This window comes from Myotis myotis, unplaced genomic scaffold, assembly GCF_014108235.1.
Source record: "Myotis myotis isolate mMyoMyo1 unplaced genomic scaffold, mMyoMyo1.p scaffold_m19_p_2, whole genome shotgun sequence".
Lineage (NCBI taxonomy): Eukaryota > Metazoa > Chordata > Mammalia > Chiroptera > Vespertilionidae > Myotis > Myotis myotis.
In genome coordinates this window covers 88,065,095-88,209,273 of record NW_023416324.1, presented here as the reverse complement: position 1 = coordinate 88,209,273, position 144,179 = coordinate 88,065,095, and the positions used below count along the sequence as shown (strand labels likewise).

At 41.3% G+C, this 144,179-nt stretch overlaps 2 protein-coding genes across 3 annotated transcripts; one reads left to right on the top strand and one right to left on the bottom strand.

Annotated features, from left to right (window-relative positions):
• The first annotated feature begins 24,447 nt into the window (after window positions 1–24,447).
• LOC118677474 (ras-related protein Rab-7L1-like) lies at window positions 24,448–25,529 on the top strand. The gene has a single exon (XM_036352606.1). It carries the CDS (start codon window positions 24,566–24,568, stop codon window positions 25,175–25,177), a length of 612 nt encoding a protein of 203 aa, XP_036208499.1. The 5' UTR covers window positions 24,448–24,565; the 3' UTR covers window positions 25,178–25,529.
• Window positions 25,530–79,088: 53,559 nt separating this feature from the next.
• BLOC1S5 (biogenesis of lysosomal organelles complex 1 subunit 5) lies at window positions 79,089–137,283 on the bottom strand. Of its 2 annotated transcripts, XM_036350229.1 has the most exons (6): window positions 137,127–137,283; window positions 124,256–124,338; window positions 109,121–109,159; window positions 107,361–107,490; window positions 93,974–94,032; window positions 79,089–79,524 (listed from the first exon to the last, which is right to left on the bottom strand). In XM_036350229.1, exons 1-6 carry the CDS (start codon window positions 137,239–137,241, stop codon window positions 79,345–79,347), a joined length of 606 nt encoding a protein of 201 aa, XP_036206122.1. In that variant the 5' UTR covers window positions 137,242–137,283; the 3' UTR covers window positions 79,089–79,344. The 2 variants fall into 2 exon arrangements, with proteins under 2 accessions (XP_036206122.1, XP_036206123.1); XM_036350230.1 differs by lacking the exon at window positions 109,121–109,159.
• Window positions 137,284–144,179: the final 6,896 nt, after the last annotated feature.

The window sequence follows — 144,179 nt, the reverse complement described above, 5'->3', positions numbered from 1 at the left end:
AATGAGCATATCCAAATTTCCTTTTTCTGAGTCAAAATTTCTGGCATGTAAGGCAATGAAATTAATTTTAAAGTTGTTTATAAACAGAGAATTTTATGGAAAACTTTGAGAGACATTTTTTAAAAATACACAAATACATTTTCATCTACTTCTCTTTTTACATTTTTAGTAAAATTATATCTTCATAGAAATAAAATCTCCTTTTAAAGTAATTTTAGTCTAAATTTAATTTCTTCTAGAGATGTCATTATTTTCTGTTTTTCCTGTTTTTAATTCTATGTATGCAAAAAAGATCAAAATTTAAGACACTTTAAAACTGCATTAAGGCCTTCGGTCATCATGCTTACAGATAATGGGATAAATGTGAAAGCGTGTACCTTTTGACCAACGTTAAAAATTAGGTCTTGAATATCGAGTATTTAGTCAGTTGTGCCTTCTTGTTCAGTGTTTTACTAAACATGGAAGAATCCACAGCCTCACACATGTGGGTCAGACATAATATAAAATAAACCAAATGCATTTAATGATGGGCAAACCCCAGTGATGTAACTAACTTTTGTGCTCCATTAAAAATCTCTTTGCATTTTTCATAAACAGAGTGGTGTTACTGCTGTTGTTCCAGCCAAATCCCAACACACCCAGTGGCATCCTCCCTCTCCTATCTGACGGACTAAGATCCCCGGGTGTTCCTAGGTGTGTGGTGTTGCTACGCACAGTCAGGCAGAGTGTCGGCATGGCAACTGCTTACATCTGTGTCCCTGGGCTTGCCGAGTCTGGAATTTCTGAGTTATAGGACTGTCTCTGCCAAGGACTTGCTGGCAAAGTGTCTGCAAAACAGACACAATAATGAGGACCTCATATGGATTTTAAGAAACGCCCTGCACCCTGGAAACATATTTTGGAAGAAGTGAAGGAAGAAATCCACTCTCTTCCGAGAAAAAAAGTTTCCATAGCAGATCTAAACTTTTTGTCCCTTGCATAAGACAATAAAGGCTGATTTTTAAGTGGAAAAAAAAAAAAAAAGGCTCGCAGCAGGAGAGCTCTAAAACCAAGTCCAAATGGTCCCAGCTTTGAGGCTCTGGAGTGTCCCCCCTCGTTACACCTCTGTCATCCTGTCCGGTCGGGCCAATAGCATGACTGAGGTTGGCTGGTGGGAGATGCAGACTCAGAGTGTCCGTTATGAAAGAGCTGACTTGTGCACCCCAACCCCTCAAACTCATGTTGAAGCCCTCACCTTAGTACCTCAGAATGTGACTAAGTTACTGAGAACTTTAAAGAGGTGATGAAGTTAAAGTGAGGTCATTTGTGGGCCCCCCTCTACCAGGGCTGGTGTCCTTCTAGGAGATTAGGGCACAGACACACACCGAGGGAAGACCATGTGAGGACACAGGGAAGACACAGGCATCTGCGAGCCCAGGAGAGAGGCCTCAGAAGAAACTAACCTGCCAACTCGTTGGTCTGGAACGTGCAGCCTCAGAACTGTGGGATGTAAATGTCTGCTGTGAAAGCCCTCCTGCCTGTGGAATTTTGTTACAGTAGCTCTAGCCACGCCCACACCATCCAAGTCTACCCTTCACTTGGTGAGCCTGAGCCTCAGAGTATCCTTCCAGTGTGGAGGGACACGTGCGTCCCGGCGATGGAGCCTGCTGACTAGAGGGCTCAGCCTGTCCTTACACAGCTCATTGAAGGAGGCACCATGCTGCCGTCATGGCGAACTTCCTTCTGTTTTCCTCTCCACACTTTTTGGCACAGCCAAGGATGACAAGGCTGATAATCAAGAGACTAAGTAAAGTTACCAAGAGAGCCCCAGCCACAGTGCCAGGTGTGAGCAGAGACCCCTCCGCCTCCGCACTGCTCGCAACTCATGGCATCTGTGACTGTCAGGAGGGCGCTTCTTACAGCGAGTACAGCTGAAGTCATTGCTGGTAACCTCAAGGTGGGCATTTACTCCGAGTTAGACTGTTTTTGCCATTTGTGGGTTCACATTTCAACCCACATCCAGTCATTCCTCATCCTCTCCTACCCATCAGCATAGCATCTTACCAGCTGAAGTTTACTTCCAACCCCAAGAACCCTTTGGCTTTGCAGTGCTGCCTGACAACATCCACTGACTGTACATTTGTTCAGTTTGTTGATGCTTCTCAGATTTGGGGTCACTAGATGAAAGGCACTCGACCCTCCAGATTTGATAGCTGTACAGTAATGTCTCCAGAATATGAAATTATCACCGGGTCCGCCTTTTGATGATCATTTGGTGACAGAGGTGACTCTGCACCTAGAGGTCTGGGGTGAATTCGTATGACAGATGGCCGGCTTCTCACTGGGCTCTGAGGAGCATGCCTCCACACTCGAGCAAGGCCCAGGCCTGACCTCCGTCGCCGGTCCCAGGCCCAGCGCCCAGGCCTCATCTCTCCAGGCCTTCTGAGCTCCTGAATCTTGCTTGTGACTCACTCGCAGCAGCCATACCTCTGACATTACATTGGTGATATTACTGTACTTTAAAAATGCACATTAATTAATGTGTGCCTTGAGGGTTTACAAAGCTCACAGGAAAGTATGTGTTGTTTTCACAGCTGTGCTCACACGCTCAGATGATGCCATTTCAAGGGAGATAGCGTGATGTAATGTTGGTGACAGCACAATTGTCATCCTGCTAAAGAGAAAAGTATTGCGATTTCAATGGAAAAGAAAAGTGAGGCTTTCCTCTGTAAGCTCAGATCCCATTTACTGCAATAATCGCAACTTTTGAGCAGGGCTGGGAGTGGAAATTACTACAAGCTGCTGAATACAGATGACATCACCTTGCCACCCACAAATCTTATGAGTTTGACAGCCAGTGGATGGCATACACTAAGAGGAATACAAAGCCAAGTAGGTGGACAAGTTTTGTGTGTCTGAGAGGAAATAATACCGTAAAGATTATTCTCTTCTCCATTTTCTCCCTGGGTTTGGCAACTGCCACTACAATGAAATTATGACCATGCCAACAAGCCAGTCACTGTCCCCAGAGCCGTGATCAGCAGCCCCCTCTGCATGGAGTTACGTGCCTTTTAGAGCCCTTTTCCATGGGAGCTTGCACAGCCTGGGCTCTGGAGGCTGAGGTTTAAATGACTGCATACGCTATTGTGCTCTTCGTCCTCATGCACTTTTCCCTTCTACGATGCTCATCACTAGGGCTTTTCGGTCAGGCCGCCAGAGCTCAGACATGCCACATAGATGCTGACGTTGTCACAGGTCAAAAGGAGAGTGTTTCCTCCGCGCCGAGTTCGCAGCGGCTCTGCGTCGGATGGAATGCTGGGCACCTTTCTATGGCAGGGTCTCTCCCACAGAAGGGCGCACACCTTCATTCCATGATCCGAGCTGCTCTGCCTGCAGCTCTAGGCCCACTGTCATTCTGGATGTGCTATTATATCCACGTTATGGAACTGCATGCTGGCAATTATGAAAGTGGAATTCAAAGAAGAGGGGGCAATGTCAAAGGAACAAATGGCACCAGAACCATAAGGTGCCTTTGACACAAATGAGGCTTTGGAGGAAAAAATCCTGACGTCTCTCATTTACTCACTCTCCGGGCTTGGTCTAGCACTTTTAGGATTTAGTGGAAAAGCTGTTTTTAATTACGTTTTAGTCATGTTTTAATAATCAGTTTCTTTCTCCACTACCCACTACTCTTTCTGGGGCTTTAAAATCAACGTATTTCAGTATTAACCACCAAAGAAGCGGGGGCTTTAACATTACCCTTTCCAGGACCATTATAATTCCTGAACCCCACATCTGGATGAGGCATCCCCTCTGCAACAGCGCCACCTCTGGTTAGGAAGACTCTTGACAATGCTAATCATTCTAAATGGCTGGGTTGCCATCTCCCAGTGTTCACACTTTCAGTGTGTCTCCTAACCCTGGGGACGTTTTGGGAATGCCAATTCCATTGGTCCTCTTGGGTCTCACAGAAAGGATGTTAACAACACAAAGTATTACTTAGAAAGAAAAAGGAATGAAAATATCAGGACTTTAGACAGTCCTCTCTCTCACCCTCCCCCAAATGTCCAGACTCTGCCTCCCACAGAGGTCCTGGTGCTCATCTGTCTCTGCTCTCTGATTATAGTCCTGCTACAGCATGGATTGCAATGTAATTATGCTAAACTTCAGTGGAAGTGCGTTCCTCACTATAATGCCAATTTTTAAGGGCAGCAATCACTTCTTTTAATCTTGATAGTCCCCTCAAAGTACCAATTCAGTAAACATACGTTGTATTGAATTAGGCCCTCAAAAAAGTTACCAGTCTGAGGCACTGGGGTTTATACTGACTAAATCTCTATAAAGAGCCACAAGAGTATTTGTTTTATTCATGAATTTAATATGCATATTCAGGCACACCATTCCAGTTTCATCAGAATTTTTCAGATTTCCAAAAGTTAAAATGGTTCTTGTATTATGTGGCATGTTATCAGTGTGTACATTTACAAAAATGTATAAGTAAAAGATTACATAAGGACTAACCTAACATTATTTCAGGTTATGTTTTGCCATCAAATAAGTTTGCTGAAAACTTCTGTAAAAAATTCTTTGTTTTCAATGCTTTTTAAATTTCTAAATAATGAAGGATCATGGGCCTATGGTCAAAGAGAAAAACAAATTAGTTACTTCTACATTAAATTCCTATAACTGGTAAATTATTCCTTTTTAAAAATACCATAGTCTATTTCTATACTCTTTGAGTTTTTAAAATATTGCAAGCAATCTATTAACACATGCTCATTACTTTATTCTATTCCAACAAGAGAGATAAAGCAACAGTCCTCCCAAGCGAATCCACTTCTCATCTTGGTTTTCTTGTCACGGGACTCCCTGGCCACAAGTACACACTGGAGCTCAGCATAGCACCTGCCTTTACAAGGTAACTCTATTCTTAATTTTTTGAGGAGCCTCCATACTGTTTTCCATAGTGGCACTAGCAGTGAGGGTTCCTTTTTCTCACAACCTCTCCAACACTTATAATTACTTGTCTTGGTCATAGCCATTCCAACAGGTGTGAGGTAGTGTCTCATTGTAGTTTTGATTTGATTTTCCTTAATAGCTAGGGATGTCGAGCACCTTTTCCGGTATCTGTGGGCCATTTGTATGTTTTCTTGGGAGAAGTGTCTGTTCAGGTCCTCTTTCTTCTATTTTAAATGGAGAAAAGGGCCTTTGCTTGGTGGGAAGGCTGCTTCTAGTTTACTTCTCCTTTTCCCTGTGAGAAGCAGCACTGAGGAGCAGGCAGCACACACCACCCCACCTCCTGTGCCTGGAGATGTCACCTGGGAGAATGAGCGCTTTCACACAAGTGCTGCCAGCAAGAGATACACTCCAGGGAGAGCCAGTGGAGGCCTTCGAGGAGGTGAGCGACAGCCTGTGCTTCCCGCAGCACAGCCAGGACTGCGAGGAGCGCGTGGTGCTGTTCCTGGCATGGCGGCCGGCCACGCCTTCCGGCCCGCCCTTGTGCCACCCCTGCCTCCACTTATAAGTTCTAATCTTTCAACTACCCAAGTGTCTCTGGGAAGTCCTAGTTTGTTTGTTTTTTAAAATATATTTTTATTAATTTCAGAGAGGAAGGGAGAGGGAGAGAGAGATAGAAACATCAATGATGAAAGAGAATTATTGATCGGCTGCTCACACCTGTCCCACACTGGGGATCGAGCCCACAACCTGGCATGTGCCTTGACCTGGAATTGAACCATGACCTCCTGATTCATAGGTCGATGCTCAACTGCTGAGCCACTCCAGCCGGGCAAAGTCCTAGTTTTAATATAGCCAAGTAAGTACAGACATCTTTTACAGAGTGACTTTGAAAGAAAAATCCTTCAGAGAAGGGAGAACTGTCATGAGTAAGCATTTTGCAACGCCACTGGGTATGTTCAAAGGCATATAATTTCACATAATCCAAGCCACACAATGGAGAACTGGTGGGGGAAATGAAGGAGCTGAAGGAAAAGCAAGACATGTGCACATGTGTGTATGTACACACACACACATACATACATGCTCACCACATATACACACATCACATACACACACGCACGCACACAAACACACACATCACAAACAAACACAGGGCCAAAATAAGTAATAAAGAATTTAGAAGCCGAAACCGGTTTGGCTCAGTGGATAGAGCGTCGGCCTGCGGACTGAAAGGTCCCAGGTTCGATTCCAGTCGGGGGCATGTACCTGGGTTGCGGGCACATCCCCAGTAGGAGATGTGCTGGAGGCAGCTGATCGATGTTTCTCTCTCATCGATGTTTCTAACTCTCTATCTCTCTCCCTTCCTCTCTGTAAAAAATCAATAAAATATATTAAAAAAAAAAAGAATTTAGAAATCCTATATGAATCATGTTCTGCTATTATAAAAACTGTGAGTAAGATGGCTTATAAAATGGAAGCCTCCATCAGTAACTAAAGCAACTATAAGTGCCATTTTATTGCTTAATTGCCCTTGAAAAGCTCACAATGAAGAATTTTTCACAGTTTTCACTATCATTTCGAACAGAAAACAATTATTTTTAAGGACTTGGCATATAATAAATATTTGGGACATGAGTAATAAATGTTCTTGTTGAGTATATAAAAATCAGTTCTTAAAAAATGTGCCCAATTTTAAGAATTTTATGTATGTATATACATATATGTATACAGGGGTTGGCAAAGTAGGTTAATGATAAATAATATAATAGTTAATAAATAACAATACAAAAATAAACTCTGTTTTGCATATTTACAACTGTAAATTTACTTTTGCCCACCCCTGTGTATATGCTATAAACAAAGTAAGTTTAAGGCCACTGAATCCAGTGAAAGATAATGCTAAATACTAAATACAATAGCTTAATCTACATTACATTTTGATAGGTTTCACATCAGCCATATCTCATTTTATGGAATGCAGCCCTTTTTTTGAAAGTTAGTGAGAGAATAAGTTTCTGCTTATTTTATCATCATTAACTTCCCTTATAAGATTGAGGATATAGTCCAACATATGATATGAAAACTAAAAAATCATACTTAAGGATTAGGCAAATTTCAAAAAGTAATACTTTAGACTGAAAACCTGTTTGAAAAGCAGCATCAATATTTATAACTCAGTGTATAATATTGAGACTTAAAATATTATACCAGGAATTATATTCCCTTGGGCCCAGGTAGCTCTACCAAAACAAACAAACAAAAATCCTACTTTAAATTACATTCGTAACTTTATTTCTACTGCAAAGCAAAAAAAAAAAAAATCATTTTTTAGATCACAAACTTGTCAAATGACACTAACTGAATGTAACATTCATGTATAAGAAGTTCTTTTAGCCTTAAAAATGCTGTTCCCTATAAAACTATTCCAGGCTGATTCTAAGTGCTTCTTTGAAATGTGTAGGTAGAGTATGTACTCAGGAAGCCCATTATAAATGACTTGCAGGAAATGTAATGTGGAACAAAATAGAACTCTCAACTAGCACCCACAGCAGACCAAAGTAAATATGCAACTCCTTCCCCACCTTCTAAACTAACACAGGAAATATGGTGGGATATCTCAAACTAGTGATAAGCCCACTGCTGTGCAGCTGATATATAACTAATTTTTTATAGTTTGATTTGGCAAAGAAGGAACTGCTGTTACCAGTCATTTACCAGTTAATTTCTTTTTTTGTAGAATCCATACATGAGTTTGTTTGTTGGGTCAGGGGAAGAGACTCAAACAACTAGGGTTTTGTTTTTTAACTTATATGCTTGGTATTTATGTGAGAAAACATATTTTTTTTTAAGTTTCCAATTACATTACATCATTTTCTCTACGGGACAAAATGAAGTCACAAATATAGTACCAAATGACACCACAGAGAATGTCTCACAATCAAATCCAAACCAATGAGGGAACTGGGAAGCAGGTGAGTTGGGGAAAGGTTTGAGGTCAAATTTGCCTGGCCACTGTTATTCTTTTTGTCTCCGGTGGAATTTTCATAGTTCTCCAATAGTTAGCCCAAAACTGGCAATTTCTTTGGACTTTTAAAAGACGAATAACTCTCCTTTTGTGTGAAGGGTGTATTAGAGTTGACCTCCTAAGGTCCCCACTATTTGATATGCACATACCTATGATCTTTGTACTTCTCAATTGTTGTAGGACATTGACAAGAACATATAGGGGATCTAAGCAATCTCTATGGTGCCAATGTTGAGAGCATGTAGAACCTTCCAGGGACTTTCCTAGGGCTGATGGTGGATGCTGTATGTTTCAAGATGTGCATAGCCTGAAAGGGTGTAAATCCTCAGATCTGATAGACAAGGTCAAATAGGACCACATTGCTGGGCTAGATTTACCCCTCCTTCTAATCTTTCTTGATAATTCTTCAGCTACTTGTCTTAGGACTTGGATGTTATGGTAATAGGAAGAGGCTATAAAAAAATTTGCAGTGTAGGTTTTAACCTATAAAAACCTTCTTTAGACTTTTAAACTTACACAAACTTACTTACATTCATTTATTTGAGCTGAAAGGAAGGCAATTGCATCACCTCCCCGTGTTATAAATAGGTGCCATGAGCCCAATAAATGTCCCAAGGTTTTTGCCAGTCAGGTGAGTTCCTGGCAACTGACAGGCTGCAGCTGCTGAAGGAACCGCCCAAGAGTGGCATAGTTCACTGTGTGCCTTAGATGAATAACTGTTTACGTTATGGGAAAATATCAGCTTACCATTAAGTCCATTATGCTCTGGAAATATAGATACTGATTTCAAAAGATATATTCTTTTGGCAATATCTATAAAAAGACTTAATTTTGCTCAAGCACTTGTTTTCAGAATGATTTCTAAGAATTTATACTAAGGAAATAAACTTGGAGGTTACAAAATGTTTTCTTGCTTGTGGGTTTTGTTTCATCTTGTTTGCTATTATAAACAATACATGCTCATCACTTGCATTTATTATAAAAGCAAAAACGTTCAAAAATTTTTTTAAATTTCATTAAATGCATCTGTGGTTAAAACACCATGCAGCCACCACTTAAAATGATGCCTTACTGGAATATTTAGTGAAAAGAAAAGTATCACGCAATATATTAAACTAAAAGCTGCCGCAGAGCATATGCAGAACCTGGGCCTCTTTATTAAATGAGATACTGCATGGGTAGGCTTAGCAGTATGCTAAGATTTTAATTATTGTTATAGACGGAATACATGTTTATTATTGTCTACATAACAAAAGGTTAAATGACATACTCTGAAACATATGTCTGAGTAGTATCTAGTTATATCTGTGTGATTAGATTATGGATAATTTATTTTCTATTTTCTTCTTTTTGGTTTGCATATTCTAAATTTTCTACAGTGAATATGTAAGATTGAAAAACTAATAAAATTACAGCTCCCAGAACTATATTCTTAAATAGGATACTCAACTTAGATTCTTTTTTAAACGTGCCTGGACCTAACTTGTATCAAGTCATGTGCTGCTTAACGATGAGGCTACTTTTTGAGAAATGTGACATGAGGCAGTTTCTCCGTGCAAACATCACAGAGTGCGCTTCCACGGACCTAGACGGCATAGCCTGCTGCACACCTGGGCTCTGTGATAGAGCCGATGGCTCTTAGGCCGCACACCTGTACAGCATGTTACTCTACTAAATACTGCAGGCAACTGTAACACAACGGTAAGTATTTGTGTATCAAAACATATCTAAACATAGAAAAGGTACTGGGAAAAGCCGTATAAAAGATCATAGTTCACCTATATGGGGCACTTATGAATGGAGCTGACAGGACTGGAAGTTGCTCTGTGTGGGGGAGGGAGGGAGGGAGGGAGGGAGGGAGGGAGGGAGGGAGGGAGGGAGGGAGGGAGGGAGGGAGGAAGGGAGGGAGGGAGGGAGAGAGTGAGGGAGTGAGGGAGGGAGTGAATGGGAAGGCCCAGGACATCACTGTGCACTACTGCAGACTTCATAAACACTGTGCACTTAGGCTACACTAAATTCATGAAAACAACATGAGATTAATCAAGCATAAGAGTTAATGATGCATGAGATGCGTGAGGCTGCTGTCCTAACACTGCACACTGTTTACAACAAACATTTCTTTTTATAAGTAGAAAGACTACCCTCCAAAATAATGATGAAAGCATAGTATAGTAAACACATAAATTAGTAACATACAGTTTGTCACCATTATCAAGTGTTACGTAACTGTATCTATGCTTTCATATGACTTGCACCGCAAACACATGAGTGACGCTGCACTATGACGGTGTCAGGGCGGCTACATCACTAGGCGACAGGAATTTTCCAGTTCCTTTATAATCTTATAGAACCACCATTGTATATGTGGCCCATCATTGGTTGAAAAGATGCTGCATGGTTGTATATTATTATATGTACATATTATCAAAAATAAAATTTTAAAAATATTTTATAACCTCAAGAGAAATAGGTTTGATATTTTTAAGAAGAAAAAAAATGAAAAGCTTACTTTTAGAACTGTGTCAGAATTTTTTGAATTCCATGTGACCTCATAGTACTGTTTTCCTCCCAAGAAGTTCATATATTCCAAATAACCAGAACTGGGTATTAATTACATTGTAAGTTTTCTGATGGCAGGAATTATTTCTTACTGGCTTTTGTATTCTTAGGATCTGATTCCAAGCACATACTCTATATTGGTTAAATAAACAAGCTAAAAAATGTGTAAATGTTTCATGCAATCTGTTTAATTTTCTGTTTATGTAGTTTTTAAAATACCTTCCTCTACATTAAGAAACATTTCTCTTTAGAAATAAACTTGGGGAGAACCAAGATGGCGGCATAGGTTAACGCCGGAGTTTGCTGCTTTGAACAACTACTTCAAAAGTGAAACCAAAAAACGGAAGGGACATCACCCAGAACCACAGGAACGCTGCCTGAGTGGAAGTCCTACAACTAGGAGGAAAGAGAAACGCATGCGGACACTCAGAGGAGGCGCAGTGCTGAAGTCAAATTCTGAGGTGCGGAGTGCGCGGAGCGGGCTGGCGGCGGAGGGCGCGATTGGCGTTTTCAATCGGGAGGGAGTCGCAGACTCTGAGCTCCAGATACAGGCGAGTCTTTAGGGACCCTGACTCAAACGGGAGAAGCGGGACTGTCTGGCTTCGGTCAGAGCGAGTGCAGCTTTCTCTCTGAGCTTTGCAGCGGGTGCTGGGACTCAGAGAGGCAGAGCCCCTGGGGACAGGACTGAGAGCCGCCATAACTGCTCTCTCCGGCCCACCCTGTTGATCCTGTGCGACCCGCCCCGCCCAAGCCCTGCACACAGGCATTTGCCGGATAGCCTCAGGCAAACGCCAGATTAGCACCTCCCTAGAGGACAGAAGTTCTCTCACTGCTGACACAGCTGATTCTCATAGCCACTTGGCCTGGAGGTCAAACCCTCCCTGGAATTAGCTACAACAATCAAGATTTAACTATAAGACTGTGAACAAAGACCACTAGGGGGTGCACCAAGGAAGCATAACAAAATGCGGAGACAAAGAAACAGGACAAAATTGTCAATGGAAGATATAGAGTTCAGAACCACACTTTTAAGGTCTCTAAAGAACTGTTTAGAAGCCGTCGATAAACTTAATGAGATCTACAAGAAAACTAATAAGACCCTCGATCTTATATTGGGGAACCAACTAGAAATTAAGCATACACGGACTGAAATAACGAATATTATACAGACTCCCGACAGCAGACCAGAGGAGCGCAAGAAACAAGTCAATGATTTGAAATGCGAGGAAGCAAAAAACACCCAACCGGAAAAGCAAAATGAAAAAAGAATCCAAAAATGCGAGGATAGTGTAAGGAGCCTCTGGGACAGCTTCAAGCGTACCAACATCAGAATTATAGGGGTGCCAGAAGATGAGAGAGAGCAAGATATTGAAAACCTATTTGAAGAAATAATGACAGAAAACTTCCCCCACCTGGTGAAAGAAATGGACTTACAGGTCCAAGAAGCGCGGAGAACCCCAAACAAAAGGAATCCAAAGAGGACCACACCAAGACACATCATAATTAAAATGCCAAGAGCAAAAGATAAAGAGAGAATCTTAAAAACAGCAAGAGAAAGAAACTCAGTTACCTACAAGGGAATACCCATACGACTGTCAGCTGATTTCTCAACAGAAACTTTGCAGGCCAGAAGGGAGTGGCAAGAAATATTCAAAGTGATGAATACCAAGAACCTACAACCAAGATTACTTTATCCAGCAAAGCTATCATTCAGAATTGAAGGTCAGGTAAAGAGCTTCACAGATAAGGAAAAGCTAAAGGAGTTCATCACCACCAAACCAGGATTATATGAAATGCTGAAAGGTATCCTTTAAGAAGGGGAAGAGGAAGAAAAAGGTAAAGATACAAATTATGAACAACAAATATGCATCTATCAACAAGTGAATCTAAGAATCAAGTGAATAAATAATCTGATGAACAGAATGAACTGTTGATTATAATAGAATCAGGGACATAGAAAGGGAATGGACTGACTATTCCTGGGGGGGAAAGGGGTGTGGGAGATTCGGGAAGAGACTGGACAAAAATCGTGCACCTATGGATGAGGACAGTGGGTGGGGAGTGAGGGCGGAGGGTGGGGCGGGAACTGGGAGGAGGGGAGTTATGGGGGGAAAAAAAAGAGGAACAAATGTAATAATCTGAACAATAAAGATTTAATTAAAATAAAAAAAAAAAAAAAAAAAAAAAAAGAAATAAACTTGGAACTTGGACGACCCAAGAGGATAGCATTTAGAAAGTGACTTCTACAAGCAATTCCCCATTATCTCCTATGGAACAAGGAACATAATTGTGAACAGAATTTAAATGGTTTGATTGAGGTGAATGGTCAAGGGTAATGCTTGTGGCCTTGTGTTTGATTCTCTTTCCCTGAACCAAGAAACTACCTGAGAGGAATCAGATGGCATCCTTAGATTCTGTTAGCATCATGCTGCAACCAACCAAGCAAGTTTGCCAGGGCCTCCAAGCCTGTGTGTGCCAAGTCGATGAAACATCCTGCAACTCATCCACAATGGAAGGGCAGGGCTACCGTTTGCTCTCCTTTGTAAACAGTAACGCTTTGGGAGGCCAATGTTCCACCAATGAAAGTTTCCTTACAACCAGCCGGGGCCACCTCTGCCCTGTGGCTCTGGCTTCCAGCTCCTGCCACGTGTACAGGTATTCCTGGCTCCAGGAGTGTTTACCTGAGTGGCACCCACCCAGGTCAATTCCGGGAAGGTCCAGAAACTCGTCTCAGAGCAGGAAGTTATTAACCGCAGAATTTCCCAGGCTAATTTTACAGACTGACCATAAAAAGGAAACTGCTGATGTTAACAGGTGCCCAGGCTGTTTTCTCATTGAAAACCCAAGTGTCTAGTAAGTAATCCTGACTACAAAGGAAAGAGGAAAAGGGGCATTTTAATATGAATTCGGATGATTGAAAAGGTTAGCCATTGCTTTTCGGAGTTAATCACTCAATGACATATTTCCTTTCCTGAGTAAACACTGCCTTTTGACATCTGGTGCTGGGTCTCTTACATTTATGGATATGGCTCAGTTCCTGGGCAGATGAGAGTGAGTTACACAGAGTGAGTCATCGGGCCACACCTCGGTATCCTCACCACTAGGATACTAATAAAGGACTCACAATAATGTCAGACATTTCATCTCTACAAAGAGTTCCATAAGAGGAAAAATGGTTCTAAAACATAAAAATGACAGGGAAAGGTGAAGAGTTTTCTTATAGTAAACAAGAATTCTGGGGGAATAATTTAGCACTAAGTATATTAAGTGATAGAATGAAGAATAAATTCACATCCCAAAGAGCCTAATTTACAATCATAGCTTATTATAGTTTAATTTCTTTTCATATCTTATGGTCTCTACTTTAGGGACTCAAATTCTTCAGAATTTTCTGTGATATTCTTGTAGTGTTAAGGGAAGGAAAATAATCTTTAGAATTATGTAACACACAGAGTTGAATTCTAACATAAACAGATGATATGAGGCCCAGATAAAAAGAGATTAAGAATATATATTGGGGAGGGGATTAATGGGGGGAAAGGGAGGGCATATGTAATACTTTCAATAATAAAGAATTATTTTTAAAAAATAATGTATATTGGGCATAATTAATGTAGACTATAACTAGTTTTATAACACAATTATAAAAACTGTCCTTAAAGAGAAAGCTTATTAATTTTATTTTGACAGCCAGAAGACAGATTTGAGAAATTTTAGGGGAGAAAAGCAAAGTTTTAATCCCCTTTAAGAACAGCAGTAGGGCCCTAGCTGGTTTGGTTCAGTGGATAGAGCGTCATCCTGCAGACCAAAGAGTCCCAGGTTCAATTCTGGTCAAGGGCACATATCTTGGTTGCAGGCTCCTCCCAGGCCCAGGCCCTGGTCAGGGCGCGGGCAGGAGGCAACCAACTGATGTGTTTCTTTCACATTGATGTTTCTCTCTGTCTTTCCCTCTCTCTTATACTCTTTCTAAAAATCAATGGAAAAATATCCTCAGGTGAGGATGAAAATAATAATAATAATAATAATAATAATAATAATAAAATAGAACTGCAGTAGGTCTCTTTTTGTTTCCTGTAAACTGGGGATTTAGCTTTTAATTTATTCAACAATAAATACCTAATGTTGTCTAAGCAGTGGGATGTGGCAGAGAAGAAGACAGACAGGGCTTTGGGTTCACAGTCTAGTGAGGGAGAGAGCAAATGTACAATAAAGAAAGTACAAGGTCTTTTCCGATAGTGCTGAATGTCATAGATAAAGCAAACCAGGGTGATGTGATGAAGACGGTGAGGGTGGGGTGAGGAAGGCACAGCCTCTATGAGGAGGAGAATGAGCTGAAGGAACCAGACTGGTATATTCAAGGAAGGGAGAAAAGGACAGAGTGGCCGTGTAGTGAGAGAACTGAGAGCAATAGGGTGTGAGGTAAGAGGGGCAAGAGAGGCAAACATCATGCAGAACCCAATAGACCTGCACAGGGATTGACATTTGAACTGTAAAAAGAAGCCTTTAGAAAGATATTAAGGATGTTGGGAAATAATCTGATTAGAGGTGTTGTTGTTTTTTTAATCCTCACCTAAGGATATATTTCCATTGATTTTTTAAAGAGAGTGGAAGAGAGAGGGCAAGACAGAGAGAAATATCAATGTGAGAGAAACACATCAATAGGTTGCCTCCTGCACAAGCCCCGACCAGGAATCAGGCCTGGGAGGAGCCTGCAACCAAGGTACATGCCCTTGACCAGAATCGAACCCAGGACACTGTGGTCCACAGGCCGATGCTCTATCCACTGAGCCAAACCAGCTAGGGCTGATTTTAAAAGAGGTGACATGGGTGGGAGTGCTGAAGAAAAATCTCTGAAAATCATCTCCCTCCATAAAAGCAGTGAGAACACCCCAAATTTGTCCAAATCCATTTTTCCAAACTCTGGAAATTAACTAAATGCTTGCAGTGATCTAAGAAGCCTATTTTAAAGCTTGAATTTTGGTTACAATAGCAAATTTTGAGTTATTTTAGCATGCCATATACCCAACCCTCTCTACTAGCCTCCTCAATAGCCTTGCAAACCAACAACCCCACAAACACAGTGAAAATGCGAAGCCTGCAGCCACTGAAGGAAGCAGATGGGGTTGGGGCTCCTCCAAAGGCCCATTCCTAGAGAATAGTCATTATTGGATATACCTGGAAGTTCCTTGGAAAACCTCACTCACAGAGTGCCTTCATTTGATCTGACTCAGAGCTCACCAAATGTAAACAGCTTCCTTCCCTTTCCCCACCCACAAGCCAGAGCAATTGCTGAAAAAAATCAGTGGCTATTGTTTAATATCACAGCTGCCTTGAAGTGGCAGTAACTGGTGGGGCAAACAACAGCTTGACATAAACACCTAAGGAAAAGCTGGAGAATGAGATGTCCAAAGGGAATTACAAAAATCTCCAACTAATTCCCGGGACTCTAGAAGACTGTGTGCATGCTCAAGAAAGAACTGAGCCCTTGCTTCTGAATAACTTGGGAGCTCTATGCAAGCAAGAAGTGGAGGCGAAGGCAGAGTTGTCAACTGCTTGGCTGCATGTTGATGGCATGCCCACATGCACACAGAAACTCTCAGCAAAGAATGAGAGGCTTAATAGTTTCAGGTGTGTAAGAAAATGTGTGTCCAATCATTATGTACTTGTCCAATAAACCAACCAAAAGGAGATTTCAATGACCACACACAACAAAGAATATAGAATTTACAGATTTAGTTCAAAAAAGTCACTAAATAAGAAAAACTGAATTGTGGTAGCAATCATCTCAGGTAGAAACTATAGTTTAACTTTAACCCTGCTGTTTGGCTTCTGTACTTATTTGCTTTGTTTAACAATAGAAAAGTTATTTTGATTTTCTGAATTTTATAAATCACCCCATTCGATTGAATACCCTATTGATTGTACTGTGACTATCCCATTGGTTGTGGTCATATTGGTCTTAGAAAGCACATTTTCCTTTACCTGGGAAGTACAGCACAATTATCCCAAGGTCAGAGGGCTCCAGTTAATGTGTCCCTGTTGACTCAGTGTTCTGGAGACCCAAAAACTGTAATTTAGATAACATGAACTGCTTCTGCTTCTGTAGTGCAGGAGGCAACCAATCAACATGTCTCTCTCACATTGAAGTTTCTCTCTCTCTCCTCTCTCCCCTTTCCCTTCCACTGTTTCTGAAGATCAATGGAAAAAATATCCTTGAGTGAGGATTAACAAAAACAAACAAACAAACAAAAATGAAATCATTGCTGAAAGAAATTTAAAAAGATGAATGCATGGAAAAACATCTATGTTCATGGACTGGAAAATGTAATAGTGGTAAAGTGGAAATACTCCTCAAATTATGTACAGACTGAATGCACTCCTATTAAAATTGCAGCTGGCTTTACTGCAAAAATAGGCAAAGTGGTCCTAAAGTTCATATGGAATTTTGAGGGACCCAAACAGCCAGGCAATCTTGAAAAAGAAGAAGAAAGTTGAAAGACTAATATTTCCTGATTATTATACTTATAAAATTATTACAAAGTTGCAGAAATCAACACTGTGTGGTACTGGCATAAGATTGTACATATGGATCAATTGAACAAAATAGAGATCCCAGAATAGCCCCTTATATTTAAGGTCAATTAGTTTTTGACAAAGATTCCAAGACAATCCTACATAATAAAAGAGAGACATGTAAATTGACCATCCCTTCGTTATGCTCACCAGCCAATCGGGGTGAATAAGCAAATTAACCCGACAAAGATGGGCGGAGAGCAAAAGCAGGAGAGCCAGCATCTTGGGGGGATGTGGCTCCCTCGGTTGTTCAGACACTCCCTTGGGGGGGACATGGCTCCCTCGGTCACTGGGCGGAAAGCAGAGCAGGAGAGCCGGAGGCTTGGGAGGCCGTGGCTCCCTAGGTTGCTCCCAGTGTGGGGAGCACCAGGAATTCTAGGAATAGTAGTTCTGATGGCAGCCCCAGGACAGGAAGCGGAAGCCCAGAGCGCGGGGAGCACCAGGAATGCTGGAAATCATAGTTCTGGTGGCAGACGGATCTCCTAGATGACACTAGAGCAGAGTGAGCCTGGAGCAAGTTACTGTTGTGGTGGGGGATGGAGGGAAAGCAAAGGTGAGAGACATAAGTAAAATCAGAGTGTCTAGGAAAAATTAAAGGGAAGATATCCTAAAACTTCCAGGAAATCTCCACCAATGAAGCAAAGAAAAAAAAAATGCCTCTATTATTCTGTGAGTAACAAACCAAACTGGGTTGGGGGTCTCAGACAATTCATTCATATGATTGCAAAGACAGACAGAAACTCCCGGATTGGAGAGGGCTCCCCTGAGGGCTCACAGACTGGCAAAGGTGCAGGTCCAGCTAAGGGACCCCCGACCCCATGCACAAATCTTCGTGCACTGGGCCCCTAGTTCAATATAAAAAGAATAGTTTTTTTCAACAAATGGCACCAGGACAGCTGGATTTCCACATGCAAAAAATTGAGGTTGGACCCTTACCTCACACTACAGAGAAATACTAACTCAAAATAGACCAAAGACCTCAATGTATGAACTACAATTAAAACTCTTAGAGGAAACCATAGGCTTCAATCTTCATGACCTCTAATTAGGCAATGGTTCTTAGGTAGGACACCAAGAACACAAGCAACAAAAAAAAAAAATAGGTAAATAGGATTTCATCAAAATAAAAAACTTCAAATGACAATATCTGTTGGGGAGCACACAAGACTTGGTTGGAAAGTTTGTAAGGAGGGCATTCTGATAAAAGGGAAGTGTGTGGAAGGCTGCCTGCCCTATTTATCGGAATTCCAACTTAGGGGAGTGTCGAAGGCGGTGCCCCTAGTTATTCCTTGACCTTTCCAAACAAGCTTGCACATGCAGACCCCCGGGTATTTATTGGAATCCTTATGCTTAATCCCTGGACACTCTTGTGTAGAGGACAATGTATACACATGTGTCCTCCCAAGATTACTCTCCCTCCTGATTGTATCTAAAGATAAAAATTCCAATAAAAGGCTAATGAGGCAGGTAATTGAGGCTGCCTGGCTGCTGTCAGTCAGGCCATCCCTTAGCCCTCTCCCCCACAGTCAAACTGTGTCGGAGTAATCTGTTCATCTGTCAGCCATGGCAAATATCAAGAAGGTGAAAATCTGACACACAGAATGGGAGAAAATATTTTCAAATCACATGTTTAATAAGAGACTAGTATCTAGAATATAGAAAGAACTCTTATAACTCAATTAAAGGACAATCCAATTTAAAAGTGGGCAGTGTATGTGACTAGACATTTCTCCAGAGAAAATATACAAATGGCCAATAAACAATTGTGAAAATGCTGCACATCACTGGTCATCAGGGAAATGAAATCAAAACCACAAAGAGATACAACTTCTCACCCACAGATTCTCCATAAACAGAAGTCAGATAAAAGTGCTGATGATTATGTGAAGAAATCAGAAATCTCCTAAACTGTGTGTGCAAATGTAAAATGGTACAGCTACTTTGGAAAACAAATGGTTAAACATAGATTTAGAATATAGCTCTGAAATCCCACTCATTGGTGTCTATCCAAGAGAAATGAAAACATCCTATCTAATAAAAGAGTAATATGCAAATTGATCATCACTCCAACACACAAGATGGCCACCCCATGTGGCCACAAGATGGCCGGCAGGGGAGAGAAGTTGTGGGCGATCAGGCCAGCAGAGGAGGGCAGTTGGGGGGGACCAGACCTGAAAGGGAGGGTAGTTGGGGCAATCAGGCCTGCAGGGAAGGGCAGTTGGGGGCGACCAGACCCTATAGGGGAGGACAGTTGGGGGGACCCAGGCCTGCAGGGAGGACAGTTAAGGGCAATTGGGCTGGCAGGGGAGCAGTTAGGCATTGATCAGGCTGGCAGGGGAGTGGTTAGGGGCAATTAGGCAGGCAGGCAGGTGAGTGGTTGGGAGCCAGCAGTCCCAGATTGTGGGAGGGAAGTCCGACTGCCTGTTTAGGATTGGGCCTAAACAGGCAGTCGGACATCCCTTGAGGGGTCCCAGATTGGAGAGGGTGCAGGCTGGGCTGAGGGACACACACACACCCGTGCACGAATTTCGTGCACTGGGCCTCTAGTATATCTATAAAAACTTGTATCAGCATTATTCATAGTAGTGAAAAAGGGGAAAACCACCCCAAATGTCTATCAACTGAAGAATGGATAAACAAAATGTGGTAATATTCATACAATGGAATGTTATTTGGCCAAAAAAGGAATGAAGTACTGTTACATGCTACAATATGAATGAACCTCAAAAACATTATGCTAAAGAAGTCAATAACAAAAGACTTCATGTTACATGATATAATGTATATAAAATTCCAAAATAAGCAAATCCATAGATGCAGAAAGTAGATTAGTGGTTGCTTAGGGATGGGGGATTGAATGGATAGGGGTGATAGCTAAGGGGTGTGGGGTTTCTTATTGATATGATGAAAATGCTCTAAAATTGATTGTGGTGGTGGTTGCACGTATCTGTGAATATACAAAAACCACTGAATTGTACACTTTAGAGGGGTGAGTCATATGATATGTGAATTATATGTCAATAAAACTGTTATTTAAAAAAATGGTCTGGCTGATCTTGCCACAAATTATAAGCCTTGTGGAGCTAGACTGAAAAAAATAAGCCATGCTCCTTATAGTGTTGGCAGCTCTGCCATATTTGGAAGATAGACCAAAATGTCATCCCTATCCTACTGACTGAAACTTGGAATAGAAAAATAGACTCTAAAAACTGGCCAAAAGCTCTTTGGTTCTTCTACTTCAGACAACCAGAATGAAGTCTCCCATTCTGAACCCATGGCTGTCTTCCTACAATCCTTTAGAAAGAATAACAACTGAAAGAAAAAGCCCAGGGCTAGAATTGGTGGTGGTGGTGAGGTGACATAGTGTAGCAAAATTTTTGAATTATAAGAATAAAAAAAACTCACATGGATTCCAGATATAAAATATATATTTCCCAGAATATATTTAAAAATTTGATGGGTTTCGCCCTGGCTGGTTTGGCTCAGTGGATATGATAACTGGAATGGTGAGCCGAGGTGTATTCCCCAGGGTCGTGTCTCGAAATGCCAAAGAATGAGCTGCGCGGAGCACAAGATTTAAGCAAAAGTGTGGAAAATTTATTACAAGCAGATTCAGACTCCCCACAAGGGGCGGGGGACCCAATAGTGGGCTGCCCGTCAAAGCCTTGTAGTCCAGGGGTATATATTTGCTACAAGCCTGCTCTATGTCTACCTGGGTCATCACCTGATTGATTCCCTCAATTGTTTTTGCCCAGTAATGGACCTAAACTTTCCCTGTCTCTATGTGTTCTTTCTCTGTTCCTATCCTGAACTTTTCTGTTTCTGTGCATTCTTACATCTTGTTTACTGCAGGCCCTTCCTTGGTTTCCCATGCCTCCCGCTTTGTATCCAAAAACATTTTATTATTTCTGCTTGGTTGGTTCCTGTAGTTAGGCTGCTCAAACTGCCATGTCTGGCCCTGCCCATGTCCCTCCTGCCTTTGTTCTCCGCTGGAGCCCTGCCCTACCTGCCTGCATTTCAAGTTAACCCTCTCAGAGCGTAGGCCTGCGGACTGAAGGGTCCCCATTCAAGGGCACATGCCCGGTTGGGGCTCGATCCCCAGTGGAGTGCCGGAGGCAGCCAATCAATGATCCTCTCTCATCATTGATGTTTCTATCTCTCTCTCCCTCTCCCTTCCTCTCTGAAGCCAATAAAAAATATATATTAAAAATATTTTTGATTGTGGGTTTTTGTCTTTTTTAATTTTAGCTCTCTAAGTCTCCCACGTGAAAGCAACAGATGAATATACTCAGCGATTAATGAATAAGACTCAGAGGCAGATCCAGGCTTTGTGGAATCTAAAGTTAAAACAATTGGGCCCAGCCTGTGTGCCTCAGTGGTTGAGAATCAACCTATGAACGAGGAGATCATGGTTTGATTCCTGGTCAAGGCACATGCCCAGGTTGTAGGCTCCATCCCCAGTATGGACCTGCAGGAATCAGCCGATCAATGATTCTCTCTCATAATTGATGTTTCTATCTCTCTCTCCTTCTCCCATCCTCTTTGAAATCAATAAATATATTTAATAAATGTATTTATTTAATAAATGACATAAAATTATATTTAATAAATGACATATATTTAATAAATATATTTAATAAATGACAAAATTAAAACAATTGGGGGAACTTCTTTAAAATATGTAGCGTTACGAATTCAACTTTAAGGGATGGAGTATTGGGAGGGCACTACAAGTGAGAAGACTTGAAGCTTAAATTTATGAGTGTCATGGTAAAGCTACCTCTGATTTAAACATGCATCATACTCACTCCCTCTTGAAAATAATTACTTGGAAGTATAGTCTAGTTGACTAAGAGATAAAACAATAAAAAAAAGATGAAAACTAGAGACCAAAAGCATTAGCTGTAAGCACCAAGGCAGTTAAAGACAGAGTTGTGGAAAACACTGTCACAAAAAAATGGTTGCTAAACTCAAGGCAAATGTGAAAATTAACATGAATATACCTATAAAAACTATAAAATAACAGTAATCTCTATTTCAAACTCCTGATTATATTAAAGAAGGTTGGATTTGAGGTGAAAGTACATATAGCAATAATGAAGAAGCAAAAATAATTTATATTTCAATCCTAAACAGAGTTGTAGGCAGGAGGGTAGGTCAAAAAGCATCTTTAAAATCTCAAACTTTAAAAAAATAAAAGGTTTAAAAAAATATCACAAACTTTAGAGGCAGAAAATAGAGACTAGAGAATAACTTTTTAAACATTAAAGGCAAGCCCTAATAAAGTAAGAAGATTATATACCTGCCAAATTACTGGTATAGTTAAGATCAAAGAAAGGTTGGGGATAAAAAGTAAAAGCCAGCTACATACCACTTATAAGAGATACAACTAAAACAGATCCATACATTACTGGTAAAAATAAAAAGTATGGAGCAGCCACTGGGGAGGGTTTGGCAGTTCCTCAAAAAGCTAAACCTAGAAATTTATATGATCCAGCAATTCAACTTCTAGGTAGACACCCCAAAAATTGAAAGCAGGGACTCAAATAGATACTTGTGCACTAGTGTTCATAGCAGCATAATTCACAATAAGCCAAAAGGTGGAAAGAACCCAAGTGTACATTGAATGGATAAACAAAATATAAATATAATAAAATATTATCCTATTCCTATATAATAAAAGGCTAATATGCAAATAGACGGAACGGCAGAACAACTGAACAAGCGAACAACTGATTACTATGATGTGCGCTGACCACCAGGGGGTGTGCGCGGAACATGGTGGGCGTTGGTTGTAGCCGGATGGTGGAGCAGATAAGCAGGGGCGCCAGACCAAGGCGGGGCACCCATCACGGTCATCAGGGTGAGCCTCTGGTAGTTACTGAAAATTCTTTGCTCCCATGTGCCCCAATCCCGCCTGGCACTCACCCCTGCTGCCAGCACTGGAGCTTCTACTTGCACCTGCTGCCAGAATCCGGTGCCAACCCTGATCGCTCAGCACTGTCAGCAGGTGCAAGTGGCAGCTGCTGGCCCCAATCGCCCCTCAGGAGCAGGGGGAGGTGGAGAAGCCCTGAGGGGCAATCGGGGCCAGCAGCCGCCACTTGCACCAGCTGCCGGCGACAGCCCCACTTGCACCCGCTGCTGGCACAGGAGCTGCCACTCACATTCGCTGCTGGTGCCCAGCACCAGTCCCGATTGCTCAGTGCCATCAGTGGGAGCGAGCAGCAGCTGCCCACTCTGATCACCTCTGAGGGCTTCTCCACCTCCCCCTGCTCCTGAGGAGTGATCGGGGCAGTAGCCACCGCTCGCACCCGCTGCTGGCTCTGGCCCCAATCGCTCTGCGCTGTCAGTGGGTGTGAGCGGGGCTAGCACTGTCAGCGCAAGGGAGCGGCAGTGGCAGGAGTGGGGCTGCCAGCAGACAGTGGACAGGGGGCTGCGGTGGGAGGGGCCGGGTGGGGGGCAGAGGATGGGCTGAGACCCGCCCCTGTGCCCACCACAGCCTCACAGCTCACAGTTTCTTTCAAGGTGTATGAATTCGTGCACTGGGCCCCTAGTGCCTCTATAAAAAGAAATAAAAATTTGATATATGCTACATCATGGATGACCCCTAAAAACATCATGCTAAGTGAAATAAGCACAAAAAGACAAGTACTGTATGATTTCACTTGTATGAGATACCTAGAAGAGGCAAATTCATAGCTACAGAAAGTAGAACAAAGGTTCCCAGGGGCTGAATGGAGAGAAGAGTGGTGAGTTAGTGTTTAATAGGGACAGTTCCTGTTTGGGAAGATGAAGAGTTCTGGAACAGGTGGTGGTGATTGGTGGCTGCACAAAATGTGAATGTACTTAAACCAATGATTTATACTCTTCAAAAAGGTTAAAATAGTACATTTTATATTTTGAATATCTTACCACATTAGAAAAATAAAAGAAAACAATAGGGAATGATATTGCAGGTGTACTAAAACCAAAAGAAAACAGGGATAATGATATTAATTTGATCTCAGGTAAAACTCAAAATGCATCAACCAACAAACAATGCCATTGATAAAATGTATAATACACAAAGAAGATGTATTAAATGTGCACTTTCCCATTACACAAATTATTTTATTTAATTCTCCAACAAATACTACAGAAAAGTGAGCCTTCCCACCCTAGGTTACAAAAGAGGGAACTAAAGCTCAGAGAATTCAAGCAACTTGCATGTAACATAGGTAGAAAACAGTGGAATGAACTTCTTATACATGAATAACAGTATCAAAATGTACATAGAAAAATTTGTTTAGGAGGAACCGCGCCTGCTGAGTCTGGGGAGCAGGGGGGGTGAGCCGCTCCTTCCGCAGAGTTTGCCCCAACAGGCGGTGGGCGGAATGCCGAACCTCAGTTCGAAGGGGGCCGGGAGCCACAGAGGTTAAAACCAGCGGTTCCCCGGCTTTCCGGCTCCCTGAAACGTCCACCGCGCTCGCCATGGGCAGCCGCGATCACCTGTTCAAAGTGCTGGTGGTGGGGGACGCCGCGGTGGGCAAGACGTCGCTGGTGCAGAGGTACTCCCAGGACAGCTTCAGCAAACACTACAAGTCCACGGTGGGAGTGGATTTCGCTCTGAAGGTTCTCCAGTGGTCTGACTCCGAGATGGTGAGGCTGCAGCTGTGGGACATTGCAGGGCAGGAGCGCTTCACATCTATGACACGACTGTACTATCGAGATGCCTCTGCCTGTGTTATTATGTTTGATGTTACCAATGCCACTACCTTCAGCAACAGCCAGAGATGGAAACAGGACCTGGACAGCAAGCTCACACTGCCCAATGGAGAGCCTGTGCCCTGCCTGCTCTTGGCCAATAAGTGTGATCTGTCCCCTTGGGCAGTGAGCCGAGACCAGGTTGACCGTTTCAGTAAGGAGAACGGTTTCACAGGTTGGACAGAAACATCCGTCAAGGAGAACAAAAATGTTAATGAGGCCATGAGAGTCCTCGTTGAAAAGATGATGAGCAATTCCAAAGAAGATATGTCTTTGTCCACCCAAGGGGACTACATCAACCTACAAGGCAAGCCTTCCTATACTTGGGGCTGCTGCTAGTCGTGTTACGCCTGATTTCCCTCCGGGCTCTAATTCCTCCCCTTTGGTGGCCCACCCAGCAGTTTTATTAAGTACATTTGAACTGTCTCCTGCTGACTGTCCAGTAAGGAGGGCCATCATCACTAAGAAAAGACACCTGGGACCCATGTGCATTTCTGCATCTCCTGAAATTTAGTTCCCACTTGCTGCTGACTCATGTGGTCCAGTTAGTGCCTTCCCACTCTTCCCCTTTATATTGAATTTATTGGGGTGACACTGGTTATCAAAATTATATAGGTATCATGTGTACAATTCTACAATACGTCATCTGTACAGTTAGTGCCTTTTGTATAAGAAAAATCATATCACTCAATTTGTGATCTGGGATTTTGTGGGTAGGATTAGAAATCAGTGTCTGGACATATGAAAACATGCTCAAAGGACTAGTCATCCAAGAGATGCAAATCAAAGCCATCCCACACCTGTCAGAATGGCTGTCATCAACAAATCAATAAACAACAAGTGCTGGAGAGGATGTGGAGAAAAAGGAACCCTCCTCCTGCTGGTGGGAATGCAGACTGATGCAGCCACTGTGGAAAACAGGATGGCGTTTCCTCAAAAAACTAAAAGTGGAACTGCCATTTGACCCAGTACCACTTCTAGGAATATACCCCAAGAAAATAGAAACACCAATCAGAAAGGATATATGCACCCCTATGTTCACAGCAGCACAATTTACAATAGCTAAGATTTGGAAACAGCCTAAATGCCCATCAGCAGAAGAATGGATTAGAAAACTGTGGTACATCTACACAATGGAATACTATGCTGATGTAAAAAAGAAGGAACTCTTACCATTTGCAACAGCATAGATAGAACTGGAGAGCATTATGCTAAGTGAAATAAGCCAGTCAGTGAAAGATAAATACCACATGATCTCATTTATGGAATATAAAGAGCATTAGAAACTGTTGAACAAAAATAGAGGCAAAGAAGCATCGAACAGACTGTCAAACTACAGGGGGAAGGTAGGGGAGGGTTGGCAGGGGCGGTAAGAGATCAACCGAAGGACTTGTATGCATGCATATAAGCACAACCAATAGATGCAAGACATTGAGGGGCGGGGGGTGAGGGCAAGTACTAGGGGGTAGGGGAGGCCAGGGGGAGGTCAATGGGGGGGGGGGGCCGAGGAGACATATGTACTACTATTTGTTATACCTTAAACAATAAATTTAAAAAAAATAAAAAGCAATTCAAGAGGAAAAAAAAAATTTGTTTAAAAAAATACACAGAAGCCCTGGCCAGTGTGGCTCAGTTGCTTGAGCATCGTCCCATACACCAAAAGGTTGCTGATTGCCCAGGATGCTGGCCCAATGCCTGCTGGGGGGGGGTGTGCAGGAGGCAGTTGTTCGATATTCCATTCTCGCATCAATTTTCTCTTTTTTTCCCCTCCTCTTTCTCCCTTACTCTTTCTCTCTAAAAATCAATAGAAATATATTTTTTTAAATACACAGAAAATTTTACAAAACCTATTATTGTAAAACATTTTAACGTACTTATATTAGCCTTGACAGCTCAATTTATAAAATGAAAACAGATCAAGTCCATAAGAAATATATAAAATATAAAAATGAATCATAGGTAAAAGTATGCATATTTTATCATGATATGATAAAATTACAAAGTAAAAAACTTTTGGTTAAAAAAGAACTATTGCTCTAGCTGAGTGATGGCGAACCTTTTGAGCTCAGCGTGTCAGCATTTTGAAAAACCCTTACTTAACTCTGGTGCTGTGTCACATATAGAAATTTTTTGATATTTGCAACCATAGTAAAACAAAGACTTATATTTTTGATATTTATTTTATATATTTAAATGCCATTTAACAAAGAAAAATCAACCAAAAAAATGAGTTCGCGTGTCACCTCTGACACGCATGTCATAGGTTCGCCATCACTGCCCTAGTCAGTTTGGCTCAGTGGATAGAACTTCGGCCTGTGGACTGAAAGGCGCCCATTTCAATTCCTGTCAAGGGCACATGCCTGGGTTGTGGGCTCAATCCCCAGCAGGGAGTGTGCAGGAGGCAGCCGATCAACTATTTTCTCTTATCATTGATGTTTTTATCTCTTTCCCTTCCTCTCTGAAATCAATAAAAATATACTTTTTAAAAATTAAAATAAAATAAAAAGAACTATTTAGAAACTCTTCAAAAGAACATTCTTCAAAATAACAAGTAGAAAAGCAGAATATAACACTGTAAATAATTATTTAGAAAAAAATGTAAGTAAATATTATGATGTGCCAAATTTCAGCTGCAGCTTTCAAAATGGCACAGATCTGCTGTTCTACTTCAGCTTTGCCCTTGGGCAAAGGGAAGTCCAGTTGGCTGAATTATACTTCATTTCCAGTCTTCCTTACCTTACCTTGAGAATGATCAATGACCACGTGACTCTAATTTCTAAACATCAATTTATGCTAAGACATGCCAGTCCAATTTATTGTTAATACTAGAGGCCTGGTGTAGGGAGTGGCTCTAGAGTTAAGCCTCAGATGACCTGTGGCAGAGCCACAAACAAGTCCCAGCTAAGTGGGCAGAGCCCTCTTAGCATAATTAAGCTTGACCTTATGGCCGCCCCCTAGATCCTTCCTGGGTAGCTAATGGGCTGTGGGAGATGCAGCAAGTGCTGCCAAAAGAAGTGAAACTCACAAGAACATTGTAACTATGTTGACCACTACCTTGTTTTTCTCTGACTATAAAATAAAGCCTCAGCTTGCTGGCTGGATCCTTCTCTGTGTCCTCATCCAGGCACAGGAGATCTACCAAGCCCCAGCTATATTCTCTTTGTCTGTCTTTTCTTTAATCACTGACTTCCTTCCAGACAAAACCACGGTGGCGGGGGCCAAGGCAGAGGTGGTTAGGGGCAATCAGGCTGGCAAGGGAGCAAGCAGTTAGGGGTGAGATCAGGCCAGTGTGGGGGAGCAAGCAGTTAGGGGGCAAACAGGACGGCAGGGGAAGGCAGTTGGGGCGATCAGGCTAGCAGGGGAGGCAAAGGCAGTTAGGGAAGATCAGGCAGGCAGGCAGAGGCAGGTAGGGGCAATCAGGCAGGCAGGCAGGCAAGCGGTTAGGAGCCAGCGGTCCTGGATTGTGAGAGGGATGTTCCAGATTGGAGAGGGTGCAGGCCGGGCTGAGGTACACCCCTCCCCCACCTCGTGCATGAATTTCGTGCAATGGGCCTCTAGTAGCTAATAATACTACATCATATACTTGGGTGTTGCTAACATCTTAAATGTAATATCAGAAAAAAGAAAGTGGTTACTAGGTGACAGGATGGAGGTGGTAGCTAATACTACAGTGATAATCATTTCATAATTTATAAATATATCAAATAAACACTTTGCAAACTTCAAACTTATGTGCCCATTATATCTCAATAAAACTGGGGAGAAAAGACCCTTTGAACTGTTGATTTAAGTTTAGTCCCTTTTCAGAAAATGCCTATCAGATAATCTAATTGGCAGAGTCAATCCTATTCATAAAAAAACAAAATAAAATAAATGTCAAATGAGACTTCTTTTACTTTAAAAGGTATGATTGTTTTTCAATTCAAATAAAAACATGTTAATGCAAAAATAAAATGAAACAAAACACACTGTTGAGAAAATAAAAAAGGCAAACCACAAACCAGGAGAAAATATTTATAGCAAATAAATCTGACAAAGGACATATCTAGAATATAAAGAACTCTTACTATTCACTAATGAGTCAAACAACACACACACACACACACACACACACACACAAGACTAAAAGGAGAGATACTTCCTCCCCCCAAAATGACCAAAAATAACATGAAAAGATACTCAACATTGTTAGTCATCTGGAAAATGCAACTTAAAACCACAAAGAGAAACATTATCCACCCCCTACAAGGACTAAAAATAAAACATCTACCAATACCAAGTGTTGACAAAGATGTGGAGCAACTGAAACTCTCATATACTACTGGCGGGATTATGAAATGATACAACCACTTTGGAAAACAGTTTGGCAGTTAAGCAGACATTTCACACTTGAGCTAGGTTTTCACAAAAAGGAAATTAAATTATATGCCCACAAAAAAACTTGTCTATGAATATTTTTACAACTTTATTCATATTAGCCAAAAAGTAGAAACAACTCAAATGTCTATCAGTGAGTGAATGGATAAACAGTGTGGCACATTCATACAATAAAATGCTACTCAACAATAAAAAGGAATGAACAGGACAACATAAATGGTTCTCAAATCAGTGGGCTGAGTGAAAGAAGCAGTTATAAAAGACACCATTTATGTGTATATGATTCTATTTATGTGATGTTCTAGGGATAGAAGACAGATCTAATGAGAAAATTAGATTATTGGTCGCCTTTGGGTGGGGGAAAGAGGAGACCAGTTGTAAAAAGAGGCACAAGGCAACTCTATGATTTAATGGAAATGTTCTATACCTTGATTGGTATGGGGTTAACATGGATTTATATTTTTGTCATAGTCATCAAATGATTACATGTACACATTTTATTGTATGTAAATTATACCTCAATAAACTTTATTATTTTAAAAAACACAAAAAGCAGGCATGCTGTTACAGTTCATCTAGTAGAAAACACATTTATACAATTTTGATGTGTTTGTGATAATTACACTGCAAACCTTGTTAAAAGAATAAGCATGACAATGGACATAAGACACTGGAGGGTAGGGGAGGCCAGGGGATTGTCAAGGATGGGGAAAAAAAGGAGACATATGTAATACTCGTTGTAATACTTTAAGCAATAAAACAATTTAAAAAAAAAAGAATAAGCATGAAAAAATAAATGTGTGGCCCAATGCAGCCAAATCCTTAGATCTTTACCCAGGGAATTGACTTAAAAAAACACTTGGGAGTGTTTGACAGGGTGGGAAACCTCTGGCCTGAGGGCTGAATAAGGCCCCAAAATCATTTGGTCTGGCCCTGCCAAGGCATTAGGAGTGAGTTAATTCAATGTTTGACCAAATATAGCAGGATAATTTTGAAGTTGATAATTTTGTATGGTCCTCAAATGATGTTATAAATACCCAAATGGCCCTCGGCAGATATTTCCCCATCCCTGGCTTAAAACTATTCCGATGAACACTCAAAATGGGCACAGTTGGAAACCAGGTAGGTTTTGATTAATTTTATTATTAGTAATTCAACAAGCATTTATATTAGACACCATGTCAAAGAGCACAGAGGTGGTTGCAGGATATCACAGTGGTTGTGAAGGTGGATTTGAATCCTGGCTCTCCCATAGCAGCTGCGGAGCCTTGGGCAAGCTAGGTGTTGGGTCTAGGACTTAGCTTCATCTATCTGGTACATTTGTGAGGGTTGAATTACATGAGGATATCCATGTAAAGCTTTCAGAGCAGTGAATATAAAACAAATCAAAGAGCACTGAATATAAACATAGAATACCATTATTGTATCATAGGGCATTTATGCAAGTTCTGTCTGGAAGGACAACTACGCTATAGACTGCTTTTCCTGGGTATGAAAACACAGAGAATAACACATATGAATTATTGCCCAGTCGGTGTGGCTCAGTGGTTGAGCATTGATCCAGGAACCAGGTCACAGTTGGACGTCTGGTCAGAGCACATGGCCAGGTTTGGGGCTCAATCCCCAGTAGGAGGTTGATCAATGATTTTCATCGATGTTTCTCTCTCTCTCTCTCTATCAAATCAATAAAAACATATAAAAGTACATATGAATTACCAATTACACCAAGAATATGTATTCCAGTTTGCACATACATGTCATCAATGCTTTTAGGAATGCAAGTGGTGGTTTTTATAAAAGGAGGAGAGCCATAACATCTAATGGATACCCCAGAGTTTCATCAGAGGAAAAGGGGCCAGAAGAGTTCATGGTGGAAGGGAAGGGCGAGATTAAAGCAAGAAGCGAGAGGGCACTGAAAGAAGAGGTTTAGAGCATAACAGCACAAGAGAGACAGAGAGAAATTGGGAAGAATTCAGAAGGGGAAAAGGAGGCTGGTGAGGGGACTGAAAAAACTTCGTATGAAAACTACTATTAGATCAATGCGTTTAACCTAGCGATAAGCAGAATGGTGTTCTCAAGCCAAAGAAAAAATGGGCCTATTCTGTATGCCCTCTAACAGACACAACTATTCCCCCAGGGCACAGGGAGAAATTTCAGCTCCATAAAAGAAAGAAGCGTCTGCTAGAGCTGTTCAATACCGGAACAGAGCTTCGGGAGCTAATGAATCCCAGAGGCCTCTGGGTTTTCGGAGGCTTAAGGCCCTGTGGATAGAGAGGCCTTGGGAATTGCTGGCTTGTTTGTTTCCACTCCCTGCACTGATGCTAGTTATCCTCTTGAATGCAGTATTGCTCTCTCTGGGCCACTTTTAATTTAATTATCCACCAGCTGGCTATTCCTGATCGTTAAAGAAGTCTTTGCAAAATCGGCTGTAGTATAGCTCAGTGTTCTGTTGGCTTTCTCTTCCCCTGTGGTTCACACTGGGTGGAGCCATCGGTGTAGCAGCAGTTAGCAGGTGAAACATCTGTAAAGAACCCCAGCTTATCCCTAGGAAACACCAGTGAGAACACTTTTAATTTGTTTTTTTCCACTTTTATTTCTCAGAGAACAGAATGAGACAGGGAGGCAGGGAGGGATATTCTGACCAGGCCATACAAGGTGACGGCCCAGTGTGGTGGGGAGCACAGTGAGCGTGAGCTAGATGGAGGAAAAGGCATAGGAAGCCAAGATGAGTTTCCAGACCTTTCAGACACAAGTGTGTACACAAAGTATTTTATAATCTATTACATTCATTTGGATTAAACATATCATTGTTCCAATGAATCCAAGTAGATGACTAGAAATTGATATAGCTGTATTTCAAATGAGTTACAATTAAGAACTATAACAAAAGCTATCTTTAAGCTGGATATAAAACAGAGCTACTTATAAAATAGCTGAGAAAGTTACCTTTAGTGTTGAAAGTTCCCACAGTTGGTTTCAGTCCAAAAGTGATTTTTTCCTCCTTGCATGACTTCATAATAAGGCATTCAGTCATCCAGGGGTTGCCTGCCTCTGAAAAGGCAACATATGCCTGCTGAGTGCTCCCTACCCACAAACATTCTGCACATTTCACTGTCACTGCCGTGCCTGTTGGCATTAGTCCCTAGAGGTGCGCTCCCCACCAAGACTCCTGAATGCAGGACTCCTCAAGGGGGGCCCTCAGGCTGACTGTGACCTTGTATGCTGTGAAAACAGACTCGCTCACGACCCTAAATACACAGAAGGAAGGTTTATTTATGGAGCCAGTGGAGGGAGGAGAGGGAGAAGGCGAGCCACGGAATCTAAAAGAGCAGAAGAAGAGAGGTTCATTCCTGAGCTCCACTGCAGCAAGAAACCAATGTGGGCCCCTCGAGGCCTTTTGGGGGACACTATGGGAAGCAAGGCGGGAGGACACAGTGACTTGACCATGCGGTTTTCTCGCACTGAACTTTCAGAAAAGGATGTGAGGGTTTTCTCCGGAAAGAGGGTTTCCCTGGTGTGAACTAAGAGCAAACTCAAGCTGAACAAACTTTGGTTCCATTTCTCTCATTTCAGAGTTAAGATCAAATGGTCCTTTGTGGTCCTATTTGTCTCTAAATCCCATGTTCTCAAGGCCTACATACCCCTGGCTTCCATGCAGGGTGACCCTAGAATTCTCCCTTCTCCCTCCCCTGTAGATGGGAATAAAGGTGAAACCCCTGGCTGCCTCTGGGAAGCAGGAGAGGGACAAAACCTCAGTCATTCAGGGTTTGGCGGAAATGCTGCTTCCTCAGAAAGGGCTTCTCTGAACACCCAGCCTGTCACCTTAGCTTATTTTAATATTATTTTCACAGCGCGTACACAATCTGAAGTGATCTTGTATATGTTTACTTGCCTGTTGTTCCTGCCACTAGACTGGGATTCCAGAGGCAGGGCCTGTGCTTTCGTAACCACTGCTCTATCCTGGCGCTGCCACAATGCCTGGCCTAGAGGAGGCGCTCAAGGGGCTATTGAATGAATGACTACGTGAAGGGTCAAATGAGTGAATGGATGCACTAAAGAAGTGGGTCAGGGAATTTTGATTTGTGGGGTCTATAGAATAGGATAGCAAGGAAAAGAAGAGAAAAGGAAAAAGAATATTAGCTTGTTTGCAGCCTGTAATCACCTATTGTCTGCCAGCTCTCCCCGCCATGCCCAGGATACCCAGTCCTAGCTTAGGTTGAAATCCCAAGACCGGCATTGCAAGGTATCAGGTGAAGTGCCTTCAAGGACACAGGGAACAGGCTCTCTGGAAATATTGATGATCTTTGTTCCAGAAAGGCTGAGGATGACCAAATCATATTTGTGATTCAACTATAAATCAGCCCAAAAATTCTCAACCAGCGGGAACATATGAGAATCTCTGGGAGGACGAACAAAGTTAAGAAGTGTGTAGAGCAGTGGTTCTCAACCTTCCTAATGCCGTGACCCTTTAATACAGTTCCTCATGTTGTGGTGACCCCAACCATAAAATTATTTTCGTTGCTACTTCGTAACTGTAATTTTGCTACTGTTATGAATCATAATGTAAATATCTGATATGCAGGATGTATTTTCATTGTTACAAATTGAACATAATTAAAGCATAGTGATTAATCACAAAACAATATGTAATTATATATGTGTTTTCCGTTGGTCTTAGGCGACCCCTGTGAAAGGGTCGTTCGACCCCCAAAGGGGTCGCGACCCACAGGTTGAGAACCACTGGTATAGAGTTTAATATCTGGATTTTAACCACCTTGTTTGCTTTTGGGTTTTTTTCAACACGTTATCAAAAGGCCTAGGTTGAAAAAGGCTGGAAAGTGATCTAAATAATGTGGTCAGACAAGATTTACAGGAAATTTTGGTAACAGGAGAAAGTCAAGGATGGATCTGAGAGGTGGAGCTTTAAAGTCCAGGAGGACAGTGGTTTCTATGGATCATTATGGAAAATTTAGGGCAAGCTAATTTGGGTGAGTGAAGCCGAGCATAATTTTGACTTTTCTGAACTGCAGATGGCAGCAAGACATCCTGCAGAGGCTCAGCAGTCTGTGAGCAAGCCAGCAGAAAGGTAAGCATCAGACACAAATAAAAACCTCACATAAAATCTGCATTATGGCCCCTGGCATGATGGACACTGTATCTGGTCTTGGTTCCCTGTTTCTGGCGCAGAGCTTCAAAAACCTTTGGAATTTCCAGAGTGACAGGTGTCTTTGTTATGCTAATAAGATGACTCAGGGTAGACCCTTATGCTCCAGGATGGGGGATGGTCAGCAAAAAGGCCAGCCTTGTGATTAGAGGGTTGGAATTTTGGACCAGCCCAAGCTCCAGGGAGGGCACTGAAGACTGAGTTCAGTCCCGGGGCCAATGATTTAATCAACCCTAAGTAGCAATGAAATCTCAGTAAACACTCTGGACACTGAGGCCCAGTGGAGCTTCCTGGTTGGTGAACACATGATGTGCCAGGAGGCACCCCCTGCTTCCACAAAGTAAGGCATGGAAGCACTGTCTCCACACCCTTCAGACCTGGCCCTGTACATCTCTCCTATTTGGCTGCTCATGATTTGTATCCATTATAATAAAATTGCAATCATAAGTATGGTGCTTTCCTGAGTTCTATGAGTTACTCTTACAAGTTATCAAACTTGAGAGGGGCATGGGAACCTTAAACTTATAACCATTCAGGCAGAAATGGGGGTGCCCTGAGACTTTCAGCTGGTGTCTGAAACACCAGCAGTCTGTGAGACTGAGCCCTGACACCTGTGGAGTGTGACCCCAACTCCAGGTGGCTGGTGTCAGAACTGAGTTGCAGGACACCCGCTTGGGGTGGAAATGTAGCATTTACACATTGCCTGCAGTATGGACACATGATTACACACATTTTATATTTTATTTCTCACCATTCTGAGTAAATAAGGAATTCTAAATATCATAATCTACAATAATAAAAGCATAATATGCTAATTAGACTGGACAGCCAAACAACCTTCCGGATGTCATTCCAGATGTCCTTCTGGACAGAGTTGTGGCAGCAGGGCTGAGGCAGAGGCGGTTAGGGGCGATCAGGCAGGCAGGAAGAGTGGTTAGGGGTGATCAGGCAGGCAGGCAGGTGAGCAGTTAGGAGCCAGCGGTCCCAGATTGCTGTGGGAACAGGCCTAAACTGGCAGTCAGACATCCCCTAAGAGGTCCCAGATTGGAGAGGGTGCAGGCCAGGCTGAGGGACCCCCCCTTCACAAATTTCATGCACTGGGCCTCTAATGGGTAATAATTTTGCTTACATTTTACCCAAGAAATATAGAGTGGGATGACCACCATCCTATGGGCTACTGCTTTAAGGACAATCATTTAATCAAAGAGAAAAACACTGGATCTTTAAACTTTAATATGGAAAATTACAGATTGAGGAAATGTGGGAAAATTTACCTCTGCTATTTCCTGACCTCTTCATTTCTATAATTCTAAGATGCCACTGATTTGGGGGGAAGATGGGGAAGGAAATTAATACGACCACATTAAATATAGATATGTTTTGTAACATACTATCCAGTTCAGAAAATGTAACATGTAAAAAATAATATGCATCTTAGAATTGAAAAAATATGGTGATATTGTAGTAATTAAGATTGTCTTTGCTTCTCTTTAAATTTCAGATGATTTTGCCGAAACCGGTTTGGTTCTGTGGATAGAGCATCGGCCTGCGGACTGAAAGGTCCCAGGTTCGATTCCGGTCAAGGGCATGTACCTGGGTTGCGGGCACATCCCCAGTGGGAGATGTGCAGGAGGCAGCTGATCGATGTTTCTCCCTCATCGATGTTTCTAACTCTCTGTCTCTCTCCCTTCCTCTCTGTAAAAAATCAATAAAATATATTTTAAAAAAAAATTTTTCAGATGATTTTTTCTAAATGTGTTCAATAAAATCACTTTTTCTTTAATCAGCTATCTGTTCTAGAATATTACATCTCAAAACATAACTGTTTGTAATAAAATGTCTAGATTGGGGGTAAAGTGGTTGAGATAAGACAGGGGCCTATATTATTCCACAGTAAGCATTCTGAAAAATTAAAAAAGACTAATTTTCCCACATTAACTGAATTTTGGAAAATAATTCTTCACTAATCATACATTAATACAGTGTACATAGACAGAAATCAGCTTTGTCTCACATGTATACACATAAACTGCAGGCTTCCCATGGAGCGAGCAGGTATTGTCTCCACCAGGTCTGCCCTGCTCTGTGGAGGAGGCTCAGGAGACAGCCCTCAGGCTCCCGGACACTGTGGGCTGCCCACCTGCCTTCCAGATGGCCGACCCATGGGAGGCAGAGCCACACAATTCAGAATTCTGTGTTTAGGGCTCTGTGCCTGAAGATCCCCCCATAACAAGTAAGTCATTTTATGCCTCTCTGACCTTGAAATTTCTTTGAGTTCTCGATATTAAATTAGTGAACTGCGCAGTGCAAGGAACTGGCAACAATTGAGATCAGATGGCTCATCACAAGAGACTAATGACAGAAGGCTGTGGCCTCCACCCAAGCCTGAGCAATCCAGAGCTAAGCCTCGCCTTCACTTGCCAAAACCTCACTGAAAATATGTGTATGATGGGCAGTAAACCTGGCTTCTATTGAGGTAAGACATTCTGCTGAGACCTCTCTCTTCAGAGAATTGGAATGATCAACATATAAAAACAAGCCCATCCACATAATAAGAAAAAGGAGGGATTTTTTTTTTTTTTTTAGGTGACTTAGCACAATAATATGATAGATGCCTGCTAAATACTTCTGGAGATGATACTGAGTAGTTTATAACTGTCAGAGTGGGAGTATGTATAAGGTGAGGGGGGAATGTACTGTATTGACACACAATTAACTTACTTAGCTTTGACATGGGAGCATTCATGACAGAATCTTAAATCACTATGTAAATATCTATTATGTATCAAAATTCCAATACTCAGCAAGCCTTGACATCTGCTCTGAGTCACTGTTGAAGAACAAATTCTGTGACTTTGAAAAATTATGAAACAGAACTCAGCTTCCTTGTCCTCCATGGCCCTCAAGTTGACGGTGTTTGTTAACACCAACATGCTGTACAGGACTTGTGTGAGGCTTTATAGTTTAAGTAATTTATAGTGTAGTATTGACTGAACTTACTGCAAAAACACTCATTCCTTTGTTGTTGTTTCAGCCATTATTCTAAAGTATTCTATGAGACAATGAAGGACATTTGCATCACAAATTTACAGCGGAAACTGTCTCATGTATCGAATGGCTGGAGTTGAAGAAGCCCACAAAGCCGTGTGCGTCATCCATGCATCTACAGGCATGTTTGGCGAGGAGAGCAGTTAATACTTGTTTCAGATGCTGTTCAGATGGCTCAGAATAAGCAGGTCAAATCTCAGATATATTCAACCGCCTCTCGGTTAGAGAGCCATCCTTTGAGAACGAAGGATGTGTCAACAGTTGAGAACATGATTTATAAGACTATGAAACCCACACCTCAGCACACAGTCGTGTGGTTTTTAACAAGAGCAACTGAAAACGAACAGATCCTTTCTTCAAGAAGAGTTGCTTGCATTAATAAAAATAAATAAATAAAAACCACACCTATCCCTCGCAGAGTAGTTCAGTTGGTAGAGTGTAGGCCCGGAATGCCAAGGTTGTATGTTAGATCCCCAGTCAGGGCACATACAAGAATCAACTAATGAATGCATAAATAAGTGGAACAACAAATTTCTCTCTCTCTCTCTCTTTCTCCTTCCCCCACCTTACTCTAAAATACATAAAAATTTAAAAATAAATCAAAAAGATTAAAATCACACCTATGAAGATTCTTCAAATAATTAAATAGAACTACCATATCACCCAGCAATCCCACTTCTAGGTATTTATCCAAAGACATTGAAAACACTAATTCAAAAAGAGATATGCATACCCGTATTCATTGCAATATTATTTACAATACCCAATACATGGAAGCAACCTAAGTATCCATCAATAGACAAGAGGATAAAGAAGATGTGGTACATATTAAAAAAATGGAATCTTCCCATTTGCTACAACATGATGGACCAAGAGGGCATTAACATACACCTGATGTCAACTACAATTTAAAACATTCTTTAAAAAATTACAGCTATGGGTCCAGGCCAGGTGGTTCAGTTGGTTGGAGCATCGTCCTGTACAACAAAAGGTTGTGGGTTCAATTTCCAGTCAGGGTACATGCCTAGGTTGTAGGTTCAATCCCTGGGAGGCAACTGATCGATGTTTCTCTCTCTCTCTCTCTCTCTCTCTCTCTCTCTCTCTCTCTCTCTCTTTCCACCTCACCCCTTCCTCTCTCTCTAAAATTTAATAAAAACATGGCCTTGGGTGAGGATTAAAAAGAAAACCATAGCTATAGGAATTCTTGCCTGTGGCACAAACCATTAAGTATTCTTTACACGACCCAGGACAAACTCAGTCCTCTCACTTAAGAACATTTGCTTGTGTTGACAGCAAGGACTGGGCAACCAGGAAACCATGTGCTAATTGGCTGCTTCATCCCATTTTCCTTTTCAGCGCCTGCCAGGTGTAGCCCTGACTTCCAGAGTGCGCGTCTGGCTCTCCGTCGCATCCTGCCCGTTATCTCTGTCTGGCAAACACCCACTCTGCTTCCAGAACCTCAGATCTTTCGGGGCAGTGATGATAAGTTATGCTCAGCCCTCTCTGCCAAGAGTTTTTGGCCGACAGACTGAGGAAGACCATTGTTGTCGCTGGCTGTTATCTCCCCCTCGGACTCCACTTGGCAGATGTGCAAGTCCATCTCTCTGGTGTGCAAACAGGGCGCTGGACTCTAGATGAGTCAACGCGTTAATAAACAGGAGTCACGGAGGAAATAGCAACCAGTCTTGAAAACAAAAAAAAAAAGAAACAATTTGCGGTTTGTTGGATGCCGAGATGTTTGTCCTCCGTAGCGCGCCCCTGCTTTATCTCACTGCACAGCCTTCCTATCAAAGAAGGGGGAAGTTAATAGTTTATCAAGTGGTAATCAGCTGCAATGTTTACGTATTACTTACATAGCATGGAAAGTATTTTTTGGTGCTGGGGGTACTGTTTTCTTTAATTGCAAATTTATATCTTTGTCATTCATCTCCCCCTTTGTCAGACTCCATATTGTAGGAAGTCTCCAGTCTACCAAGACATTTGTCTCCTGAACTTATCTCCGGGCCATCAGGGAACCCCTCCTGGCTGGGGCCTGGAAGTGCCTGCCGTGAGACACAAATGGTGAGCTTTCCCCTTAGTCAGAGGAGCAGCATGGAAACCTTGTGCTGGGAGGTTGTGTATCTGAGGCAGAAGCACGGGGAGAGTGAGAGCATGTTGTACCTAACACAAGTGTATCCCTGCAAACAGCAGAATGCTGCAAACTAAATGCTGGCCACAGGAACCTAGTGACCCTCACATCTGCATGGGTCACACCTGGCCAGACACCAGGCTTGGGTGATTGCACGGGAACCGGAGGGCCCACATGAGAGCTCAGCCATGAATACTGCTGTATCACATGGGGATTCTTGAGGAAATGGGGGGTGGAAGCCTGCTCTCATCCGGAATCTCCTCCCTCTCAGAGTGGTGCTATGTATACCAGACACTCCCAGGTCACATGGGATTGGGATCACAGGAGGGATGGGACTGCTTAGGTAACTCAGGGGCAACTTGCAATAATCCTGTGTTGACAGAGTTATACGAGAGTGGCCATATTTCCGAGCTTCCTCCAGAAGACCTGGGTTTCCCTGGCACATGTGCTAATAACACCTTTTTTCATGTTCCAAGTGTCTTCACTTGGATGATGAATGGTCCCCTGGGCAGTCCACACCCTAACGGGCTGAAGATAAGCTCTCTTGATCCACAGCTGCTCTACTGGGGCCACTTACCACCTGGGTTTTATTTAATGTGGTTTCAACAAGCATTTGTTCAGCACTCATGGGGTGTTAGCCACTGCGGTAGGCAAAGGGGACGACGACATGCACATGAGACGACGCATCAACAGAGACAGGCCTGTGTCCCGTGCACAGCAGAGGCCACAGCAGGGGACCTAGGGGTTCTCTGAAATGTCAGTTCAGTGGAGTTGCTTGTCCACTGGAGAACTGGTAGGGTATGTGCCGGCTTGCACGTGGGTGAGCAGTGGTGGTGTGAGCAGAGAGGAAACCATGGAGATGTGTGTTTGTGCTGCGCGCTGGGAAGCATGAGCATCTGGACAGCAGGCGCGGACAGCCCTAAAGACAGGCACAAGGTTTAATATCAACATATACTCTATTGGTGCTTGGCTACTACCAGATATATAAAAGAAGTGCACTCTAAAGAATATCTAAGATCCAAGCATGGAGCTGAAGATTAACAAGTAAAATTTCTCCCTCGATTCTATTTTCACTCATGCCTGGGGCCGCTTTGTCATCAGCTTCAGCGCTAATGCAACACTATTGAGTAAGGATTGTTTTTTTTCTTATCTTTTTAGTGGCTGAGTGAACATATCTGTACTTTTAAACTTCCCTCATGTTCATGCACTTTCTACCTAGAACCCAAACCATCTTCCTCGTTTGTCAAAGGCCAGTTATACTTTAAGACCTAATTTGCATATTGACTCTTTAAGAGAAATCAATCCTAATCTTATGAGGCAAAACTGGTCCTAATCTTATTCTGTATATTGATCCTTGATGGCACTTAGCAGATTACTGTGTTACAGCAATTTGTCTATAAGTCATTGTCAACAGTTAGACTCCAAATTCCTGGAAGCCAGGCACTATCTCCAATTCACCTTTCTATTTCTAGTCTTTAGCCTAGAGTTCAGTACATGATAAAGTCCTCATTTAAATACACATAATCTTTATCTTTCAAAAAAAGTGTACAACCCAATGAATCATCCAGGGAGAATATTCCTATACTAGAGGCCCAGTGCACGGAATTCGTGCATGGGTAGGGTCCCTAGGCCTGACCAGCAATCAGGGCCAATCTGTGGGGTGACCGGTGGGGCAATTGGGGGGGCCCCCCACTGGCACCCACCTTGGCTGGCCTGGGACCTGTGGGCTGGGGGCAGCTCCTGAAGTGAGCATCTGCCCCCTGGTGGTCAGTGTGTGTCATAGCGACCAGTCGTTCCACCGTTCAGTCTATTTGCATATTAGGGTTTTATTATATAAGATAAATATCAGGGGTCAAGAATAGAAAATAACTAACACCCTAGAAATCCCACCTTGAGTCTTCTCCCAATCACTTCAAAAATAACCACTATTTTGACTTCTATCACCACCAGATATTAGTTTTACTGTTTTGAACATTATATAAATAGAATCATATAGAATATATAATTATTTTTATCTAGCTTGTTTTGCTCAACATTATATTTGTGAGGTTCATCATATTATTGTATGTAGCTGAGTTAGTTCACTGGGGAGAGGGGCCTGTAAAATATTCCAGTATATGGACATACCACAATTTATCCATTCTGGCTGCTGATGGATATGGTTCTTTCCAATTTGGGGCTCTTATAAATAGTCTTGTATATGTCTCATGGTACACATGGGCACACATTTCTGCTGGGAGTAGGCTCGCTAGGTCTTTGAAAAATCATGTTCAGCTTTTGTAGATAATGCCCAACTTTTCCCAAAATGTGCCAGTTTATATTCCCACTCACACTATATAAATTTCCATTGCTTCACATCTGACCAACACTTGGTATTGTCAATCTTTAAAATTGCAGCCATTCTGGTGTGTGTATCATAGCATTGCATTGTGGTTTAATCTGCATTTCCTCATGACTAATGTGATTGAGCACCTTTTCATATATTTACTGGACAAGTGAATATTCTCTTTTATGAGCTGACTAGTCAAATTGGTTGCCCAAGTTTTCTGTTGGGCTTTATGGCTTTTCTTAATAATTTGTTTAGCTATAAATCTTTTGTTATAGATCAGCAGTTCTCAACCTGTGGGTCGCGACCCCTTTGGGGATTGCCTAAGATCATCGGAAAACACATATATAATTACATATTGTTTTTGTGATTAATCACTATGCTTTAATTATGTTCAATTTGTAACAATGAAATTGGGGGCCACCACAACATGAGGAACTGTATTAAAGGGTCACAGCATTAGGAAGGTTGAGAACCACTGTTATAGATGTTATAAGCACATTCTCCCATTCTGTGGCTTACCTTTCCACTTTCTTAATTTCCAAATTTTTTTCTAGTTAATCCTCATCCAAGGATATTTTCCCATTGACTTTTAGAGAGAAAGAGTGGGAGAAACATCGATGTGAGAGACACATCAATTGGTTGTCTCCCACACGTACCCTGACCAGGGCCAGGGATCGAGCCTGCAAGGGAGATACATGCCCTTGACCAGAATCGAACCTGGGACCTTTCAGTCTGCAGGCTGACACTCTACCCACTGAGCCAAACTAGCTAGGGCAGTGGTCGACAAACTGCGGCTCGAGAGCCACATGCGGCCCTTTGGCCCCTTGAGTGTGGCCACGAAGTTTCAATCGCACTGTACGTGCGTGCCCGCACATGGTATTTTGTGGAAGAGCCACACTCAAGGAGCCGCAGTTTGCCGACCACTGGGCTAGGGCAACAATTCCAAATCTTAAAGAAGATCAAGATGTTAATTTTGTCATTTGTGGTCAAAGCTTAGTGTCCTGTGTGAGAAATCTTTCTCTGTGCAAAGATATGCTCTGAAGTTATTTTCTAGAGCAGTGGTTCTCAACCTTCCTAATGCCGCGACCCTTTAATACAGTTCCTCATGTTGTGGTGACCCCCAATTTCATTGTTACAAATTGAACATAATTAAAGCATAGTGATTCATCACAAAAACAATATGTAATTATATGTGTTTTCCGATGGTCTTAGGCGACCCCTGGGAAAGGGTCGTTCGACCCCCAAAGGGGTCGCGACCCACAGGTTGAGAACCGCTGTTCTAGAGGCTTTGTCATTTTACCTTTCACATTTGAATCTGCGTCCACCTAGAATTGATTTTTTTCATTGTATGGCGGTAGAGGCCAACTTCTATTTTTCCATACTGATATTCAACTCACCCAGAACCACTGTCCTTTTCCCACTGCTCTGTGATCAATTGTCTATATAACCCTGTTTAGTAATCAATTGTATAAATAAACATGGGTCTATTTCTGGAATCTTTATCCTGTTACAGTAATGACATTCAAATGTTAATCTAACCTTGAATTGCTGGGGTAACCCAACTTAGTTGTGATGTATTATTCTCTTACTATATTGCTACATGCGATTTGTTAATATTTTATTTAGATTTTGTATCTGTGCTCATGAAGACCTCGCTTACAATTTTCTTTCTAGTAACATCCTTGTCAGAATTTGGTGTCAAATTTATGCTGATCCCTAAAACACATTGTGATGTGCTCCTTCTTGTATTTATCTTGGGAGAGTTTGTGAAAGATTAATCACTGTGGTAGGCAGCCTCTAAGAGGCCCCCAAGGTTCTGTCAAGGGTATTTATGCCCTGGTGTAATTCCCTCCCCGTTAGTGTGGGCCAAATGTAGGGACTCACCCCTTTCTTTTTTGCCTTCTTGGGAATTGACTCAATATTTTAAAATACTTTTTTCCCATTAATCTGGAAGTTTCTAATTCTTTCACTATTCTTTTAGCAGCAGGGATTACAACATGTAGTGCTGATTTTCAAAAGCTAATATCATTAATACCTTTGCTTTAAATTCAAGAGACCTTGGAATAATTTCATTTATACCCTTCTTGGTTGTTGAGATGTTCAAAAGTCTTTCTATGTGTTTTTAACTCCCCAAAATAATAGCATTAATATCACTTTATAAAGAACATTTATTCATTTACACATTTACTTACTCCATTTCTTTGCTCTTCATTTCTTCCTCCATCTCTATGGAATTGGAATCATTTTCTTTTGCTTGAAAAACACTCGTTGTGAAAAAAAGAAAAAAGAGAGAACATTTTCCAGCCAGTGTGGCTCGGTGGTTGAGCATTTCTGGTCAAGGCACATGCCCAGTAAGGCCACATGCCCGGGTTGTGGGCTTGAAACCTAGAAGGGATCAAGAGGGTCAGTAAAAATTTGGTGTTTCCTTTATTTGGGGTCTGTTTGTGATGAATTCTCTAAGTTGTTCATTTGAAAATGTCTTATTTCCTTTTGTTGGGCATGGAATTCCAGAGTTGGAGATTTTATTCTTCTTTAAAAAAAAAGCAAAACAAAACAGGACAAATGCTCCAACCAACTGAGCCACACTGACACGGGGTAATTCTTCTGTCTTTTAGTTATTAGTCTTATTGTTGATCCTTTGAGGATAATCAGCTCCTCCTTTCGGGTGCTATAAAGATTTTTCTCTTTCTCTTCATTTTTCAGTAAAATTGTACTATAATTTTTCTTTATATTTATCTAACCTGAGGTTTATTATTTTGCAATCTATGGCTTTATGTCTTTTATCAATTTAAAAATATATATATATATATATTTGTATTGATTTCAGAGAGGAAGGAAGAGGGAAAGACAGAAAAAATGATGAGAATCATTCATCAGCTGCCTCCTGTACACCCACCCCCTACTGGGGATTGAGCCTGAACCTGGGCATGTACGACTTCCTGGTTCACAGGTCGATGCTCAACCACTGAGCACACTGGCTGGGCATGTCTTTTATTAGTTTTAAAAAATGCTCAGCCATTATCTCTTCATATATTTCCTCTGTCTTCTTTTCTTTTTCCTTTCCTTCCAGGATTTCAGACTCACATGTTATATTTTTTATGATACTCCCTGCTCTCCTCTGTATTTTCTAAACCTTTATTTTTCCATGCTTTATTCTGGATATTATTTTAAGATTTTTCTTTCACTTCACTAGTTCTTGCTTCAGCTGTATCTAATGTGCTATAAACCCTATCTTATTTCTTTAAATACTATACTAATCAATTATTTTAAAGTCTGTGTAAGATAATGCTATTATCTAGATCCCCAGAGAGTCCATTCTGTTATTGTTTCTCTTAGGAATTAATCACATTATCTTAACTCCCTGGGCATGATTATATTAGATTGAGTTATAGACATTGTATATGAAAATCTGCAGAGAGTTAAGGCCTAGGATGATGCTATATTCCTCCAAAGTGGAATATATGTTTGCTCTGTACAGACATCTAGGGACACTAGCAATCTCAGTGACCTTCATCCAAGCGGAGACTGAGTCAATTCACGGATGAATTACAATGTATGTGAAGGATGGTCTATTTCTGTCCACTCTTACTACTGTGGTAGCCTTTCAGATCCACGTTGTTGAGGTACGCCAGCCTGCGTACCTCACCCCAAGCTCAGTTTCTGGTGCCCTATGCCTATGAGCTTGTCAAACACTCTGCTCAGCTTTCAGTCTCTCAGCTACCACTTTCTAATGAAAAGTGCCCAAATGCTTCCTTCTCTGTAATTCTTTATTTTCCCAGCTCTTGGCACTATAATTATTCACTAACCTGTTAGCGCCTCATGTATTCAACCAATTAAAAAAATTGTTCTCTGAGGAGGGTTGATCTGAATTGACTAAGTCTGCCATTAACAGAAGCAAATGTGCCCATAAAAGTTTAATTACCATCACAAATTAAATACACATACATTCATGGTAATATGCTGAGAGTATAGCAGTGGAGAGCATACATTTCATATAAATTAAGTACACAATTATTTCTAATTCATTACAGAATATATTTGCAGTATTAATTGATAGAGAGCATATCATTATTGTGGGCTCTGACAGGAAGTAGGAAGCAAATGGTGCACCTAATCCCACAGATTTTAGAATGTGGAGGGATCACTTGGGTCATCTCTTCATTTTACAGAGGTAGTAGTGACCCTAGGCAGGGTGAGTAACTTACCCAACATCATGTAGCCAGCTAGTGGCACAAGTACATTTTAAATCAGTTATCATACTTCCTAGAGCTCTGAGTTTTCTTCCTTAACACACTGATTTTGTTGATTGAGAAAGCTTATACATGAGATAGGATTTCAAGTATGTTTTGTTCCTAAGAAGAAAATAAAGCTGTCCCTGGCTGGTGTGGCTCAGTTGGATGAGTGTCGTCCAATGCACCAAAATGTCGCTGGTTCAATTCCCAGTCAGGGGACAGGCCTGGGTTTGGGGCTGGATCCCCAGTAGGTGTGTGCAGGAAGCAGCCGATTGATGTTTCTCTTTTACACTGATGTTTCTCTCTCTCTCTCCCCCCTTTCCCTGCTCTCTAAAATCAATTAAAATATTTTTTTAATTCATTTAAAAAATAAAATAAGAAAGAAGGAAATGAGGCTGGAGCACTTGAGATGATAGGATATCAGGTACAACTTGAAAGCAAAGGCTTGAAGGCAGAGATGGGCGGACCAGGGGAGAAACTGATGACCTCTCTGGATGAGAACGAGGAAGAAAGCAGACAGGGACGAGGGAAAGTTGAGGTTATCCTGTGAAAGCAGAAAAGTCAGGCTCTTGTTCTATCTGCAAAAGGAATGACCCTGTGATTTAGTTGACAAAGTAACTTCACACACCTGACCACAGTAATGGAAAAATCGGGCAGGAGTAATGGGAGGGAGGCAGCCATGTCTGTCGGTGCAGTGGTAAAAAGCAGGTCAAGATGAAAGGGAATGCCAGGAAGAGGTGAAGGCCATTGTAAAAAAATAAAGTCAAGTAGAAGTAAAAATTCTGTGGGAAGTGGAAATTTTTTTTCTGGACTCATAGGTTTTATAAATGTAGGATACCTTTATTCTTTAGAGTTCTTTGTCTAGTTGTAGCTGAGTTTGCAGTCTTTATATTAGTTGTTCCATAAGTCCAAAACATTATTAGTTGTATTGTGTGTTCTATAACACACCTGCTAATAAAGACACATACTCAGTGCTTTAATAGACTTCTTTGCTATGTTGTTAGCATCGCTTCTGAGCCATATTAATTTGTCCATTCACATACTAAGTCACTCATTTCAGAAGTACTTATCAACATTTATGCTAGGAACTAAGAAAACAGATAAAAGATATGGTCCCTGCTGCCAAGAAGTTGCTTGGCATACTGATGGAATTTCCCAGTACCCCATGTTGATCTTGGCTATGCAAGCATTAGATTTTCAGATTTTTACTCAAGGTTATTCCATTTAGCAAAAGAGGCTTCACGATTGTTTTTGTTGAGGTTGCCATTCAGGTATTAGGTATGAGTGCAGGCCTCATGTCAGGATCTGAGTGAAAACTATAGCCTTTGCATGGTGACAAGACTTACTATTTTTCCTAAATCTATTTGGAAACAGCAAAGTGATATCTTATTGCTTTTAAATCTTTAAATTCATTGATTTTTAAGAGAGAGAGACAGACAGATAGAAACATCGATTTGTTGTTCCACTCATTCATGCACTAATTGGTTGATTCTTGTATGTGTCCTGACTGGGGATTGAACCCACAATCTTGGCATATCTGGATGGTGCTCTAACCAACTGAGCTACCCGGCTAGGGCCTTGCTTTCAAATCTCAATGAGAAAACATAAAGCTAGTGCTCTGCCTAGGAAGGGAGAAAATGGCTACATCACTTCTGTATATTTGCTGGGATGCTAATGTCAAAATGGGCTGAGGACAAAGGAAATGCTGAAGCTCGGATGGCATTGTTGTTTATAGTGAATTAAAATCAAATCCTATTGTACATTCAGTTCCTCAGTCGCACCGTCTGCATTCTAAGTGCTCCGTGGTCACATGTGGCTACCCTATCGGGCAGCACAGATACAGAACTTTTCCATCACCACAGAAAGTTCTACTGGACAACACTGGAGATGGAATGGGTCCCCTAACAGTGTTGGAAGTTGAGATTGCACACGGTGCCAGTGGGTTTCTATAGCAACAAAAGGAATAATATTCATGTGCCACATAGTGGCATTTCAATCAACAAAGGACCACATATGAGACAGTGATCCCTAAGATTATAATGGAGCTAAAAAATTCCTATTGCCTAGTGATGCCATAGTCCTCATGACATGGTAGTACAATGCATCACATAAATACCATTGTGTTATAATTGCCTACAGTATTCAATATAGTAACATGCTCTACAGGTCTCCTGTCTAGGAGCTGTAGGGAATAAAATTTGTCTATGTGGTATGAGGATTATTTGAGTCTGGTTAATTTTAAGAAACAGAAGACACAGGAGAAGCTCTGAAAATCAAGATTACCCTTGTAAAAGACACTTATGCTTGTCAGGGAATCTCCTTTGTAAGGGAGTCTCTCTCACTCTACCAGGAAGAAGCGGATGACCTTATCTCTAGGAACTCATCAAAGCAAAAGACAGGATTTAAACCTGCGTAACAAATGTACCTTTGTTATAGTGTGCCTTTTCTTTTCTGGCAGCCTCTCACAATTGATTGTCCCCACCCCCATATCATCTGTTTTTCAGCTGAAGATGGTATTTAAGATGGTGGCTTCTGTCATTTTAACAAGTTACTCAGTTTTCCTGGTATACAGGAGGCCAATATGTTATTTGGTCTGTTTCTCTGGTGTTAATCTGTCATTTATTACAAGGATGTTTCAGCCAACAACCCAGAGGGGCAGAGGAAAACTTACCTGTCTTCTCCTACAGGGCAATAGGCTATACCATGTAGCCTCGGTGTGCAGTAGGTTGTTCCATCTCAGTGTGTGTAAACGCACTCCATGATGTTCACACAACGAAGAAATCACCTAATGATGAATTTCTCAGAACGTATCCTGGTTGTTAGGTGGCACATAACCTTGTAAGAAATGTAATGAGGAATGTTTTTCAAAAGTTCAGCTGGAACTTTCTAGCATGTAATTCAGCCAAATAACAATGATAGAAACAAACTTTCTCCTTCCTTAGAGAGTTTGGAGGACCCACTGTTTTGAATCCTGTCTGTGGGAAACGCTAGCTGCACGTCCCTGTGTCTGGCACTAGAATGGCCTGGGTCACTGTGCTTTCTGCATGCCGTCCAGCTGCTGGCTGATAGAAAAGGCTCTACAAAGCAAAACACTGAAAAAGGGAAGCACATTTGTCCTGCACCTTTAACAAACCCAGCTGCCTGCTACTGGATTCCATAATGTGGGAGAAATCCCTTTAATGGAGGGTGCTCTCATTCCTGTGGTTGGACACTAAGGTTGCCTTGATCTGATCCCACAGGAAGGGCAGAATGGAGTCATTTCTCAGTGGATTTTGTTTAGTGTGATTTACCTTGCTCATAGTGACATAGTATACTATTCTATACTCATTTACTTGCTTGAATCCAGTTCAATTTGATACATTCTACTCTTGATCTTTAAACATAAGAAGAGCATGAGTGAGGTATTTCTCATGTGGGTAAACATGACCAATAATAATGTTAAGCCTGGCCCTGGTTTGGCTCAGCGGATAGAGCGTCAGCCTGCGGACTCAAGGGTCCCAGGTTCGATTCCGGTCAAGGGCATGTACCTTGGTTGCGGGCACATCCCCAGTGCGGGGCGTGCAGGAGGCAGCTGATCGATGTTTCTCTCTCATCGATGTTTCTAACTCTCTATCCCTCTCCCCTCCTCTCTGTAAAAAATCAATAAAATATATTTTAAAAAATAAATAATGTTAAGCCTGTAAATGGGGCTCAATGAGATGGGTAAGCACTGGCTTATGTCTTCAGTCTACCCCCTAGTGGAGGGATTCATTACTAGTTGGAGCCAAAGAAGGAGAGAGAAAAAAGTATGAATTGTTTCCTGAATATCTAGTCAGTCCCTCCCTCAATCATCTAGGGTTTGTTGCTTATACAAGATCACAGGCTCCACGGGGGAAGAACTGAAACCCATTATTTCCCTTTGAACCTGTTCTTTCCTGGTAATGGCGGGAGTGGTGCCTCAGCAGGAGGGCCGACCTGCCAAAATGCTTAAGTTGGAACTGAAGGGGCCATCACTCTGGGTGCAAAAAAAGATGTAAGAGCTTTGCTGCCCAGGCAGCCCTGGAATTCTTCCCTGGGCCATGAATAATACCTAGTGATTCAGAGGAAGTACTGTCCATGCTTCAAAGCGGGCCTGGCTCATTGTGTAATGTTATTCTGAGGCACTGGAAGAAGCCAAAAAAGAAAGGAGTTGGGCAGAAACTCCTTCCTTTGCAATGATCAGCTTACATCCTGTACATCAGATTTGATTATCCTTATCTTTTCTTGCATAACTACAAATGTTATGACTGGGCATAAGTGACCAGACTTCCAAAAAAGAAAAAAATTCCAGCCACAATATTTGACCCTAGGACTGCCTGTGGCGGTAAATTCCTTAGACTGGCCACATACTGTGTGAAAAACTATTTCCTTTGATTTATTCACTTACCAGTTCTTAACTCCATCAGGTGCCCCTTGTTCTCACATTAGGGAACAGGCAAAAAGGAAAGTCTGTTCATTTTGTATCATCCCCTTTCAGTTAGGCAGTTTAATCTAAATGCCATCTAACCTCTTTTTCTCATATTGCATAGTAATTTTTATAATAAATTCTTTTTTTTTAAACTAGCTTTTAAAGAAATCAAACACGTAGTACAAGGACCTGATTAAAATTATTTAGGCATCATAATAAATAGAAAAAGTAAGTATCTCTCCTACTGCATACCCTTGTCTCCCCAGTCCCTACCTCCGAGCCAGCCATTACTACCAGCTGCGGGTGTGTGCTCCAGAAATACCCACGCCCACGTTTGTGTGCACTGCCTCCTTTACAAATGAATTTCCACATAATGATCTGTCTTGGAGATCATTCCATTTGGTCATAAATAGTGCCACTCCATCCTTTCTCATGGCTTCATAGTATCCCATCTTGACTATACCATAATTTATTTAATCAGTTCCATATTGATAGATATTTATGTGTTTCTAGTAGTTTGCCCATATATGAAAAGCTCCAACAAAGATATCTGTATACATGTCTCAACATACAAGTATGTGCATTTTAAATGTTGATAGATATTTCCAGTTGCCCTCTGAAAAAGTTACATCAATTTATACTCTCACCACCAATTGTATGAGTCCTCATTCCCCATCCCTTGCCAAGATAACATATTCTAAACATATTTTACAATCGTCCATCAAATGCTAGTTTTAGCTGAAAAGCCTGACAAGGTGTAGGACCCTCCAAACAAACATTGGGTTCTGACACTGGCCCTTCCACATAGTCTCCTGTAAAACAAATCTCCCCTGGATAAGCCCCAATGCCTAACAGAGCAAAACAAGATGAAAAAAAACAAACAAAATGGGTTACATGAACAAACAACTAGAACTGTGGCAGGCAGAGCAAGGTCAGCGGGCCGGGAATAGAAGATCACCAGGGTGAAAAGCCCCAGATGCTCAGCAATGGACAATTGTAGGGCCGGACCTCATCCCCAGGGTGACCTTTTCTCCCCTAGCTTACCACTGATCTCTTGGTTTGGATCCCCTGACCCTTCCTCCCTAGAGATAACATCTAGGTCTCAGTTGCATTTCAGCTCCAGGCCCAGCAAACCAGAGAATCGACACCACAGCTGACCACAGGACCAGCTGCACTGAATAATGACCCCCTGCCCTGGTGCCAACAATCAATCAGTGGAGACCTAGACCCTGAAAGGACACCCCTAGAAAGCGGATGAATATTCTATTGAGATCCTCCCCCGGGACCTCCCCTAAGATTTCCACCCTAACCACCCTTAGGAGGGAGGAGGATCCAGCGCACTCTCCCCCAGGAAGCACGCTGGGCCTTTCCCCTCCTTCCCTCCTTCCTGCCAGGCACATCACCTTGACCTTTCTCATTTCTAAGCTCCAACGGCCCTTTCTTTGCCTCTGTAACTTGTTTTCTAAGCCCATTTCTTTTACAAATCACTTCTACCTCTGTGACTTTCTAAAGAGTTTGAGTCTTGGCTCTGAATTCTCTCCTAGTCAGAACTCAGGTACTGAGGTTGTGGTCTGAGCCCACCAGTCGAACACACCTGGGGATGTTCTTGCTGCTGCCAACAGAACCACCTGAGGTCTTTAGGTGCCGTCCAGTTTGTGAATTACTCAACTTGTAGCAATCATTGTTTGTGTATGTGCTTTCTGGGGGTTTGAGATAGTGAGAGGAATCCATAGTTATCAGATTCTCAAAATGGCTGTGACTTCTGCCAAGATCTAAAAATCAGTGACCTGGATAATAAAAAATAGAGATAAAACCAAAATTGTGTAAAAATCCAAGGGCCTGGTTTTACTGCTTTAAAGAGATAAACTAAATAACACTGTAAACTTAAACTTTAATACATAAAATAATGAAATCACACTAGAGTTGTGATTTGTCAAAGTTCTATTACATCAACTAAGGGTGCTAACAAAAAAAAATAACTGTTCTGTCGTCATTTCATAAGAATATGTTAACACCAAAGAGTAAGAAAACTATAACCTTAGAGTAAAAGGCAGTCCTTTAAGTTGAATAAATTTAACTCTATTAAAACTCACTGAACGGGCCCTCATTTCTCATTTCCCCATCTAGCCTGACAATCTGAATAACACAGACTGGAAAACTGTGTTATCATGTCTGGGCTGGCACTAGGAAACACTGCCATCAGGGACCTGCTCTCAAATTCACAAAAGCCAGAGCTCCTTACCACCGTCTTGGTTTTGATATGTGCAGCTGAAAAATCTCAAGGAAAGAGCACCAGACTTTGAGTCCTTGATTTGTCATTTGTTAACTTTGGTTGTTACTTACCACCTCTTTCAACTTTTAAAGTCAGATGAGAACACCTTTCCTGCCTACTTCACAGAACTGACAGGTTCAAATGAAATAAATATGTGAGCAAGTTTATTTTTTATAAACTACTAGAGGCCCGGTGCATGAAATTTGTGCACTGGGGGGTGTTCCTCAGCCCAGCCTGCACCCTCTCCAATCTGGGACTGCTGGCTCCTAACCGCTCACCTGCCTGTCTGCCTGCCTGATCGCCCCTAATTGCTCCTGCCTGCCAGCCTGATCGATGCCTAACAGCTCCCCTGCCGGCCTGGTCGCCCCTAACTGCCCTCCTCTGCAGGTGTGGTCCCCCGCAACTGTCCTCCCTTGCGGGCCTGGTTGCCCCTAACTGCTCTCCCCTGCAGGTGTGGTCCCCCCACAACTGTCCTCCCCTGTGGGCCTGGTTGCCCCTAACTGCCCTCCCCTGAATGCCTGGTTGCCCCCAACTGCCCTCCCTTGCTGGCCATCTTGTGGTGGCCATCTTTGACCACATGGGGGTGGCCATCTTGTGTGAGGGCATGATGGTCAATTTGTATATTACCACTTTATTATATAGGATAATGTATGATACAACTTTAAGTACTAATATTTACTGAGTATTTTTTAAAAATATTTTTAATTTTTATTTTACAGAGCAGAAGGGAAAGGGAGCGAGAGATAGAAATACCAATGATGAGAGAGAATCATTGATCAGTTGCCTCCTAAACCCCCCCACACTGGGGACCGGGCCTGTAACCCGGGCTTATGCCCTGACCAGGAATTGAACTGTGACCTCCTGGTTCATAGGACAATACTTAATTACTGAGCCACACCAGCCAGGCCTGAGCATTTTAAATGTACCAATACTGTATGATACAAATATTATCCAGTCTAGCCCTTGTGGCAACCAAATGAGAAAGCTGAGAGTTAGAGAAGTTAAAGTAAAATGCTAAGTTTATTTAGCTAGTGAGGAGTAAGGTCAGTACTCAACCCCTAACACCTAACAGAGCAAAACAAACAAGATGAAAAAAACAATATGAGTTACATGAACAAACCAACTGGAACCACTAGAGGTTTGTGGGTACTACCAAATTTGGTTCCAATTCCATATTCTTAATTATGATATACTCTTTCCTAACTTGATATAACTATTACTATTGTTATCACAATTCCTTTATTCCAGTGACTGGTTGAATATAACAATAATCTGTATATATAACCAGCAGTCTACATTGCAAAGAAGGTGGGGTATTACTGTATTAGAAAATGGGATATACAATCAGAAATGTCAAGTCTTTTGAGTAGTCAATTTCCTGTCTTTAGTAAATTACAGGTAGGCATTTAAAAAGTATGTGAGGCTTCTACCACCACCACCACCACCCCACCCCACACCATTAAAATAAAATAAAATAAAATAAAATAATAAAATAAAATAAAATAAAAAGTATGTGAGGCTTGCTTAAGCCAAAATATTACGCTGTAAGAGACTCTCTGGTTCACTATATTTTCTCACTCATTTTATTTTGTGATTTATCTAGAATAAAACATTATTAAGTTCTTCTTTTCATGAAGACATAATCATTTTTAGTTAAAGTTTACTGTAAAAAGAGAAAATCTCACGGACACGGACAACAGTGTGGTGATAGCCGAGGGGAGAGGGTGGCAGGAGGTGGAGAAGGTTTGGGGGTATAAACGGTGATGGAGACTTGTCTCAGGTTGGTGAACACACAATACAGTGTACAGATGATGTGTTGTAGAATTGTGCACCTGAAACCTGTATAATTTTGCTAACCAGTGTCACCTGAATTGTAGTTTAAGGCCTACAGTGGAGAAACCAGGGCACTGGGGCATCAGTCATGGGCAGGGTCTGAGAGCAGCTAAGGCAGCTCTGACCACCCAGGAGGTGGAGCCGCCAGTACCAGCCTCCCCTCAGCGTGTCCTTTCTTTGACTCTTCATTATTCCCCCCAGTGCAGGACATTACCTCACTCTTCACTGGCAGCTTCCCAAGCTGGCTTCCCACACCCCACCCTTACCCCATACATGCTTAGGGCAGCACTTTCATCTTCCCTCCCCCCCCCCCCCCCCCCCCCCCGCCCCTCCACAAACCAGCTGGCTCTCCGGGTCCCTATGGCATCTAGTCTCAAGTCCTCTGCCTGGCTGCTAAGGCCCCGAATAATTGACTTCCCTCTGATTTTATCCAATCACTTTTTCATTACTTCACCAACCCAACCCTACTTCAGCACGAAGAAGGCTTTACCTTTCTTTAGCAGACAAAATGTTTGTTCTTAATTCTGTCTGGAATTTTCTACCTGCACTCTCTGCAGGGTAATACAAGCAAAAAAAAGTATAAATTTTGGAGTCAGACAAAATGTAGGTGTGAATCTCAGTCAAATTCTCTCTCTCAATTTCTGTGCACACACACACATATTATATATACATTTATTGAATAGCTACAGTATATCAGAAAGAATGTTAGGTTCTTTGTCTCAGTAAGTAGTTTCTTCATCACACTACACCATGAGGTAGCTGTTATGATTTCCCCCAGTTTACATGTGAAAAAACTGAATCACAAAGAAATGAATCACACCAGTCAGCACAGGAGATGGGATTCAAATCCAAAACGGCCTGGAATTCAGAGTCAGTAGTCTTAATTACTTAATAGCAACTGGCTAGTTGTACAAACCTGAACAAGCTACTTAATGTCCCCAATCCTTCTTATTCTCATATTTAAACCGGGATGCAAATGTCTGTTCTGCAGGATTAATGAGACTATGCACGTGGAGCTACTGTCAGAGAATATGGCATTCAAAAGAGGCTCCATAAATGTTTCTGCCTCTTTCCTGTCCCATTACATTCCACTCATCTCTCCCACCTGCCTCTTCCATGAAACCTCCTGGGAGAGGGGATAAACTGTTTCAGCCTCCGTGATTTCTTCCTCCTGTGCAATCCTAGGGTTCTGAACTTTAGTGTTAGATTGTTTACTATGTCATTTAAATTAGCCTTTGCTTCTTCACCTAAAGCAGGGGTTCTCAACCTGTGGGTCGCGACCCCTTTGGGGGTCGAACGACCCTTTCACAGGGGTCGCCTAAGACCATCAGAAAACACATATATAATTACATATTGTTTTTCTGATTAATCACTATGCTTTAATTATGTTCAATTTATAACAATGAAAATACATCCTGCATATCAGATATTTATATTACGATTCATAACAGTAGCAAAATTACAGTTATGAAGTAGCAACAAAAGTAATTTTCTGGTTGGGGTCACCACAACATGAGGAACTGTATTAAAGGGTCACGGCATTAGGAAGGTTGAGAACCACTGACTAAAGGTTCTCACAGGCAGTATCCACACATTATACCTCATTTACATCCCTCTCATTTACATCATAAGAATCAGATAAATGCTGACTGGATTAGCGATGTAGCCCCCTGGGTGCAGTCTAGGATAGATCTTGCTTTAGAAAAAATTTCATACTGTATTTTAAAATGCTCATAAACAGGTATTAAGGTAAATACAGATTCATGATGTATCATGTATCCAGCCCGGGTAACAACGAATTGAAAATGAGGAACAAACTTGAACTTTCCTACTTTATGTGCTTAGCATGTTTAGGTACCTCGTGCTTGTGATGCACCTTGTTGTTGAAGGTAACAAACTCTTGGTGTTTAAAAAGGTAGAAGTCTTACTGAACTGCTACATTACCAAGGAAATAATGTTGATACTAGAGAACGTTAATAGTACCCATGCTTAAATATCAATGGCAGCCATTACGATCTAAGTGCTTCACACATGTGTCGATTACTCAGAGCAGATGACTTCCCCCTGAGGGAGTCATAAAGACTATTAAGGTAACTGGAATTTATAGAACTGGCTAACTATTGCATTAAGACGATCCTGGGAGCAAGCCAAGATAAGAAGCCAAAAATGATTCCACTGATACAAACTAGAGCCAACATGTAATGACAGCTGATGTAAGGTTCCAGTTCATTCTAAGTTCTTAAAGTAGCCCTAAGACCACTGAGCCCCAGGCAGCAGGCTCCCCAGGAGGAATAAAGCGCCAGGGCCTTAGGTGTGGCCCTCTTCCATCCCGAAAGGCCTCACCCCAGAACTGGCTGGCCTACTTCCTGTCCATTACTTGCAGGGGCACAAGCCCTATTTTGACTTTTAGCTTTTGACAGGGACTCTTCTTTAAATGTTGTTAATTTTACCTGTTATCCTTTCACACATAATCTTAGCCAAAAGTCCAAGAAGAGATATCTTTTTAATGAAACAAATTGATCATTCCCAACTATACATTCTGAATGTATAGACTTAAAAAGTCAGTGGGGGTCAAAAGGAGACAGTGTCATGTGGTAAGAAATTCTTTGATGTGGACATGTGGTCATTAGGCGCCAGACGAAGGGTGCCAACCACACTGCTCAGCTAAGTAAGGGTCAGGCTAAATGGAAAGACAACTTGAAGGAAGAAAACCTCAATATAGCTTTTCCCACTATTTCCAAAGAATTGGTCAATTCTAACAACCAGAAATAGACAATTTTTTAAATTATTATTTTTATTGTCTAAAGTTTTACATATGTCTCCTTTTTCCCCAATTGCCCGCCCCCCCGCCCCAGGCATTCCCACCCTGGGCAAGCCCCCACTGCCCCAGTGTCTATGTCCATGGATTATGCTAATATGCATGCATACAGTCCTTTGGTTGCTCTCTAATCCCTCCCTGCCACCCCACTAATTGTCTCTAGATTGATCTATTCTTGTTCATCAAATTATGTTGGTCATTATATACCACATATGAGTGAGATCATGTGATATTTATCTTTCTCCGGCTGGCTTATTTCACTTAGTATAATGCTCTCTAGTTCCATCCACGTTGTTGCAAATGGTAAAAGTTCTTTTTTATAGCAGCGTAGTATTCCATTGTGTAGATGTACCACAGTTTTTTAATCCACTCATCTGCTGATGGGCACTAAGGCTGTGTCCAAATCTTAGCTATCAGAAATAGACAATTTTAAATGCAAATTTCAAGTACACTTCTAAAAGTCATATATTTCATTAGAGAAAATGCCAAGCAATTTGATTGTGATGTTACAGAATGAAAAGACACTAAAGCTGTCAGACAGGGGAAAGATTTATGAATACCCAACCAAGCCAGATGGAAAAGTGTCTTTCTGTGAAAAAATTCTGCAGACAGCTTATACAACCTCCCTAAGTAATGTTACAGTGCCTCAAGTTTCTCCTCATTCTGCTAAATGTCACTCCTGTGACACTTAAACACCATGTATTATACCTTCTACTTCATAGAAACGATATGTCAACACAAAGTCAAGTAATAAGATGAAATTCGAGACAGGCAGTCTTCTGGAAGTTTCTAAATAGCTTTATAATTGGCATTGTATAGACTCAATATCCAGATGACTGTCCCCAATTTTTTCTCAGCACATGAAAAAGAAAGCCTGTGTATGCATCCCTGATATAAGAATCCTTTGTGCCAGTTTTCCTCCAGATGAGAATTCCAGAAGGCATTAGAAATCTTCCTAATTGCTATTTCTTGCCATGAACATCAGTAAGCCATCTTGGCAATGTCCAGATTGTTCAGGATCACAGAGCAGACAGCTCTTATTAGGAATCCCTCCCAACCCACAAAACAGCTCGCTCTTTCTTTCCTACTTGAAAACATGTTTTGGTGAAATAGGTATTCGTTTTTTTCTAGAATGAACGTACATTTCTTATCTGCAAAGTCTGAAGCAGAAGTCCCAAGTTCTCTTTAGGAGTAAATGGAAAACAAGGCCACAAATAAGCATAGTTCCAGAGCTGCAGGTAATCTCTGGAATGGTTCCCAGAAGTGCACACAAAGGAACGCCAGGCATCGTGTCACAAGAGGCTAGAAGGCAGGACGGTGTTCCCTAAGCAGACAAACAACCCCCAGGCCGGAGCCTCTCAGGAACGCGAGTGGGCAGTAATTAATTCATGACTGCTGGTTCCTGGATTCCAGCGAAGGAAACTGAAATGTCATACCTTCATTCACAACACTGTCTCATGGAATTATTTTTTCCGGATTCCTTGGGAAGTTAAAGTATTTGAGAAGAATATCAGGAACTGTTGTTTCAGCCTGTTTTGTGAGTAGATAATTGCCTTCCAACTCCATTATTTCAGGAAATGATATGTGCAGCATTGTTCCTGGATGGGGGTAGCACTGTGTTTTAACGAGACTCGTGCATGCTTATTAAACAAAACAAAACAGAAGCACGCAGTCTAAGCCACTTCGCTGAACTCAGACTTTTGCATCTGGTCTCTAGATAAGAGGCTGGCTCCAGACAACCAACCCACATACCAATAACATTCTTTCAAAAGGGTGTAAGGAAAACATGTTTTGAAAAATGAGAAATTTCACCCAAATTACTAAATGTGGTAATAAATAACTTTGGTAAATTATCAAGTTGGGTTCAGCAGAGACCTATTTGCGAGGCTAGATTTTCCTCCAATTTGGGTCTGAATCAAAGGCCAGCCTGGGAACTAGAAGTAAGACACATTCTATCCTGAGAAGTGCCTTTGGTTCCATGGAATATATTAGCTGATCTTCCTGAACCGTGACATCATTTGTGGTACCAGCTGGATGGGTGTGCCAGCTAAGGATTTACAAAACTAGTGCTTCCTTGGCTTTAATGTGTATTTTAAGACCATAGAAAGCAGTCTAACCCACCTACGTGCTCCAAGGGGAACCACTTTGGACTTCATTTCAAGAAGTTTAAACTACTTATGGTCATGACCTGTCAACCTTTTACGGATGGCTTATAAAGAGTGAATTCCCAAATGGGCACCTAGAATCAATGATGATGGTGATAAAATTCTCATAAAAGCAAACATTAAGTATAGCACATATATCAGGCTATGTTTTAAAATATTATATAAGGTAACTCATTTAATCCTCAAAACAAACTTATAAGGTATGTCTTGTTACTTTCACCACCTTTGTTTTACAGATGAAGAAGCTGAGGCACAGAGAGGTAAGTAACTTGCCCATAGTCACCTAGTTTCCTGGCACAAGAGGTGGAATTTGAACTCCTCTACATTTGGTAGTGGATTTTTAAAAGCATTTAAATCCTGGCTGGTATTACTCAGTGGTTAGAGTGGTGGCCCACATACAAAAGAGTTGCAGTTTGATTCCCAGGCAAGGGCACACACCTGGGTTATAGGTTCGATCACACTCTCACATCAGTCTCTCTCTCTCTCTCTCTCTCTCTCTCTCCCTCTCCCCCCCTTTTTCCCCCTTCCTTCCACTCTCTCTAAAAATCAATGGAAAAAATATCCCCTTGTGAGGATTAACAAAAAAATAAAAATAAAATCAAAAGCATTTAAAGATAATACATCCTTAAATGTTTGAATGACAGTGCTAGGCATAGATATTCCATGGAAATGGTTTCCTCTTAATTAAAGTACTAGAGGCCCAGTGCATGACATTCTTGCACTCAGGGGGGACCCTCAGCCCGGCTTGCGCCCTCTCACAATCCAGGAGCATACAGTGGTCACATCTCTTCTTATTAGAGACTATAGGCCCAGTACACAAAATTTGTGCACTGGGGCGGGGGGGAGCATCCCTCAGCCTGGCATGCGCCCTCTCACAATCTGGGACCCCTCCTGCTCACTCCTAACCACCCACCTGCTCACTCCTTACTGCCCACCTGCTCGCTCCTTACTGCTTGGCTCGCTGCTCCTTAGTGCTGCTGTGGAGGCAGGAGAGGCTCCCACCACCACCGCTGCGCTCGCCAGCCCTGAGCTCAGCTTCTGGCTGAATGGCATTCCCACTGTGGGAGTGCACTGACCACCAGGGGGCAGTGCCTGCATTGAGCATCTGCTCCCTGGTGGTCAGTGTGCATCATAGCGACCAGTTGTTCCAGTTATTCCGTCATAATGGTTGCTGGGCTTTTATAAATATAGATTATTATTTGAATAGTCTGTCTATATAATGAAATGTTCCAAATTTTTTTTTTTAAAATCATGATAGAGTCTCTACCATGATTTAAAATTAATTTTCTATAGTTCCTGCTTTAGGGAGGTTTTATTTTTCCCTGGAGAGTATGCTGTTACTATATGATCCTATATAATAAAAGGGTAATATGCAAATCGACCGAACGGCAGAATGACCGGTTGCTATGATGCACACTGACCACCAGGGAGCAGACACTCAATGCAGGGGCTGGCCCCTGGTGGTCAGTGCACTCCCACAGGGGGAGCGCTGCTTAGCCAGAAGCCCTGAGCCAGGCTTACGGCTGGCGAGCACAGCGGAGGTGGTGGGAGCCTCTCCCGCCTCTGCGGCAGCACTAAGGATGTCCGACTGATGGCTTAGGCCTGCAGGGAGTGGGCCTAAGCCATCAGTCAGACATCCCCTGAGGGCTCCCGGATTGCGAGAGGGCACAGGCCGGGCTGAGGGTCCCCCCTGAGTGCAAGAATGTCATGCACCGGGCCTCTAGTACTTTAATTAAGAGGAAACCATTTCCATGGAATATCTATGCCTAGCACTGTCATTCAAACATTTAAGGATGTATTATCTTTAAATGCTTTTGATTTTATTTTTATTTTTTTGTTAATCCTCATGAGAGGATATTTTTTCCATTGATTTTTAGAGAGTGGAAGGAAGGGGAAAAAGAGGGGGGGGGAGAGAGAGAGAGAAAAAGAGAGAGAGAGAGACTGATGTGAGAGTGTGATCAAACCTATAACCCAGGTGTGTGCCCTTGCCTGGGAATCAAACTGCAACTCTTTTGTATGTGGGCCACCACTCTAACCACTGAGTAATACCAGCCAGGATTTAAATGCTTTTAAAAATCCACTACCAAATGTAGAATATAGCTATTTAGAAATACCTCAATTTTTCATATTACAATTTCAAAAAGTCAGATGTGACAAAATCCAGATGAAAAGAGTGCTAGACTATAGCACATCTACCCATCTACCCATCTGTCCATCCATTTGTCCCTCCATCCATCCAGTCAATCAATAACTCTCACATACTAGGCATTAGGAATACAGAATGGATAAGATAGACAAGGTTCCTTCCCTCATGGAGTTTACATTCTAGTTGGGGAGCCATTAGATACAAATGTGAGAGTGCTGTTTAGACTGAGAGGTCAGGGAAGGACTCTCCGAGGGGACATCTGAACTGAGAGCTAAAGAAAGTGATGGCGGAGTCCTTGGAGGAGCTGGGGGAGGAGCATGTCCGTCAGAGGCTCTGGGTAGGAATGGGCCTGGATATGTTTGAAGATCAGCTTAATGAATCTAAGCAAGGTCCACAGGGGTGGGAGGTAAAATGTGACATAGACGGACCTCCCAGGCCATGCCAGGGAGTATGGATTTTACTGAGTGGGAGAGGGGTCATTAGAGGGCTCTAAGAAAATATGCTCTGATGCATATTTTCTGAAAGAGACATGGCTGCTGCATGGAAAGTGGATCAGGGTCATGTCAAGAATGAAAGCAAGGAGACTGGTTAAGAAGCAGTAATTAGACAAGCTGAAGTAGTGATTAGATTCAGGATATATTAGGAAGGCAGCATCCACTTAGCCAACTGCTGGGCTGGATGTGGGTGTGACGGAAGATGAGCAGGGTGCCTAGAATGTGACCCAAGCAGCTGAATTAGTAGCAGTGCTGTACGCTGAGGTGGGGAAGCCTGAGGCAGGGGCAGGTTTGGGAGGGGCATCAAGAGTTCTGTTTCGACACTGAAGTTACCTTTTTAGACCTATCTAAGTGGAGATGCTAATCAAACAATGGAAAGTGAGAGGGGAAAGTCAGGGCTGAAGGTACAGACTGGGGAGCTGACAGTTAACGTCAGGGACTGGCTGCAGGGAAGAGACTAGACTGGAGGTCTGACCTTGAAGCACATCAAAATGAGAGGCTGGAAAGAAGAGGAAGACCCAGAGAGGTAAAAGGCAAATCAGGAATATCCAATCAGAGAGTCACATGAAGAAACTACTTCTAGAAGGAGGGAGTAATCCACCGTGTCAACTGCTGAGACAGACCAACATGAACTCAGGATCAATCATGGATTCGGCTCCGTGGAGGCTGCTGGTGACTGAACAGAGGGCTGTCAGTGGAGGAAAGGGCTCAAGGGAGATACAAGGGAAGGTGAGTGGAGACAGCAGCAGATATCTATAGCTCTTCCAGGCATTGGGCTATCAACGTAAGCGGGTAAACTGAGCAGTAGCTAACGGGTAAATGTGGAGCCTGGGTGGGCATCTTGGGTTTCGGTGGCAGTTTTAACACATTTGTAGAATAAGTTAATGGTCTTGCACAATCTCTACATTTTTATCTTTTCATCCTTGTGCAAAAATGGAAATACATAAACAGCTCCTTCCTTAATTCCCGCCACACAGCTGAGATCAGGTTGGAGCATTTGAACAAGGTTTCACTGAAGATTTAGGGGTTACATCATAGAAATAGCCACAAAATAAAATACTAGTATAACTAGATGATCTGGTTTAGAACGCATAACGCACTCATCTCTGGCGCAGGCACTCCTCCCTGACTCCCTCCATGTGGCAGAGGTTTTCTGTGACCTGCCCACTGGGAATGCTAACAAGTGCTCGTGGACTGGACTTCCGAAAGTCCTTATGAGAAAGGAGAGGGAAGGGGTGGAGAGAGGCTCTCACATCACACCCATCTGGTCCTCTCTCAGAATCCCCACTTTCCAGGTGATTAATATAGAGTAATGTCCACACATTCTAGGACTCATGTATGGTCTGCTCTGTGTCTTTTTTTTTTTTAAATATATTTTACTGATTTTTTACAGAGAGGAAGGGAGAGAGAGATAGAGAGTTAGAAACATCGATGGGAGAGAAACATCGATCAGCCGCCTCCTGCACATCTACTGGGGATGTGCCCGCAACCCAGGCAGACGCCCCTGACCGGAATCGAACCCGGGACCTTCCAGTCCGCAGGCCGACGCTCTATCCACTGAGCCAAACCGGTTTCGGCTGCTCTGTGTCTTTAATGAAATACCTACATGAGACTATGACAATAAACCCAAGATCAGTACAAGAGACACATAGAGCAGATTCGTGAGAGGAAGGCGAGTTGCTGTATTGTTACCCTTGCAGACACCACTGGAACCTGGGGTCTCCACACCACCCTGCCTCACTTCATGGGCTGTGATGCAGGATGAGCCTGAGCAAGAAAGAAAGGGAAAGAAATGGAAAATAAACCCTTGGAGGCTGCTTTCCACCCTCACTTGTCATTTCTCCAGCACCCGTGTAAGCTTGTGGGCAGCAACCTCAGCACCGTAGTCACCTGACAGAATATCCCACACTTAGAGAACCAAGGACAAATGCATGGATGCTCACTGATTCTGCGAATTGGGGCACCTCTTTCCAGTGATGGGTTTAAAGAACTATCACTGTCATCTCAGTACATTTAAAAACAGGCCTGTGTGGTGGCGGTGGGGAGGGCTGCTTCTCTCACCTACTTCTTATTCTCAACAAATCCTATTAAAAACTTGAAAATCTCAGCACCAGAGAAGAGAGAAGCGAGACTTCATTTGGAAGTGAGATGGAGAACTTTGCTTTGAGACAGTTGATGTAACAACAGGAAGGAAGGAAGTAGCCTGGGGACAGAGGATTCAGCCTAAACTAGAAGCCTCTTCCCTTCAGAACTAAGCGACTCTGTGACCCCTGTTCCTATCTGGCCACACACTGCTGGAGCTTCATCAAGAAGGGTACATACAGTCCAGGTCCCACAAGCTGAAACTCTGGGCACACACCTCAAAAAAAAAAACACACCATTAAATATAGTGGCTGATTACTAGCTTAGAACATTACACACTACTGTTCCTATGCTGGGCCATCCCATCTTTGCAGGCCAAGAGCCTGATCACTATGTACAACACTATTCTTATCCGGAGATTCACTGCAAGTTCTAACCATATAACCTACATTTGTAAGAACAACAAAAAAAGTGTGTTGACTGGGAATAACTGTGTTTTTTTGTCCAAAGAGATAAGATTTCAAGTTTCTACTTTCACCATATATAGTTTACCTTAAAAGTTTTCCGGAGACAACAAGCAAATATCATAAATTAGCTGGTGATAGACGAACCTAATGCTTTAGACTAAAAATAATTAAACACCTTCATCTAGTATTTACCTGCATACTCAATCACTATAAAACAACTGTAAACAGCAAGGACAATTCAAATCTTCCTCAGTTAAACTCAGGACCAGCCTTACAACAGGGAGAGAACTTTCCTTTTTAGATACATAGCACATGTTCTAAGCATGGGATATAAAACAGCATAAAACACATTCTTTATTCTTGAACAATTTAGTCTTCTGGGAAAGGAAATGGGAAATCCTTATATAGGGGTAGCTGCTTAATAAAACCCCATAGTATTTTCAAATTATATAAAAAAAATTTATCTAGACAAAGATACATTTTTGATATCTAACATCTTTTTTATTTTCCTAGTTTATAGTGCTTAGTGTTGTCAAAAGAAAAAAAAATTCAGTCACTTGGGATAACAGTTATGAATATTTATGTATATCATATATATAAATAAACGCAATAGAGCCAATTACCTAAATCTGCAGCTGTGCTAGTATTTGTCATAATGTAAACAGTACATAGACATATCTATATATGGATGTTAAAAAATTCCCACTATCTTAAATTCCAAAGTAAGAGCTTCATCTCTATCCCTACTCTGTCTAGACTAGGAATTGCTATTTTCAGCCACATTCTAAGAAATCCATGTGTAGGGTAGTGATTTCCTCTATCAATCACACAGCTGGATCTATAGAGTAACCTTCCTGGATCATTTCCATCATGCCACTTACTCTAATAGATTCATTACCTACAGAAAAATGACAACTTATTAAAGCTGGAAATGCTGAGAAAATTGTCTAAGTGATGTGTTTAAGTTCCTGTGTAAATTTAGTGACAGGAACAGGCAGTCTGTTACAGCACACAGTGGTAGCTGCTGGGCACTCAGGTGCACTGGCCCCAAGGTTTTCAAAGGAAAAGCCCAAACTCCTCCCTCTTCCTCTACTCTACAGAAACATCAATGATGAGAGAGAATCATCAATTGGCTGCCTCCTGCACGGCCCTACTGGGGATTGAGCCCACAACCCAGACATGTGCCCTGACCGAGAATCAAACCGTGACTTCCTGGTTCATAGGTCTATGCTCAACCACGGAGGCACACCAGCCGGCCCTTGCTCTACCTCTCCAGACCTGTTTTCATACCAGATGGAAACTAGACCAGTTTATGGGGCTGGTTAGAAATTTGGCTTTGGAGTCAAGTTCTGCTGGACTCTTCTGCTGTGCCACATTCTGTGTGATTTTGGAGAGTTGTTCAGTCTCTGTGTGTCACAGGTTTTTCACTGCAAAATGGAGATGATAATGATATCAACTTCATAGAATTGTTGTGAAGATGTAATGAGACAATATGTGTAAAGTCTTTGAAACAATGAATAACTGTCGACCAGGTCAAAGGCTATGATAGATAAAATTACTTGCATTTGAAATGAGAATCTTAAATCAAGCAAGATTTAGTACTGTCAACATGTATGATACTTTAACCAAGACAAGAATCAGGAGGGCCATGGGAGGAGCATGTGGTATGTCATCAGAAAGCCCTATAGAAAGAACTCTGTTTAAAACATAGCTCTATGGATGTAACAGCCCATCCCATACACTTCCTTTTCCCATCTAAAAAGGAACTTCCTTTTTTCCCTTTTATACAATTATTTATTTATTAATTTTAGAGAGAGACAGAAAGGGAGAGAGAGATTTGTTGACTAGGGATCAAACTTGCAACCTTGACATATTAAGACGATGCTCCGACTAACTGAGCTACCCGGCCAGGGCTGGAACTTACTTCTTTTTGCTCTCAGGACTCCTGTGTGACCCACCATAACTGCAATTAGCAGACTGCAATGCCCTGCGACTCCAAGAAAAAAACCTTCTTTGCTAATGAAATATCTGCACAACTTCTTGCATATGGGCAATAATAGGTGTGTTTTCAGAACAGCTCTGGTTTAACCCGAGGAAGGAAGAGTGTCTGCCCTGGCAGTGGCAGATCTCAGCATACCTTGGACCTTTTGCTGACCTGCTTCAGACTCAGTACTGGTGGCAGCTGGCCACGGTTCAGAACTTGGCCCCTCCCACGCACACTGATGCCCAGCAGAGGCAGCTACTAACTGTGGATCCCTTTGTGGCTTCTAATAGGTAGCCTAGGGCCAGTCATAGGCAGCATCTGACATTGACCTGCACCAGATTCCCTCCCCAAAGTCATAGAACCAACACATCTGGAGGCTGTCTTCAGACCACCAGAGTACCACTCAATTAGCTCCCCAGGTGACACAACACAAAGGGAGATCTCAGCAGGTACCTGTCCTGGGGTCAACCCCCATACAGCAGCTCTTAAACTGTGGTTGGGGGGAGATCTTCATAGTCAACCAGGCTGAGGGCCAACCTCACCCATGAACACGCCAAGAGAAATCAAGGCTGAACTATAACAGGAGGGCACACATAATCCACACACAAGGGAAAAAATACTTAGTGACAGAAACATGACTAAAACCCAGGACTTCTGACTCTCAAACCAATGCATGTTACAATTTCCAGTCTTATCTACCTCTATTTTCAACATCAAAGAAGTCTATTAGCATTTGAATTTCCCAGTATTTCCATCTGTGTTTGTTAGGATCCCTAGTATCTGTCCAGGAATATACTAGTAAAGTGGATGGAACACAGGTGCCCCATAAATGCTTATTGAACTAAACTGAACCCCTGGCTGGGCAGCTCAGTTGGTTAGACTGTCACCCCAATACACCGATGTTGCGGGTTCAATCCCGTCAGGGCACATACAAAAACTAACCAATGAGTGCATGGATGGGTGGAATAATAAATATTGATGTTTCTTTCTCTCTAAAATCAATCAATAAAAATTTTTAAATGCTTATTTAACTAAACTAAATCAGGTATTTTGCCATTCTTTTTCATTCTCTAAACCAGGGATGGCGTACCTACGACACGCGTGTCAGAGGTGACACGCAAACTCATTTTTTTAGTTGATTTTTCTTTGTTAAATGGCATTTAAATATATAAAATAAATATCAAAATATAAGTCTTTGTTTTATTATGGTTGCAAATATCAAAAAATTTCCGTATGTGACACGGCACCTGAGTGAAGTTAGGGTTTTTCAAAATGCTGACACGCCAAGCTCAAAAGGTTTGCCATCACTGCTCTAAGCCCTACTCAATTAAAGTTTTATTTTTATTATAATCTTTGATTATAATTCAAAGATAGTTCCTACTGGAATTCACTTAATCATAATCTGCTTGCTTTGTATATCATGGCTTTTAGTATCTTATTTAATATCATAATCTTGGTTTTTCTATTTTATTATTGTATGTACACAACTCAATTACAAATTTCTTTAAGGTGGAGTGCTATTGTTTCTCTCAGAATAGAATCCAGAGACAGCATAATGTTCCAATGAATGAACGTTTTATTAAGTTTTACTTTGGCTTCCATACCAGGCAGGGAAAAAATACTCTGACAACTAGCTCTTTAATTCCTATTATTATTTTCTACAAGTTACCATATTTTTGTCTCTAAAGGTTAATTTAGAAATTATAACTCTGCCTTAATTTGAAGAAAAAGATCAAAAGTTTTTAAAAATCCATTTTAAAATTTACTGAAAATGCTGTTTCTTAATTTAATTTTGGTTACACTGTTGTAACCCGTGAATTGTACACTATTCTCTACTTCAATATAAAGTCCAAAACATCAGCAGGGGGATTTTACTGTACTTTTACTGTTAATAAAACTTTGAGATGTGAAGAAATTTAAGAAAAAATACAATTCTCTTAAGTACTCCTAATCCTCTAGGCATACTATATATGCTTTCCTACATTTTGGTATTTTTGTTCAGTGATACAACTTAAGTTTGTTGTCTCTTAATACATCTTTGTTCATAGATGTTATGTAGCCATCTATACAGAACTGCTTAGAGGGGAAAAAAAAAATCTGTTATCACAGTGACACCTGCTGGTTTTTAACTATACATTTTAGATTCCAAGTGAAAAACAGATTTAGTGTCAAAAGTTTTTCTTAGTAAAATTAAATATTTATGCTTTAATATTTTTAAAATACTTTAATAAATTATTTGATGTATAATTAATTTTAAAACAAATTTAATACACAACTGATCACATAAAACATTTTTTGGTGACAATGATCTCAATGTAATTTTATGATTTTTTCCCCTAAAATATAATTTCCAAAAAAGCTGCTTAAGCATTTCAGAGTACATGAAGTTTTTTTTAAAAAAATGGTTTATCTTGTGGTTTTCTTTTAAAATTCTTTACAAATAACTATTTTAAGGGAATGCACTGTATTAAATTTTCAAAAACATTTTCAAAAAGAAGAATTGTAATTTTAGCAATATGGGTAATTCCATATAAGTCAAGAATGAGCTAGGTAGTAATAGAGAAACTTAAACATATTCTAGCTGACCTCATACACTGACTTTTTTCTCCCCATTTTATTGAGATATAATTGACATAAACAGTATATTAGTTTCAGTTGTATAGCATGATGGTTTGATATATGTGTATATAGTGAAATGATCACACAATAAGTTAGCAGCAATCACCTCACAGTTATATGTTTTTTGTGATGAAGACTTTTAAGATCTACTGTCTTAACAAAATTCATGTACACAATACAGTATTATTAACTACTAGAGGCCCAATGCACGAAATTTGTGCAAGGGCCTTGGCCCTGGCCCCTGCCTGCCTCCGCCACGGCCAGGGGCCTCTGCTACCTCTGACTCGGCCCTTGCCCACTGCAGCTTTGTCTGGAAGAATGTCTGGTCTAATTAACATATTACCCTTTTATTATTCCATATAATAAAAGGGTAATATTCAAATTGATCCTGACCACCTAGTAAATTGTGAAACAGCAGTAGATACCTTTAATAATTCATAATATTTAATAAGACTGAAATTTCACATATTGACTTACTGTTTATAGTACATGAAGCATTCTTTATTTAAAAAAAACAACAACCCTATATAATTGCAAAGAAAAATTTGGGGATACACCTATACCAGTGATGGCGAACCTATGACACGCGTGTCAGAGGTGACACATGAACTCAATTTTTTGGTTGATTTTTCTTTGTTAAATGGCATTTAAATATATAAAATAATTTTATCAAAAATATAAGTCTTTGTTTTACTATGGTTGCAAATATCAAAAAATTTCTGTATGTGACACGGCACCAGAGTTAAGTTAGGGTTTTTCAAAATGCTGACACACCAAGCTCAAAAGGTTCGCCATCACTGATCTATACCATAGATTTTCATGGTATCATTGATGGAATTTTTTTAAAACATAAAAGTATCATTTACTCTATCTAATATGATGTTACTGACCCAACATTAAGTAAGGCTGCGTGCGCAGTGGGCATGCGCAGGTGGACGGATACTTGACACTGTGTGCGCGGCGCAGAGGCAGGTCCCGGTGGCTCCGCACGGTGACGCTGGGGGCAAGACCCCCGGCTCCGGCCTACCTCTTTGGGGCAATCCATCAAGGAGCCCCGGATGGGTGGACGGGCCTTACCTCTTTGGGGAGATCGATCATGGGGCTCCTGCACTGTGAGAGGGCACTGGCCAGGCTGGGAAACCCCCCTCCCGAGTGCACAAATTTTGTGCACCAGGTCTCTAGTCCTATCTAATAAAAGAGAAACATGGTAATTAGCCATAGGTCCGCTACCCTTCCCATTGGCTAATCAGGGTGATATGCAAATTAACTGCCAGCCAAGATGGCGGCCGGCAGCCAGGCAGCTTGAAACGAATAGGAGGCTTGCTTGCTTCAGTGACAGAGGACTCCAACATTCCTCGCCTGCCGCTGTCAGCCTCTGAGCTTGCAGTTTGAAACATTGTTACAAATATAGAAGCTAAACAAAACCCCAGAAACCTGCTTTCAGCCAGCCGGGATCTCAGAGCTGGAGTTGAAACAGTGTTTCGATTATAGAACCCAAACAAACCAGACACCTGCTTTCAGCAGCGGAGGCCTAAGAGCTGGAGCCAAGCCTCAGAGCTAAAGCTGGTCCAGAATAAAAAAGAAAAAAAGAAAAAAAGGAGCGGTTGGGAGCTTCACTCACCAGCCTGAAAACAGCCCTCAGCCCCTCACCCAGACTGGCCAGGCACCCCAGTGGGGACCCCCACCCTGATCCAGAGCACCCTTCAGGGCAAACCAGCCAGCTCCCACCCGTGCACCAGGCCTCTATCCTATATAGTAAAAGGGTAATATGCCTCCCAGCACCGGGATCAGTGGAGCCGCGAGGCCTCCTGGCACCGGGATCAGAGTGACAGGGGGCAGCATCAAACCCCCTGATCGCCCTGCGGCTCTGTGTGTGACAGGGGGCGGGGCCACAACCTCCCTATCCGCCCTGCTCTGTTCGTGACAGGGTGTGGTGCCCCATCCCCCCTCAACCCCCCCACGGGCCCTGCTCTGTGTGTGATGGGGTAGAGCCATAGCCTCCCCATCGGCCCTGCCCTGAGTGTGACAGGGTGCGGCGCCCCAACCCCCTGATCGGCCCTGCTCTGTGTGTGACAGGGGGCGGTGCCCCAACTCCCCTATAGGCCCTACTCTGTGAGTGACAGGGGGGAGCTCCTCAACCTCCTGATCGACCCTGCTCTGTACGTGACAGGGTACGGATCCCCAACCCCCTTGATGGGCCCTGCTCTGTGAGTGACAGGGGGCAACGCCCCAACCCCCTGATTGGCCCTGCTCTGTGCGTGACAGGGGGTGGCGCTGCAACCTCCCCATCGACCCTGCCTTGAGTGTGACAGGGGGCGGTGCCCCAACCCCCCAATTGGCCCTACCCTGAGCGTGACTGAGGGTGGCATCACAACCTCCCAATCTCCCTGCTCTGTGCATGACGGGGCGGCGCCCCAACTCCCCAATCAGCCCTGCTCTGAGCCCAACCAGGGGCTGCACCTAGGGATTGGGCCTGCCCTCTGCCACCCGGGAGCAGGCCTAAGCCAGCAGGTCATTATCTCCCTAGAGGTCCCAGACTGCGAGAGGTAACAGGCTGGGCCTCCACCTCCCCGAGTGCACAAATTTTTGTGCACCGGGCCTCTAGTTATATATAAAGCTCTTACAAGTATACTATAAACTGTAAGCTGTATTATGCAAATAGAAGTACTGTGTGTACTTACCTTAAATTGATTTTGACTATTCAGAGATTATTTGAATCTTGAATTTTTGTGAGGATCAAATGTTAGTGCATTTATTTATTTACTAGAGGACTGGGGCATAAATTTGTGCACGGGTGGAGTCCCTCAGGGTGGCCTGCGGAGATCCGGCTCCAGCTCGCACCCCCAGCCTCGCAGCCCTGCCTGGCATCCCGCCTTGGCCTGGTGCCACCCCCTCACTTGCTCCACCATCCTGCCTGCGGAGTGATCAATCAAGCCAGATGGCAGCTCCACACCCCACCACCACTGCTGGTCGCCGTCTGCGGGGCGATCAGGCCCCCGATGGTACCCACCTTGGCCTGGTGCTGCCCGCTCACCTGCTCCACCATCCTGCCATGGTCCCGCTCTTGTCAGGGCCCATTGGATGGAGCTTGGCAGCGCCTCTACTGCCAGGACCATGTCATCCATGCCCACCATGGTCCTCACCGCCCCCTGGTGGTCAGCACACATCATAGCAAGCGGTCAAACTCCCGGTGGAATTCCTGGTCTCCTGGTTGAAATCTCGGTCGAACCACCCAAGGGGACAATTTGCATATTAGGCTTTTATTATATACGATTGCTCTGTGGAATGTATCACATTTGAAAATCTACATTATTTTTTTCTTGTTTATAGAACAAAATATAAATATATCAGAGAAAATATTGCTTTGCTAAGATTGGCAGGCAAGGCACAAAAAGGTACTATTTTCTGCAATTAAAATTAAAAAATAAAAATAGCAAGATCAGGGTGCAAGTGAGATAACTGATTTTGATCCTCTTTTTACTTTATGACCACTAGTCAATATAATATTAAGATTCACATTTATTGGAGTTAAAAATGAATGAAATAATTATAAAACCTTTTGGGAATATTAAGAATAATATATTAGAAAATATATTTTCTATATTGGTAACTTCAAATATTTTGGCTGAATTAATGTTTAAAATATTTTTCTGCTATTTTTTTTTCCTGAGATAAAGACTTACAGTTTCACATGGCAAAAAAGAGCCCCTAGGGTATAATTTAAGAAAAAGCAGTCATTATGCTAAATTCCAAAGCAATAAAACCTTCTGCCTTTTAATTTGCAATGCCAACCAGAGTCCAATGTATTAAAACACATATACAGGGTGTGGCAAAAGTAGACTTACAGTTATTCATATAGATAATTAAGACAATACAAAAATAAACTCCATGTTGTACTTATAACTGTAAACCTAATTTTGCTCCACCCTGTATATTAGAAAACTGTTTAAAAGTAAAAGGAAGTGTTCAGATAGATAGTTTATGTGTTAAAGGAGCAAAGTAGAGAATTCCCGATGAGGCTGGGAGGCATTTGTGACTCCTCCATATTTTCATGTACTTTGGGTTTAATACCTACTACTTCTACCTACACATCCAAAATAAAGATCTGGGCATTTTCATAAATCACAATAATATTCTAAAAAGAAGAAAACAAAAGGAAACCAAAATAAAGTATTCAGATAAGAGTTATACAGGTTTAGAAGACTACAGTAATCTTACTTGCTTTCTTTCTTTTAAAAAAAATGTTTTTTAATTGATTTCAGAGAGAGGAAGGGAGAGGGACAGAAACATTAATGATAAGAATCATTAATTCACTGTCTCTTGCACAACCTCTACTGGGGATTGAGCTCGCAAACCAGGCATGTGCCCTGACCAGGAATTGAACTGTGACCTCCTGGTTCATGGGTCAGTATTCAACCACTGAGCCACACCAGTCACAACGGTTTTTGTTGTTGTTAATCCTCACACAAATATATTTTTTCCATTGATTTTTTTTAGACAGTGGAAAGGAGGGGGAGTGACAGAGAGCGAGAAACACTGAGGTGACACATCCATTGGTTGCCTCCTGTACACGCCCTGACCAGGGCAGGGATCTGAGCCTGCAACCGAGGTATGTGCCCTTGACCGGAATTGAACACAGGATCCTTCAGTCGATCGGCCGACAGTTCAAACACTGAACCAAACTGGCTAGAGCTTGGGCAATCTTATTTGCTTTCATTAGCTCACAAGTAGTAAAAAGAAAGGATCCACAGAAGATATAGAAACAATCAAATTAGTTCACAGGTAGCAATAAGAAACCACCAAATAGAAAATATCTAGCACAATATTTGAAAGAAAAGCTACCATCTTTTATACTACAATATGGTCATATTCTTGGGGGAAATATTAATATAATAAAATCAACATATACTTGTCTAACATGCCATTTCTATACAGAGAAATCTCACTAGCTGCTGAATACCAAAAAAAGCTAGAGTAAAATTCAAAACCAAATAAAGATAAGGAAAAAGTGAAATTCTATAGGGTAATTTAGCTCTGGAACTTGTAATTGTCCTAAAGGCATCTCTGCCTCCTTGCAGCCAGAAGGACCCGTCTTAAGGAGCTATGCCTGTATCAGGGGCAAGAATCATGGTCTGGGGCAGTATTAGTCTCCTCTGGCTGCCACAGTAAAATATCACAGAGAGCACAGCATAAACAAATATTTATTTTCTCATAGTTCTGGAGGAAAGAAGTCCAACAATCAAGGTGTCAGAAAATTCCATTTCTGGTGAGGTCTCTCTTCCTGGTTTGCAGATGGCCACCTTTTTGCTGTGTCATACGACCTTTCCCAAGTGTGTAGAGTGCACTCTGTTGTCTCTTCCTCTTCTTATAAGGACACCAGTGCTAACAGATTAGGGCCCACCCTTATTACCTCATTTAACCTTAATTACCTCCTTAAAGGCCCTATCTCCAAATGTAGTCACATTGGGGGTTAGTGTTCTGACATATACATTTTGAGGGACAGAATTCAGTTCATAACAGGGACTGAGGTGGATGAGCAACAGGATTGGGGGATCTCCATAGGGAACCACTTTCAGTGAGTGAACTAGGAGACCACCCAAATTTTCTCTTCTTTCCTTGAAGGAGAGCTGGGAAGGGGGAAACAGTCTCCTCTAGGAATGCCATTCACGGCCCAACACTATGTTTAAGGATGAAATTCACACTACTTCTAAGTGTGTGTGAGAGTGCATGTGCTGAAGAACAGGGGAGGGAAAGGCGGGAATCCAAGGTGAACACTGACTTTGAAGTGGCCCAGGGTTAGCAGTGTCACAAGAAACAAACCAGTGGTTCTAGAAAGAGAAATCTTCTCTGTAGAAACATAAATTATAGGTTAAGTAGATTAGAAACAGTGAGAAGAAAGAATGAGTGAAGTGAGCAACAGAGTTAAAGAAACTATCCAGAATTTACAGGGATGGTCAAAATTTCACACAGAGACATAGATAGAAAATATGAATCAGAGATAAGGAGAACAGAGCGAGGCAGTAAAACCTAAGTCTAATTTGATACCTGAAAGGAGAGAATAGAGAGAATGAAGGAAGTACAATATTCAAAGAGATAAAAGTTGAGCCCTAACCTGTTTGGCTCAGTGGATAGAGCATTGGCCTGCAGACTGAAGAAGGGTCCTGGGTTCAATTCCAGTCAAGGGCATGTACCTTGGTTGTGGGCACATCCCCGGTCAGGGGTGTGTAGGAGGCAGCTGATAGATGTTTCTCTCTCATCGATGTTTCTGACTCTTTATCCCTCTCCCTTCCTCTCTATAAAAAAATCAATAAAATATATATATTTTTTAAAAAGTTGAGAATTTTTGGAATTTATGAAAGATACAAATTTGTAGATTCAAAAAACTCAATGAATCTGAACAGGATAATTTCAAATACTGAGAACAAATGACTGTCAATCCACCTAGCTAATTTTCAGGGATAATGAAATGGTAAACTTGTAGGTAAATCTAAATAAATATTGACTGCATAATTATTTTTGGAGTTAAACTGAGATAAAATAAATTCTAGATGCTAATTTTAAGTTGAGGGGGAAAATCAGACTTTGTTCAAAAGTCTCTTATGTTTAGAAAGAAAAATAAAGATTTTATGCTAACTATGCAAATTAAATTGGTAAGCACTAAAAGATAAAAATTGAGGGCTTTTTTACCTTCTAAAATAGTAGAGAAAAAATAAATGGAAAAAAAAACATACAACTTAATCTGAAAGAAGGCAAAAACCCCCGAAACAACCCACAAGGGCAGTAAGATAACAGAAAAAGTGTAACAAAATTATAATAAGATGATATAAGTAAACCCTAATATAGTAGTAAGTTCAATAAATATAGATTGATCAAACTCTCCAGGTAAAGGATAATCAGATAAAAAGAAAGAAAAATCACAGTTTTTAAGAGGCACATCTAAAACATAACAGAAAGGTCCAACAGAAGGATAAAGAAATACATATCATACAAATATTAACCAGCTGGTATGGCCTATATATTTGTTAAAGCATAGATTTTAAAGCAATGTAGAATGAAATAAAAACATTATTAGGAATAGAGGTCATGACTATGAATACAAAACTCAATTCTAAACTTGGAAGATAATTCTAAATTTGTATGTTCCTAATAACAAAGCTTCAAAATATACAAAACAAAAACAAAATTACAGGAAGAAAAAAATAAAAAAAATTTCAACACATCTTAGAATCTGAGTGATCAAATAGAAGGAAAAGCAACAGTGAAATGAAGACAATTTGAAAAACACAATTAGGAAGTTTGATCTAACAGACACCCAACAGCTGGGAAATATTTAGACTTTCAACCACTAAGAAAACATTTACAAAAACTGATCAAATTTAGGTCATAAGGAAAATAACAAATTTTGTCATATCAACTTTATATGGATCCATCTCTGACCACAATCCAATTAAAGCAGATATCAATAGTGAGAACAGAATTTAAAAATCTATAAGTTAGGAAATGAAACAAAAGTAGCACATATGTAAGTCAAAAAAGAATCATTATAAAAAATAGAAAACACTTAGAACTTAAAAAACAAAATATTTCTATAGGACTTAAGCATTATTCAAAAGAAAATCATCGTGTGAGCTACACAGAACCCCTCTTATCTCTGCTCAATGGCATAAACAGCAAAAATGTTGGAAATTATGTAATTACCATATTAAAGCTAATATATATGTATAATACATATAAAAAGTGATTTGTAGATTGAGAAATATAAATGAAAGTGCTCACTACTAGAGTATTAAAAGGGAGGCAAACCAACCATCTCTTTTAGAAGTTATACTGAATAGCTAAAGAGAGAAGTTGGTATCTTAAATGTTTAAAAGTCAAAAAGCCAATTATTTCATTTTGGTTTAAGAAGTCCCTTAATCCTTATATAGTATATACAAACTCATATGGTAAAGTACTTATTATTCCTATGAGATGGACAAATACTATCAGAAATCCTTGTTGCACCAGTTGAGTAACCACAGTTAAGAATACATTCCTGCTCACACAGTCCTGATTTCTTGGTTATAGAGTCTATTCAATGGTGCATTGGCAATTAATAGCATTCCAAAAACTGCCTATAGTACAAAGGGAATTTTCATTTAAGGCTCCCCTTGCTTTTCATGTGTGGGATATTTTTGAAAGTATGTGTTTTTTTCCATCCACTGAAAGAGAATTAAGAAAATTCCAACATGCCTCTGTGTCAGCAAGAGCCCTTTTGAGTCCAGGTACCAGAGGATGATTGATGAACCTGTCAAGCCTACAGTAGCGGACAGAGAAAGTTGGCAGAAGTTCAGTGTTATTGAAAGAAATCTCAAATACTTATTTCATCTCCTCTATTAACTTTAATCACATTTTCAACATGCAGCCAAGAATGCAGCTTTGACAGTACGCCATAAATTTACACAAGCCAGCATTGTCACTTTCTGCTCTAGTAAGACTGAGATACATGAGAGAGTTGGATATGTTCTTTCAGTGCCTTTCTTTATTGAAGAGCAATAAAAAACATTTGAAAGATTTATCCATACCTCAAATTCATTTGCTATAAACCTCTTGAAATATTGCATGTTATTATTTTTTTAAATATATTTTTATTGATTTTTTACAGAGAGGAAGGGAGAGGGATAGAGAGTTAGAAACATCGATGAGAGAGAAACATTGATCAGCTGCCTCCTGCACACTCCCTACTGGGGATGTGCCTGCAACCAAGGTACATGCCCTTGACCGGAATCGAACCTAGGATCTTTGAGTCCGCAGGACGACGCTCTATCCACTGAGCCAAACCGGTTAGGGCTTAAAATATTGCATTTAATTTTGCTTTGTTTACGGCAAATAAAAAATAACTTAATTCCTCAATTACACTGTTAAATGCAGATTTTTAAAGCTCACAGTGATGACTGAGTTGGTACATGTTTCATCATAGTACACCTGCTTATGAGAACAGACGCTAAACACTAAAAAGGATTTACATTTAACATGGATTATTTGCCATATGGGCAATTACTTCTGGCATATTCAGAGCCAGAATAATTGTATGATTCCAGAGGAACTCCTTGCAGATTTTGCTGATTACTCATTACACAGTTGAAACATTTTAGAGATTATTTGTCTTACAAAGCTCACCCACAGCAAAAGAGACACAAAAATGAGGTAAATACTATAGGCAAGATTATGGTTCTTGGAAAGGCTAAAAGTCAAACTATATTTTTGGTAAGCTTTTCCTTCTAAGCATGTTTTAAAAGCTGAAAGTATGAAGTGCTGGAAGGCCACAAAACTTAATAAGTGTGTCTTGTCATCAGTGAAACACATGGCATTATGCTGCACTGCAGACTCCGTAACCTTTCAGCAGTTCAATGACCAGCAGGGCCACCTTTGCTACAGTAGAGAGTGTTTTACTCTCACCTCTCATAAAGGTGATCTATGTTCCAAGGACCATTGTTTTTGTCTACATTACTGATGGAATAACACTCTACACATTCTTCCAATAGCCAAGGAGGCTAAAGCAGGCAACTATTATATCTGCTTTCTAAGCCACAATAATAAGCTAATATTAACCCTGTATAAGAATGAAATTATTTTTCTAAGAGGTCTATACTTACAGTTCTCTGAGATAATCAATAATAAGAAGACCAATTCTGATTAACAAAAAGTAAATTTATCCAATTTTTCTTCCTACTCTTGCCCAAATAATTATACATAGGCACTTAAACAGGAAAGATATAGCACTCTTTTTCCACTAAACATTTAATCAGTACTCCAGTAGAAGTTTCTTTCTCCTGATATGAGTGTCACTATATTGCTAAGCTTGAAGCAGAGGCTAAATGGTTTGATGAGAATAGTTAGTTCTTTGGGGCAAGTCAATGCTTTCACACTGTCGTGGTTCAAGTTCTCAAAAGGTTGAAAATTTTCCTAGGTCCTTCTTCATTTCAGCATATTGTTCTTTAAGCCTCTCCACAGCTTTTCTGTGCTCTTCATCCACTTCAGCCTGTTTGTTGTGTTGTTCTTTCATGAAATCTTCCCACTGGATTATATGCTGGTTTTCACTAGCTATTAAATGGTCATTATAAATCTGAGAAAAGAAAATTTGAAAGTCATGTGTCATTTTCCAGACAATTATTTTTCTATGCAGAAGAGACAAACATAACTTTAACTCTTGATATTTGGTTACTATAGCAATCACAGCTTGAAAATCACAATGATAAAACTGCATTATAGTTTTAATGTCCAACAAGAACACAACATATTAGAAACTTACTATGACTGAACATGGGTATCCACATTGTCAAAATTTCAAAAATGTCTAGTATTGTTAAATGACAAAATCAAATACAATTCAAGTAAACTTTCATACCTCTACTTCTCCTCAAATACCATTTAACTGCATATAACTTTTAAATCAAGCTTAAAGAATATATGCCAGAAATGATTATTATAAGAAATTAAAATGTATATCTTACACAAAATAGTTCTTTAAATGCATTAAAAATAATTATGCATTGTTAGTCACTCAAGAAATCTCTTCTGGTTCAGTTCCATTCCTTAAAGCAAACAAACTCCAAAAGCATAGCTGTCAAATATTTGGAGATGCTCCTTAATATTTCTATATGAGAATAAAATTTTTGCTTTTGAGGACCACAACAATAGAGATGAAACAATGTATAAGTAAAAAAGGCATGAATTTAGTATAATTTTAATGATTATCTTTGAATATGTACAACAATGAAAAATAACTTTATATCTCTGCCTCAAATATTCTACATACAACTTTAGAAGTTAAGTTTTGAGACAAGCTAAGTCCTATTCAACAAACAAGCAAAATATGATGATATAAACCATAGAAACCTACAAAACACCTAAAGCCATTACTAATCCCAGCACACTAATGTAGGCACCTGGTGTGCTTATGTACTGGCAGCTCAGCTGCTGGGAGAGAGCTATAGGAAAAGAGCCAACCAGGTTTTCATGTGGCCCATAAAGTCCTTGCTGCCTTACTTTCTCTCTTATCTGGGACATGATGAGAAGCAGAAGGAAGAGCTGGATAAGCCATCACGTTCTAAGTATTTATGAAATGCATATTTCTGTTAGCTGTTTTGTGTATCTTATCTACTTCTATAAACCTCTCTTACATGGTAACATTATTCTCATTTTACAGACGAAGAAATAAAGGCTTAAGGACACTAAATTTACTTCTCTATGGTCACTCAGCTATGAAGTTGCAGAGTCTCACTTAAGTCTTTCTAACACCTATGCCTTTTCTATCACAAAATGTAAATCAGATCTTTCCAGAGGAAGTTCTACATAGGTAGCTAAAGTCTCTTTCACAAGACCAAATAAAAAAGGCTATTGTGCCCTAACCGGTTTGGCTCAGTGGATAGAGCATCGGCCTGCGGACTGAAAGGTCCCAGATTCGATTCCAGTCAAGGGCACGAGCCTTGGTTGCAGGCACATCCCCAGTGTGGGGTATGCAGGAGGCAGCTGGTCGATGTTTCTCTCTTATCGATGTTTCTAACTCTCTATCTCTCTCCCTTCCTCTCTGTAAAAAATCAATAAAATACATTAAAAAAAAATAAGTAAATAAATAAATAAAATAAAATAAAAAAGGCTATTGCAAGAGCTTTTTCTGCCAATCCTATGTGAAGTTCCTCAGCACAGAGGCTTCTCAAGTAAAAAGAGGGTGAGGGTCTGAAGTTTGAGTTATAGTAAAACATTAGCCTAAAATATGTTCCATAGACTTTTGGAATTTAATAGGTATTACAGTAGTGAGGAGAGAAGGTTAAGGAGGGTTTTACAGATCCAATATGGTTGGGAAGCAGGTTAAGCAAAATCCAAAACATTACTTTTTAACTTTTTAGCCTCATGGATTGTAATTGTCCAAAATATACATAAAATAAATTATTTTCATAGAACTTTTGCACTATTAAATGAGAAAGCCATTAGACTAAAAAGAAAAGACAACGGCAAATAAACTTCCTAAAAATGGTATCTCGTTTTAGCTGTAAATTAATTTTTAATAAATACAGAGAACATTAACATCCAACCTCAGATGTTATTTAAAAATTTATTATTTTATTTTTAATCAAAACACCATAATTGGCTCAGCTGACCCTGTGATTTGGACCTGGTTCCACTTCCCCTCAGGAAGCTCAACAGAGAAAGATGAAGATCTGGGAGGCAATAAACCTTGCTTCAAATTCTGGTTCACTTATTACCAGTTGTATGATGCTGAGCAAGTTAAAAAGTTTCTTTAACTTTAAAGTATTATTCATAAATAATATTTGTAAAAATCAGAGGTAATACATGTCAAGTTCCTAGCTCAGTGCCTGTGGTGCTTAATAAAAGATCAATATTATTATTATGCAAAATCACAAGTACCCTGGCCGGTGTGATTCAGTTGGTTGGATGTTGTCCTATGCACCAAAGGTTGCTGGTTTGATTCCAGGTCAGGGCACATGCCTGGGTTGCAGGCTCAATCTCCAGTAGTGGGTGTGTAGGAGGTAAGCCCAATAGACGTTCCACTCTCACATCGATGTTCTTCCTCTCTCCCTCTCCTCCCCCCTGCCCCGCCCCAAATAATCAATAAATTAAAATAAAATCACAAGCAAAGAATCTGGAAGGCATGTCACACTACTTTTTATCCTCTCCAATTTAAGTTTTTTTGTTCTTTAACTGTAGTCATTTAATTTTAGTAATACTTTCTTATAGTAATTCGAACAATAGAAGTAGCTCAAATAAGTTTCCTCTTTCATTCCCATATTCACTTCAATCCCCTTTGATGATTCCACTGTATACTATTTTGCTATGTTGCCATTCAAACAGATTCACATTAAGTCTTATAGAAAGTGATAGTGCCCCTTCCCCCAACACATACACACCAAATCTTTTCCAAGTATTACCTTTTTTCCCTAGTATTATTAATAGTTTGATGGGTATTCAGAAGATTTTTACCTATATTTATACAACCATATATTTTTTTAACAACAAAATGAAGTCACATTACATATGACGGTTTGCAGCTTCCTTTTTTTTCAGTAATGATATAATCGGTACTAGTGGCAGACCAACAGCAGGAGGGTGGGTGAGCTCTGCCCTGGGTACAAGCAATCAGGGGGTGCAATGTCTGTACAGAATTTAAATCAATGACACAAAGAGTTGAAAGACCATCTTTTATTACCACCAGGCATGGCAATACTGAATAATGTCACTACTAAAATACTCCTAAACCAAAAATCTTGCTTTGGTTAATCGCCAACATTTATAGGGAACTCATACATCTTAACAAAAGGAAGATAAACAATCCAATCAAAAAATGGGCAAAGGACCTAAATAGACACTTTTCAAAAGAGGACATTCAGAAAGCCAAAAGACATGAAAACATGCTCAAAGTCACTAATCATCCGAGAGATGCAAATCAAAACAACAATGAGGTATCATCTCACACCTGTCAGAATGGCTATCATCAACAAATCAACAAACGACAAGTGCTGGAGAGAATGCGGAGAAAAGGGAACACTCGTGTACTGCTCGTGGGAATGCAGACTGGTGCAGCCACTATGGAAGACAGTATGGAGTTTCCTCAAAAAGTTAAAAATGGCCCTAACCGGTTTGGCTCAGTGGATAGAGCGCCAGCCTGCAGACTGAAGGGTCCCAGGTTCGATTCTGGTCAAAAGCATGTACCTTGGTTGCGGGCACATCCCCAGTAGGGAGTGTGCAGGAGGCAGCTGATTGATGTTTCTAACTCTCTATCCCTCTCCCTTCCACTCTGTAAAAAAAAATCAATAAAATATATTTTTTTAAAAAAAGTTAAAAATGGAACTCTCATTCGACCCAGTGATCCCACTTGTAGGAATATATCCCAAGAAACCAGAAACACCAATCAGAAAGGATATATCCATCCCTATGTTCATAGCAGCACAATTTACCATAGCGAAGATCTGGAAACAGCCTAAGTGCCCATTAGCAGGTGAATGGATTAGAAAATTGTGGTACATCTACACAATGGAATACTATGCTGCTGTAAAAAGGAAGGAATTCATACCATTCGCAACAGCATGGATGGAACTGGAGAGCATTATGCTAAGTGAAATAAGCCAGTTAATGAAAGAAAAATAAAGACCATTATAAACTGATGAGCAAAAATTGATACAGAGGAGGAGCAGCCTCGAACAGACTGTCAAACTACAGCCGGAAGGCTGGGGAGGGTTGGGGGGCAGGAGGGAGGGGTAAGAGATCAACCGAAGGACTTGTATGCATGCATATAAGCATAACCAATGGACATAAGACACTGGGGGGGGGGGGGAGCGGGAGATTGTCAAGTGGGGGGGGGGAAAGGAGACACATGTAGTACTCTTTGTAATACTTTAAGTAATAATAAAAAAAAATCTTGCTTTGGTCTAAGTCCTAAACAATTGCTGAGGTTGTTGAATTTTAACAATATATGTTACAAATTAACAGATTTTTATAGTTAATCTTTAATAAACATTGTATTCTACACTGGAGTTAATTTAGAGGACTCCCACTTTAAATAGCCAGTCCTGGACAAAGTTGAAATCAGCTGTTCATTTCAAATGTAAATTCCCAGTAGCTAAGAATCATTTCAGTTTTCTCTGGATGTTCAGCTTCTCCAACCTCTGGGTAATAAAATATTCTTGCATTTAACCAATGATGGCAGAGCAACTGCTGAAATAAAACCCGAATTAGTTTCAAATCTATCATTCTACATTACCATACCATTTTTTGTACGTAAATTTGTATGTTTTTATTTGTATTTACAATTTTTGTAATGCAGAAATATCAGGAACCATTAGAATAGTTTTCAAAGAAACAAAGACAGCATTGCAATTTCTGAATTTATTGTAAAATGTGATTTTTATAAATCTCTTCTAGACTTCATTTGAAAAACTTTTTGAAATGTATAATAAAAGTATTTTCAATAAACTATGAGTCAAAACAGATCGATAAAGCTGATATACTATTTTAAGTTGAATATTCAAAGGTCAAATTTGATGAAGTCATTAATAAATTTGCATAAGTTAAGAATTAAATGCAAACTATAATATTATTACCATTACTGTAACAGACCAATATGTAGGTAGATATGTTTTTCCTCCTTTTTTCAAAAACTATATTAATGTACTTAAAATGATCACTCTCTTACTTTTTCCTTTTGCTGTTATAGCACTTTTTAAATTGTTGACTTTTTTAATGGTATAATTATGTACATTAAGTTAAAAAATACTATCTGCATTTTTTTCTTATTATTCTTTAACATCAGGATTATTATGTATTACAAATAATTTTGTCGGGGAGGGGTTTAAAGATGATCTATTCTAATGTCAAATATGATAGGTACACTGTTCCTATGGACCTCTTTCCAAGGTCACACAGTGAGAAAGGGGTAGAATCAATAGTAAAAATCTAGTTTTCTGCTCTTTTTTGCTATATAATGCTGTTCAAACCAAACATAATGAGTCATGAGGATTGGCAAAAACAAATATGTATTTCACATTCCAATATCAAAAATAATTAAGAGATTTTAAAAAACACAATGTGAATCACTTAAGATACATATATTTTTTAGTTAAAAATAAAAGTACAACTAACTTTGGTCTCATTTTTCTTTGTTTCTTCTAGCAAGTGATCATAAAAAATCATGTGGTATTAAAAATCAAAGTCACACAAGGAGCAGATGACTTTATTAGTGAATTCTACCAAACATTTCAAGAATTAATACAAATCCTTTTCAAACTATTCCAAAAAAAATTAAAGAGGATGGAAGGTTTAACTCATTCTATGAGGCCAGCACTGTGCTAATACTAACTGATACAACATATACCTCAACAAAAAACTAGCAAACTAAATTCAACAGTATATCAAAAGGATCAGATGCTATAATCAAGTAGGATTTGTTCCTGGAATGCAAGGATGGTTCAACACATGAGAATCAACTGACAAAATACACTACAACAACAGAATGAAGAAAAAAAAATAATCATCTCAATTGATACTGAAAACACATTTGACAAAATTCAACACCCTGACATGATAAAAACAACTTAAAAACCAGTAATAGTAGGAAACTATCTCAACATAATAAAGGCAATATGTGAAAACTCACAGCTATCATATCTGATTGTGAAAAACTGAAAGCTTTCCCTCCAATATCAGGAATAAGACAAGTATTCTGCTTTTTCAACTTCTATTCAACATAGTATTTGAAGTCCTAACCAGAGCTATTATGCAAGAAAATAAAAGGCATCCAAAATGGAAAGGAAGAAGTAAAATTATCTGTATTCACAAACAACATGAGTTATATGTCAAAAATTGTAAGATTCCACAAAAAACTGCTAGAAATACTAAACAAATTGAGCAAATCTACAGGATACAAAATCAACATGCAAAGTTAGTTGCATCTCTATACCCTAACAAAGAATAAAAAAAAATTAAGAAAACCATTCCATTTACAATAGCATTGAAAAAGAATAAAATACTTAGAATAAATTTAATCAAGGAGGCAAAAGACCTGTATGCTAAAAACTACAAAACTTTGTTGAAAGAAATTAAAGACACAAATCAATGGAAAGGCATCTCATGCTCATGGACTGGAAAATTTTATTTTGTTAAGATGTCAATACTATCCAAAGTGATCTACAGATTTGATAAAATCCTTATTAAAATCCCAATGATGTTTTTTACAGAAAAAGAAAAATCCATCCTAAAATGTATATGAAGTGACACCAAATAGTCAAAACAAAAACAATTCTTGAAAAAGAAGAGCAAAATTGATGTCTCATACTATGTTAACCATGTGTTCATGATGTTTTTACATCTGGGGCCTTGCTGACCCTGGAGAGACTGTCCCTTCCAGAGCTAACTTATTCCTAGAGATAGTAAACAACCACCCTGTGAGAATACCTTTTATATGCAAGCCAACCAATACAAAGCCCATACCCTAACTACCTTCTTTATTGTACTCGCACATTCTGGGCCACTACCTACCTACCCTAGGCCAGGTACCAGACAACTATGCTCTTATGCCCCAGAGCTTGATAAAATTATTCGAACTAGACAATCCTAAGCCTGATTACCCTGCTTCATATGTAACTTCCTTTGGAAACCACAATAAAAGCTCTTGCCCGTGTTTTCCCTCTTTCACTCTGCCTGACAAACCCTAGTGCCTTCCTACATGGTCCTGTGTACACAGCATGCCCCCTCCTTTTGAGAACTATGAGTAACAAATTATCTTTATTGGAGATGGCAATCATCTCCAATCTGTTGGCTTCATCAAATCTAAATAATAAAACCTACATTAAAAAACATATTTCCCCTACTTTCCTTCTGGGGATTGATAGCCTGATCGCTGTTTCTCAGTCTTTGGGTCTGTCCCTTTTCATCAGTCTATGTTGTTCTCTATAATCCACAAATGAGTAGGGGAGGGCGGGGGTAAGGGGAAGAGATCAACCGAAGGACTTGTATACATGTATATAAGCCAAACCAATGGACATGGACAACAGGGGGATGGGAGCATGAGTGTGCGGGGCGGAGGGGGGGGAGGTTAGGGGTTAATGGGGGGGATGAGGACACATTTGTAATACCTTAACTAATAAAAAAAAAAAACATATTTCCTAATTTCAAAACATACTGCAAAGCTACTGTAATCAGTGTGGGACTAGCATAAAGATAGACATTTAGACCAATGGAAAAGCCCTTTGTCCATTTTTTATCAAACTGTTTTATTGTTGTTGTTGTTATTGAACTATATAGTTTTTAAAAATATTTTTTGAATATTAACCCATTATTAAATACATGATTTGCAAATATTTCTCATATTCTGGGGAATTGCCTTTTCACTCTGTTCATAATATCATTTAAGGCACAAACGTTTTTAATTTTGGTGAAATAAAAACAAAAATTTATTTTTACTTTTGTTGCCTGTGCTTTTGGTGTCACAGGCAAGGAATCACTGCCAAATCCAATGTCATGAGGTTTCTCTGTTTTCTTCTAAGAATTTTATAGTTTTAGGCCTTACATTTAGGTCTTTGTTCCATTTTGAAATAACTTTTGTATATGATACAAGGTAAGGGTCCAGTATCATTTTTTTTTTTGCATGTGAATATACAGTTTTCCCAACACTATTTGTTGAAAAGATTGTCCTTTCGCTATTGAATGGTCTTGGCATATAAAGATTTAATACAATTCTCATCAAAATCCCAATGGACATTTCTACAAAGAAGATATACAAATGTCCAAAAACCTTAAGATGTTCAACATCACTAATCATTAGGGAAATGCAAACCAAAACCACAATGAGATAGCCATTAGAATGGCTACTATGAAAAAAAAACCACCAGAAAATAACAAGGATGTGGAGAAAATGGAATGCTTGCACACTGTGCTGGTGGGGTGATAAAAATGGTGCAACTTCTGTGGTTCCTCAGAAAATTAAAAATAGAAATACCATATGTTACAGTAAGTCTACTTCTGGGTATAGATCCAAAAGAATGAAAAGGAGGAATTTGAACAAATATCTGTTTACCCAAATTAATAGTAGTATTATTCACAATAGTCAAAAGGTAGAAGCAACCCAGTATCCATTGATAGATGAACGGATACACAAAATATAATCATCTTTAAATGTTGGGGGCCAGATGTAAGCTGGCAAGATCCTTGCACCTGAAGGGGCTAGCAAGGCTGGGACCCTTACCCACACAGTTTTCCCAGACTTGTTTGGATGGCGATTATCAGTAGAATGAGAGCAACATTTGTAGAATGAGAACAGCCTTCATAGCTTACCAGGAAGTCTGTAACTATTTACTGAGATATGCTGTACTGAGAACTTGTCCTTCTGCTGTGTCTCTCTCTTAGAGATTAAGAGGAACAAAGAATACATTCCTCTTGACAGACCTCCTATTCAGTGTGTTGTGTATAAATAGGATTGTATAGCTAATAAACTCGCTTCAGTTCATCGAGAGAACTGGGGTCCTCCCGACCCCGCTTTCCTGTCTTTCTTTTCTCAATTCCCACCTCCCTGCCTCAGCCCGGCTTAACCCTGTCAGGCTGGCCCTGACATTTAAAAAGAATGAAATTCAGATACATGCTACAACACAGATGAACTATGAAGACACTATATAACAGAAGCCAATCACAAAAAGATAAATGCTACATGATTCCATTTAGAAAGAAACCTAGAGTAGTCAAATTTTGGAAACAGAAAGTGGAATGGTGGTTACCAGGGGTGAGGAGGGGAGAATGGGACATTAGTGTTTAATGGGTACAGAGTCTCAGCTGGGAAAGATGAAAAAGTTCTGGAGATGGATGGTGGTGATGGCTGCAGAACAATGCGAATGTATTTTATGCTACTGAACTGCATACTTAAAAGTGCTTAAACCGGTAAATTTTATGTTAGGTATATTTTATCACAATAAAAAAATTCAAATCAGGTTTCAGAGGATTCTTCATAAATGAAACCAACTACATTCTTTATAAAATGGACACAACTAATTTTCTGAAGATACATTTAGAAAATGCCAAAATAAAAAAATTGAAGAGAAAGTTTGTTAATGAGCTACAACTGTATACTAGGAGTAATTAGCTTTCATGGTTTTGTCTCTTTCTACAACAAAGTGAAAAATAGTAATAATAAACTGTCTTACATATATCCCATTAGACATAAATTTAAAGAGAAGCCAATCTTGAAGCCAAACCATTCCAGGACCAGATCTAGAAATGAACTCTAGGACACATAATATATTTCTGCATGCTTTAGTCTAAGTCAGTGGTTCTCAACTGGGAATGGATTTTGATGCTTCTGTCTCCCAGATTTTTGGTTGTCATAGTATAGGTTAGGGGAAGGTGCTCCTGGCATATAAGGGGTAGAGGCCAAGGATGCTGCAAACATCCTACAAAGCACAGGCCAGCCCCTCCCACCCCCCAAAGAATTATCTGGTCCAAAATGTCAATAGTGCAGAGGTTGAGAAACCCTGGTCTCAGAGAAAACTGAGTCTAAAAGGCCCTATGGAACTTCTGTCAGTAATACATATGCCATTAATTGTACATATGCCCGACACAAACAAATGAAAAAGTATTTACTTTGATAAGAAGTGTCAGAATAACAACTGTCAGTAATGATTTTAAATAGAATATTACCTATTGATCTATTAACTCTGCATTTTCACACTCTATCAAGAACAATGTATAATCTATGCTATCTCACTGATCTCATAAAAATCATACTGGGATATAACTAAATCTAATAAATATTTGTGGACAAGATGAATCAAAGGATTCATGTTTACTTCATTACTATCTCTAGTTTGGTTGAATGTGGCTTCAAAAGTTGATACTTGTGTATGGAAACCAAGTTTAAACTATTCACACATATTAACAAGCTCACTTCCCTTGATGGCATATTTTTAAGAGCCAGTGAATTTTATAAGCTACTTGTATTTTCTTTTATTTTTATGCTACTTGTATTTTCATTGCACTACTCTTATTGCTAGCATCCAAAATACAAGTTTGTATTAGTGAGTCGTTTTCAAGACATTTATTGTTCTTATGAATGTACTTTTAGATATCAATTGTGGGAAATGTGATTTGGATGAATGACGTTTATCATAATTTACTTCCCACAGAATTCCACAAATTGTCTTAACATAAAAGAATTAATGATTAATGGAAAGAGTCCATTTTATTCCATTACTACTCCCATCTTTCTTTGTTCTGAGAGCCATTCAAATACACAAAATGTAGCCAACAGTATAACTAAGGACAACAATTAACATTAGATTGCAAAATGCAGCTAGACGTCAATTTTGCTTTGTACATATTTGCTAGATGAGAAATTAAACTTTACCTCTATGTCTTCTATATATTTGTAGTGTGAAACCTCTGCCACGTCAAAGTTTTGGCAAAAGCCATATGACAGAAAAAAAAATTCTTAAAGATACGTATTTCAAATCTATTGCTAACTACATATACTCTGAAAAAGAAATAAAGACTAAAGGTTCATTGCCTTGGAAGAGTATAAAAGCAGCGATTCTCAACCTGTGGGTCGAGACCCCTTTTGGGGGTCGAACGACCCTTTCACAGGGGTTGCCTAAGACCATCGGAAAACACATATATAATTACATATTGTTTTTGTGATTAATCACTATGCTTTAATTATGTTCAATTTGCAATAATGAAAATACATCCTGCATATCAGATATTTACATTATGATTCATAACAGTAGCAAAATTACAGTTATGAAGTAGCAACGAAAATAATTTTATGGTTGGGGGTCACCACAACATGAGGAACTGTATTAAAGGGTCATGGCATTAGGAAGGTTGAGAACCACTGGTATAAAGAATTTTTATTCTTCTAGGAAAAGCACATCTTTGTGTGACTTATAGCTGGTTAATTTTATTACATTATTTTGAGAAAAGAAAATACTCAGTGTGGCTGATTATGCAAGTAGGTTTCACTCCATTTCAGTCCTTAGTGAAACACAACATGTCAGTACATTCTAAAATAGTAACTTTAATGTGTACTCTATAGATAGTTCAGTAACGTTCTCTAACATAATACCTATAGAAATAAAATTATGACTAAAATATTCTAAGGGCTTTATTATTTCTTGAGGCTACTTTAAGAAAAAACAACCAGGGACAGCATCTTTTAATTCAGAAAATCATGAATGGGCAGGATTTTCAAGGGCTTTGCCAACTCTAATAAACCACAACAGGGCTCTTATGCACAAAGTGACTGCCTGCACCTTAAACAAATGATTGAACTGGCAGGGAAGATGTGCCACCTTACATATGAAAAGTGATATACAATTTGCAAAACCATTTCACACAAACCACGTAATACAATCTATCAGGTAAGTAAAATATTAATCCATAAGGTTAAGTAAAAATAGGTATTTATTTTGCAGATGAAGAGCTTGAAGCTCAAGGCATTGTCCAAGAACATACAGCTAGCTAATAAAGAAAACAGCTAGAGATAGAAGACACTGTACTTTTTTATACCAAATCTGGTCATTTTCTTACTTACATATAGTTAATACACCAAATGTGAAAAAAGTTCAAAGGGCCAAGAAGAACCATTCCAATTACAATTTAATTTTAGGTTAGTTCTGCTGAAGGATGAAAAGAATTGCCATTTTATCAGAATCATAACTACTCTGACGATATCTTCGAAAGACCAATAATGTGTGAGATTTAAGCAGATTCACATAAATCTGCTTAAATCACGCAGCAACATGTTCAACATACATAGGGCACCCTTTTTAATTTTCATTGTGAAAGCCAAGAGAATTGCACATGTTACAGCCAGGAATAGCCAGTGTTCTTACAGAAAAAGTCTTTTTGCTTCTCAAACACAGAAATGCTCCTGGTGCCTTCACTAACAATTTGTTTAATATAGCAATCAAGGTTCTCCACAATCATCCTCAGATTAACCCGTTAGAGCAGGGTGGGGAATGTCCGGCCCACAGGCCATATGAGACCTGCAAAATCATTTCGTCTGGCCCTGCCAAGGCATTTGGTTTGAGTTAATTCAACATTCGACCAAATATAATAGGCTAATTTTAAAAAAATATATTTGTATTAATTTCAGAGAGAAACCTGAGGGAGAGAAACGTCAATGATGAGAGAGAACCATTGATTGGCTGCCTCCAGCACACCCTCCACTGGGGATCGAGCCTGCAACCTGGGCATGTGCCCTTGACAGGAATTGAACGGGGGACCCTTCAGTCTGCAGGCCGACGCGCTCTCCACTGAGCCAAACCAGCTAGGGCAAGCAGACTAATTTTTAAGTTGGTAACTTTGTATGGCTTGCGAATGATGTTATAAATACCCAAATGGCACTTGGCAGAAAAAAAGTTCCCCACCATGCTTTAGATAGTCCACATCCCAGCTCCACAGACTACTGCATTCTAACATCTTTTGTCTTTTCTCACATGATATCCGTCACCCTCTCATATTTTTCGTCCCATATCCTGTCAATTGAAGTCCAACTCATTGAGCAAGGTTGAAACGAATGCTAGCATCCTCCTAATAAATTACTTTTTTGCCAGATCCTACAAAGTTCCTTGTGACTGGACCACAGCTTTTACTTTATCCTACATTATATTAGTACTAGAGGCTCGATGCACAAAATGCATGCAAGAGTAGGCCTTTCTTCCTCGGCTGCTGGCACTGGCTTTCCTCTGGCACTCGGGACCCGGGCTTTTTTCCAGCCACCGGCAGGCACCCAGGACCCGGGCTCCCCTCGCAGCCCTGGCTTCATCTGGAGGGTTGTCAGGAAGGATGTCTGGTCTAATTAGCATATTATGCTTTTATTATTATAGACTAGTGGTTTGGGACCCCTAGACTTTTACCTCCTGAGTATACAAACTGCTTCAAACTTAACAAACTGAAATTTTTCTCCTAGCAAAGTAGAGGATTAAAAAAAAAAATCTGTCCAGCCAGGGAAAGCCCATTGAAGCCCCTGTTCCTGCCTCTACAGTGCTCTCTAGACACAGTGCAAACACTCCACCCAACCCAGACTTTCCTGCCTATGGCTTTGCCTTGCCCTTTTATCAAGGTGCTCTGCAATGGCCTGTTTCCTGACCTGGCCTGCTAGAAACAATCCTACTCTTTTTGGGCAGCCTTCCCCCCTGGCTTGAATGTCAAGTTCTTTCAGTAAGCTTGATTCATCAAACTGTTCAATATTTAAACTTTATATCAATATTTAAAGTTGAGCAGAGGGTGAAGAAATTCAAACTGGGGCAAGGTTCATTCCATTATATTTTTATACAATGCCAAATCTGAACCACAACACCTTCCAGAGAAATGGAGATAGTAACACTCGTTGATACATGCACATGCAAAAAGGTGTGTATTTCAGAATGACTTAGCATTTTCAACATTTCTTAATAAGTGTATCTTTATTGGTTTAAACCAATAAATAAGCTATATAAATAATTCATGAAAATTATATGTGAAAACACCAAATTATAACAGGACCTTAAATCCTTAAGCTATTTTTCCACATCTGAATTTAGTTAAGATATAATTAAAATAAGCAAAGCACTACCCGGCAAGTGATTCACATGCACTTATGACTATTCACTAAATAACCCATCCACAGGCATGAATGCTTCCTTTTCTAGAAGAAATATACATTCTATACTCAATGCTTCAGGCGCAAAGGAAGATTTATATTTCCAATCTGGTAAGTATTTTTTATTCCATGTAAAAGTCCTATTCTCTCTCCTCCATAAGACAAATACCACTTTCAAGGAAAAGATGGAAATGTTGAAAAGGTGGAAAAAGAAGGTCAAGGTCTGTAATTTAAACTATAAAAATGTGGATGGTGCAATCATGTGCCCATACCTCTTCAAAACATCATGAATGAATTAGCCATTTTAAAATCGTTTAAAATCATTGCATAAAAAACCAAATTCAGCTAACTTCTTTTTATCAAAAGCTAATAATATGATTATAATAAAAGCCCTGAAGTTAGAGGCTCCAATACCCAAATGATCCACTTTTACCTTTTTTCGTTCCTGCTCCCTCTGTTGGAGTCTACAGACTGAGTCAGTAGCTGCTTGCACTGAAATAAAACAGAGAATGGGTTTTCAATTAGCAGCCCTTGATCAATGAAAGAATGACCTGGGAAAACAAATATGTGGAATGTTTTAGATCTCAAAAAACTATGCAAAAAACAGCAACAACAACAACAACAAAAAACCACGATACTATTTTGGTTGTGGTGGGGTAGCAAAAAAAGAAGTTCTACCAATATATTCAGTATGTCATAATCAGAACTACCATCATTCTTGAGCTTTGAGTTGCAAGCCAAAGGCATTTAAGTACTAATTCCAATGACAAATTGTCAACAATAACCTTAGAATTCTCTAAAAAGATATAAACTTAGCATTACATTTTGATTGTGCCTTTACAGTGTCTTTCCCATTCACTAGGCCCCTCTCCCTTTGTCTCTTGCACACTACTGCTCTTTTGCAGACATTACTGGAATGCTTCAACAACTTTCTACTATTCTTCTTGCCTCTGCTCTCGTCTTCAAATTCATCCTGGCTGCCACTGCCACATTCAAACTTCTCCAGATTGTTTTCATTGAGTTGTTTTCCTTTCTAATGGACCAAAACTGTTAGTAATAATTACTATAGTTATTTATTAGAACTATGGTGCCAAGACCTGTACTTTCCATGTATTATTCCTTTTAATCCCACTTTTCTATTTAGAAGAGGATCACAGTCACACTTGACAGAGTATTGGCATTTGTAAAAAAACAGGGGTAAAGAGGTAGATGTCACTCAAGGAGGTAATATGACTAACTAGTGACCCAGCACGTAAAATCGTGCGAGACCCGGGAACCGCCCCCCCCCAGCCCCCCGAGTCCTAGCGTGGGGCAGGACCCAGAGTCAAGTCCCCACCCACCCGCGCACACCTGGCTGCACACGCAGCCCCACCCACCTGTGTGCAGCAAGGCCTCCTGGTGACTAGTCTTTGGTTGTTACAGCTTTACGACCACTGGGTTTTTATTATATAGAAGATAAATACAAAAAGTAGGATTAAAATCAGATCTCTGACTCTAAGGCTTGACTCTTATCCTCAATACTCCATTCCTCTTATAATTTCATCAATGAAGCTGGTTTTAATCCATCAGTTATTTAAACCTTTTCATTTACTGGATCCATTGTATTTACATAGATAAATGTCATCACTTACTTCACTGTTTAGTGTGCAGGCTAAGAGTCAGACTTTGTTTTTGTTTTTTTTTTCCTTTGCTTTTGACTTTATTTTTTTTTTAATGAAATCTTTATTGTTCAAATTATTACATTAGTTACTCTTTTTTCCCATCATAACTCCCCTCCACCCAGTTCCCACCCCACCCTCCGCTCTCACTCCCCAACCACTATCCTCATCCATAGGTGCACGATTATTGTCCAATCTCTTCCCTCACCCCACACCCCTTTCCCCCACCCAAGAATAGTCAGCCCATTCCTTTTCTATGTCCCTGATTCTATTACAATCACCAGTTCATACTGTTCATCAGATTATTTATTCACTTGAGTTTTAGATTCACTTGTTGATAGATGTGTATTTATTGTTCATAATTTGTATCTTTTCCTTCTTCTTCTTCCTCTTCTTAAAGGATACCTTTCAGCATTTCATATAATAATGGTTTGGTGGTGATGAACTCTTTTAGCTTTTTCTTATCTGTAAAGCTCTTTATCTGGCCTTCACTTCTGAATGATAGCTTTGCTGGATAAAGTAGTCTTGGTTGTAGGTTCCTGGTATTCATCACTTTGAATATTTCTTGCCACTCCCTTCTGGCCTGCAAAGTTTCTGTTGAGAAATCAGCTGACAGTCGTATGGGTATTCCCTTGTAGGTAACTGAGTTTCTTTCTCTTGCTGCTCTTAAGATTCTCTCTTTGTCTTTTGCTCTTGGCATTTTAATTATGATGTGTCTTGGTGTGGTCCTCTTTTGATTCCTTTTGTTTGGGGTTTTCTGTGCTTCCTGGACTTGTAAGTCTATTTCTTTCACCAGGTGGGGGAAGTTTTCTGTCATTATTTCTTCAAATAGGTTTTCAATATCTTGCTCTCTCTCTTCTTCTGGCACCCCTATAATTCGGAAGTTGGTACGCTTGAAGCTGTCCCAGAGGCTCCTTACGTTATCTTCGTATTTTTGGATTCTTTTTTCATTTTGCTTTTCTGGTTGGGTGTTTTTTGCTTCTTCGTTATTTCAAATCTTTGACTTGATTCGTGCGATCCTCTGATCTGCTGTATAATGTTCTTTATTTCAGTCAGTGTATGCTTAATTTCTAATTGGTCCTTTATCACAGCATCAAGAGTCTCATTAGATTTCTTGAGGATCTCACTACATTTATCGGCAGTCTCACCAGTCTTCTTGAAGATCTCACTACATTTATCGGCGGTCTCACCAGTCTTTTCGAGGGCCTTATTAAATTTATCGGCAGCTTCTAGACAGTTCTTTAAAGACCTTAAAAGCATGGTTTTGAGCTCTATATCCAGCAGTTTGCTTTCCTCCTATTCTGTCGTTTGTGTCCTGTTTCTTTGTCTCGGTATTTTTTATGCTTCGCTGCATAGATAGAATGCCTCTCTGTGCTAAGTGTCCCAATTACCTGAGGTAGACACTCTTGGTGCACCCCCTTGTGGGCTTTGTGCACAGTCTTGTTGTAATTAAACCTTGATTGTTGTAGTTATCACTATGAGGAATTGACCTCCAGGCCAATTGGCTGTGAGAATCAGCTGTGTCTGCAGTGGGAGAACTTCTGTGCTGGAGACACCCCTCTAGGGCTAGACTTGCTTCGATGGGGCTTTGGTGCTCACTGAGTCTGCCCCGAGTGTGTCTTTTATGGTTCCACGGAGCTGCAAACTGGATGGTCCCACTCTGACCTCTGGGCTTCCTGGCTCCTGGATCTCTAGGGAGGTGTTAATCTAGCCTTTGCCTGAGGCTATCCAGCAAAAGTCTCCCTGCAGGGCTTGGGCGGGGCGGGTCCCAGGGGATCAACAGGGTGGGGTTAGCAATTATGGCTGCTCTCAGTCTTGCCCTCAGAGGCTCTGTTTCTCAGTGTCCCAGTAATCGCTGCAAGCCCCACTGAGAGAAAGCTGCCCTAGGGTTCTGAGCAATGCCAGACAGTCCCGCTTCTCCCATATGAGTCTGGGTCCCGAGAGACTCGCCCGGAACTGGAGCTCAGAGCCTGGGACTCCCTCCCGGTTGAAAACAACAACCACGCCCTCAGCCGCCAGCCTGCTCCGCATGCACTCCACACCTTAGTATTTTACTTCAGCACTGCGCCTCCTCTGAGTCTCGGTATGCTTTTCTCTTTCCTCCTAGTTGTAGAACTTCCACTCAGCCAGCCTTCCTGTGGTTCTGGATGATGTCCGTTCCGTCTTTTAGTTGTATTTTTGAAGTGGTTGTTCGAGGCAGCAAACTCCGGTGTTTACCTATGACGCCGTCTTGGTTTCTCCTCCAGACTTTGTTAAATCTAGAGCTGAGCACTTATTAGTTGTCTCACTGATCTTTGGCATGTTTGTTTACTTATTCTTTCATTCATTTGCCAAATATTTATTGCCAGGTGCTGTTATTGCTACTGTTGCTAATTTTGTAGCATCTTAGTTCTCCATTTGTAAAACAACAAAGAGGACTTCAGAATTGATACAAGAATTAAATAAGATAGCACATATTTAAATACTAATAAAAGTCACTTAGCATAGTTCTTCACACATAGTAAGCAGAGTAATAGATCAGTACATAATATTCTATTTAAAATACTTCTGACTGCTGTTATTTACTTCTTACCCAAGTAAATATTTTCATTTGTCTCTATAAGGCATGTGTAGAAGTAATGGCATGTGTAATACTGACAGATGTAAGCAGTCAAGAAATGCTACTGTTCTATTATTAGAACTATTATTCTATTTACTATACTATCCCTACTGAAAGTGCTTTCCTTATTCCTTTCCTATAATTAAAATGTTCTACTTGTTTCAAAAGCTCAGTTCAAGGTTTACTGCCTAATTAAAATCCCCCCGGATTAATCCTTTCCCTATAAGAATTTCCCCTTATTTGGTATGTAACACCCTACCAGTTTAGCCTGCATTTGCTTAAAGAGAGGTTCACCTAGCTGTTTTACAATTATGCCTTCCTATCTCACCTCAATCCGGCCCCAACTAGGTCACAAGTTCCACAACAGGGCAGGGACTGTGATTCTCTTTCAGAAGAATTTTAGGACCCACCCTGTGAAAATATGGTTAAGAGGAGGATTCTGCTTTTAAACGTCAGGTTTTCATCAGTAACCATTCGCTTTATAGTTATATCAAAGATAGTATTTTAGTACTGAAAATTAGGTTCCCTATCATTCACTGTTTGTTCTAACAGAAAAGATGAAAACAAACCAAAATAGGTGCTGATTAGATCTGCCTTCTTTCTGTGCTATAGTAGTATTAATATTACATCATCTTTCCTGAGCAGTGGTTTTTATAATTTCCTGGTTTTTTACTTTTTTATTTTTTTGGAGGAGGGTGATGGAAGGAAGGCTTAAAAATATCCATTTCGTGGTCTTTGTTTCATTATTTTCAGGTCTTTCTTGGTTTAATCTGACAAGAGTTATAGGACTATGACATTTATTTTGTCATTTATTATATCCTTTAAAATTTAATTAGAACAGATCCGACAAAGTCATACTTTTGTTCCTTACCAGGATTGTCTTGGTGCTTAGACAAAATACATATTTCTAGAAAATTCCTTTGAAGTAATTTACTTTTTAATTCTTTAGCCACACAATAAAAAAATGGTTTACTTTCTGAGTATAATAAAATCTGCTTTTCTAAAGTCTAGGAAAGTCACCTGACTACAGCAAACATTCCCTTTCTTCACAATTAGAGACTCAAAGAGGAAAAGGTCCATTTATCCAAACCTTCCTATTACTTCCACAGGACTTACTGATCAATAGGAAGCAGTTGCCCCTGTTGTCTCAGTGTTTTAGGAAACTATACTGACTTTAAAAAGTCAAGAATTTATCAAATTATTTTCTCTCAACTGAAAGTTTATTCAAGGAAATTAGTATAACATATAGTAATTGTGCTGCACATAGTAGTTAATATCCCAACTGTCTTCACATAAAAGAAACAAATTCATCCTGTCATGGTAGGTATGTGTAAACCTCAAATACATACATAAGAAAATAATTTTGGTTTGGTATTAGGAGCAGATGTTGGCTGAATTCTCATTCATTCATTTATTTCAATAAACAAATAATTAGTGGCTACAATGTGCCAGCCACTGCTATTCTAGGTGCCAGGGATACTGCAGAGAACAGAGTCCCTGAGCTCATGAAACTTATTTTAGTTGGGGAGACAGAGCATATAGATAAATAGTTAGCATATCAGGAAATGATGGAAAAAAACAAAGCAAGGTACGGAGGCCAGAGAATGCCAAAGTGAGGGGAAATGAATGTTAGAGTGGCTGTGTTAGGTCTCACTGTTGACATCTGAGCAGAGACAAATAGGAAATGAGAATGTACAGAAATCTGAGAAAAGAGTATTCCAGAGGGAGTAGCAAGTGCAAAGGCCCTGAGGTGGGAGTGTGCTTGGCACATTAGAGGAAGAATAAGGTAGCCAGAGTAGCTAGAACAAAGCAAGCGGCGGTGCGGGGGGGGGGGGGGGGGGCGGGTAGAAAATAAGAGTCACTGAGCCAGAAGGATTTGTTAATGAAATATACATGAGGGGAGAAAGAAGGAAAGAATGAAAAAGGGGAAGAGAAAAGAACAGAGGGAGAGAGGGAAGGAGTGGAGATGGAGAGGAAAAGAGGAAGAGAAGAGAAAGGGAGGAGAAGGGAGGGAAGGGGAAGAGAGAAGGGACAAGTAAAGGAGGGAAGGAGGGAGGTGAAGGAGATGAAGTGGGGGAAAGAGAGCACTCCAGAGAAAGAGATGAAGAAGGGAGAGAAAGATAGGAGTTCAGATTTTTCAGCCTGAGCATCTAAGGAATGGTAATGCCATTCATGAAATGGTATAAAATGAGGTAAAAGCAGAACTGAGGAAAGAATTCAAGTCTGGTTCTGGATATGTTATACTGAGATGCTTATTAGACATCTAAGTAGACTAAGCAGTTGGATGTAAAAAGTCTAGCAATCCAGAGAGGAGCCTAGGGTTAAAACATGAATGTAGAATTGATGAATGGCACACAGATAATATTTAAAACTGTGATTCTACATGAGACCACCAAGCAAGGTAGTAGAGACAGAAAAGATATCCCAGACCCAAGCCTTAGGACACAACGATGTTAAAAGTGAAGAAAAAGGTGTGAACTAACAAAGTAGAATGGAAGGAGGCGCCTGTGTTGTAGGAGAAAATCCAAGAGAAAGTGATGTCTCAGAAGAAAAGGTGGACTTTGCTTATTACCTTCTCAAAGGTAAGTTGAATCAGGAATAACCTAGAGGCACAAAAGCAATATTCTGAAGTTGAAAGAACTTGAGCTTAGGAGCAGAACTAGGTCTGCATGGTAATTCCTCTGATTATTATTGGAGAACCATGGATATTAAACCACTATAAATTTCAGTTTCTATAAAGTAGGGAGGATAATAAATACTTATTTTACAGAGTTATGATAGTTTATGAAGAAACTACAGGTAAAAATTCTAACTAATAAAGTGCTATAAAAGTAGTATTTTAAATCATGAGTTCTTAATGATTTCTAGGTAAAGAGGCAGAGTGTAGCAAAAACAGACAAGGTTAGCCCCTTAAATACCTCATAAAATACATAAAAAACTATAAAAGAGTAAGAGGGGGGAAAATCTCCATCCTTTACTGAAAAAGGAAATACTATAATTGCATATTATAAACTTTGAAAAGTGATGGCCAAGAATAGGAACACAGATTCTAATAAAGAACTGAGACTCCTAACCTCACCATAACTATTCCTCCCCCAAAAGTCAGAGAAAGAAAATGAATAGACAAAACTCTTAGAACTCTGATACGCTTTCATTTATCATTTATAGAGAAACAGATATGGGTGGGGGAGGGAGAAGGAACATAATATGTGAGAGGCAGATAAGACAAAGTATCCAATTCTGAAAGAAAACCTAATAAAATTCTCCACTGGTACTTTGTAATACAAAAAACAAACAAACGAACAAAACCCACCTCAATTGAATCTATTAAAAGCGATCAAACATACAGCATGAAATGAAAATGTGACTGTAAAGCTAAGGAAACAAACTGAGAACTGTAACAACATTATTACAGATCTAATAAACAAACCAGAAACAGAAAGAAGTTGAATAGTGTACAACTAAATAAGCAATTGGCAGCATTATAAGTGCAGAACAGAAACAAATACTATAAACCCTACCAAAGCTAAAATTCACAAGTGAGAGGTTGGGGAAGAGATGCAAGAGAAAAGGTTAAGTCTTAACCTCTCCACGTCTCAAGGCATTAACTAATGCAGAAATAATGATGCTAACTTCAGAATGTCTTTTATTACTTTTCTTAGAATGATCTTTTAGCAACTACAACCTTTAATAGTAAAGAAACACATATTTTAATGTATTTCAGCTTTAAGTTTTTGTTCTGTTAAATTCAAATAAAATTTAAAATTAATACTTTAATTTAAAAAGACAATAGTGTGGTGAAGACGGGGGTGGTGGTGGTGGTGGGGACTGGATGGAGGTGGGCAAGGGGGGTGAAAATGAGGGACATCTACACTAGTGTAAACAATAAAAAATGTATTTTTAAAAATTATATGATCCATTCTTATCAGGTCTCTCCCCCCACCCCCCAACCCCCTCTTATACTTGCCCATCTGTTCATTCAGCAGTCATCCCGCTATCCATCCTTCCATTTGGATATATACAAAGTTGTCTGGAATGATGTTCTCCAAAGTTAAAAAGCAATGGTTATCTTTATGTAGTTATTAAGGTGATTTATTTCTTTCTCCTTTTCCCCCCTAATTTCTTAACTTCTTTTTCTTAGTGCTTTACATTTATCTTTTGTTTAAATAATACAAAAATAGTCACTGCTCTTAAAAAGAGAGAGAGGCAGGAAGAGAGAGAAAGTTTATTTTACTATGGCTGTATTAGTTAAGTTGAATCAGGAATAACCTAGAGGCTTTCTGTCCTTACTCTCTAAAATCAAGGACAAGAATTCTAGATAACAAACTTGGTGAAGTATATTAAATAATTAATGAGTCAAACACAGAACTACTAGTATGTTCAGGATGAGAAAATAGTAAAGGCTGCATCTTGATGACAAGTTACTTTATGGGTTGTTTTTATGTATCTTCTTAGAGCAGCAATTTTCAACTGGAGTGCTGCAAGAATTTTTAAAACATGCAATACCTGACTAGTGAGGGGTACTGACCTCTTTTCCCTTAGATCACCAAATTATTCACAGCTGTCTGGTGTGAATGAATCAAAATTATACCTATTTCTTTTGTCAAATATATTTTTTGGTGTGCCATAGAATTTTAGTAATTGGTTTATGTGTGCTCTAAGATGAAAAAGGTTGAAAATTGCTGTCCTAGAGTTCTTCTTTTTTAAAATTAAATCTTTATTGTTCAGATTACAGTTGTTCCTCTTTTTTTCCCCCATAGCTCCCCTCCACCCAGTTCCCACCCCACCCTTTGCCCTTACCTCCCCCACTGTCCTCATCACAGGTGTACGATTTTTGTCCAGTCTCTTCCTGAACCCCCTCACCCCCTTCCCCCTGAGAATTGTCAGTCCACTCCCTTTCTATGCCCCTGATTCTATTATATTCACCAGTTTATTCTGTTCATCAGATTTTTTATTCACTTGAGTTTTAGATTCACTTGTTGATAGATATGTACTTGTTCATAATTTGTATCTTTACCTTTTTCTTCTTCTTCCTCTTCTTAAAGGATACCTTTCAGCATTTCATATAATAATGGTTTGGTGGTGATGAACTCTTTTAGCTTTTTCTTATCTGTGAGGCTCTTTATCTGACCTTCAATTCTGAATGATAGCTTTGCTGGGTAAAGTAATCTTGGTTGTAGGATCTTGCTATTCATCACTTTGAATATTTCTTGCCACTCCCTTCTGGCCTGCAAAGTTTCTGTTGAGAAATCAGCTGACAGTCGTATGGGTATTCCCTTGTAGGTAACTGAGTTTCTTTCTCTTGCTGTTTTTAAGATTCTCTCTTTGTCTTTTGCTCTTGGCATTTTAATTATGATGTGTCTTGGTGTGGTCCTCTTTGGATTCCTTTTGTTTGGGGTTCTCTGCGCTTCCTGGACTTGTAAGTCTATTTCTTTCTCCAGGAAGGGGAAGTTTTCTGTCATTATTTCTTCAAATAGGCCTTCAATATCTTGCTCTCTCTCTTCTCCTGGCACCCCTATAATTCGGATGTTGGTTCGCTTGAAGTTGTCCCAGAGGCTCCTTACACTATCCTCATATTCTTGGATTCTTTTTTCTTTTTGCTTTTCCGGTTGGGTGTTTTTGACTTCTTGGTATTTCAAACTTTGACTTGATTCTTGCGATCCTCTAGTCTGCTGTTGGATCTCTGCATAACATTCTCTACTTCAGTCAGTGTATGCTTAATTTCTATTTGGTCCTTTTTCATATCCTCAGGGTCTCACTAGATTTATTGAGGGTCTCACTAAATTTATCAGCGGTTTATAGAAAACTCTTGAAAAACCTTACAACTGTGGTTTTGAACTCTATATATCCAGAAGCTTGCCCTCCTCCATTTCTGTCATTTGTGACCTGTCTCTTTGTCTCTGCATTTTGGCTTCTGTGTTGATAGGGTGGCTTTCTGTGCTAGGTGTCCTATAGGGCCCAGTAGCTCAGCCTCCCCAATTACCTGACGTGGACACTCTTGGTGGACCCCTCGTGGGCTGCGTGCACAGTCTTGCCGTAGTTAAGCGTTGATTGTAGTTGGTATCACCGGGAGGAATTGACCTCCAGGCCAATTGGCTGTGAGAATCGGCTGTGTCTATGGTGGGAGAACTTCTGTGCTGGAGACACCCTTCTGGGGCAAGTCTTGCTTCAGTGGGGCTTTGGTGCTCACTGAGTCTGCCCCCTGAGTGTGTCCCTTATGGATATGAGGAGTTGTAATCTGGATGGTCCCACTCTGACCACTGGGTACACTGGCTCTTGGATCTCTAAGGAGGTGCTAATTTAGCCTCTTCCTGAGGCTACCCAGTAGGAGCCACAGAGAGATCCGCAGATTCCTCTTCTTTGTTTGGGATTTGGAGGTGCCCAGATGAGCCCCAGCTGTGAAGCAGTGCAAGCTGCTGTGGAGCCCCGGGGCCTTCTTTTGGATGTTCTGGGTCTCTCTGACCCAGATGCAGTTTGTTAGGTAATCTTAGATTGCAAAGGGCCAGGTCATCCATATGCAAAAGCCTCTGCGCACAGCTTGGGTGGGGCAGGGTCCGAGGGAATCAATAGGGTGGAGCAAACAGCCATGGCTGATCCTCAGTCCTGCCCCAGGAGGCCCCAGGTCTCAGTGTCCCGCGGTAATCACCGCAAGCACCTCTGAGAGAAAGCCGCCCTCGAGTTCCGCCCAATGCCAGACAGTCCAGCTTCTCCCCGTATGAGTGTGGGTCCCCAGAGACTAGCCCAGAACTGGAGTTCAGTGCGGGAGCGTGTGTCTCCCTCCCGATTGAAAAAGACAACCCTGTCCTCAATTGCCAGCCCTTTCCATGTGCGCCTCTGCACCTCCTCTGAGTCTCAGTGTGCTTTTCTCTTTCCTTCTAGTTGTAGAATTTCCACTCAGCCAGCCTTCCTTGGTTCTGGATGATGTCCATTTTGTCTTTTAGTTGTATTTTTGAAGTGGTTGTGCGAGGCAGCAATTTCCTGTGTTTACCTATGCCGCCATCTTGGTTTCTCTCCTGTCCTAGAGTTCTTGTTTATTTTTGTGGTGTTAAGGATCCACAGGAGAGTGTTAGTTTTAAAGGCTCTGCTCACACAAACACACTTTGCAAGATAGGTGGCGCTACACAGCCAAAAGCAGAAACAATTATGAGCTGCAGATTCCGTAACTGGTCTCATTCAAATAATTCGAGATGTCCCCACTTTACTGTTGCACAGCTATTTAGTTTTGTGCATCATGTTAGACCACGATCCATACCAGTATAGTTCTGAGATGCAGCTGATGGCACTGCCAGCACAGCTCTCAAGCATGCATAGAAGAGACTAATGTGGCAGTTCTAACAGGCACAGAACAAAACTCAACTCATCACTAGTCTTGTAAAGTATAACTTAGATCAGAATATATTCCATATATAATAAATTCACTTGCATGATCTTGCACAACTCTCTGATCAGTTAGCAGTGAAAATAAATAAGCCAGCACTATGACTTAAAATGTCAAGTTTTTAAACATGAAATTCCCCAAGAACAACAGCTGGGCAGGTGAATTTTTAAACTACATCAGCTTAAAAAGCAGGTAATTATCTCCATTATACCTGTGCTGTTCAGGATGAGTACTACATGAAAATACTTATATTGGAGCCTACTGAGTTCCAAAAATCATTGACTAGTTTCTAAAGCTAACAATGAGACCCAAAGAAGTCTGTATATGTCAAAACCTTAATTATTAACTTTGCATTTTGTGTTTTAATTCTTCCTTTTAGGAGAATACATTTAAATTTTGGATAATATATATTTTTTTAAATATATATTTTATTGATTTTTTACAGAGAGGATGGGAGAGAGATAGAGAGTTAGAAACATCGATGAGAGAGAAACATTGATCAGCTGCCTCCTGCACACCTCCCACTGGGGATGTGCCCGCAACCCAGGTACATGCCCTTGACCGGAATCGAACCTGGGACCTTTCAGTCCTCAGGCCGACGCTCTATATCCACTGAGCCAAACCGGCTTCGGCTGGATAATACTTTTTTAATGCACTGTGAAGACTCTACTTTAAAATTATATATATTTCAGAGAGGAAGGGAGAGGGAGAGAAAGATAGAAACATCAATGATGAGAATCACTGACTGGCTGCCTCCGGCAGGCCCCCTACTAACCAGGAATTGAACCGTGACTCCTGGTTCATAGGTCGATGCTCAACCACTGAGCCACACCAACTGGGCTGAAGACTCTACTTTTAAGAGGCCAATCTTCACATCAGAAATAACTTTAGCCCAAGAATGAAGCAAGTCAAATAACTGTTTATAGATTTTTACCAAGTTTTACCTAATTTATTTTTATATTCTCAAAATGTAGAAAAGGCAAGTTACAGGCAGAGTTCAAATGCATACATAAGCATTCTTATTAATAATAATTTTAGTTTTATTTGTAGCATAATGTCTAGAATGTTTGTCAAGGTTAAGGAAGTGACAGTGAGAACAAACAAGGGCAAGTTTGTAGTAAAATGCAAAAGTCTGAGGTTAATTTTAGATTTCTTGTTGCTCCCCTCAAAGAAACCAAACGTGACCTTAGGGGATTTTTCCTCTCCAATCTCCTTTTAACATCAGAGTACACAAGACTAACTTGGACTTGCACATAAAGACTTAACTCAATTACTAGCCAAGGTCTCTTAGCTGCTTTCCGTCACTGACCAGTTTTCTCTCCTTCCTCCCTGCCTGAAAGACATTTTATTTTATAATATATTTTATTGATTTTTTACAGAGAGGAAGGGAGAGGGATAGAGAGTTAGGAACATCGATGAGAGAGAAGCATCGATCAACTGCCTCCTGCACACTCCCTACTGGGGATGTGCCTGCAACCAAGGTACATACCCTTGACCGGAATTGAACCTGGGACCCTTGAGTCCGCAGGCCAACGCTCTATCCACTGAGCCAAACTGGTTAGGGCCTGAAAGACATTTTATTTGGCACTTCAGTAATCCATCATTATTTACCAGCATTATCCTTGGACAAGCTGAATAGTGTCAATATATATGCAAGGAGCAGCCTTGTATTTCTGATATACTTCTAATTTTAAAATCAATTATTAATAAAACTCCTTTTATGCTATGATTTGACATGTTTAATAAATATTCTTTTTGATTAACTATGTCTTCAAAGTAAAATATTTTGCTTAATGAAAATAATAAAATACTAATATTATAACAGGATTATTTTTTTAAGTTAAAAAACACACTCTAATATCCTATTTGAAAACATTTTATTTCAGATCCTAAATCTTGGTTATCAAACTTTTTCTAATGGATAAATTTTTTAAGGTAAATATGTTTCAATTTTCTCACATCCTAAAAGGATAAATAATCTTGTGCACTGCAGACACACACATCTCACTTTGGAGATTAAGGCTCTCAACATCAATGGCAATACACATTAGTCACTAGATAAGCACTTCCTCTGAGACAGGCCATCTATCTCTATCCTCTCTAACTCCCACCAAATACCCAAAAAGATACATTTTGGCATAGATCTCATGTGAAATAAAGCAACATAAGAAAATAGCTGGCTTACATCTCTGGAGAACTTGGTTTAAGTTGTCTTGCATTGTTTCTCTACATTTGGGAAGAGTATGTTCATTTGTTTCAAGGATCATATTCTTCAAATTCTCAAGAACTCGCATTTCTCGAAGACCACGTTTTTCCTATCAAAAGAAAATAAGTGACTAGTACATATTGTGTTTAAATCTTAGTAATTACTTTCTGGGATTTCCACCCAGGTTTTGGTTGTTATGTTATTACTTATTACTAAAATTTACAAGGCCTTCTTCTAATTACTTGGCAATAAATGAGATGACACACAATCTGGAGACATTTTTTTATTATTATGAAATGCTTCAAAAGTTGAAAAGTTGCAATATGAGTAATAATTTTTATAGCAATATTTTAAAATGGACAAGAGAGCCTGGCCGGCGTGGCTCAGTGGTTGAGCATTGACCAATGAACCAGGAGGTCACGGTTTGGTTCCAGGTCAGGGCATATGCCTGAGTTGTGGGCTTGATCCCCAGTGTGGGTTGTTCAGGAGGCAGCTGATTAATGATTCTCTCTCATCATTGAAGTTTCTATCTTTTTCTCCCTCTCCGAAATAAATAAAGATATATATATTTTTTAATGGGCATGAGAAATAAAGACAAAAAATGAGGCCTAAACTGTGACATATTTCATTCTGTACAGCAAAAAAATATATGAGATGCCCTTGATTTGATTTTAAATTTTTTTTCATTCTTACCATCTTATTTATACTATTTTTTACCTGGTTCCATTTTTCTCAAGTAAAAGTATGAAGTAAAGGTAATATGAGGACACTTCCCTGTGCAGAAAAGAGCTAACACTGAAGGCCTAAGATTACTATCCTTAGAAAGGCCTGCTTGCAAGATTGGCCTTTGGCTGTGGGCTGGGAACTTGACCAGTAAATAGTTCCTTTCACTGATATAAAACTTTCTATAAATGATAAGACACCACTTTCCTTCCGTGAGTCTGGAATTTGATACAAACTATGCAGAGATTGCCTACCTGCCAGTCCCCAGTAAAAACCCTGGACTCCTAGGCTAAAGCAAGTTTTCCTGATGGATAACATTCCACACGTGTTGTCACAGCTCACTGCTAAGGAATGAAGAACATATCGTGTGAACCCTAGGACTCTTGGAAGCTTCTGCCTAGTTTCACCCAGACTCCTCCCCGTGCACTTGTTCACTTTGATGACTTTGCTCTGTATTCCTTTGCCAGAACACTGAGCCCCCACAACAACCATATGCTATGTCCTTGAGTTCTAGTGAGTCACTGCACTGTGGGAAGCGGGGAGGGTCTTAATATCCCCCACTTGAGGGTGGGCTAGACTTAGTGACTTGCTTCTAAAGAATAGAGCAGGGAAAGAGAAAAACAGTAACTTGACAGTGGAAACAATGACAGTTGATATCATTAGTGATGTCATGGTGATAGCATCCCCTGATAAAATGTGATGACAAGAGCTAGTTACTTCTGTGGTACTCTTCCCAAAATTCACAACCCTAGTCTAATCTTAAAAAAAAACAAAAACAAAAAAACAATCAGACAAACCTAGATTGGGGGACATTTACAGGATACTGGCCAGTACTCAAGACTATCAAGATTATGAAAAACAAGGAAGACTAAGTAACTGTCACAAACCAAAGAAGACTAGAGAGACAGGACAATTAAATGCTAATGTGGTACCCTGGATTAGATCCTGGACAGAAAGAGGACTGTAATGGAAAAACTAGTGAAATCCAGTCTGGTGTTTAGTTAGTAGTAACGTACCAATGTCGGTTTCCTAGGTTTTACCAATGTAGCACGGTACTATAAGACATTAATAGAGAGATAATGAGGAAAGGGTAAACAAGAACTCTCTGTACTATCTTAACAATTTTACTTTAAATCTAAAATCAATACAAAATAAACATTTATTTAAAAAAAGAAAGGTGATAAACTTGATCATAAGGAAATAAAAAGTTAAGTTATGTTACCGGGTTTTTGTTTTAAGTCATTATTATGGAGGAGCTGTGGTCAGATTTTTACTCTTAATTTTCCCATAGTAAAAAATTTAAAACTTATACAAAAGTTGGGAAAATAAAACAATGAATCCTCATATTCCTATCAACAAGCTTCAAAAATTCTCAACTCATGGCTGCGTTTGTTCCTTCTATAGCATTCCATACATCTCCCTACTCAATCCTGTATTCTTTTGAAGCAGATCCCGGGCAGTGTATCATTTCAACTATAAATATGTCAACATCTACCTTTAAAAGACAAAAACTCCTCTTAAAAAACAGATACAATAAGACTACCTCTCTCACACTCAACAAATCTTTAATATTATTAAAAATCAAGGTAGTGCCCACCCGGCATGGCTCAGTGGTTGAGCATTGACCTATGAATCAGGAGGTCATGTTTGATTCTCAGTCAGGGCATATGCCCGGGGTTGGGGGCTCAATCCCCAGTAGGGGATGTGCAGGAAGCAACTGATCAATGATTCTCTCACCATTGATGTTTCTCTCTCCCTCCCTTTCTATGTGAAAACAATAAAAATATATTTTTTAAAAAACACACAAATCAAGGTAGCGTTCCCTCAATTAACCCATAAATGTTCTTTTTATCCTCCAGTTTAAAACAAAATTGAAGATTCTTACATTGCAATTGGTTAATATGTTTCTTAAATCTTTTTTAATCTATAGATTTGTCCTCCATCATTTTTTTACCCTTTGCAATTTGTTGGGGGAAAAAGTGAGTCATTTATTCTGCAGTTTCCCACAGTCTGTTTTTCTGCTGAATGAATCCCCATGGTATAATTGAACATGTTCCTTTGTCTCTTCTCTTTCCTGTAAATTAGTAGTTAGAACTAGAGGCTCGATCAGATTCAGGGTTTTATATTTTGTTTATAAAGAACATTTCAGAGGTTGGTTGTGTACTTTCGAGAGAACATTGCTAGCATTCTGTCTTCATTTATCAGCAGGAATACCCCCAAAATGAAAAATTTCCCCTCACCGACTATTTGGCTACTCTGAAAATTGCTCATTATATGAAAGGCAAAATAAAACACCTGATCATTTCCCTAAAACAATTATTTGGTTCCCTAGTATGCTCTAAAGGTTTTTGTTTGTTTTTACATATTCCTGTAACTCAAAAATTTTAAAATGCATTTTTTCATCCATTACAGTATTTCTCCTTATTGGTGGTTAACCTGTCCTTTGTCCAGTGGGAGCCTATTCAAGTTGGTTCTGGAATGCTTTAGACCAGGGGTAGAGAACCTTTTTTCTGCCAAAGGCTATTTGGATATTTATAACATCATTTGCGGGCCATACAAAATTATCAACTTAAAAATTAGCCTGCTATATTTGATCAAACATTTAATTAACTCACCCCTAGTGCCTTGGCAGGGCTGGGCCAAATGATTTCATGGGCCTTATGCAGCCCATGGGCTGGACATGCCCCACCTCTGCTTTAGACAAAACTTGAATGTTTTTTAGTAGTTTCTTTACTTCTGGTATGGCCTGATGCTCCAGGCTCATGTGTACATTTCCTGACTCAGACTTGGAATCAGTAGGTCTCTAAAAACCAATAGTATTTACAAATAGTATTTGGAGACTGAGCACTAGTGGTGGTCACTCTACTGGCTTGGTCATTATTTCTAGAACTTTCAGTGGACAAAGCTAGGAGAGAACTATTTTTTAAAAAGAAAGGAAACTTTTTAAGTTCTCACTCATTAGTCAAACTTAAATTCAGGACTACAGGGTTTTTAATTACCCTCCTCTGCCTCATCTCTTTCCAGTTCTCAAGTCACCAATATAATTACTCATTTGCTTTATTACCAATTTAAACAAATAATACCAATACTAGCATCAACAAAATGATTACTGAAAACAGTTTTTTTGTTTTGGGGTTATTTTTGTTGTTGTTGTTGTGAAGGGAGATTCCTCTAGGAATGTAGTCAAATTACTGTGTTTTAAAGTTACTTAGGATAATTTCTCTCTGCATGGCAATACCAAAATCTACAAACATAGGTTTGCTTTTTTACATTTTTTAGTTGATATGGAGAGAATTACTTACTAAAATTTAACTTTCTTTTAATTTTGTAAAATATTTACATGGCTCCAAAATTCTCTCTCTCTTCAAAAAAGTCTAGCTTCTATCACTATCCTTTACATCCTATTCCCTCTATCACGCTCTCTTTAGGTAATTCTTTAAATTTTTTTATTCCACCATTGTTTTAAGTATAAGGACATACATCCACACACATCCATCAACATATATGTGTGTATATATACACACATGCATATATAAAATGTATATAAACATATATGTGTACATATGTATATTTTTAATTCTTTCCTTCCTAAAAATAACAGAATTTTCTTATCTCACTTTATGAGTCATTCATAAACACACACATAATATATATAATCTTTATGTGGTCTATTTGTTCTAGTGTTTAGAAAAGCTGGCATTTTTGTTCTCATGATTTTGTTTATACAAAAGAATGGTATCTCAATTCAAATAGAAAGGTAACAATGAGCAGAGAGGGGAACTCTTCAGCTCCATTCAGAGTATAAGTCTTATCCTGGGGTCCACAGTTGGGGTTCTAGAACCCCCTTGAAATTGCACTCAAATTGAATGTACATGTCCTCTATTTTTCTTGGAGGGAAAAATCTCCAAGGAGTCCATGACTTCCTAAAGTTAAGAACCACTTTATTTAAAGAGTTATTGAAAGAGTTATTTCTGGTAGCAGGCAACTTGGCAGTCACACATTGTAGCAAGTGAATTTGTAGTCTCACCTCTCTAATAGCCTATTAATGATAATAATTAAATGATACAACAAATAGACCCAATGATGTTACATGAAACAGGGTGTCAGAAATAGTCTCTGCCCTTAAACTTACCATCTGGTAGGTGCTTTTTTATACTGATACTACTGACACCTATTACAAAAGGAAAACTATAACATCATCTTATTTATATATTCACTAAAGGCCCGGTGCACAAAAATTTGTGCACTCGGGGGGAAGGGAGGGTCCCTCAGCCTGGCCTATGCCCTCTCGCAGTCTGGGACCCCTCGGGAGATAACGACCTGCTGGCTTAGGCCCGCTCCCGGGTGGCAGAGGGCAGGCCCAATCCCTAGGTGCAGCCCCTGGTCGGGCTCAGAGCAGGGCCGATTGGGGAGTTGGGGCGCCGCCCCCTGTCATGCACAGAGCAGGGCGGATTGGGAGGTTGCTATGCCACCCTCAGTCACGCTCAGGGTAGGGCCGATTGGGGGGTTGGGGCACCGCCCCCTGTCACACTCAAGGCAGGGTCTATGGGGAGGTTGCGGCGCCACCCCGTCACGCACAGAGCAGGGCCAATCAGGGGATTGGGGCGCTGCCCCCTGTCACACACAGAGCCGCAGGGCGATCAGAGGTTGGGGAGCTCCCCCTATCAGCCACAGAGCAGGGCAGATAGGGAGGTTGTGGCCCCGCCCCTGTCACACACAGAGCCGCAGGGTGATCAGGGGGTTTGGGCGCTGCCCCCTGTCACGCTGATCCCGGTGCCGGGAGGTCTCTCGGCTCCGCTGATCCCGGTGCTGGGAGGCATATTACTCTTTTACTATATAGGGTAGAGGCCTGGTGCATGGGTGGGGCTGGCTGGTTTGCCCTGAAGGGTGTCCTGGATCAGGGTGGGGGTCCCCACTGGGGTGCCTGGCCAGCCTGGGTGAGGGGATGATGGCTGTTTTCAGCTGGTCACACACCATTCAGGGTGGGGGTCCCCACTGGGGTGCTTGGCTAGCCTGGGTGAGGGGATGATGGCTGTTTGCAGCTGGTCACACACCCTTCAGGGTGGGGGTCCCCACTGGGGTGCCTGGCCAGTCTGGGTGAGGGGCTGAGGGCTGCTTTCAGGCTGGCGGGTGACGGAAGCTCCCAACCGCTCCTTTTTTTCTTTTTTTTTTTTTTAATTTTTTTTTTAAAATATATTTTATTGATTTTTTACAGAGAGGAAGGGAGAGAGACAGAGAACCAGAAACATTGATGGGAGAGAAACATCGATCAGCCGCCTCCTGCACATCTCCTACTGGGGATGTGCCCGCAACCCAGATACATGCCCTTGACGGGAATCGAACCTGGGACCTTTCAGTCTGCAGGCCAATGCTCTATCCACTGAGCCAAACCGGTTTTGGCTCTTTTTTTTTTTTTTTTTTTTTTTTCAATTCTGGGCCAGCTTTAGCTCTGAGGCTCCAGCTCTTAGGCCTCCAGCTGCTGAAAGTAGGTAATCGAAACAATGTATAACTCCAGCTCTGAGATCCCAGCTCGCTGAAAGCTGGTTTCTGGGGTTTTGTTTACCTTCTATATTCGTTACAATGTTTCTTAAACTGCAGGCTCAGAGACCGGTAGCGGCAGGCGGGGAATGTTGGAGTCCTCCGTCACTGAAGCAAGCAAGCCTCATGTTAGTTTCAAGCTGCCTGGCTGCCGGCCGCCATCTTGGCTGGCAGTTAATTTGCATATCGCCCTGATTAGCCAATGGGAAGGGTAGCGATCGTATACCAATTACCATGTTTCTCTTTTATTAGATTAGATTTTATTTCTGGGGCAAAAATTCTCAAAACAAAGCTCAGCATCTAGTTTCCAATGTAAAATACCCTGAAATTTTTCATATACAGTTTATTTTTCTTAGGTTGAAAGTAATAGCAAGTGCTCACATAATGCTTCAAACAGTGCCTGGCAACTAAGCACTTTAAAATGTTTATAATCCTATATAATAAAAGCCTAATATGCTAAGTGTCCGGTCGTCTGTTCAAGCAATCAAAGTGTAATGTGCTAATGATATGCTAAGGCCACTCAACTGCTCACTATGATGTGCACCGACCACCAGGGGGCAGTCAATGGTCGACCAGTTGCTATGACGTGCACTGACCACCAGGGGAAGACGCTCCAAATGGTAAGTTAGCTTGCTGCTGGGGTCCGGCCGATCGGGACTGAGCACCCTGGAGCCCCCTTCTACCCCCACGGCAGCACTAAGGCATCCCCCGAGGGCTCCCAGGCTGTGAGAGGGCGCAGGCCGGGCTGAGGGGAACCCCCTCCCCCCACCAAGTGCACAAATTTCATGCACTAGGCCTCTAGTTATTAATAAAACTAGAGGCATGGCACACAGATTCATGCACTGGTGGGGTCCCTTGGTGTGGCCTGCGGGGATCGGGCTGAAATGGGCATCCAACATCCCCTGAGGGATGTAGTAGTGCGAGAAGTGACAGGTGGCCGGGGAGGAGCCACTCCTGCTCATCCCAGCCCCACTCATCCCAGTCAGCTGAGCATCTGCCTCCATCTTCCACCACTGCCCCTCGCAGCTCCTAGTCTACCACACCCAGGTATGGAGAAGTGAGTCCCTAGGGCAGAGCTCCCATGGCCTCACTTGGGGTGCAGACTGAGGCTCGGAGAAGTGGGGTGAGTGCCTGAGGGGCTCCCAGGGCAGACTGGGGAGTCACGGTAGCTGCACGGCGCGACCGCCTACTTTGTGCACCCTCCTGCAAGTCCTGGGGTGGCTTTGGTCTGGTAGGAGGAGGCAGGTGCTAAGGACGGAGTTTGTGGTCTTTTTTTTCCCCCTCCCTCCATCCCTCAGTCCCGGCTGCCTGGGGAGGACATGGCCGAGGGGTTGACAAGGGTCAGGGTGCCGCACCTTAGAGCGGTGCCTGGTGAGCGGCAGAATTTGGGCTGATGACCCAGCCTCCCAATGCGAACTGTAGCTCAGCCCCACCTGCTTGCAATCTTTCATAGACTTAATCGCCTATTTTTCTTTTCATCTGTCCAAGTTGACTGCCCCCTGGTGGTCAGTGCACTTCATAGTGACCGTTTGGTCATTCAGTCGCTTAGGCCTTTATATATATAGATTAGTACAGTTACTATAATATATATATTAAGAATTTAATTTGATAATATTAAAGAGGAAATGAGAAATAATTTTAAATTTTCTTTCAATTACAAAATGGGTTAATCTTCAAGATTCAAAACCATATTGTATACATATATATTTATTACATGGTATATGGGACAGACTTCATACTGATATTTCATAATATGACAGTTACTCTAATAATCTAACTAAATATGAGAGGTTAGGATGTCAAGTGAAATTCTAGTCTGTCCTGCCTTTTAAGGGATTTTCTCTTGATCAATTCAACCCATATTCAAAAGCATCAACACAATCCCTCCCAACTCCTATAATAACTATACTTATTTGAAAATTTTTGCCTCTAATTTTAATCATCCATTTTTTTCCTATCGGGATAGTATCTGTTTTTCTTTCTCAGCTCAAACATAACCCCCTTTATGAAAAATTCCCTCCCAGCTCTCTTGGGAGTCGTTTCCTCCTTGGTGATCTCAAGTACTTTGAGCCTATTTTATCATCATACTTCCACCATTAAGTCTCTTTGTTTATATGTCCTTCTTGTCCCTAGATTGTAAACTTCTGCAGGTAGAGACTGTTTCTTATTTTTACATATCTAGTGTGACAGATAGTCTTGGGTCCATTCTCCTCTCCTTTCTTTCTAGCAACATCGAATATTATTTGGAGTGGCAAATGTACCTACAACAGAGACTGCTAGATGTTTCCCACCTGCCTTTCTTTTTGCTACATGAAATGCAGATGTGAGGGTTGGAGCTCCACAGCCATCTTGTAAACATAAGCATAAGAGCAACACCTCAGGGAGATAGAAGAAAAAAAATCAGGAAGAGAGCTGACATCATAGAGCCACCATAACAGCCTAGGCTCTGGGTAGTGTGAGAGAAAAATAAGCACTTGTTAAAGCTACTATTTTTCAGGTGCCTGTTACTGTTAACTAAATACATCCCTTACCGATATACCTAGGTATTCAATAATTATTCAATAAAGCATTCAAAGAATAAAGTTTGCTAAAAATAAGAAACTTGTACAGGACTACACACCCCATAGCAAGCACTTCATAAGTATTGACTAAATGGATCTCCCCTGTTCTATGTGAGAGAGGCCATGACAGCTCCTTGTGGCTAGAAAGACAAAGGTGTAGAAGAGAATGTCTCTACCCACAGACACTATCAAACTAATGCTCACTGAGAGGGCCCCACTGGGATCTCTGTTCAAAATACTCACTGGAATCAAGGGAAGAAAAGATTTGTATAAAGTTGGGAGAAAGAGTCAATTGCTCAGAAATACTAGCAAACACAAAAAGAAAGCATAAAATATTACAATAGAACTTCAATAATTTAAGTAATGCTGCCACCATGTGGCACTTATTCCCTTCTTTTAGAAATAAAATTTTATAAAGAAAAAGATGATTGTTGCCATGTGCATTACCTTTTTAAAATTATATAAACTATAAACAACTTCAGTTTTAAGTACTAGGCAGTTTTTCTTAAAGTGAACTACATTTAAATGGTAAAAAAGCAGATAAAACTTCTAGGAAGTACTGACAACTAGCTCTGCTTCACCATTCCTCTCTGACCAGCCATGCAATCTGGTGAAGACCACATGGACCTAATTAGAGGATGTTATTGTCTGAACCAAGATAGAAGAGAACTATAAACAATGCAGATATCTTTTTAACTTTGAAGTCTTTACAGTGTTTTTAGCTTTTCTTTACTAATTTAAGGAAAGTGTTAGGAATATAATATACATAAAGGTAGCAGAGCCTGATATGTAAAGTTTCCATGCTACACTAAACCTCAGGAAGACCAACTGGGGAGGTCACTGGGTGAAAAGATTGGATCAGATACATTTCAGGAAAAGAAAATGTATTTAGTTGAAGATAAAGGCTCAAACTTAGCTGACAAAATATTTTTGAGCCCTCCAGAGACCATTCTTCAAGGACAATATATGAATGCCTTGCTCCCTAACCAGTATGGCTGTTGGTTGGGTGTTGACCCATGCATGCACTGAAAGGTTGCTGGTTTGATTCCTCAGTCAAGGCACATGCCTGGGTTACAGGCTCAATCCCTGGTGTAGGGTGTATGAAGGAGGCAGCTGATTGATGTTTTGCTCTCATGTCAATGTTTCTCTTTCTCCTTCTCCCTTCTTCTCTCTAAAATTCAATAAAAATATTTTAAAAAGAGAAAAAGAATGCCTTGCTTCATGAAGGATGGGTCTGTGTCTGTCTTATTTTCCAATATAGTATTAGTTTCTGACATTCTGTCTCACACAAAATAAGGGCTTTAAAACATTTCTATAGCCTTGTATCTATCACACATAGGGTGAAATTTTATTTTTTAGTAAACAAATTCCTCAGGTAATGCTTATGTCACTTGCTTAGCAAATCCCTATTTTCCCTAAGACATCAAACACTGAACTCAAATTCATAAAAATTATTATAAATTCTGAATACATGTTTATTTGATTGTACTTGCTACCATTTTCTCTTAATAAGTTACCAACATTTGTCTAATACCTATATACCAGTAATTTTTTAAAATGATGTTCCATTTAATCCTCACAAAATTTCTGCAGTATACATTATTGTTCCCATTTTTTAAATAAGGAAACTAAGCCTAAGTAAAGCAACTAATCATAACTAGTAAGAAGAGTGCAAGGACTTGGACTCAGATATGTCAAGCTCCAAAGCCCATGTTTTTTTCTACTCTTTAAAAAAAATTATCGCCAGAACCAGTTTGGCTCAGTGGATAGAGTGTCGGCCTGTGGACTGAAAGGTTCCAGGTTCGATTCCAGTCAAGGGCATGTACCTTGGTTGCGGGCACATCCCCAGTAAGGGGCGTGCAGGAGGCAGCTGATCGATGTTTCTGGCTCTCTATCCCTCTCCCTTCCTCTCTGTAAAAAATCAATAAAATGTATTTTAAATAAATAAATAAATAAATAAAATAATTATCTTTATTGTTGAAGTATTATATATGTCCCCTTTTCTTTCCCCATTGACCCCCCCACCTCACATCTACACCCTCCTCCCCAGACTTAACCACACCATTGTCTGTGTCCATGGGTTATGCATATAATCCTATCTAATAAAAGAGAAACATGGTAATTAGCGTACGACTGCTACCCTTCCCATTGGCTAATCAGGGCAATATGCAAATTAACTGCCAGCCAAGATGGTAGCCGGCAGCCAGGCAGCTTGAAACTAACATGAGACTTGCTTGCTTCAGTGACGGAGGACTCCAACGTTCCCCGCCTGCCGCTGCAGGTCTCTGAGCTGCAACTCTAAGCAACTATGTAACAAATATAGAAGCTAAACAAAATCCCAGAAACCTGCTTTAGTCCGCTGGGTTTCAGGCAACAGGATCGCAACATTGTAAGCAAAGGCCAGAAACCTACTTTCAGGAGCAAAGGCCTAAGAGCTGGAGCCAAGTCTCAAAGCTAAAGCTGGCCCAGAATAAAAAAAAGAAAAAAGAAAAAAAGGAGCGGTTGGGAGCTTCAGTCACTCGCCAGCCTGAAAACAGCCCTCAGCCCCTCACCCAGACTGGCCAGGCACCCCAGTGGGGACCCCCACCCTGAAGGGTGTGTGACCAGCTGCAAACAGCCATCATCCCCTCACCCAGGCTGGCCAGGCAACCCAGTGGGGACCCCCACCCTGATCCAGGACACCCTTCAGGGCAAACCAGCCAGCCCCAACCCGTGCACCAGGCCTCTATCCTATATAGTAAAAGGCTAATATGCCTCCCGGCACCGGGATCAGTGTGACAGGGGGCAGTGCCCAAACTCCCTGATCACCCTGCGGCTGTGTGTGTGACAGGGGACGGGGCCACAACCTCCCTATCCGCCCTGCTCTGTTCATGACAGGGGAAGGTGCCCCAACCCCCTGATCAGCCCTGCTCTGTGCCTGATAGGGGGAGCTCCCCAAACCCATGATCGCCCTGCGGCTCTGTGTGTGACAGGGTGTGCTGCCCCAACCCCCTGATCGGCCCTGCTCTGTGTGTGACAGGGGGCAGCGCCCCAAACCCCTGATCGGCCCTGCTCTGTGTGTGACGGAGTAGAGCCATAACCTCCCCATCGGCCTGCCCTGAATGTGAGAGTGGCGGCGCCCCAACCCCCTGATCGGCCCTGCTCTGTGGGTGATAGAAGGCGGCGCCCCAACCCCCACCCCACGGGCCCTGCTCTGTGTGTGATGGGGTAGAGCCATAACCTCCCCATCGGCCCTGCCCTGAGTGTGAGAGTGGCGGTGCCCCAACCCCCTGATCGGTCCTGCTCTGTGGGTGATAGAGGGCGGCGCCCTCACCCCCTGATCCACCCTGCTCTGTGTGTGACAGGGGGGAGCTCCCAACCCCCTGATGGGCCCTGCTCTGTGCGTGACAGGGTACGGAGCCCCAACACCCCTGATGGGCCCTGCTCTGTGCGTGACCGGGGGCAGCGCCCCAACCCCGATTGGCCCTGCTCTGTGCGTGACAGGGGGTGGCGCCGCAACCTCCCCATCGACCTGCCTTGAGTGTGACAGGGGGCGGTGCCCCAACCCCCCAATCGGCCCTACCCTGAGTGTGACTGAGGGTGGCATCGCAACCTCCCGATCCGCCATGCTCTGTGCATGACAGGGGGCGGCGCCCCAACTCCCCAATCAGCCCTGCTCTGAGCCCGACCAGGGGCTGCACCTAGGGATTGGGCCTGTCCTCTGCCACCCGGGAGCAGGCCTAAGCCAGCAGGTCGTTATCTCCCAAGGGGTCCCAGACTTCGAGAGGGCACAGGCCGGGCTCAAGGACCCTCCCCTCCCCCCCGAGTGCACAAATTTTTGTGCACCGGGCCTCTAGTATACGTATAAGTTCTTTGGTTAATCTCTCCCTACCCACCTTCCCTCTGAGATTCATCAGTCTGTTCTATGCTTCTATGTCTCTGGATCTATTTTGTTGATCGGTTTGTTTTGTTCATTAGATTCCACATGAATGAGAGATCATGTGATACTTTCTTTCTCTGACTGGATTATCTTGCTTAGCATAACATTCTCCAGGTCTCGCTATGCTGTTTCAAAGTGTAAGAGATCCATCTTTTTAATAGCTACAAAGTATTCTATGGTGTACATGTACCACAGCTTTTTTATCTACTCATCTACTGATGAGCACTTGGGCTGTTTCCACATCTTAGCTATGTTAAGCTCCAAGTCCCATGTTTTTTCTACTCTTTAACACAGCTTCTTCTCCAAAAAGATCTTAGAGGGCTTAACAATGCAAAGTGTAGGTACAGCTGTTCTTGGTATAGTGAAGGACTGGTTCCAGGAACCCCTGCAGATACCAAAATCCAAGAACGCTCAAGTTCCTTCCATGAAATGGCATAGTATTTGCATATAACCTAATAACTTAAGGACATCCTCCCATATACTTTATACCATCTCTGGATTACTTATAATAAATACATAACACAATGTAAGTGCTTTATAAATAGTTGTTATACTGCATTGTTTAGGGAATAATGACAAGAAAAAAAGTCTGTACATATTCAATACAGACACAACCATCATAGGCCTAACTATATAATACACACCAACAACTTAACTTTTTTCCTGAATATTTTCAATGTGCAGATGCAGAACCCACGGATACAGAGGACCGACTATAATTCCTCTCCTTTCAGACATGCTCCTGGCAACTATGTTCCATCCTAGTTAAAAGAGGTATTGGCTTCAACAGGAAGTGAGCTCCTGAATACAGCATACTCAGCAGCATAAATGTAACACTTTCGTCTCCATCCAAGACTCATTTCATAGAAAACATCTACATTATTTAAAGTATGACACCTGTATTCTAGGGATAATTCAGCCAGTGATGGAACTGAATTAGAGAATTCACCATTATGCCAAAAGTCTATGCTTCTTTTAGTATAAAGTAGATCTCTCTGGCTGGATAGTTCAGCCAGTTACCAATAGACTAAGGTTTCAGGTTTGATCATCAGTCAGGGCACATACAAGAAGCAACCAATGAATGCATAAATAAGTGGAACAACAAATAGGTATTTCTTTCTCTCTCCCTTCCTCTCTCTAAAATCAACAAAAAAATATTAAAAATATACATATAAAGTATATCTTTAGAGGTATATCTAAAATTTTTTAAATAACTATTTAGTATTTAACCATACTGCCAAAAAAAGGCTGAATGTTGAAAACCAAGTTTTAGTCCAAGTTCTGCTACCTGTTCTTTTGAATCATATTCAGCATCTATAATGCAGCAGGCATTATTTTAGGCATTTTGAATACAACAGAAAATAAAAGCAATAGGTCCTTATTCTCATCGTGCCTATACTCTAATGAAGGCAGACAGGTAATAAGCAAGTAGATAACAAGAAAACTATCACGTATTTATGAGAGTTTACAGTAGGCAGAATTCTAAGATAGCCCCTGAGACCCCACCCCTAGTGTACATACACCTTCTCTCAGTTATGCACACAAAACCTAGTCTAGGTGCTGCTTTGAAGATACTCTGCAGATATATTTTAGGTCCCAATCAGTTGACTTGGGAAGTTATCCTCAATGGGCCTGACTTAAATCAGGCGAGTCTTTAATAGGGACTGGACTCCTCTTGGCAAGCACGACAGGGATTCCATGTGATGAAGATTCCATTGACAGCTTTGAAGATGGAAGGGGCCAAGTGGCAAGGAATGTGAGTGGCTTCTAGTAGCTCAGAGGGGCCCCTGGCTGAGAGCAAGCAGGGAAACCTCATTCCACCATAACAGAGAAGTGAGTCCTGCCACAATCATGTGAATTAGGAAGAGAACCCAGAACACCAAATAAGAACAAAGTCTGGCCAACACCTTGATCACAGCTTTGAGAGACTAAGTAGAGAACACACGCATGCTTTACTCTCACTACTTTATTCTTATTTAATCTCACTACAGAATTGGTAATAATATTTATATGGTACTAGAGGCCCAGTGAACAAAATTTGTGCATGGAGGGGGCAGGGTGTCCCTCAGCCCAGCTTGCACCCTCTCCAATCTGAGATCCCTCTCACAATCTAGGCCTGATTGCCCCTAACCGCTTCTGCCTGCCAGCCTGATCACCCCCTAATCACTCCCCTGCCAGCCTGATCGACACCTAACTGCTCCCCTGCCAGCCCGATTGCCCCTAAATGCCCTCTCCTGCAGGCCTGGTCGCCCCCAACTGCCCTCCCCTGCAGGGCTGGTTCCCCCCAACTGCCCTCCCCTGCAGGCCTGGGTCTCCCCCAACTGCTCTCCCCTGCTGGCCTGATTGCCCCCAACTGCCCTCCCCTGCTGGCCATCTTGTGGCGGCCATCTTTGACCACATGGGGGTGGCCACCTTGTGTTGGAGTGATGGCCAATTTGCATATTACCTCTTTATTAGATAGGATGATAAGGTAATAATCTCTGGGTAATTTTCTGAGTTTTCCACATTATTGTTATCCTACAACAATAATGATGAAGATAGCTAACAGCTATGCCTAGATACTGGACAGTATTCCAAAACACACACATACAGACATGTGCGTGCTTGCACATACACACCCCTTTAATCTTCACAACAACTCTTTGAGGTAGATATATGCAGATTTTGAGTAATAGAGTCTATTGAACTCAGAAATGGTATCTAATGCTGCAGGGCTGTCTCTCAATTGTTATTGCTCTGTACCACAGGCTTTTTGTAGTGATAAATGGTTTATGAAAAGGTTTTCTCCTTTGGCAGGTTTAGACTTCCTGCTCGGTTGGAGTCTCATTTGAAAATAAACCTCAACTTACCCAGAATCACAAAATTGTTTGTGTAACACCATTTACCATCTATTTAAAAGTAGCTTGAGATGTTAATTTAATGCACAATGAACCAATTATATATGTACAAACCAATCCTATCTAATAAAGTGGTAATATGCAAATTGACCATTACTCCAACATACAAGATGGCTGGTAGGGGAGGGCAGTTGGGAGGGACCAGGCCTTCAGGGGAGGGCAGATGGGGACAACCAGGCCTGCAGGGGAGGATAGTTAGGGGCAATCAGGCTGGCAGGGGAGGGCAGTTAGGGGTGACCAGGCCAGCAGGGGAGGGCAGTTAGAGGCAATCGGGCCGGCAGGGGAGGGCAGTGAGGGACAATTGGGCCAGCAGGGGAGCAGTTAGGCGTCGATCAGGCTGGCAGGGGAGTGGTTAGGGGGTGATCAGGCTGGCAGGCAGAAGCGGTAAGGGGCAATCATGCAGGCAGGCAGGCAAGTTGTTGGGAGCCTGAATTGTGAGAGGGGAGGGGTCCCAGATTGGAGAGGGCACAGACTGGGCTGAGAGACTTGCCCCCTCCCCTGCACGAATTTTGTGCACCGGGACCCTAGTAGTAATATGAAATAGGATGGCAGGTTGATGTATTAGTATTGCTGGAACATAGCACACAAGGTGGGGTGGCAGATGGTTAAGCCAGAAAAGTAGGGAACAGGTCACAGAATAATGCCTGACTTTATCCTATAGATGACAAACATTATAAAAGGGTTATGTCAGAGCACTCTGGCAAGAGGGTAAAGATTGGATTTTACTGGGTTGATAAAGCAGGCACACAAGTCAGAAGGGTTAGAAATTTATGAGGTAGCATCCAGAAGATGTGTTCACTAAATACAGGCCCTAAAGGTGAGAGAATAGCTAAGGATAATTCTCATGTCTTAACTTGAGTGCTTTGGGTGGGTGCTGATGCCCCAACTGAGAAAAAAATATGAAAAATGGGCCTGGAAAATCTAGACCAATCAGTCTTTAAAACCTTTTTTTCACTATATCTCACTGCATAGATGAAAAAAACTGAGATCAACAGACATTAAATATGCCAGAGTAGGTCACAGAACTTGAGCCCAACTCACCTACCGCCTAGTCTTGTGCTCCTTACATTAATAGTAATAACTCTTAGAGTTTTTACTATTACTATTAAAACTTTGTAGATTTTATGAACCATGAACAGAAATCAGAAATTTTAAAACTAGAGAATGTCCCTTCCATATATGAAAATCACTAATAATTGGGGCACTATTTTTACAAAATAAATTTTAAATACTCACTTCAAATTCTTTCACAAAATAACGGGTTTCACCCTGAATAACAGGTCTGTGATCTAATAGCCTTGAATGAATTTCTCCAAGATCTATAAAGACAAAATAAAATCCAAGGTTAATCCATGTTAAGTGGCACAATCTCTAGCTTGTTTTTACTCTTTCTATTTCCCATAAATATATGAAGGTTAAAATCTAGTTTAGACAATGTATTAAGAGGAAATCTTATCCACGGCCAGTAAATTGACCCAAGTACTTTTGAGAGCTATTTGGCAGTATCTAATAAAGCTGAAGACATGTATACCTAGCAATTTCATGCCTACCTATGTGCTCTAGAAAAACGCTTACCCAAATGAAAGAGACTCTTAGAAATGAGTGTGATGTCAAAAGAAAAAAGGGAACAACCTAACCATACTCATGACAAAATACTATACATCAGAAAATGAGGAGAACCAAGATGGCGGCATAGGTAAACACCAGAGATTGCTGCCTCGAACAACCACTTCAAAAATACAACTAAACGACGGAACCACAGGAAGGCTGGCTGAGTGGAATTTCTACAACTAGAAGGAAAGAGAAAAGCATACCGAGACTCAGAGGAGGTGCGGTGCTGAAGTAAATAGAAAGGTGCGGAGGTGCATGCGGAGAGGGCTGGCGGCTGAGGATACGATTGTCTTTTTCAACCGGGAGGGAGTCTCAGGCTCTGAGCTCCAGTTCCGGGCGAGTCTCTGGGGACCCAGACTCATACGAGAGAAACGGGAAGGTCTGGCATCAGTCGGAACTTGAGGGCAGCTTTCTCTCAGAGGCACTCTTAGTGATTGCCAGGACCTCTGAAGGCAGGACTGAGAGCAGCCATACTGCTGGCTCACTCAGCCTGCCCTGTTGATCCCCTGGGACCCCGCCCCTCCCAAGCCATGCACGTAGGATTTTGCATATGAAAGGCCCGGCCCTTTGTAATCTGAAAATAACTTAACAAACTGCAGCTGCCCCAAGGCCCCAGGGCAACTTGCATTGCTTTACAGCTGATTCTCACAGCCAATTGGCCTGGAGGTCAAATCCTCCCAGTTTTATCTACAACAATCAAGGCTTAACTAGACCAAGACTGTGCACAAAGCCGACAAGGGGGTGTACCAAGAGTGTCTACCTCAGGTAATTGGGACACTTAGCACAGAAAGCCACTCTATCGACTCAGCGAAGCATAAAAAATGCCGAGACAAAGAAATAGGACACAAATGACAGAAATGGAGGAAAGCAAACTATCTTATATAGAGTTCAAAACCACACTTTATAGGTTTTTCAAGAATTTTCTAGAAACCGCTGATAAATGTACTGAGATCCTCAAGAAATCTAATGAGACCCTCGATGTTGTGATAAAGAACCAAATAGAAATTAAGCATACACTGACTGAAATAAAGAATATTATACAGACTCCCAACAGCAGACCAGAGGATTGCAAGAATCAAGTCAAAGATTTGAAATACGAAGAATCAAAAAAACACCCAACCGGAAAAGCAAAATGAAAAAAGAATCCAAAAATACGAAGATAGTGTAAGGAGCCTCTGGGACAACTTCAAGCATACCAACTTCCGAATTATAGGGGTGCCAGAAGAAGAGAGAGAGCAAGATATTGAAAACCTATTTGAAGAAATAATGACAGAAAACTTCCCCTACCTGGTGAAAGAAATAGACTTAGAAGTCCAGGAAGTGCAGAGAACCCCAAACAAAAGAAATCCAAAGAGGACCACACCAAGACACATCATAATTAAAATGCCAAGAGCAAAAGACAAAGAGAGTATCCTAAAAGCAGCAAGAGAAAGAAAGTCAGTTACCTACAAGGGAGTACCCATAAGATTGTCAGCTGATTTCTCAACAGAAACTTTATAGGCCAGAAGGGAGTGGCAAGAAATATTCAAAGTGATGAATAGCAAGATCCTACAACCAAGATTACTTTATCCAGCAAAGCTCTCATTCAGAAGTGAAGGTCAGATAAAGAGCTTCACAGATAAGAAAAAGCTAAAAGAGTTCATTACCACCAAACCAATATTAGATGAAATGCTGAAAGGTATCCTTTAAGAAGAAGAAGAAAAAGGTAAAGATACAAATTATGAACAACAAATACACATCTATCAACAAGTGAATCTAAAAATCAAGTGAATAAATAATCTGATGAACAGTATGAACTGGTGATTATAATAGAATCAGGGACATAGAAAGGGAATGGTCTGACTATTCTTGGGGGGGGAAGGGTTGTGGGGCGTGCTGGAAGAGACTGGACAATAATCATGCACCTATGGATGAGGACAGTGTGTGGGGAGTGAGGGCGGAGGGTGGGGTGGGAACTGGGTGAGGGGAGTTATGGTGAGGAAAAAGAGTAACTAATGTAATAATCTGAACAATAAAGATTTAATTTTATTTTAAAAAAAAGAAAATGAATGAATACACTAGAGTTACATTTATGAACATGGATAAATTCTACAAATATAATGTACACAAAAAAGGTCAGTAGGATAAAGCTATTTATACAAACTTTAAAAATATGCAAAATGATACTTCCTTTTGGGATATATACAGAAGAAATAAAACTACAAAGAAATGTATAAGAAGAATAAATACCAAGTTCAAGGCAGTGGTTAACTTTAGAGGGAGAAGAATGCAATTTGAGCAAGATACACAGTGGTCCCCCTTTTTAAAAATTTAATCAATAACCTTAATTTTTTTTATAGCAGTTTTGGGCTCGTAGCAAAATTAGGCAGAAATCACAGAGTTCCATTATACCTCTCGTCCCCACATACCCACAATCCCCCTTCTATCAACATACCTGAACCACAGTGGTACATTTGTTACAATCAATTAACCTACATTGACACATTATTATCACTCAAAGTAAATAGTTTACATTAGGATTCACTCTTGGTGTTGAAAATGTATAATGACATGTATTCAACATTGTGGTATATAGAATAGTTTCATGCTCTAAAAAAACCTCTGTGCTCTATTCATCCCACACAGTGGTCTTTTAATGTTTACTTATTAAGATGGTGGGTTAGTGTTCATTATAAGTCTCTGAACTTTTTAATGGGTCTGAAAAAGATATAATTAAAGAAAAAAGTTCTGAATTTTAACTGTTTTGGGTGAGTCATTCTATTCATTCTACTTAGTAACAACTACATTGTTTAAGGAGTAAACCTCAAAATTCCTGGAGGAGTTAAATCTCCAAATAAGAACATGTGCCATTCATATTCACTCATTGGTATCATCTGTTTCTCAAGTTTCTTATTTTTGCAGATATGCAAGAGGGTAAATTCAATTCTCTATTTTAATGAGTTTTATTGGGATACATTGTGGGAAGTATGCTAAGTAAAAATATATCAATAAAAGAACTATTTTTGCAGATCATTCAATGGTTCATTACCTAAAACAGTTCTCTGGGAAGATACTAGGAATTAATTTTTTAAAAAAATTCTACTTAGTTAAGTTTGGGAAACAGAGAAAATCAAGTTAGGCAGATTCCTTTACCTTCAGTCTTCTGGGAGTCTATAGCATACAGACATGAATTGTGAATGCCCAAGTGAGGACTATGCTATGCAGAAATTTATGGATCTTATTTGACAACTGAACTTATTCACATCTCAAATAACCACCAGTGTCCACGTAAGAGACAAGATTCCAAGCTCCTTAGAAGCCACATAAGGGCCTCCATGGTCTGGCTCCAGCTTCATCTCCTCACCTGTCAGCAATTCTGAACTACCTGCAGTTTTCCAAACACACCATGCTGCCTCATGCGTCCTTGCCACAGTTCATACTATTGTCATCACCTGGAACCATTCCCCAAAACTGCTTAGACATCGAACTTCTTTAAAATTTTCATTAATTCTATCTAGCTTCCTTTAGGTCTCAAGGAATGTCCCTATTGTATGTTCCCAAAGTACAGTGCATATATTTCCATCATATCATTTACTAAAATCCTCTCTCTCCTCCAGCAAGCATCTTCGAGACCAAATTACTTACATGTCCAGAGTGCATAAATGAATTAACATGTATTTTTCTATGTGACTAAGAAGTCATTAAGCTTTGTTGATTTTGGGAGATCTATTTCTGTGGCCTGATATAATGGGAATTTACTTAACCTTTAGCGAGATGATTCAATTGTTTGGACGTAGATAGTGATCACTTCTAAAACCACGAATTTAAGATAGTAAAGATTTGGGGGGGGGGGTGCAGAGGGAGAAGATTCTGAAACACACATTACTGTAGAAATTAAGCCACTAACTAGTTTTGTTATAACATTACTAGAGGCCCGGTGCACGAAATTCGTGCCCTTGGGGTGGGGGTCCCTCAGGCCCGCCTGCGCTCTCTCGAAATCCGGAGCCCTTGGGGAATGTCCGACTGAAGGTTTAGGTCCGCTCCCCACAGGGAACGGGCCTAAGCCAGCAGTAAGACATCCTTAGCACTGCCACGGAGGCAGGAGAGGCTCCCACCACCGCCACTGAGCTTGCCAGCCGTGAGCCTGGCTTCTGGCTGAGCAGCGCTCCCCCTGTGGGAGCACACTGACCACCAGGGGACAGCTCCTGCATTGAGCGGAATCAGGCTGAAACTGGCTCTCTGACATTCCCCAAGGGGTCCCAGAATGTGAGAGGGTGCAGGCGAGGCCGAGGGACCCCACCAGTGCACAATCGGGGCCTGGGAGGTTGGCCAGCTGGGTAGGGAACGAGGGAGGGCTCCAGGGCGTGTCGGGCCCATCTTGCTCAGTCCAGATTGGCCGGACCCCAGCAGCAAGCTAACCTACCAGTTGTAGAGTCTGCCCCCTGGTGGTCAGTGCATGTCACAGTGACTAGTCAACTGTCTGCCCCCTGGTGGTCAGGTGCATGTCATAGCAAGCAGTTGAGCGGCCTTAGCATATCATTAGCAGATTACACTTTGATTGGTTGAACGGATGACTAGACACAGCATATTAGGCTTTTATTATATAGAACTAGAGGCCCGGTGCACAAAAATTTGTGCACTCGGGGGAGAGAGGGGGCCCCTCAGCCCGGCCTGTGCCCTCTCGCAGTCTGGGACCCCTCGGGAGATAACAACCTGCTGGCTTAGGCCTGCTCCCGGGTGGCAGAGGGCAGGCCCAATCCCTAGGTGCAGCCCCTGGTCGGGCTCAGAGCAGGGCCGATTGGGGAGCTGGGGCCCCGTACCCTGTCATGCACAGAGCAGGGCCCATCAGGGGGGTTGGGGCTCCATACCCTGTCACGCACAGAGCAGGGCCCATCAGGGGGTTTGGGGCTCCGTACCCTGTCACGCAAAGAGCAGGGCCCATCAGGGGGGTTGGGGCTCCATACCCTGTCACGCACAGAGCAGGGCCCATCAGGGGGGTTGGGGCTCCATACCCTGTCACGCACAGAGCAGGGCCAATCAGGGGGTTGAGGCGCCACCCCCTGTCACGCACAGAGCAGGGTCGATCTAGGGGTTGGGGTGCTGCCCCCTGTCACGCGCAGAGCAGGGCCCATCAGGGGGGTTGGGGCTCCGTACCCTGTCACGCACAGAGAAGGGTCAATCAGGGGGTAGGGGAGCTCCCCCCTGTCACGCACAGAGCAGGGCCAATCAGGGGGTTAAGGAGCTCCCCCCTGTCACTCACAGAGTAGGGCTAATAGGGGACTTGGGGCACCGCTCCCTGTCACACACAGAGCAGGGCCGATCAGGGGCTTGGGGGCCCGCCACTGTCACACTCAGGGCAGGGCCGATGGGGAGGTTATGGCTCTACCCCATCACACACAGCAGGGCCCGTGGGGGGGGGGGGGGATTGGGGCGCCGCACCCTGTCACATACAGAGCAGGGCTGATCAGGGGGTTAGGGCGCCTTCCCGCCACGAACAGTGCAGGGCAGATAGGGGGTTGTGGCCCCGCCCCCTGTCACACACACAGCCGCAGGGAGATCAGGGGGTTTGGGCGTTGCCCCGTCATGCTGATCCCCGTGCCGGGAGGCCTCGCGGCTCCGCTGATCCCGGTGCTGGGAGGCATATTACCCTTTTACTATATAGGATAGAGGCCTGGTGCACGGGTGGGGGCTGGCTGGTTTGCCCTGAAGGGTGTCCTGGATCAGGGTGGGGGTCCCTACTGGGGTGCCTAGGCAGCGTGGATGAGAGGATGATGGCTGTTTGCAGCTGGTCACACACTCTTCAGGGTGGGGGTCCCCACTGGGGTGCCTGGACAGTCTGGATGAGGGCTGAGGGTTTTCAGTCTGGCTGGTGACTGAAGCTCCCAACTGCTCCTTTTTTTCTTTTTCTTTTTTTTATTCTGGGCCAGCATTAGCTCTGGTTCCAGCTCTGAGACCTCTGCTGCTGAAAGCAGGTATCTGGTTTGTTTGGGTTCTATAATCGAAACACTGTATCAACTCCAGCTCTGAGATCCTGGCTGGCTGAAAGCAGGTTTCTGGGGTTTTGTTTAGCTTCTATATTTGTAACAATGTTTCAAACTGCGAGCTCAGAGGCCGGCAAAGCAGGTGGGGAACGATGGAGTCCTCCGTCACTGAAGCAAGCAAGCCTCATGTTCACTTCAAGCTGCCTGGCTGCCGGCCGCCATCTTAGCTGGCAGTTAATTTGCATATCACCCTGATTAGCCAATGGGAAGGGTAGCGGACTTACGGCTAATTAACATGTTTCTCTTTTATTAGATAGGATAGGATAATAAAACAAGTGCATTATAATAATTCAGAGTTTGTTGGAGTCCCAAGGATTACTAATACGTAAAGTCTCTATAAATAATGTAAACAAATATAAGCTACAGATTTCCACACAGCTACATGGGAAGCATCCTTTTGTTTCTTGATATACAAGATAAAAGATACCATCTTCCGTTCTCCAAAAGTTCATACTCTACTGTGGGAGTTAGACAAATATACCTTCACACATAAGTTAGGATAATCACTTTAATGGAAGATCAATATGCTATGGAATTATGGAACAAGGAGGAATGTAATAAATTGCAGAGCTCTCATTAAATAAGTTTTTTACTCTGGTCTTAAATTTGGAGGCCTTCAATGTAATATGTGAAGCTTTGTATATCCTAAGGAACAATTTACTGCATTGCAATTTTTCGTATTTATACCTTTGGTGTCAACATTTATATGTTATTCTTCCTCACAACTTATCAAATCATCCCCTTTTCCATCCCTCCTTGTCTCACTTGGACTACATCAACAGTTGGTCGCACCTCTCTACAACCCACTCCATACAGCGTCAATTCTCATTATTTGCAGTAGTTATGTTTGTAAGGTTGCCATGAACACTGAACTATAGAATACTGAACTATTGCTCTTAAAAGAAATATGAGATTAGGTTCCTACAAAACTCTTGTCATATTTTTGTTAACCAAAATGGTATCAGTGTCATTTAACAAGATCCTTGTAAAACACACCAGCCTCAGTGTTGAAGATCTGCTCTTCCAATAACACTTTTTCCTGTATAACTCTTAGCAGGTATTTTTAAAGTTCTACAGCCTCTTGATCTGCAGAACCTGCTTCATCGGCAAGTCTAACATTTTTTCACACTGTACCGCCTCTGAGAATGCCAGCCAGCACTAGCCCAGAAGGGTTTAACTTTTCCCTGATCCTCGGTAACTGAACTATAGATTTCTTTGGCTTTCAACTTTACACAGTGCTGTCCACTACACTTTCTCTATGGGTCATAAACCCACAAATTTAGCTGTTTTTCCATTGCTTCATCACACCACCATAAATGTTACCTTGGCACTTTCTGAAGTGGCCTCACATACAGATTGATGAATTTTCTTCTTTTTGTCTGGATGGCTGATTAACACAGAACTCACAGCAAACAGCACTGTAGCTCATACCTGAAAGAAACTTCTCCAATACATGTATTGTCTCTCTAAGGCACATCACAGCCTTCTTGTGTTTAGGGCCACTTCAGCACTATACTTGGAAACCACTTTAAACAGCAAAACCAACAACAAACATTACATAAAAGTGAAAAACATGGCACTAAATAGAGAGCAAAAAGGACATTTGTTTATTGTAAGAGAGCTGAAACAAAAAGCAGTGGTGTGTTGTTCAAACTCAGCTATGAATGTGCACGTAGGGCAGCTAAATTTTTTTCTCTACTCTGCCTATGTGGGAATGACTATGAAAGCACCACCAACATTGATTTTGGAGTTATGAATTTATCTTACCAAACAGGCAAACTCACAAATATGCAATCCACAAGATGAGGAACAACTACTATCTGCCCAAGTGCAGATACAAATCTAATCACAATGATTCTCATACTTATTATTGGATAGTTTCCTGCCACTGAAGAAAATGTCTTCTATGGTCTGATTTCCATGAAACTCCACCTTATTTCCCAGACACTCCTGCTGCTGTAGGCCCGCATGCCTTTGCTCATGGTGTTCCAAAGTCCAAAATACCTTGCCCTTTTTGTTAACTGCCAATACTTTATTCCTCAAGACGCAGATCAGACACTCCATCCTCCAGGAAGATGCTCCTGTCTCCCAGTCCCCACCCCTAACACCCACCCATGGGCCAGAAACCCTCAAGGACCCAAGGCATAAGTATCTAAATCATTTATTTATATGTTTCCCTTTCACTAGACTCTAGCAATAAAATTAAACAAATATCTGTTCACAATTGATAGTCTTCAAGTAAGATGAACTAAAAATAGATTATTTAGAATGAATGGATCCATTGAAAAAGCCAAGGCTGTTCAGACATATTTTCAATTGCAACTCAATTTTGGATTAACTTGAAAAACTTCCCTTGAATTATCTTTTTTTTTTTAAAGTAAATTAAAATTAAAAAGTTCTGTACAAAGGATGCAATCAACAGAGTGAAAAGGTAACCCATGGAAGAGGAGAAAATATATGCAAATCATGTATCTGAAAAGGGGTTAATATCCAGAATAAAGAACCCCTACAACTAAAACAACAACAAAAACCCCAAATTATTTTATAGAAAAATGGGCAAAGGACTCAAATGGACATTTCTCCAAAGAAGCTATACAAATAGCCACTAAGCACATAAAAAGATGATGAACATCACTATTTATTAGGGAAATGAAAACGAGAACTACAAGATACTACCTCATACCCATTAGGAGGGTCCAGCAGGGAAACAGAAAATGCCATGTCTGGGTGAGGATGTGAAGAAACTGGAATGCTTGTGCAGTTAGTGAGACTGTACTATCATACAACCTCTATGGAAAACAATATGGCGATTGCTCAAAAAATTAAAAAACAGAATTATCTTTGGCCCAGCAATTCCAGTGTTGGGTATATACTCAAAAAATTTGAAAGCAGGGACTCAAATATAATGTGCATACCCATATTCACAATAACCAAAAGGTGGAAGCCATAGGTGTCCACCCACGGATAAATGGATTCACAAAACGTGGTGTGTATATATACATACATACATACAACAGAATATTACTTAGCTTTAAAAAGGAAATTCCGACACATGCTACAGTATGTATGGATGAACCTTGAGGATGGTTAAGTCAAATAAGCCAATTACAAAATGACAAACACTGTCTGATTACATTTATATAAAGTACTTTGAGTAGTCCTCAGAGACAGAATAGAATGGTGGCTGCTAGAAGCCGCCGGGAGTGGGTGTTGAATGAGTACAGACTTTGGGAAGATATGTTATGGAGGTGGATGGGAGTGACAGTTGCACAATGTGAATGTACTAACACCACTGAACTGTACACTTAGATGGTTAAGATAAAACTTGTTATGAGGTATTTGACTACAACGAAAAAAAATGAAGTGGTAGTTCACTAAGATTACACCTATAAACAATTATAATGTAGCCTGAACACCTGTGCCCCACTCCTGCGCTCTCCAATCCTAACACCTAAGGTTAAAAAACAGACAGCATCCGAGGGGCCTGCCACGGGTGGTATTGAAGGGCTCGGGAGTCCTACCAGGGCTTCTTCCACACTGCAACATGGTGGGGCTGACGGGGTGGAGGGGGTTAAGATAGACTGGCGATGAGAAACTGAAGAATTCAACTGAGAAACCAAGATGGCGGCATAGGTAAACACGGGAAATTGCTGCCTCGCACAACCACTTCAAAAATACAACTAAAAGACAAAACGGACATCATCCAGAACCACAGGAAGGCTGGCTGAGTGGAATTTCTACAACTAGAAGGAAAGAGAAAAGCACACTGAGGAGATGCGGAAGTAAAGTGCAGAGGTACAGAAGTGCACGTGGAAAGGGCTGGCAACTGAGGACGCGGCTGTCTTTTTCAATCGGGAGGGAGTCTCAAGCTCCCGACTGCTCTGAACTCCAGTTCCAGGCGAGTCTCTGGGGACCCAGACTCATACTGGAAGAAACTGGACTGTCTGGCATCGGTCGGAACTCGAGGGCGGCTTTCTCTCAGAGGTGCTTGCAGCGATTACTGGGACACTGAGAAGTGGGGCCTCTTAGGACAGGGCTGAGGATCAGCCATAGCTGTTTGCTCCGCCCTGTTGATTCCCTGAGACCCCGCCCCACCCAAGCTTTTGCATATGAAAGGCCTGGCCCTTTGCAATCTGCAAATTACCTAACAAACTGCAGCTGGGTCAGAGAGACCCAGAACTTCCAAAAGAAGTCCCAAGGCCTGACAGCAGCTTGCACTGCTTCACAGCTGGGCCTCATCTAGGCACCTGCAAACCTCAAAGAAGAGGAATCTGTAGATCTCTCCATAGCTCCTGCTGGGTAGCTTCAGGCAGAGGCTAAATTAGCACCTCCTTAGATCCAAGAGCCAGTGTACCCAGTGGTCAGAGTGGGACCATCCAGATTGCAGCTTCTCGGATCCATAAAGGACACACTCAGGGGGCAGACTCAGTGAGCACCAAAGCCCCACTGAAGCAAGTCTTGCCTCATAAGGGTGTCTCCAGCACAAAGTTCTCCCACTGTAGACACAGCTGATTCTCACAGCCAATTGGCCTGGAGGTCGATTCCTCCCAGTGATATCTACAACAATCAAGGCTTAACTACAACAAGACTGTGCACAAAGCCCACAAAGGGGTGTACCAAGAGTGTCCACCTCAGGTAATTGGGGAGGCTGAGCCACTGGGCCCTATAGGACACCTAACACAGAAAGCCACTCTATCAACACAGGGAAGCATAAAAAATGCGGAGACAAGGAAACAGGTCACAAATGACAGAAATGGAGGAAAGCAAACTACAGGATATAGAGTTCAAAACCACACTTATAAGGTTTTTCAGGAATTTTCTAGAAACCGCTGATAAATTTAGTGAGACCCCTCAATAAATCTAGTGAGACCGCCAATAAATTTAGTGAGACCCTTGAGGATATGAAAAAGGACCAACTAGAAATTAAGCATACACTGACTGAAATAAAGAATACTATACAGAGTTCCAATAGCAGACTAGAGGATCGCAAGAATCAAATCAAAGATTTGAAATAAAAAGAAGCAAAAAACACCCAACCAGAAAAACAAAAAGAAAAGAATCCAAAAATATGAAGATAGTGTAAGGAGCCTCTGGGACAACTTCAAGCGTACCAACATCCGAATTATAGGGGTGCCAGAAGAAGAGAGAGAGCAAGATATTGAAAACCTATTTGAAGAAATAATGACAGAAAACTTCCCCCACCTGGTGAAAGAAATAGACTTCCAAGTCCAGGAAGCGCAGAGAACCCCAAACAAAAGGAATCCAAAGAGGACCACACCAAGACACATCATAATTAAAATGCCAAGAGCAAAAGACAAAGAGAGTATCCTAAAAGCAGCAAGAGAAAGACAGTCAGTTACCTACAAGGGAATACCCATACGACTGTCAGCTGATTTCAAAACAGAAACCATGCAAGCCAGAAGGGAGTGGCAAGAAATATTCAAAGTGATGAATAGCAACATTCTACAACCAAGATTACTTTACCCAGCAAAGCTATCATTCAGAATTGAAGGCTGGATAAAGAGCTTCACAGATAAGGAAAAGCTAAAGGAGTTCATCACCACCAAACCAGGATTATCTGAAATTCTGAAAGGTATCCTTTAAGAAGAGGAAGAAGAAGAAAAAGGTAAAGATACAAATTATGAACAAGTACATATCTATCAACAAGTGAATCTAAAAATCAAGTGAATAAAAAATCTGATGAACAGAATATAATTAGAATCAGGGGCATAGAAAGGGAGTGGACTGACAATTCTTGGTGGGAAAGGGGTGTGGGAGGTGGGGGAAGAGACTGGATAAAAATCATACAACTATGGATGGGTGTGGGGGGGTAAGGGCAGAGGGTGGGGTGGGATCCAGGTGTAGGGGAGCTATGGGGGGAAAAAAGAGGAACAACTGTAATGATCTGAACAATAAAGATTTAATTTAAAAAAAGAAAGAAACTGGCAAAGACCTTGTTGCAGGAAACAGGGTGGCGAGCTCTGGACTCTAAGTAAATTCGGGGTCTGTGAGAATCCATGTTACTAGGCTGTAAGCTCCCAGCTCGAAGCACCTGGGACAGAACAGGCCTCTGTGCACGTGTCTGGAGCTTGAAGACGCTTTCAGCTGTGATCTCACTGACTCCAGCCTGACCAGGCGCAGAGCCAGGGTGGGTGAAGCCACGACCTCAGGTCCGGCCGCCGGAGGCGCAGCCCGGCCCCCTCCCACTCCGCGTTCCGCATCCCAGGTGGCCGCGCCCACGGAGGCCCTGCGCCCGGGTTCCGGGCTTGGGGACAGGAGAGGAGGCCCACGTCTAGGCTTTTTCCCTGGAGAAAGTAAGAGAGATTGGGCGGGTCGTTCCTAGGAGGCGCCGGGAGTAGAGAACTAGGGAGCGCGGCCACGACCCTGCTCGCCTCGCCACCCCGGGGCCGAGGACGCCGCCTGGGAGGCGAGGCCGCCCTGGCTCCCACCAGGGCGATGTCCCTTGCACTCCGTACCCTTGATAATGAGGTGCGCCGGCGACCCCGCGGTTCCCAGTGAGTCCTTCTTCTTGTTGCCGCCCGCCGCGGGGGCCTCACCACCCACAGCGGCCTCCGGCCCGCCGCCACTCATTCCGCCGGCTCCGCCCACCGCGGTCGCGCTGCGCCTGCGCAGACTCGCTCGGCCCGCTTCCCAGGCGCGGGTGCGCCGTCATCAACGCGCGTCGGGCAGCGCCGTCTACCAGCCCTGGCTCCACTAAGGCCCATAGGGTAACTGGGGGTGTGACCGGAAAGAAGCCGATGCCGCCATGCTAGCTTGGGGCAGGTGCTGCCCGGATGGAAGGTGCCTTAATTTGCTAGCATCACTTATCAGGCTCATTCGAGCCCATGTGAAGAAAACAAGAAATCTGTTCTTGTATTTACAAAATTTCAACCAGCTGTTTTATGGGCTAAGTTAAAATGCATGTAATTATTGGAGGGACGGGTTTTCCAGGCTGCTTTTAACTGTCCTGGTCATGAAGAGACATCTATGGGGCTGCCCTGTATCAAACTGCTGCCGTTTGGTAAACTCTATAAAGCAGTGGTTCTCAACCTTCCTAATGCCGCGGCCCTTTAATACAGTTCCTCATGTTGTGGTGACCCCCAACCATAAAGTTATTTTCGTTGCTACTTCATAACTGCAATTTTGCTACTGTTATGGATCGTAATGTAAATATCTGATATGCAGGATGTATTTTCATTGTTACAAATTGAACATAATTAAAGCATAGTGATTAATCACAAAAACAATATGTAATTATATATGTGTTTTCCGATGGTCTTAGGCGACCCCTGTGAAAGGGTTGTTCGACCCCCAAAGGGGTCTCGACCCACAGGTTGAGAACCCCTGCCATAACCTTCATCTTCTATTCTCAACAGGTCTTCAGCCTGTTCAAAGTACAAACACGGTGCAGCTTTGCAGTGGCTCTTTCTAAGACCCATCTCTTACTAGTAATCTCTCCTTTTCTCCCCCCTGCCTCCCCCTTCCTACACAAGGTTCTCCTGTTTAGTGCTGAAGAAGGCACAGAAACCAATATTTAGGGCCTAACTGATAGGATGGAGGAAGGCACAGCACACACGTGGAACCCCTGGGGGTGGGAGATGGCCAGAAAGAACTTCCCAGAGAAGGCACATATCTTTCATCAGACCCAAAAGGAATAAATGTTAGCCAAGTTGGGTGGGGTGAAGGAACTTGGGGTTTTCTAGCACAGGAAATAACAAGCCCAAATGCAAAAAGGTAAAAAAAAATTGATGAATTAACAAATAAATGTAAATTTGGTTATTTGCAAGTTGTTGGGTCTGACTTTTAACTTTTCTAGCCTTACTTTCATTTCCCAGCTTTAGCATCAACCTCTAGAAAACATAATTATTCTCCCAATAGCCAGGCACTTTTCTAATTCATTTTCTTCTGCACCTGCAATCTTACATTTCCTCTAAGCTGGTCTTCTTAGTATCTTTGAACTAGTGAAAAACCTTAGAAGGCTTACTATATACAGTGAGGTTGAATGTTTCTCCCACATTAACTAGCTGTTAAAAATGCAGATTATGGGTTCTGCCTCCAAAAATTTGTTTCAGTATTTCGGGGTAGCTACTACCTCCCCTTAACCCAATTGCAGAATGATTAGATAAAAGTGATCGAAGAACTCTGGGTACAGTAGTTAAGACTTTGGAACCAAACAGAATTGGGTTCCAATTTTGGCTCTGCCACTCACTTGCAATTCCTTTCTTGTAAAATAAAATGAAATATCCATCTTTTAAGTTTTGTTGTGGTGATTTAAAGAAGATACCTGTAAGACACTTAGTACAATGCCTGACATATAGTAAATGCTCAATAAATGTTATTACAATCTATCTCCTTTTATAATCTGCTCTCGTTCTTCCAATCTGCCTTTACCACCCACCACTATAATATGTTGTACTTGTTTAGCACTTTAAAATTTACAAAATGCTGTCACTTATATATCATGTGTTTTAATCTCATTAATCTAGTTGAAGTAGATAATAAAATACACATTTTCAGATGAGTAAGCTGGGAATCAGAGAATATGGTAGTCTCTGAAGACAGCTGTGATGATTCCTTCCCTCCCTGTACACACATGCAACATGCTGCTCCTCCCATCAGGATATGGAATTTGCTCCCCCTCCCCTTGAATTTGGACTGGTCGTGTGACTTGCTATGACCAAAAGAACATGGTGGAAAAAGTGGTGTGCTTAACACAACTGGCAGTTTCTGCTTTTGCTCTCTTGTCAGGGAGTCCAGACTGTCCTGCTGTAGCGAAGCCATCGTGTAGAGAAGCACCAGAAGTTGAGACATCGCCTGTAGAGAAACATTCTGTAGGCACCCTAGCTGTCCGCACCCAGGCACTCACTGCATGTGTGAAAGAGGCCTCTTTGGAGTTTCCGTCCAGCCATCAGCCAGCTGATGCAGACACATGAATTGCAATGAAGCCAGAAAACTGCCCCATCAACCCACAGTATTGTGAGAGATAATATAGTTTTGTTGTTTCAATCCACTAAGTTGTGTGTATACCTATTTAAATTATGTCCCCCTCTCAGAGAAAGGATTTAAGCTGGTTTACAATGATCCCTCTACTCCCACAAGATGGCACCATAGTTATCGAATAGCAGACCCATGGTCTTTCAACTTCAAGGCTGGCACATTACAACATAGCAAAGCTAATCACCTAACAGGTCTTTCTACTGTACCATGACTATACCACACTTATTTCTGCCTCTTTATTTTCAGACACCTCCCTTCCTGAAATGCTTTTTTTTTTTTTTTTGTCCTCCCTTCTGCCTATTCAATTTACTAAAATTTCCGTATGTTGTATAGTAAAGAACTTGGCTGATCTTTGTCCCTGGCTCCTGGGAGATAACCTCTAAAGCCTTGAAATTTCCCAAGTAGGAAAGAGAGGGAGGCTGGAGCCAATGATTCAGTCATCCATGTCTGTGTACTGAAACCCTGATAAAAACCTCCTGGACACTGAAGCTGCAGTAAGCTTCCTGGTTGGTACTCATGTATTGATATGCTGTCAGGTAAGGAGTACTGAGAACAAAGAAGCTTCATGTTTGGGGCCCTCCCAGACCTCGCCCGGTGCATCTAGTTATTTGGTCCTGATTTGTATCCTTTACAATAAATCTGTAATCCTAAGTACATCGCTTTCCTGGGTTCAATGAGTCAACCTAGTGACTAATTGAATCCAAGGGGGAGTGGGAACCCCCCAAATTTGTATAGTGTGTCGGTAGCACAGGTGGCATGGGAACCCCAGAGCTTGTGGAGGAGGATGGTGCCCTTCACCTGCCAGGTCTGAGCTAACTCTTAATCTGTGTCAGAATTATGTGGCAGTTGAACAAACACCAACATGGCACTTACAATCTGCCAAATACTGTTGTAAGTGCTGATATATATATATATATTTTATTGATTTTTTACAGAGAGGAAGGGAGAGAGATAGTTAGAAACATCGATGAGAGAGGAACATCGATCAGCTGCCTCCTGCACATCTCCCACTGGGGATGTGCCCACAACCCAGGTACATGCCCTTGACCAGAATCGAACCTGGGACCCTTCAGTCCGCAAGCCGATGCTCTATCCACTGAGCCAAACCGGTTTCGGTGTAAGTGCTGAATTTTTAATTTTTAAAATTCTTATGGCAGTCCTCTGAAGCAGTGATTATTGTTACCTTGTCTCACAGGTGAGCAGGGCGGAGGCACAGACAGGTTAAAGGACTGCCCAGCCTTGATCCCTGTGTATGTGTTTAAGTGTAGGTGATGGGTGAGGAGAAAATGAAGGAGATTAGTAGGGAGGGAAAAGAGAAGCCATACTATAGAACAAAACATATGGGCTTTTCATTTTTTCATCCAAACACAGTGAACATATATTGAGCATTTTCTATGTGTCAAATGCAGTGCTAGGGGCTGAGATATAATGGTGAGCATGACTGCTCATGCTTCTACTTCCTGGTGAAGTGTACAGTCCACCGGAGGGGATAATATGAAATCACTCACTACACAATTACTTTTCTGCAATTCTGTTGCTGATAGCCTGTAGATACATGTTTTAGCCGTTTGCATTGCTCTATACATTATTGGGTTGTGTTGTTTTCTGGGATGATCAGGTCCAGTGTACAGTATGCCTCTATTTTATTCCCTCCCTTCCCAGAAATCTTTCAACTGTAGCTCAGATAGGGAGGAGAGTCAGAGAAGAGCCACTTTGGCAGCACTGTTCTGCCTGCACCTTGGCTGGGGTGGGGGCAGCTCTGAGTGTCTCCTTGGTTCCGAGGCTAAAAAGGTCTTGTATGTTATCTCTTATTGTTTCTGGATTAATGAGACTTTTTTGCATTTTTTAAATAAAACTTTGAGATCACACAGTTGTGTACAGAGAGATTTCTTGTACATTTTGCCTAGTTTCCCTCCAATTGTAACAATTTGCAAATGTCAGTATCACAACCAGGATATTGATACAATCTACCAATCTTATTCAGATTTTCGGTTTTACTTGTGTTTAGTGCTGAACAATGTAATCACATGTGTAGGTTTATGTGTTCATCATCACAGTCAAGATATTGAACAGTTTCAAGGATTCCCCCATGGTGCCTTTGTATAACCACACCTACCTTCCTCTCTGCCCCCTCCCAACCCCTGGCAACCTATATTGTATCCTCCATTTCCAAAATATTGTCATTTCAAAAATATTACATAAATGTAATCACACACTAAATACTTCTATGGTTTTAAGATTAGCTGTTCTCATCTTCATAGCACTCTATACAACATCATTTTACTGAGATTCTCAATACCAGACCCTATAAACCATAAAATTGTAAAGGGATTTTTTTTTCAATTATTATACTTGTCAGAATTAAGACACCTAAGTCATGGAAATAATGTGAATTTAGTAGAAGTTCTGACTTCAGGGTTAAATTATTTGTTAATTCTCTATTGAATCTTACGAAAATTAGAAAATAAAAATAAAAGTGAGTATTCAATTAATGCATATTGAAAACTAAATTTGAATTCATTATAGTATAAGCCCATCAAGGATAAGCATAACTGAGGGAGGGGACTCCTAAACTTATTTATTTTTATTAAATGCATTTCATGAGATTTTTTCTAGAACATTTTCTGTATTACCGTTTATCCTTTTTTGTAACATATTTTTGAAGTGGGTTAAAAATTATAAATGGAAGAAACTGATGAAAGCGAAAGGAGGGGGAAGATTAGGGGGTCTTTGGGGGTAAAATAGTCAATATTACTCCATATTAATCCCATGAAGTTTTGGAAATACATCTGGCACTTTAGGCTGGAGAGGTTTTTTGGTGTGAAGTGGAGGCTGTGCAGATCATCGGTGATTTTCTAGGCCAAAGCAACTTTCAAGTCCTGTGTGAAACCTTCCTGCACTGAATTCTGCAGGCCCTCCTGGAGATACTTCAGGTACAGCTCCGTCACTTGGAGAACATGTGGTGTCTTACTGAGAGAGCTACCATGGAGACAAACTGTGCTCCGTGACAGGACCAACCAATAGAATGCAGAGTGCTTCACTATACTGATCATTCCTTCAGAAAATTTGACTCAACTGTGCAAAAAGACAAAAACATGAGTTCTTTGATGAATGGCACCGAAGATTCAGACAGATGCAGTACAGCAGTTCTCATGGTGTGGTCTCTGCACCAGATCTCTTGAATCAGAAACTCAAACTGGGCCCAGCAATCTGTGTTTTGAGAAGCTCCGGGAGATTACCATGCATGCTAACGTCTGAGAAGTGCTGTATTCTGCTACATTCGTTACCTACTTCCCAAATTTCTGACAATGACAGTTAACTCTAGAGTTCTTTCATCCAAGCAATAGGGCTTGAGTCAAATGCTGAAAACAGGCAGGAACTGCAAGGCTGGTGAAGCCAACCAGAGGGTTAAATACCTCTAAGGCCCATTAAAATAAGGAGATGAAGCTGTGTGTGTTTGTGTGTATTTTGCAGGTCAGGAAAGTGGGGCAGTGGAGGAAGAATAACTCATATTACCCGAAGAGGCTAGTTCATGGACTGCACCAATAAAACATTGGAATTTGTAATCAAATGGCTGTAAGTTTGTGGTACTGGTCAGAGCAAGCCTGTGGCCTTATTGTTTAGAGCTATGTCTTGTCCAATTAGTTGTGTGGCTACTTTATTTCAAGCTTAACTTGGACGGACAGGCCTGCCAGGCACAAATTTCTCAGATGATATTAGAGAGGACAAAAATTATCCACTGCAAGACTGTGAGGACAGATGACACCCAGCAGGAATGGAAAGCCAAATCTGCAGAATCCATAATACAATTGGCTAGCCCTAGGGGCCCAGCCTCTTTGAAGCGGAAGCGACAGCACGAATAAGCCATCAAATCAACTCACCAAGCTGGAAAAGATGCAAAGCTTTTATTCTCCCCACAAAGAAATGAAAATTTAAAAGATTAAAACATTCCTAAAAGAACAGTGCTAATAGGAACAGAAATCCTTGAGACACAATAGCAAAAATTGCCAACATCTCAAAATCTCCTGACTTCCTGTCTTTCCCCCCGCCCCCACCTCAGAAGTGAAAGATGAGTTTCACTAGATTAGGTAGCAGTTGGAATGAGTTTTATTCACCACCAGTATGGGGAATAAAGGCAGAGCCTGCAGGAATGTGGGCTCCAGCAACAAGTAATCATTATTGCAAAATCAAATTCCCCATCTCATCTCTGATATGCCCGTATGTAACCCTAGAGCTGGGCTTCACAGTGTTATAAATCCAGCATATAAGGCATGGAGCAGTGGGATATAGAGCCCCTCGTGTATCTAAAAGTTCTGCCCGGGCAAGAGAGATATATGATGGCAACTTTCTCCCCATTGCTTTTGCAATAAAATTCACCTAGAGCTCCAGGAAGAGCTGGGAATGTAATTCAGCTCCCATAAATCAAGACTAAAATTAAGATGGCCAGATATGTAGCAGCCTGCTCAGGTGTACGGAGAATTTGAAATTTAGCGGTAATGGGTAGGAGCAGATTATCTAATTAGGAAGAGAAA

What these genes read in the sequence shown, in the direction of transcription:
- LOC118677474 (XM_036352606.1), top strand. Translation starts at nt 24,566, where the DNA reads ATGGGCAGCCGCGATCACCTGTTCAAAGTGCTGGTGGTGGGGGACGCC.
- BLOC1S5 (XM_036350229.1), bottom strand. Translation starts at nt 137,241, where the DNA reads ATGAGTGGCGGCGGGCCGGAGGCCGCTGTGGGTGGTGAGGCCCCCGCG. An exon ending in ATTTTGTGAAAGAATTTGAA is followed by an intron (nt 109,160 to 124,255) that starts GTGAGTATTTAA and finishes AATGTCTTATAG; the next exon opens with TACCGTGCTACATTGGTAAA. An exon ending in GGGAGCAGGAACGAAAAAAG is followed by an intron (nt 79,525 to 93,973) that starts GTAAAAGTGGAT and finishes TTCTTTTCTCAG; the next exon opens with ATTTATAATGACCATTTAAT.